This window comes from Electrona antarctica, assembly GCF_951216825.1.
Source record: "Electrona antarctica genome assembly, chromosome: 8".
NCBI classification, from domain to species: domain Eukaryota; kingdom Metazoa; phylum Chordata; class Actinopteri; order Myctophiformes; family Myctophidae; genus Electrona; species Electrona antarctica.
This window is the reverse complement of record NC_136789.1, coordinates 36,409,495-36,553,673: the sequence shown is the minus strand read 5'-3', so window position 1 is coordinate 36,553,673 and position 144,179 is coordinate 36,409,495. Positions and strand designations below refer to the sequence as shown.

Here is a 144,179-nt window from a genome sequence, read left to right as displayed (position 1 = left end):
TTTCGGCTCTGAGCAAATTTACCTTCTATACACACATCACATGACAACTTGGAAATATCAACCTTGCCTTTAATTTCCATACCATCAGTTACATTCTGCAGTTTTAACACATCTTCATAGTTGCAATGTCCCAGAATCTCATGCCACGTCTTGATGTCATAGCATCCATTACATTCATCAACATCAATACTCTCACCAACGGTGTTTACATAAAACAACCTGTCATGTACCTTAATGTCGAATGTCGTGCCGTCTCTCTGGATGAACTTGTTCTGTCCCTCTTTGAAGATGAATGTGGCTCCATTTGATGTTGCTGCTGCGTTGACTGAGAAAATGTCTTGGGGAAAGGATGGAACATACAGCGCCCCCTTCAGCATCGTTTCCACCTCTCGACCCTTGGTATCTCTCAGGTAAAACACTGCAGTACCTCTCTTCAGCGCTACGCCAGAGGCCCTCACTCCATCAGCCATCTCCAGAACATTCCTCCGTGGCTCGAAATTCTCATCGAAGTTTCGGAACTTCTTCACGTCGGTCACAATATGTGACCTAGCCCCGGTGTCGACCATCAGCCCTCTGCTCAGAGTATTACTCCGACAAAGTCTCTGCTTCGGTCTCCCGGCGCCGTCCGAGTCGCGGTTCACCTGGCCCACCTTGAAGGTGAACGCGTGCTCCTCTTCATCCTGCGTCACATTGACGTTGTCTTTCCGTCTTCTTCGTCTGCAGTTGGTATCATTATGTGTTGGACTTCTGCAAAGACTGCACCACTGTCTCTGTTCTTTCTGACCAGCAGCATCTCCGCACTCAAACGATTTGTGCCCTCTCTGGCCGCAGTTATAACAGGACAGTCTCACGTCGTTGTCCTTGCTTCTTAGTCTCATCACGCTGTCATCCCCGGAACTGCTACTGAACCTTTCAGTGATCTCGTAACTCCTCAGTTTGGACTTAAAGTCGGCGAAGGTGATCCTGTCATCACTTTGTGCGATGTGGATGGAAAATGGCTTATAAGATTCTGGCAGCCCCTTCAGAACCATTGCTGTTAGCAAGCCATCACTCAAAGTCTCTTCCGCATTTCTCAGTGCCGTGATAGCTGTTTCTGCTCGTATAATATATGCTGTCATTGTTTCATCTGCAGTTTTCCGGAGCGACGTCAGCTCTGTGTACAAACTGATCACCCTCGGTTTCCCCTTGCCTGCATAGTGATCTTTCAGAATCTGTAACGCCTTTCTTCCGTCATCCGCTGCCTCACGCATAACTAACGACAAACTCGTATCATCGAGCACTTGAACCAATTCAGCGTAAGCATTTTCATTTTTCTCGGCGTCCTCAGCGGCTTTTACCTCGGCTGCTGCGTCTCTTACTGCGGCCTCATCTCCATCGAGTTTTTCTTCGTCGTCGATATCGGGCTCGTACAGTATGGTGTCTTTCAGCCCAACCAACCATAATTCAAAGTTCCCTTCATCTCCGTCAAAGCGAATACGGTTCCATTGGTTGTTGCCTCTACCACTGGGCTCCATGACCTGTTGAACAAAGTTAGCGTATCGCGTCAGATTCAACAACAACCAAAGCTAGCCGGAAGCATTACGGAGGGACAATAAGGAGACTCAGAGAGCAGATGTGGGTTTGCTTCCTTAGACCATGGCTGAGAGAAGCGAGTGTTTATTTTACTCATTATATACCCGTCAACACAATTGGCACATCCGGCATCCGGTTTCAGTATAAAAGCATATATAAATATACATACAGTGACAATGATATATTTATATACACAGACAATTAATGATCATTTTTAATACATCTCAACATATAGTCTATGGATTATATGTCATAATGTTCATCAGTAGATCTCTATAGTCTATGGATTATATGTCATAATTAGAGCTGGGACTCGATTAAAAAAATAATCTAATTAATCAGAGGCTTTGTAGTTAATTAATCTCGATTAATCGCATTTTAATCGCATATCAATATTCAACCCGAGAACAGTGAGAAACCTTTTTTTTCAAATGTTTTTTGGTATCCCAGTGAATAGTGACTACGGGATTCCACTCATTTTCAACATTTTACTGTCATTAATATACCTTAGAGTTGTTGTGTGGATATAATAAGAAAGTCCCCCCCCATTCTGTGTTGCCTAGAACTGGAGGTCTGAAAAAAAACAGTAACATTATGAAGTACATTTTTGTGATGTCACTGAGATGTACTTCATAATGTTACTGTTTTTTTCAGACCTCCAGTTCTATAGGCAACACATAATTGGGTGACTTTATTATTTCCAGTGCACACAACAACATAGAAACATGTTGAAAATGAGTGGTATTCCCCTTTAAGCAATACAACTTTTTTATCCCAACAGAAACAAGAGCAGCAATTGCCTATATAGTGTCTTCAGTGTGTATATGAATACTCAAATGTGCTTTACATGGCGGGGCATGAGAACAAATAAAAACAACTTTATTATGGGGGAAACATTTCACATGAGGTTGGGGCTGACCCACGCTTGCTACTTCAGTATGTTTCGCATCGAGGACAGCTTGACAGCTTCGTGCTGTGGTGAAATCACCGCGCGTCTCCGGTGGTCTGTGAGACATGTTAAACTGAAGCAGCTAGCAAGCCTAGCATAGAAGCTAACGTTGGTCATAAATGGATCCTTTCCCTCTGACATTGCACACAGCCATGCCGCTATCCACGCGTCCATCCGATAGCTTTTACATCTAAATGTCCCATCCATGGAGCAAAAGCGATATAAGCGGCTTCTTCATTCGATTCATTTGGGTTTGGACTTTGGGCTTTCTGACGGAGCTGTAGCCTGTAGTGTAGAGTGAACAACTGCTGCTGCTGCTGCTGCTCGCGTGCCGCAGCCTATTCAGTACTACTAGAAACGCACCCAGTGAGAAACGTTCCGCGGTGGAAAAAAAGGTGCGATTAAATGCGTTAATTTTTTTAACGCGTTAATTTTTCTGTAGTTAATTAATCTCAATTAACGCGTTAAAGTCCCGGCCCTAGTCATAATGTACATCAGTAGATCTCTATAGTCTATGGATTATATGTCATAATGTACATCAGTAGATCTCTATAGTCTTTCAATCCTACATTTGATCTCATTAACAATCCATCAATCATTCCATGTGCAGGAAGTCATTTATATACAGATATGATATGAAGGGTGATTGTAAATTAGTTGTAACTAATTGTTGTTTTATTACTGTTTTTTATTGTTTAGATGTAATCTTGGCATCATTGTAAATGATGGGCTCCCTTCCCTCAATGGTCTCTCCGAGAATTTAAATAAAGGTTGAATGAATTTAACGAAGTATTTTATTTTAAAAAACATATCCTCTCTCACACACTTATGCCAGTGTGCCTGTCTGTTTATTTACTTATTTTGTATTTTTGTTATTGTTTGGTTGGTTTGGTTGTTGTAGTTTCTGTCTTGTTGTCTAATCTCTTCTTGTTGTTGACAAAGTGTAAACATGTTATTGTGTCTAGAACCTCCTGGAAAACGAGACAAGGGTTTATTATTCCTATAAATAAAGAGTTTCAATCATCATCACCATCCTTGTATTCAGTAACAGTTACTGTTACAGGGAGTGGAAACTGCCATGACCAAATCAGCTAAAAGTAACTTCATCAATGATAAAGCACAGGAAAACAAAAACAATCCTCATGAGCTCTGGAAGCTACTAAACAATCAACTAGGCTATGGTCAGAAACTAAAAACCAGGTTTTCAAACATAAACATCAAATCGGACAACACTCTCATCACTGACAACCTTGATGTGGCCAACTACTTGAATATCTTCTTTACAAACATAGCAACAACTCTGGTTAACAAACTGCCCTCCCACTCTGGGCTCTTTGGTGTAGAGCACATTACAACCTTCTACAGAAACCTAGGTGTTTGTAAAGACAATTTTAAACTAGTTATGGTAACAACTGATGAGGTAATTAAGAAACTGAGTGCCCTCCAACCCCACAAGGCCACAGGCCATGACAACATTCCCTCCAAATTTCTCAGAGACTCAGCCATCTCTATAGCTCCAATCATCACCCACATAGTAAACCTCTCCATCAAACAGGGACAGGTCCCCCAAGATTTCAAACTGGCCAAAGTAACCCCCTTGCACAAGAAAGGGAGTAAATTAGACCCCGGCAACTACCGCCCTATTTCTATTCTTAGTGCCATCTCGAAAGTGATGGAAAAAATAGTCTATGAACAGGTTGAAAAGTATCTTGCCACTAATACATTATTGTACGAGTTCCAATCTGGCTTCAGAACATCCCACTCCACTGACACATGCCTTCTCTATTTGAGCGACCACATCAAACAAGAGGTGGACGCTGGCAAATACTGCGGCATGGTCATGCTGGACCTCCAAAAGGCTTTTGACACCGTGAACCACTCCATACTGGTTAACAAGCTAAAAGCAATTGGTTTCGATAGCACATCAGTGAGCTGGATGCAATCCTACCTGGAGGGGAGAGAACAGATGGTGGAAGTGAACGGAACACTGTCCCCCCCCCCTCCCAGTGAGCTGTGGCGTTCCACAAGGAAGCATACTAGGGTCTCTACTGTTCCTAATATATGTAAACGACATGACTTCAGCTTGTGACTGCAACTTGTTCCTGTTCGCAGATGACTCAGCACTGCTGGTCTCGGACAGGGACAAACTGCAGGTTGAAAATGCCCTCAGCTCTGAACTCGGTAGAATCTGCACCTGGCTCGCTGATAACAAACTATCTTTACACCTGGGAAAAACTGAATCCATTCTCTTTGGCTCTAATAGTAATCTCAGCAAGGCAAATGGCTTCTTGGTTAAAGTGGGTGACAATGTTATCACACGTAAAGATGAAATTACCTACCTAGGTTCCATCCTGGAGGCTAATCTTTCCGGTGATAAAATGGCCGCCAACGTAATCAAAAAGGTCAACCATAGAACAAGATTCCTTTACAGGATGTCCTCACTGGTCAACAAAAACACCTTGAAGACCTTAACAGGAGCCCTTGTACAGGGTTTCTTTGACTATGCATGCACCTCCTGGTACCACAGCACCTCAAAGGCCCTTAAAAACAGGCTCCAGACTTCCCAAAACAAACTGGTCAGGCTCCTACTTGACCTAGCCCCCCGAACCCACCTCACCCCTGCCCACTTCGACAGGCTGGAATGGCTTAGGGTCGACGACAGAGTATAGCATCTTGCAATGGGTCTGGTCCACAAGATTCGATACACCACCAAGATACCCATGTACCTGTCTAGATACTTCCTTAATGTTAACGAAGTCCACACCCACAACACCAGAGGGAGTGCAACGAACCATGTACAACCCAGATTCGGCACAAACAAGGGACTAAATTATTTTCGCTCCTATGCCACCAAAATGTGGAACGCCCTACCAACTGTCATTAAGACATGCGAATCCCTTGACTCTTTCAAAACCGCTCTCAAAGGGCACCTACGGACGGCTGCATTTCGAAACTGGCCCCTGTAAAATCGGAATCCCTCAAACACGAACGCAAGGACAACACAAGAGACGGTCGCGGCCACACAGCCAACTCAAGGTATGGCCACTGAGCCGAATTGGGGACCCAACGCAAGGACAACACAAGAGACGGTCACGGCCACACAGCCAACTCAAGGTACGGCCACGGAGCCGACTTGGGGACCCAACGCAGCTCCTCCAAGGAAAACAAACAAATTAACGGAGCTTAACGTGAATCCCCCCCACCGCCCACCCCCTTTTTTTCCCCCTCACTGTATATGTTTCTTTTCCCTTTTTACCTCCTTTATGATGAATTCCTGTTCTGTCTATAGAAGTGTCTATTTGTACGTCTCTAAATGTTTTGATGATTTGAACATGGTGGACCCTATTGGAAACAAGTGTAATGCTTAATTGGGTCGTCCACTCACAGTTAACAGCCTTTGTATTGAGTTTGTGCTTGAAATGTACTGTAATTCTGCAAACTGTTAATAAATTCTTCAATCAATCAATCAAACCCCCCTTTAGAATGGTATGCCCCAGCAGCATCGGGGGAAGTTGTGATGTTTACATCCGGGCAGCAGTTCTAATACAGTCACACTAGAGTACATACTACTGTCTCGTGTCTCCTGATTTCTACATACACAAACATGGTGTCAGAAGCGGATAAACCCAAGTTCAGTTTAAGTGAAGAGTATTGTGCTTCGGTGCGGGACCCGGCGTGAAGTTGAAAAAAATAAAAATAAAGGAAAAGACGGAGAAGGAAAAGACCGGTAGAACAGCTGTTAGCAACAAGCTAGCACGATGGCAGCAAACATACCACCACCGGAGGAGATGAAGATGAGCGGCGATCTGGCAAGTAACTGGGACAATTTCAGAGACGAATTTGAAGACTATTTACTTGCGACGGGATTAACAGAAAAGGGAAAGGAGGTACAGGCAGCAACTCTGCGAACAGTGATGGGCAGTGAATGTCGTCATATATACAAGCATAATGTAGGACTCACAGCGGAGCAAGGGAAGGACGTGACAGTTATTCTCAACGCCTTGGAGGGATATTTCAAGCCAGCTAGAAATGTCATATTCGAGAGATACGTTTTTGGAATCTGCAAGCAAGATGAAGGAGAGCCCATTGATGCATTTGTAACAAAGCTGAGGGAGAAGGCTGCTTCCTGTGAGTATGGACAACTCAGAGAGGAGTTGATAAGAGACAGACTGGTGCTGGGTGTGAGTGACGAGAGTGTGCGTCGCCGTCTACTCAGACAGAAGGATCTCACACTGGCATCAGCCATAGAAATATGTCGAGCTGCAGAAATGACAGACATGGAAATACAAGCAATCACTCAGGACAGGTCGCTAGAGACCTGTGCATGCAACGGATGGCCGTCGTCCACGAGTCCCACCAAGGCAGGAACGCTCGGACAGGGTTCGGTATCAGGCCCCAGGTGCTAATGATAGTTCTACATGCAGATTCTGCGGCAACATGCACAGGCACGGATGTGAATCTTGCCCAGCGTTTGGAAAGAACTGCCGCCACTGTGGCACGGCAAATCATTTTGCCAAAGGTGTGTATGAAGAGAGGCCAAGCCACACGACAGCTACATGCAGCAGACGCTGAAGTGCACGAGGAGGACATGGACAGGTCCAACACAGAGGCCCATATATACACAGCAGAGAGCATAGGGTCATATCAGGGATGTGGGAGGAAATGGTTTGCCAACATAAAAATGAATGGAGGGTTTCAGAGATGCCAGCTAGATTCAGGGGCAACATGTGATGTGATGGGCATAAAAGACATGAGAAGACTTGCTCCTGAGGCAAAGCTACTACCAAGGCAGACCAGGTTAGTGCTGTATTCAGGCCAATCAATGCACTCAGTAGGCATATTTCACACAGAATGTGTAGTGAGGGGTAAAGCACACAAGTTACAGTTTGAAATTGTAAGAGGCCCTTGTTGTCTGGTGAAACCAGTGAGCGCTTAGGTCTGATGCGCTTCACCATCCCAGAGGAGCTTCTTATGGTAGGACACAGCAGCACAGAGCCACTAACCAGACAGCACCTCGTGCAGACATACAGTGACGTTTTCAATGATCCAGTTGAGTCACTACCAGGGGATGTTCATTTTGAGCTACATGCGGATGTAGCCCCAGTGCAGGCTTCCCCGCGCAACGTCCCAGTGGCTCTCAGAGAGGCAGTCAAGGCTCAGTTAGACAAATATGAGAGGGATGGCCATTTAACCCCTGTGACAGAACCTACTGAGTGGATTAGCAATATGGTGATCGTCAGACAGCCAGAGAAGTTGAGAATTTGCATAGACCCCAAGTCACTAAATCAGGCTTTAAAGAGGTCTCACTACATAATGCCGACACTTGAAGATGTGTTATACAAGCTGCCCAGGGCACGTATTTTCACTCTTGTAGATGCACGAGATGCTTTCTTACAGTGTAAACTGGATGAAGAGAGTAGTTACACCACCACATTCTGGACACCATGGGGCAGGAAGCGCTGGTTCAAACTGCCTTTTGGGGTGTCCGTGGCCCCAGAAATATACCAGAGAAAGCTACTGACAGGGCTGAGTGGGGTGGAACCAATAGGGCTGAGTGGGGTGGAACCAATAGGGCTGAGTGGGGTGGAACCAATAGGGCTGAGTGGGGTGGAACCAATAGCGGATGATATTTTGATTGTGGGGTGCGGGGAGACAGATACAGGACCATGACGCCAAACTTTTAGCACTCATGCAGAGGTGCAGGGAGGTTAGGCTGAGACTGAGCTTAAGGAAACTACAATTCAGGGTCAGAGAGGTCAAGTTTCATGGACACATTCTATCGGCGGATGGACTCAGAGCGGACCCGGAGAAAATTAGGGCAGTCCGTGACATGCCTCACCCCGAAGATGCCAAGGCCGTGCAACGGTTTATTGGGTTTGTGACGTACATTGCTAGGTTCATGCCCCGCCTCTCTGAGGTATGTGAGCCACTACGGAGGCTGTTGGACAAGGACGTCCCTCGGCATTGGCTGCCTAAGCACGACGCTGCAGTCCAGGAGATCAAGAGACTCGTTACTACAGCCCCGATCCTGCGATACTACGACGTGACCAAGACGGTCACCATCCAGAGTGACGCGAGTCAGAAGGGACTGGGCTGCTGCTTGCTACAGGAGAGTCAGCCAGTGAGCTTTGTGTCGCGAGCACTTACTCAGACTGAGCAGAACTATGCGCAAATAGAGAAAGAATGTCTGAGTATAGTGTTCGCATGCCAGCGTTTTCATTATTATTTGTATGGGCGGGAGGAGATAACGGCAGAGACGGACCACAAGCCACTCATCTCGATATTCACCAAGCCCCTTCTCACAGCACCCAAACGACTCCAGAGCATGTTGCTCACACTTCAAGCATACAATCTCAGGGTGGTGTACAAACCAGGGCCTGATATGCACATCAGCGACACCTTGAGCAGGGCCACGGCTCCATCACAGGGGGCAGGCGCTAAATACACAAAACAGACCATCTGCTGCCTGCAGAGGGCACAGGCGGATGCTGAACGAATTAATCAAGCAGAGTATCTCAACGTTACCAGGCAGCGGCTGAATCAGATAAAGCGACACACTCAGAATGATGGGAATCTTCAGTTACTGCAAGCGGTGGTGCTCCGTGGCTGGCCAGACTGCCGGGAGGATGCTCCTCTGGCAATCAGGGAATACTGGTCGATCAGGGACGAGATCAGCGCACAGGATGGTGTGATTTTCAAAAGCCAGCGTGTCATAGTTCCTAGGTCAATGCGTGCAGAAATGTTGAAACGCATTCATGCCAGCCATGTAGGCGGAGATGCTACAGACAGGCCAGGGACACGCTGTACTGGAGATGCCTGCTACAGACAGGCCAGGGACACGCTGTACTGGAGATGCCTGCTACAGACAGGCCAGGGACACACTGTACTGGCCCAACATGATGCCTGCTACAGACAGGCCAGGGACACACTGTACTGGCCCAACATGATGCCTGCTACAGACAGGCCAGGGACACGCTGTACTGGCCCAACATGCACGGAGAGATGCCTGCTACAGACAGGCCAGGGACACACTGTACTGGCCCAACATGATGCCTGCTACAGACAGGCCAGGGACACACTGTACTGGCCCAACATGCACGGAGAGATGCCTGCTACAGACAGGCCAGGGACACGCTGTACTGGCCCAACATGCACGGTGAGATCAAGGACTGTGAGCCAGTGCTCAGCGTGCAATGAGTACGCACATGAACAACAGCGGAAGACAATGATGTCCCACGCACTCCCAACACGACCGTGGCAGATACTCAGCATGGATCTGTTCAAACAGGCTGGCAAGGACTTCTTGATCATGGTTGACCATTATTCAGATTTCTGGGAAATAGAGCTGTTCCCAGATCTGTCGGCAGGGACTACAGTGCTGAGGTGCAAGGCTCAGTTTGCACGTCATGGTCAGCCAGACCGGGTGATTTCTGACTGTAATGCTCAGTTTGACTGTGAAACGTTCAGGAGGTTTGCTAAAGAATGGGACTTTGAACACGTCAAGTCCTCGCCCAGATACCCAAAGTCAAATGGAAAGGCTGAGTCGGCCGTGAAGATAGTGAAAAGCCTATGCAGGAAGGCAGCCAGTGCGGGTAATGACCCGTGGCTGGCAATCTTGCAGTGGAGGAACACGCCCACGGAGGGCCTGCTCAGCAGCCCTGCACATAGACTGATGTCTCGTAGGCTGAGGACCCCACTCCCGGTTGCTGACGCCCTCTTGGAGCCGAGCGTGGTTACGGGGGTCCCGGACAAGCTGCGGATGAAACACAAGACGGCCAAGCTCTGGTATGATAAATCGGCCAGGGATCTGCCTGAGCTGTGTATCGGACAGGACATAAGGATGAAGCCACTGCCTGGGGACAGGACGGGCAGGTGGCGAAGAGGAGTCTGCCTACAGCTGGTGGGCCCCAGATCGTACCTGGGCGTCGTGCATCAGCCTAGGGCTGGCCCACCACCTGTGCCAGGGCACAGGACGGCCAGTGGGAGGCTGGTGAAGGTGACAAAAAGACTGGATCTATAGGAGGGACTGAACTCTTACGTTGGGTTTGATGACTCACTGTGACTGCTTTTTGTTTGGAAGAAAATGGAAAGAAAAGAGTTGGGAGGTTGCAAAATGTCTGTACACTACATTTGTTGACTGCTCTGCTGTCTTGTTGAATGTGGAAAAAAAAGGAAAGAAGATATGTGGATTTTGGATTTTGATTTGCACTAAAGAATGTTTGCTATTGTACATGCACTGCCAGGGATTTCAGCAATGTATAACTTATCGTCTATAAAAGGGGAGATGTTACAGGGAGTGGAAACCACCCCCCTTTAGAATGGTATGCCCCAGAGTAATGTAGTAAGAGAGTGGTGACACCAAGGGGCCAGTGAGGCTATTCAATGTTGAGGCGCTCGGCCCTAGTGGTAGGAGGAGGGACTACAGGCGGACCCGTGGATTCATGACCGGGAAACCCCGTGCAGCTGGGCTTTAACATTGAGCGCTCGGTTGCACTTCCGCATTTGACCACCAAAATTTGGTGGTCAAATGCGGAAGTAGACGTTCTGAGACGGCACTTCCGGCAGTCTTCCGGGTGCTTCAAAACGCCACTGAGCAACTTCCACTGACATGAATAGCTGGGGGGGCGGAGCTTCGCGCCAGTTCAGTCTCTATCCTTTTATATACTCTATGGGTGACACGCTTTGATCTCGCCGCAAAGCGGGTGCCTATGGGCGATAGTTCCAAACATTGCTCCTATGGCTGGAACTATTCCATTGAGATATAATGAGCACTTCCGCATTCCATTGTTACAATGAGAGTCAACGGGAGTGTCATTACTCTCTTTTATACTACTCTGGTATGCCCCAGCAGCATTGGGGGAAGTTGTGATGTTTACATCCGGGCATCAGTTCTAATACCCCCCCCTCCCCCCCCCGCCCCCCCCCCTTTTCCCCTCACTGTATATATTTCTTTTCCCTTTTTACCTCCTTTATGATGAATTCCTGTTCTGTCTATAGAAGTGTCTATTTGTACGTCTCTAAATGTTTTGATGATTTGAACATGGTGAACCCTATTGGAAACAAGTGTAATGCTTAATTGGGTCGTCCACTCACAGTTAACAGCCTTTGTATTGAGTTTGTGCTTGAAATGTACTGTAATTCTGCAAACTGTTAATAAATTCTTCAATCAATCAATCAAAACTACTGTCTCTTGTCTCCTGATTTCTACATACACAAACAGTTACACACCTCCTCCACCAGGTGGCAGCAGTGTCTCTCCCTGCATCCTTTGCTGCGCATGCTCGGTGTGACTGTGACAACGTGTTGACCCGGAAGTATAACGCGTCTTTGTGTTTTCATCGTAATGGCGGATCTGAGAGAATCTCTTTGTTGTTGTTGATCCTCATGTAGAGAAAAGAGACATTCTCCACCTTCTATAAGTATATATTCCAGTAGGAACAGAGAGCGCTCCGTTAATACTACACTTTTACATCACCATTTAAGGCGCTTCGGCTCAATGTGACGTCATTCACTGACATGTTGTGACGACCAGAAGCCATCTCGGCTCTCCAGCGGTGTTTCCTCCTTCATTCAGCCCAGCTTCCAGCTCCATTTTGTCGGCGTTGAAGCCAAGGAAACAGCGATAGTTTGGAAGAGAGTCTGTTTGGTGTAAATGTCTCCTAAAGGAGGTAAAACGAGTCCAATGGAGTCTGTACGGCTGAAGATACATGAACACATGACGTCAGTGGTGGGAGAGGACATATTGTGTGTTTTGGACAAACAGCAGCGTGGTGCTGATGTTTGTTGTGTGAAGAAGCTTGATGATGTCAGAGTGTTTGTGTTGGAGCGCCTCAGTGTGGCCGCAGAGTGGATGTGCAGCCTCGTCCAGAGAGAGATGGAGACACTAGAAACTCTGCTGGAGAAACAAAACAAACTGCTGGACATTGACTTTGATATGGACATCGATCTACACACTGCAGGTTGGTAAACTCATGGCTACATTATGTGTGTGTGTGTGTGTGTGTGTGTGTGTGTGTGTGTGTGTGTGTGTGTGTGTGTGTGTGTGTGTGTGTGTGTGTGTGTGTGTGTGTGTGTGTGTGTGTGTGTGTGTGTGTGTGAGAGAGAGAAAGGGAAACTACGTAGGCCTAATACTCAGCCTATTTTTGAGGGGCACTAGCCCCTCCTATGCTCAGCTTTGTGGGTCTGTATGAACAACAAACAGATGAATGGCTGATCATCCCATAGCGATGATTTGATTGGCCGAGCAGAGTACATATTGAAGATAAAAGTGAGAGCAGAAAAGTGAAAATTCCAAAAGTGATTGGCCGAATTGATTTTTGTGATGATTTGATGGTATTGGGTGAAATCAGCCCTCCCCTCCCCGTACTGGGCAAGGCTTTTCTTACCCCTCCCCCCTACTGGGCGGATTATTTCCTTTTTTTCTCTTACATGAGTTGGGCGTTGTTATAATCTAGTAGACTCTGGAAAAGCATTCCAGCAGCCAGCTCATAGCATGGCTCGTTAGGCAATAGACTTTCAATCCATACCTCCTGGGTTCAAATCCTGCTTACTCAAATGTGAACTTGCAGTTTGGGCAAATCCAAAGCAAACTCCACATGCCCCAACATTTTATTGACCTGCCATAGTGTCAACCCCTTACTCCTGTGTCGGATCGCTGGTTAGACTGGCATAGTGTCGACCCCTTACCCCTGTGTCGGATCGCTGGTTAGACTGGCATAGTGTCGACCCCTTACCCCTGTGTCGGATCGCTGGTTAGACTGGCATAGTGTCGACCCCTTACCCCTGTGTCGGATCGCTGGTTAGACTGGCATAGTGTCGACCCCTTACCCCTGTGTCGGATCGCTGGTTAGACTGGCATAGTGTCGACCCCTTACCCCTGTGTCGGATCGCTGGTTAGACTGGCATAGTGTCGACCCCTTACCCGCCCCTGTGTCGGATCACTGGTTAGACTGGCATAGTGTCGACCCCTTACCCCTGTGTGGGATCGCTGGTTAGACTGGCATAGTGTCAACCCCTTACCCATGTGTCAGATCGATGGTTAGACTGGCATAGTGTCGACCCCTTACCCCTGTGTCAGATCGCTGGTTAGACTGCCATAGTGTCAACCCCTTACCCCTGTGTGGGATCGCTGGTTAGACTGGCATAGTGTCAACCCCTTACCCTTGTGTGGGATCGCTGGTTAGACTGGCATAGTGTCAACCTCTTACCCCTGTGTCGGATCGCTGGTTAGACTGGCATAGTGTCGACCCCTTACCCCTGTGTGGGATCGCTGGTTAGACTGGCATAGTGTCGACCCCTTACCCCTGTGTCGGATCGCTGGTTAGACTGGCATAGTGTCGACCCCTTACCCCTGTGTCGGATCGCTGGTTAGACTGGCATAGTGTCGACCCCTTACCCCTGTGTCGGATCGCTGGTTAGACTGGCATAGTGTCGACCCCTTACCCCTGTGTCGGATCGCTGGTTAGACTGGCATAGTGTCGACCCCTTACCCCTGTGTCGGATCGCTGGTTAGACTGGCATAGTGTCGACCCCTTACCCCTGTGTCGGATCGCTGGTTAGACTGGCATAGTGTCGACCCCTTACCCGCCCCTGTGTCGGATCACTGGTTAGACTGGCATAGTGTCGACCCCTTACCCCTGTGTGGGATCGCTGGTTAGACTGGCATAGTGTCAACCCCTTACCCATGTGTCAGATCGATGGTTAGACTGGCATAGTGTCGACCCCTTACCCCTGTGTCAGATCGCTGGTTAGACTGCCATAGTGTCAACCCCTTACCCCTGTGTGGGATCGCTGGTTAGACTGGCATAGTGTCAACCCCTTACCCTTGTGTGGGATCGCTGGTTAGACTGGCATAGTGTCAACCTCTTACCCCTGTGTCGGATCGCTGGTTAGACTGGCATAGTGTCGACCCCTTACCCCTGTGTGGGATCGCTGGTTAGACTGGCATAGTGTCGACCCCTTACCCCTGTGTCGGATCGCTGGTTAGACTGGCATAGTGTCAACCCCTTACCCCTGTGTGGGATCGCTGGTTAGACTGGCATAGTGTCAACCTCTTACCCCTGTGTCGGATCGCTGGTTAGACTGGCATAGTGTCGACCCCTTACCCCTGTGTCTTATCGCTGGTTAGACTGGCATAGTGTCAACCTCTTACCCCTGTGTCGGATCGCTGGTTAGACTGGCATAGTGTCAACCTCTTACCCCTGTGTCGGATCGCTGGTTAGACTGGCATAGTGTCGACCCCTTACCCCTGTGTCGGATCGCTGGTGAGACTGGCATAGTGTCAACCCCTTACCCCTTTGTCGGATCGCTTGTTAGACTGGCATAGTGTCAACCCCTTACCCCTGTGTCGGATCGCTGGTTAGACTGGCATAGTGTCGACCCCTTACCCCTGTGTCAGATCGCTGGTTAGACTGCCATAGTGTCAACCCCTTACCCCTGTGTGGGATCGCTGGTTAGACTGGCATAGTGTCAACCCCTTACCCTTGTGTGGGATCGCTGGTTAGACTGGCATAGTGTCAACCTCTTACCCCTGTGTCGGATCGCTGGTTAGACTGGCATAGTGTCGACCCCTTACCCCTGTGTGGGATCGCTGGTTAGACTGGCATAGTGTCGACCCCTTACCCCTGTGTCGGATCGCTGGTTAGACTGGCATAGTGTCAACCCCTTACCCCTGTGTCAGATCGCTGGTTAGACTGGCATAGTGTCGACCCCTTACCCCTGTGTCAGATCGCTGGTTAGACTGCCATAGTGTCAACCCCTTACCCCTGTGTGGGATCGCTGGTTAGACTGGCATAGTGTCAACCCCTTACCCTTGTGTGGGATCGCTGGTTAGACTGGCATAGTGTCAACCTCTTACCCCTGTGTCGGATCGCTGGTTAGACTGGCATAGTGTCGACCCCTTACCCCTGTGTGGGATCGCTGGTTAGACTGGCATAGTGTCGACCCCTTACCCCTGTGTCGGATCGCTGGTTAGACTGGCATAGTGTCAACCCCTTACCCCTGTGTGGGATCGCTGGTTAGACTGGCATAGTGTCAACCTCTTACCCCTGTGTCGGATCGCTGGTTAGACTGGCATAGTGTCGACCCCTTACCCCTGTGTCGGATCGCTGGTTAGACTGGCATAGTGTCAACCTCTTACCCCTGTGTCGGATCGCTGGTTAGACTGGCATAGTGTCAACCTCTTACCCCTTTGTCGGATCGCTGGTTAGACTGGCATAGTGTCGACCCCTTACCCCTGTGTCGGATCGCTGGTGAGACTGGCATAGTGTCAACCTCTTACCCCTGTGTCGGATCGCTTGTTAGACTGGCATAGTGTCAACCCCTTACCCCTGTGTCGGATCGCTGGTTAGACTGGCATAGTGTCGACCCCTTACCCCTGTGTCAGATCGCTGGTTAGACTGCCATAGTGTCAACCCCTTACCCCTGTGTGGGATCGCTGGTTAGACTGGCATAGTGTCAACCCCTTACCCTTGTGTGGGATCGCTGGTTAGACTGGCATAGTGTCAACCTCTTACCCCTGTGTCGGATCGCTGGTTAGACTGGCATAGTGTCGACCCCTTACCCCTGTGTGGGATCGCTGGTTAGACTGGCATAGTGTCGACCCCTTACCCCTGTGTCGGATCGCTGGTTAGACTGGCATAGTGTCAACCCCTTACCCCTGTGTGGGATCGCTGGTTAGACTGGCATAGTGTCAACCTCTTACCCCTGTGTCGGATCGCTGGTTAGACTGGCATAGTGTCGACCCCTTACCCCTGTGTCGGATCGCTGGTTAGACTGGCATAGTGTCAACCTCTTACCCCTGTGTCGGATCGCTGGTTAGACTGGCATAGTGTCAACCTCTTACCCCTTTGTCGGATCGCTGGTTAGACTGGCATAGTGTCGACCCCTTACCCCTGTGTCGGATCGCTGGTGAGACTGGCATAGTGTCAACCTCTTACCCCTGTGTCGGATCGCTTGTTAGACTGGCATAGTGTCAACCCCTTACCCCTGTGTCGGATCGCTGGTTAGACTGGCATAGTGTCGACCCCTTACCCCTGTGTCAGATCGCTGGTTAGACTGCCATAGTGTCAACCCCTTACCCCTGTGTGGGATCGCTGGTTAGACTGGCATAGTGTCAACCCCTTACCCTTGTGTGGGATCGCTGGTTAGACTGGCATAGTGTCAACCTCTTACCCCTGTGTCGGATCGCTGGTTAGACTGGCATAGTGTCGACCCCTTACCCCTGTGTGGGATCGCTGGTTAGACTGGCATAGTGTCGACCCCTTACCCCTGTGTCGGATCGCTGGTTAGACTGGCATAGTGTCAACCCCTTACCCCTGTGTGGGATCGCTGGTTAGACTGGCATAGTGTCAACCTCTTACCCCTGTGTCGGATCGCTGGTTAGACTGGCATAGTGTCGACCCCTTACACCTGTGTCGGATCGCTGGTTAGACTGGCATAGTGTCGACCCCTTACCCCTGTGTCGGATCGCTGGTGAGACTGGCATAGTGTCAACCCCTTACCCCTGTGTCGGATCGCTTGTTAGACTGGCATAGTTTCGACCCCTTACCCCTGTGTCGGATCGCTGGTTAGACTGGCATAGTGTCGACCCCTTACCCCTGTGTCAGATCGCTGGTTTATGTATGTTTATTTATTTGATATGGACATAACAATCACATTGCTCATTGCACAGTTGTACAATTAGTAGATGCATCATTTACAGTGTGTTAGCACATGTGCTAATTTTCACCACTTGTCCACAGGAGACTTTTCTAAAAACTACAGGGACACTATAGTTTAAAAAACACCCAATCAAGTACAAAAGATTATACATTCTAATAATATTTACAGCACAATTACAAAATCCATTACATAATCTCTAATACAAAAGTAAACATAATCATTCTAATAACCAGTCAGAAGCTATACATGTGAACACAGTTGATTTGATTTCAACCATAGTTTGAGTCCTCTGTAGAACACGTTACCATCAGACTCTAGTTTTAGAGCCGTAGGCAAAGAGTTCCATAAGTTTGCTCCCTTTACTGAGAAGGCAGACTGTCCGAATGAGTTGTTACACCTAGGAACAATACAGTTACCACTTGTTGAGGCTCGTGTGGTTGCTCTACCAGTGGTCGGAAGTCTATCAACCAGTCCAGAGAACAAAGGTGAAACATGACCATGTAAACATTTAAAAACCAATTTGGTAGTAGAAAAAAACACAAAATTGTCAAACGTAAAAAGGTTGTGTTTTTTTAGGATACCACAAAGGTGCCATCTCATCGGTTTTTGATCCATGATTTTTATAGCCTGTTTGTATATTGATGTTATTGGTTGTAAGACAGTTTTAGAGGATTGTGACCATGTTGTAACGCTGTATGCTAGGTGTGAGAAAATCATAGCATGCATGTACAGTTGTGCAGTTTTAGCTGATAAGTCCCTTCTGATATGCCGAAAACAATTTAGATTTGGTTTAACCTTCTTGCATATATGCTTTACCTGTTTTTCAAATTTTAAGTTTTTATCCAAGATTATTCCTAAGTATTTTACTTCACTCATTTCAGCAAGAGTTTCATTTTTGATGCGTACCTCAAAGGTATCCGCAGCAGGCCTGCTGCGGATGGAGATACACATTGAAACTGTTTTTTGTACATTAAGAGTTAATTGTGACGACTCTAGCCAGTTTGAGATCTTCTCCAATTCCTGTGTCAGCTGCGCAGCTGCCATGCTGGCTGTTTTAGCAGATGTATAGATGACAGTGTCATCAGCGTACATCTGGCAGCTAACGCCTGGACAGGTATTTGGAAGATCATTAATGTACATGGTGAACAGCAGCGGTCCAAGTACCGACCCTTGGGGCACTCCCATGTTGTTAGGGAGCAGCGTTGATTTCTCCCCATTGACCCTGACACACTGCTGTCTCCCTCCCAGATATGACTTAAACCACTGTAAAGCTTCTGCCGATATTTTAAAGTGTTTTAACTTGGACAACAAGACTCCATGATTGACAGTGTCAAAGGCCTTTTTTAGGTCCAAGAACACTGTAAACTGGAATCAGAATCATCTGTCAAAAAGACAGACTGACTGACTAACTAACTAGCAACTAGTAGTAAAACAAATGTTAAATAAATGGTACATTATACAGCATTTTTATCAAAAGATTATCCATTCACACACCCCAAACTTGGTGGGTGGTCCCACAGACCAACAATTTCATAAAAATGTAGTTGTTGTAGCGACTACTTCTTCCTCTTGAATCAAATAGAAGTAGCGCTATGAGGCTGAGCTGTCGGCAGGAACTGTGTGACGCGTTTGAATCAAATCCAGAAACTTCTTATTGTAGTTAAGGTGATTTATTGACAAAATAAACAAGGTCCAAAACTGTACTGAAAATGTTGATAAATGAAAAGGTATGTAACGTAGACAACGATTAAACGGTCAACAGAAAATATTGAGCCTAGAGCTCACCCCCATTCTCTCACTGAATGCCACTGCCCCGACACACAGCTGACATAAGTAACGTGATTAGCAGACACGCAGCAGGAGCTCATCAATCAGGTAAGGGCAGTGGAACATCAAAACCAAGCGTGGGGAAAAATAAACAATAAATAGAAACAAACAACAAAATGTATATTTTGGCTCCTACAATACCGGCCCCTAATTATTAAATAACAAATAATAGTTACACAATCATCAAATCGATTTTTCTTTTTAACGCAAAGTCTTCTTTCTCCTTTCTTCAAGATGTGTGTGTAGTTCATAGTGAGTGTAGTGAATCAGTGTGATGTGCAAGGGGCAAAAAAGGGGCAAAAGTCAGCGGCAAAGGGGAAAAGGTGAAATCCAAAGTCAATTTTCAATCTTCCGCCTTGGTCTTAATTCGAATTTGGCGTACGAGTCCTCTTCTGTCCAGAATGGTCTCCACAATCTTTCCAGTTAGCCAGGAGTTCCGAGGCGCTGTGTCATCCACTATGATCACGAGGTCCCCTGGTGTAAAGTTGCGTCTGATGTTAGACAGTTTTGGTCTCTCCTGTAACTGGGGAAGATATTCTTTGACCATCTTTTCCAAAATAAATACGACATATATTGAACTTGCCTCCACCTGCGGCGTGCATATATGTCATCCTTCTGAAACTGTCCTGGTGGCGGAAGGTGCAGGCTGTCCTGGTGGCATGGAAGGTGCAGTCTTCAGAAGAACTGTCCTGGTGGCATGGAAGGTGCAGTCTTCAGAAGCACTGTCCTGGTGGCATGGAAGGTGCAGTCTTCAGAAGCACTGTCCTGGTGGCATGGAAGGTGCAGTCTTCAGAAGCACTGTCCTGGTGGCATGGAAGGTGCAGTCTTCAGAAGAACTGTCCTGGTGGCATGGAAGGTGCAGTCTTCAGAAGAACTGTCCTGGTGGCATGGAAGGTGCAGTCTTCAGAACTGTCCTGGTGGCATGGAAGGTGCAGTCTTCAGAAGAACTGTCCTGGTGGCATGGAAGGTGCAGTCTTCAGAAGAACTGTCCTGGTGGCATGGAAGGTGCAGTCTTCAGAATAACTGTCCTGGTGGCATGGAAGGTGCAGTCTTCAGAAGAACTGTCCTGGTGGCATGGAAGGTGCAGTCTTCAGAAGAACTGTCCTGGTGGCATGGAAGGTGTCTTCAGAAGCAAAAGGTGGTTCGGGGTAAGTGCTTCAAGGTAATTTGGATCTGTAGAAGCCTTGGTGATCGGTCGGCTGTTGAGGATAGCTTCAACTTCACACAGAATGGTGTGCAGACTTTCCTCATCGAGACTTTGCACATTAAGTGTAGAATTGAGCACTTTTCTCACCGATCTAATTAGTCTTTCCCATACACCTCCATGGTGTGAGCCAGCAGGGGGATTGAAGATCCAATTGATTTATTTCTGGAGCATTACATTGTGAATCTGAGCTTGATTCCAGCCTTGAATCGCTTCCTTCAACTCACGCTGTGCTCCCACAAAATTGGTCCCATTGTCGGATCTTAATTCTTTCACTTGACCTCGTCTTGCTGTAAAACGACGAAGTGCATTGATGAAAGAGTCTGTCTCAAGTGATGATGCCACTTCAATGTGAATTGCTCTTGTAGCCAAACATGTAAATATGACGCCATAGCGTTTCACAATACTCCTTCCATGTTTCACTCCAATGGGTCCAAAATAATCGACTCCCACATATGTGAATGGAGGTTCATCAGGAGAGATTCTGTCAATAGGCAGGTCTGCCATCTGCTGTTGTCCTGGAGTAGCATTGATGCGGCGGCAAACAACGCATTTTGACATGATTCTCCTGATTGCAACAGTAGCACCAGGAATCCAATATTTCTGGCGTAGTCTGGATAACATGTGGTTGCGACCACCATGTCCCGTCTGTTTGTGAATATGTCGAAGAATCAGATTTGAAATATGAAGTTCTTTGGCCAGTATGACAGGATGTTTTATCTCTTCTGGCATTGCTGCTCTGTCAAGTCGCCCTCCAACTCTTAACACTTCGTTGTCCAAAACGGGATGTAGTTTATGAATGTGACTTGACCTCTTAACATTCATTCCTTTTTTCAAACTTGAGATTTCATCTGCAAATCTCTTCTTCTGGCAGAAGCAGATTAAGGTCATCTCAGCAGTAGCCAGTTCTTCAACAGTGAGACCTTGCCATTTCTGGTTTTCAAGTTTTCTTGTCTCCTTCTGTGCAGATCGCAGCTCTCTTTGTGGGATGTTATCTTTGTGCAGCTCAGTGGTGACATTGTTTGCTTGTTTTCTCTTTCTGATATGGTTGAGAAGCAGTCCTTTAAGTCTGAGCATCCAAGCTGCAGCCTTCTTCAAACGAGTCCAGGATGAGAAGTGATGAATGAAGCAGGATCTTCTTGGCAGTTAAGACTACCGGAGCCAACATTCCTAGGGGATCATATACAGAACTGACTGCAGAGAGGATTCCCCTTCTTGTGAGAGGTCTGATTTTCAAGATTATTTTAAACTTGAATACGTCTGATTGGACGCACCATTGTACTCCTAACACTCTTTCCACAGGTAAATCGTCATGATCTAAATCAAGGTTCTTCATTTCCTTTGCTCTTTCGGTTTCAGGTATGGCAGTCAGGACTTGACGACTGTTACTCATCCACTTGGTAAGTATAAAGCCTCCCTTGAAACAGATTGCTCGTAGTTCATTATACAGAGCTATTGCATTTTCCTCTGTAGCTGTTGATGCCAGACAGTCATCGACGTAAAAGTTGTTCATGATTGTATTTACAGCCTGAGCACTGAACTGGTCGGCGTTGTCCTCAGCACAATTCCTAAGGGAAAAGTTTGCACAGCTGGGCGAGGAAGTTGCTCCAAATAGATGTACAGTCATTCTGTATTCCATCATGTTCTGACTGTAGTCTCCATCTGGCCACCAGAGGAATCGTAACAAGTCACGATCTTCAGTTGGTACTTTCACCTGGTGGAACATTGCTTCTATATCAGCAGCGATGACAACAGGCTCTTTTCGGAATCTGGCCAAGACTCAGATTAATGAACTGGTCAGGTCTGGCCCCTGTAAGAGCTGAGAGTTCAGTGAAACTCCTCGAAACGTAGCTCCACAGTCGAACACCACTCTAAGCTTTTTCTTTTGTGGGTGTAGAACCCCGTGGTGTGGTAGATACCATTTTCCGCCATCACTGCGTCCCAAGAAGTTGTCTGGTACCTTCTCAGCGTAATCTTTAAATATCATATCAGACATGAACTTGGTGTATTCAGAATGAAAAGAATAATCTTTCTTGAACCTTTTCTTCAAGTTCAGTGTGCGTTGTTCAGCCACACTTCTGTTGTCGGGCATGCATATCTCTCTTTGCTTTAAAGGTAATGCAATGCAATAATGCCCATTGACAAGCTTAGCAGATGTTGAGACTGAATTCAAGAACTGCTGGTCTTCTCGTGAGTGTTCTTGGTCGTCTCTGCTGCACTCTGGAAAGTCGGTCTTGAATTGTTGTTCCCATAGTTGATCAAGTTTCACAACTGATATCCGGTTGGCACTTATAACTGACTGGTATTGAGCATCATCAGTCTTTCCATCTAATGGCCCATTAACTGTCCAACCAAGCATGGTTTTTACAGCGTACGGTCCATCTCCCACGCTCCGGATGACATCAATAGGTTCCAGTGCCTTGGGTACATCTGAGCCAATCAGCAGCTCCACCTCAGAGTCAAGTTCAGGTAGGTGAATATTCTTCAAATGAGGCCACTGATCGATGTCATTTTGCTGTGGAATGTTTCCTTTGTTCACAGGCATAGTCCTCTGCGTGTACACGCCTGGAAGAATACAAAATTCATTGCTGTTGAGTCCAGCCACTTCTAGGCCTGAAACAATGTGTGTTTCAATAACCTTCTTTTGTCCCATAGTTCTCAACAATATGTTGGATTTTCTTCCATGAAGGTTTAGTTTAGCCATGAGCCTCTCTGTACAAAACGATGCCGTGCTTCCTGGGTCAAGGAATGCATATGTATGCACTGTCGTGTTCCATTTCCTGGCCTTTACCTGAACCGGCACGATTGCAAGCTTGCAGTTGTCTTCACCGGCCCCAGTAAGACCACCTGTCAGCACGGATGCTATGGCCTTATCTTTGGTGGTTTCCTTCATTTGAACTGGGTCCTTGTTCCGTTCCTTCGTTCTTTGGTAGATATGCAGCATTTTGGGATGCCTTAAGCCACAAATGCTGCAATTGAGTCGCTTTCTACATGTGGCACTAACATGTCCTTTACACATACATCCAAAACAAATTCCATTTTCTTTTAGAAATGTGAATTTCTCATTATGTGCCCTCTTTTCAAGCTCTGGGCACAGTTCTAGAGCATGTTCACCCTGGCAGAATAAACATCTCTTCATCATAAAACGACCTTCCTTTTCCTTCTCTTTTGCAGTTGTCACAGTGGTTGCAAAGTTACTTCCCTTTGTTTTGGGAAAAGGTTGTGACCTGGACCTTCTTGTGTCTTTGCTCTCTGGAGTGTCTTTGATGTCGCCAAAAATGGGATCCGTTATAATCTTGACCTGTTTCTCAAGAAAAATGACAATGTCTTTGAAACTTGCTCTTCGGCCGTGGTTCTCCTGGAAATCACATACCACAGTTCTCCATTTATCTCTGTAACGGCAAGGCAGTTTCTTTATAATGGTGAACAAATTAGATGGCATATCCAGCTCGTGCATGTAGTCGACATCCTGCATGGTATTAGAACATCCTCGTAGGAAGAGAGTGTAGGCTTGCAGAGCTTTAGTGTCATCGGCTTTGATTGACGGCCATGAAAGAGCCTTCTCCACATAGGCTGTAGAGATTTTATGCTCATTTCCGAAATGCTCTTTCAGTAAAGATTTAGCCTTCCTGTAACCCCTGTCTGACATCATGTGCAGACAACTCCTCACAAGTTCCCTGGGTTGTCCATGGGTGTATTGTTCCAGATAGTAGAGACAATCTGTGGGATTTGGGTTATTGGTTTCAATGCTGTGTTCAAAGGATTTTATGAAAGTGTGATATTGAAGTGGGTCGCCATCAAAAACGTGAATTTCTTTTTTGGGCATAGAAGACAGACATTGATGTTGAATGAGTAAAGCTGTGAGTTCATTTTGCTTCTCCATGACAGAATATATATTGTTGCCCTGTTCAACTGTACCTCTGGTGCCCATTTGGCTTTCCACGGGTGCTGCTGTAGTGCGAGACCGTACAGCCGGATCCACAGCTCTGCCTGTGGCAGTGCCCGTTGGCACTGATGCCCCAACAGCTCTCTCTGTAGTTGTGTTTGCTGTCAGTGAGTGGAGCGGAGCCACAGCGCCACCTGTTGTTACAATTGGTGCCTGCCTGCCAACAGTGGTTTGTGAGGGCACATGAACTTGACCTTGAGTGGGTTGTAAATGTGGTGTGTAAACAGCAGCCTGCTTTGCCTTCTCAAAATAAGACATCATTCCATCTGTCACATTGGATTGAATAGTAACACCAGATCTCCTTGAGCCTAGAACCTTTATTTTTGCCACATTAGCAGCCATGTTTGTTTCCAGCTCCAGCTTTTCCTTTTGTCTTCTCAGGTGCTCCATGTGCTCCATGTCCCAAACTCTTCTCCCTTCTGGCCCCAAAACTGTGGAATGCACTTCCCGTTGCAATCAGAACTGCAGCATCACTCCCGATCTTCCGCCGTAGTCTGAAAACCCACCTTTTCAGACTCCATCATGGCCCATAGCACTTACCCTACCCCCTTAGACAGCACTTCTTAGACTTATATAGCATTTGAAACAGACTTATAGCATGTCATGTAGACAGCACAATAAGTGCATTGTATGTAGTCATAGCACTTCATAGTATATATGTACAGCATAGTATAGCACATATGTGTAGTTTATATGTATAGTGTCATTATATAGATATGTTCTAGTTATAGTTTATATGTATAGTGTCATTATATAGATATGTTCTAGTCACGGTCTTAGCTTACGCATGTTTCGCGATAAATGCATTTTGTTACATATGTGATGTATTCCCATGCTTTTTGTTCTTGCCTATTGTAAGTCGCTCTGGATTAAGAGCGTCTGCTAAATGCCTAAATTGTAAATTGTAGGGCATGTCTATTCTGGATCATTTTTTGCTGAACAATTAGAGCAGCCATTTCTGCCTCAGCTCTCAAACGTGCAGATTCTGTGCTTGACGCTTTAGAACTTTTTGTTTTCTTGCTTATGTTTGACACACTGTCACCAGGTTGAATTGTTTCCTGTAATTCAGCTGCCTCAGATGTTGCCTGTTGTGACTGAGTTACATGTTGTGATTGGGACTGAGAAGTGTGCTTTTGAGCATTAGTGGTGGGTAGCAATTTGTCCTGCTGCAGCCCATCAGTCATTTCCACAGTTTCCACCTCCTGTCCAACAGGTATTTCAATATGTTGTTCAACATTAATTTCCACCACTTCAGGTGAATGGAAAGGTTCAGTTACTGATTTTGCAGGAATTGATTCATCCACAATAATCATTTCATCATGAATTGGCATTTCAATCATTGACATTTCATTATTATCAAACCACAGTTTCACATCAACCCTGAAATCTGAATGGTGCTTTATGACACGTGAAAACCACACATTTTGATTTTCCAGCTCCTCCTGTGGAATCAAGACAATTACTGAATTATGTGCTGCTTTTGCATTTTCATACACATTCGTCAGTTTTTCCATTGTGCTTTGCACATCCCTTGCATTTGCATCATTTTTCATAAGCCCTTTTATTTCTTTTGTGAGCTCTTGCATTTGCTTCACATGTGAGTGACGGTCTTTCTGATATTTTTCAATTTTATTTGCCAGCGCTTTGGCCGTGAGCTTGACCGTCCTCCTCCGTGACTCCTCCTCCTCCTCCATTTGATCCTTCAGATCCATTTTGTTTGTGTCTGTGCTTGTAACGTTTGTGTCACTCATTTTGACATTTTCCATCCAATGTATAAGAAAGAATACACAGCAATCCAACCAGTTAAAGGACTCTAGTGAGCGCAACAGCGGCTTCCTCCAATTGCGTCAATCCAGCGCAGCACGCACACAACACCAGCCAACAACAATAGTCCCCAATGGACCAGCGGCAGCACTTCTTCCAACTGTGTTCAAATTAACCAAATACACAGAAGGAACGAAACTGCTATACAATTGTATCTCACCGCTAATGGCTGTGATGCGCTGCTGCGTGTTCAAACATTTTCACCGCTGCGGCGGTTCATATCGCTCCAATCCGAGTCACTGAGGCGCAGCTCAAAGTCAAACTGTTGCTGCGATGTTCTCCATGTTCCAATGTTTCCTTCCAGAACGTATTTTCTGTTGACAATGTTGTAGCGACTACTTCTTCCTCTTGAATCAAATAGAAGTAGCGCTATGAGGCTGAGCTGTCGGCAGGAACTGTGTGACGCGTTTGAATCAAATCCAGAAACTTCTTATTGTAGTTAAGGTGATTTATTGACAAAATAAACAAGGTCCAAAACTGTACTGAAAATGTTGATAAATGAAAAGGTATGTAACGTAGACAACGATTAAACGGTCAACAGAAAATATTGAGCCTAGAGCTCACCCCCATTCTCTCACTGCATGCCACTGCCCAGACACACAGCTGACATAAGTAACGTGATTAGCAGACACGCAGCAGGAGCTCATCAATCAGGTAAGGGAAGTGGAACATCAAAACCAAGCGTGGGGAAAAATAAACAATAAATAGAAACAAACAACAAAATGTATATTTTGGCTCCTACAGTAGTTTTACTTTCAGTTTGTCTTATTTCCTTGAAACTTCAGTAAGAGTCCAAAAAGAAGCACGCACATCTCAAAAACCTCTACATCTGCTGAACTAAAATACATACAGTGAAGAAGGAAGGTAGTCCTTGCACTGATCTCAAGCTCCCAGAAGAACTTTATTTGCAAAGAAATTTCAAATTGCAAATAAAGTGCTTCTGGGAGCTTGAGATCAGTGCACAGACCCTGCCTTGAGATCTCACCCACTCTCTCTCTGAGGGGTGTGGAGTTCAATGGTCTGTTCACCTCCGGTTTTACCAGGAAGTGGTCATAGAGACCTGAAACTCTGCCTAACCACCCCCCCCCCCCCCTTATGGGTACGAGCAATCCAACGGTAAAGACCGGAAGTCAATCCAACCACCAGAAGTAGGTCAAATTCAATTAAAATTTACCCCAGACTGTATTTATTTTTTTGACCCTACCTCCCCAACACAAGGTTGTACCTCCCCAACACAAGGTTGTACAGACTTAGCGAGCTGCAGGCCACACGTTAACATGTGTAAGACATTTCGTTTCTGGTAATTAAAGTGTTGTTTTCTATTCCTCCAGTGTGTGGAGTGGAGGAGTCCAGTCTGCAGGTGAAGATCAGTTCTCCAGCCACGACTGGTTCTATTAAACAGGAACCAGAAGACCACCTTAAACAGGAACCTGAATTCCACCTTAAACAGGAACCTGAAGACCACCTTAAACAGGAACCAGAAGACCACCTTAAACAGGAACCTGAAGACCACCTTAAACAGGAACCTGAAGACCACCTTAAACAGGAACCAGAAGGCCACCTTAAACATGAACCAGAAGACCACCTTAAACAGGAACCTGAAGACCACCTTAAACAGGAACCAGAAGACCACCTTAAACAGGAACCTGAAGACCACCTTAAACAGGAACCTGAAGACCACCTTAAACAGGAACCAGAAGGCCACCTTAAACAGGAAACTGAAGACCACCTTAAACAGGAACCGGAAGGCAACATGTATCTCAGTAAGTGTCTTTACCTGTAAGCTAATACTGGAGGCATCTGGGATGCGTTGAGCTTAGACACGTGCTTGAGTAATTCAATGTCCATCAGCCAACATTATAATACAAAAAACGCAATCAAAAGGCATTGAACGCCGACCTGCGTGGCTTCAAACTCAGGGTCGCGGTCAAAAACGATTTGGCTTTTTAGCTTGCACACCTGAGTGTCAGCAACCCTCTGCAGGTAGAAGTAAGTAACCACACCTGAGTGCCAGCGCCCTCTGCAGGTAGTAGTAACACCTCCTGTGGTGGTTGCCATGGTGAGGAATAAAGCCACACCTCTGATCCAAGAAGTATATATTAGCACCACCCACTGGGCTTAGAATGGCAACACAAATATTAAGGCCAAACAATAAAATAAAATAAAACCAAAAGAAAATGAACAAAAAAAGCATTTTGGCCCCAACAGTAAGTTTCAAGCACTCTCTTTGTATTTATTTTATTGGTGAAAGTGGGACGGTACTGAGGGTGTAAAGATGAACCGATATGAATCGCTAATTGATGTTAGCATTAACAATGTGACTACATCCACTCATTGATCACAATGTATTCTGAATGGGACGATGGTTTGGTTGTAATATTATTAATGGGTTCACTGAAGCTTTGCAGTTCATTCTACTTCAGTATTAACTAACCTGCTGCAGAAGACTCACTGATCTAACATTTACAAGTCATTACTTTCTAAATAATAATGACTACGTCTCATTCAGCTGGTCTCACATCTTCTATGAGAGCGCTGCAATGTAAACAAACAACGGCCACACTATTCAAAGCACCGAGCGCAGTCAGCGCACCGTCACATTTCAATGTTGGAAAATGTGTTGATACTTCTTCAGCCACTACTCTGCATTGAGGTACGAAGGTTGAAGATTCAAACCTTTTATAGAGTTTATTTGTATTATTTTCCTAGACTTTCTGCCTGTCCCTGTGTGTAAAGAGGAGGTTCCACCTGAAGAGGAGAGGAGCTCCAGTCTGGTCCAGGAGGAACCACAACCTCCACACATTAAAGATGAACAGGAGGAGCTACTTCAAAGAGCAGAAGAGGCTGGTGGGTCAACGTTGACATTACTAGCAGTGAAAAGTGATGATGATGATGATGATGCTTTTAGTTGTACAGAGTGTGGTAAAATGTTTAGATTAAAGCAACAACTGAAGAGTCACACAATGATTCACACAGGGAAGAAACCTTTTAGTTGTACAGAGTGTGGCAAAATGTTTGATCAAAAGGGAAATCTAAAAACACACATGAGGATTCACACAGGGAAGAAACCTTTTAGCTGTACAGAGTGTGGCAAAATGTTTAATCGAAAGGAAACTCTAAAAACACACATGAGGATTCATACAGGGGAAAAGCCCTATACTTGTGCAGTATGTGGTACAGGCTTTACTCAGACGAATAGTCTAAAAACACACATGATGACTCATACAGGGAAGAAACCTTTTATCTGTACAGAGTGTGGCACAATGTTTAATCGAAAGGAAACTCTAAAAACACACATGAGGACTCATACAGGCGAAAAGCCATTTTCTTGTACAGTATGTGGTACAGGCTTTACTCAGGCGGGTAATCTAAAAACACACATGAGGGGTCATACAGGCAAAAAGCCATTTTCTTGTACAGTATGTGGTACAGGCTTTACTCAGACGGGTAATCTAAAAACACACATGAGGGTTCATACAGGCGAAAAGCCCTTTTCTTGTACAGTATGTGGTAAAGGCTTTACTCGTGAGTCTAATCTAAAATTACACATGAGGACTCATACAGGCGAAAAGCCCTTCTCTTGTTCAGTATGTGGTAAAGGCTTCACTCAGACGGGTGATCTAAAAACACACATGAGGACTCATACAGGCGAAAAGCCATTTTCTTGTACAGTATGTGGTAATGGCTTTACTCGAACGGGTCATCTAAAAAGACATATGAGCATTCATACAGGTGAAAAACCCTATACATGTGCAGTATGTGGTAAAGGCTTTACTCAGGTGGGTAATCTAAAAAGTCACATGAGGACTCATACAGGGGAAAGCCTTTAGTTTAAATATGATCAGTCAGTCTAATCCAGGATGACAAGGATGCAAAAGCAGAGGAATGACATAATCTGACAATATCAACATGACTGAATAAAACATGCATTAATAGTTTATTGTGATGTTTTTTTGTTTTATCTTGTCAATGGATCTTATTTCCTATTCAACATGATAACATGGTAATTTCATGTTTATTTTCTCTTGCCTTATTCCCTCCAGCTCATAGGTTACTGGTAGTACAATATGAGCATCAGTGTGTGTCCACATTGGTCAGGATTTAACAAGTCATATTCATTAATATTCATGCAATAATTATTATGTTCATTGATATGCAGTAAATAATGGTGCAGTAAAGTGCTGACAAGCTGCTGGCTTTGTGTTGACATGTGTGTTTACATTGTTAAAAGACCACTTCATCACTTTTCAACCTATCTTCATATAATTGGTCCTCACTATTGATCATGATAAAATAGCACAATTGTTTTTCCTACTCAGTCTGTGTGTATAGGAGGGCTGTGGGCAGTTCAGAAACCAGTCTGTGTCTCATAGGAGGGCTGTGGGCAGTTCAGAAACCAGTCTGTGAGGGCTATGGACAGTTCAGAAACCAGTCTGTGTCTCATAGGAGGGCTGTGGGCAGTTCAGAAACCAGTCTGTGTGGGCTGTGGACAGTTCAGAAACCAGTCTGTGTCTCAGGAGGGCTGTGGGCAATTCAGAAACCAGTCTGTGTCTCATAGGAGGGCTGTGGGCAGTTCAGAAACCCGTCCACCAGTGACATGATCGATGGGGAATCCAAGCTAATAGAAACTGTAGGCTTTCTATTCCTGAAAAGTTGCAATACGAAAATGGAAGCCATCGTTCTCACGATAATACAAATCTAAATATTAAAAAATTATGATGTCACTGGTTTTCTGACCTGCCCACATCCTTCCTATGAGACTCAGACTGAGTAGAAAGAAATGGTGGTATTTTATCATGAACATTAGTGTTATATGAAGATAGGTTGAAAAGTGGTGAAGTGGTTTAAATGATCATAGTACATAATATGGTAGATTCCACAGAGACAGTGTACATTCCACATGGTTTAGTTTCTTTATAGAGTTGTTTTTATAAACTCAAAGATCCACTTTTATCTCTTGGGGGAAATTATATGTTTTAGTTTGTTGTGTTTAATAAAGGTTTCATCACTACTGCTCCTCTGTGTGATTTATCAGCAAATATTCAACTTATTGTTTATGCTCAGAATGACAAGGATATCCAGAGGTTCTGTAGAAATGTAGAGGAAATGTAGAAATATAAGGTGTTAAAGGAGCATTCGGTAATTTGGGTGATTTGGGAAAAACCCAGTCCGCCCGGTAACAAGATGTGCACATGCACGCACTACAGTGGGGGAACTCTCAACAGGCCAACAGCACGCACACCAAGGCCCGCCCCCGCTCGATCATGATTGGCGGAAGGCCCATCTCTATCCTCATTGGATGACGGCTGGGCCTAGCCAAAAACAAAAAAAGTTTTTTTTTTTTACCCCATGGGTTAACTGGGGACAGGGAGGAACTCCTTATATGGTCAGCACACTATAGTAGGGAGGATTATCACAACAAAACAAAAAATAAGTGATATTTGAATTAAGTGAAATCACTGAATATAACTTTAAATAAGATTTTAAAAAATCACACCTGTGTGAACACAAACACTCAAAACTAGTCATAGGTGGTGGTAGCAAAACAATGTTTGTGTTTAAAGGTGTAGTGAAATGAAAAATACGTTTTTCACACTTTTAGACCATATCCGTTAGAGAACAGCGGATGAGCTTTTTTGTCACCCGAATCCGCGTGTGCATAATTATAATCCGCCCGTTATCCAACCGCAATTTATTAATTAATCCAATTTATTAATCCGCACCACCCGCAATCCGCTGCGCAGGGAAGCGCCACCAATCTACAAGCTCACAACGCGACGCTGCGACGCGTTGTGACAACTTGTGAGCTTGTAGATCGGCTATTTATACTACTTGTACAAACAATGTCACTCACCACTCTCTCGACAGTTCACCAATGTTACGTAGTGGTTGTATATATCCATTTCCATGGTAACACGTCGTCCACGTTTTCGCGACGTATTTTCATACAGCATATCCAGTGGTCATCGGCGGCAGGGTAAAGAACTTAATCACTCCCAGTCCCACGCCGAACGTATATTCCTCCCTTCTGTTTTACTTAGTTTTAAGTTTCTCTCAGACTCACTAGCTGCCTGTTAGCAACTTTAGCGTAGCTGCCTGTAGGCTGTAGGAGACCACTGTGTTGTTGTTGTTGTGCAACAGGACCCAACTTCATAGGCGGCTAATTTGTGCCAGATCATGGAAAATGATTAAATTAAAATACTACTACTAACGCACGCACACCGAGATTGTGTGCGTTTTAAAAGCTATAATAAGCATATAGATAGATGCCATTCATTTATTTCCCGCATTATTTCACCCGCTGTTTATCCAATATTAATTTATAATATATTGAATTGACCCTAATCCACCCTAAACTGCGGTTCACCCGCGGCAACCGCGGCTAAATCCGCCACCCGCTGGTCTCTAATATCCGTGGTCATCATATGGTCATACCTAACAATGGATGCCAAAAAAATGGGAAAATTCTCATTTTTGTGTGTTTTTATATCAAATGTCCATAAAAATATATTTTGTATTACTTCCTGAAAACGAAAACGTGCTGCGTGATGACGTGTCGAGGCCAACAGCGATAAAAGCCAATAAAAATGAAGCTCACCCGTTTAATTCCCCATATCTCCGCATCCGTCCAGCACAGGCTGCACAGCTGCTACTGATTACAGAAATCTTCCGTTTTTATTCCCATTCAAAATAACATCCAGAGAGTGTATTACTCGGTTTCAACTTAATCATCACGCTAAAAATGTATCTGAAAACATTATAGGGTAGAAATAAGCCACATAAGAGTAAACTGGTAAAGCTGGACGACTATCTGATTTGTAAACAAACATCCACACGCTGTCCTGCGTTTGCTGCGTAGCATAGCTACCCGTCCCTAGCTACCGTCCCATCCCCTGAAGGGATGCGACGCTCTGATTGGTTCAGAAACTTCATAGCGGTGTTTCAACTTGAAACTTCACAATAAAATGTCCACCATTTCCGTTTCACTACACCTTTAACACAAACCCTCAAAGCTGGCCATGGGAGGGGCTAGGGGAGGGGCTGGGGGGGCTAGGGGAGGGGCTAGCGCCCCTCAACACCAGCTAAATTATCTCACTGTAGGTTCTGGGGACCCCCAGGGGTCCTTAGGGTTCCAGGGGGTACCCAGCTAAATTATCTCACTAGGTTCTGGGGACCCCCAGGGGTCCTTAGGGTTCCAGGGGGTCCCCAGCTAAATTATCTCACTAGGTTCTGGGGACCCCCAGGGGTCCTTAGGGTTCCAGGGGGTCCCCAGCTAAATTATCTCACTAGGTTCTGGGGACCCCCAGGGGTCCTTAGGATTCCAGGGGCTCCCCAGCTAAATTATCTCACTGTAGGTTCTGGGGACCCCCAGGGGTCCTTAGGATTCCAGGGGGTCCCCAGCTAAATTATCTCACTGTAGGTTTTGGGGACCCCCAGGGGTCCTTAGGATTCCAGGGGGTCCCCAGCTAAATTATCTCACTGTCGAAGGTCTTATGATTAAAATGGTGTCAGATTTGGAATCCTCATGGTTGACTTGTATGAAAAATCACACCTGTGTGAACTTGTAACGTGATCTAAAAGGTACAGGCAGAAGCTTGTAGCTTATATTAATGCCTATATATATTACGTATTACATTTTGTTTAACAAGAAGAAAAACATTTGAAGAACACAACAAAAAACAAAACAACACCAAACAGAAAACGATGCATAATGTTCATCAGTAGATCTCTATAGTCTATGGATTATATGTCATAATGTACATCAGTAGATCTCTATAGTCTATGGATTATATGTCATAATGTTCATCAGTAGATCTCTATAGTCTATGGATTATGGTCATAATGTACATCAGTAGATCTATATAGTCTATGGATTATGATCATAATAGTCATCAGTAGATCTCTATAGTCTATGGATTATATGTCATAATGTTCATCAGTAGATCTCTATAGTCTATGGATTATGGTCATAATGTACATCAGTAGATCTATATAGTCTATGGATTATGATCATAATAGTCATCAGTAGATCTCTATAGTCTTTCAATCCTACATTTTATCTCATTAACAATCCATCAATCATTCCATGTGCAGGAAGTCATTTATATACAGATATGATATGAAGGGACTTCATTGTAAATTAGTTGTAACTAATTGTTGTTGTATTAATGTTTTTTATTGTTTAGGTGTAATCTCGGCATCATTGTAAATGATGGGCTCCCTCAATGGTCTCTCCGATAATTTAAATAAAGGTTGAATGAATTTAATGAAGTATTTTATTTTAAAATACACTCCAATACAATCCACTTTCGCTCTGTCTCACACTTATGCCAGTGTGATTTGGTTGTTGTAGTTTCTGTCTAGTTGTCTAATCTCTTCTTTTCATTTCTTTATTGTTGTTGACAAAGTGTAAACATGTTATTGTGTCTAGAACCTCCTGGAAAACGAGACAAGGGTTTATTATTGCTATAAATAAAGAGTTTCAATCATCATCACCATCCTTGTATTCAGTAACAGTTACACACCTCCTCCACCCGGTGGCAGCAGTGTCTCTCCCTGCAACCTTTGCTGCGCATGCTCGGTGTGACTGCGACACGTCGTTGACCCGGAAGTAAAACGCTTCTTTGTGTTTTCATCGTAATGGCGGATCTGAGAGAATCTCTTTGTTGTTGATCCTTATGTAGAGAAAACAGACATTCTCCACCTTCTATAAGTATATATTCCAGTAGGAACAGAGAGCGCTCCATTCATACTACACTTTGACATCACCATTTAAGGCGCTTCGGCTCAACGTGACGTCATTCACTGACATGTCGTGACGACCCGAAGCCATTTCGGCTCTCCAGCGGTGTTTCCTCCTTCATTCAGCCCAGCTTCCAGCTCCATTTTGTCGGCGTTGAAGCCAAGGAAACAGCGATAGTTTGGAAGAGAGTCTGTTTGGTGTAAATGTCTCCTAAAGGAGGTAAAACGAGTCCAATGGAGTCTGTACGGCTGAAGATACATGAACACATGACGTCAGTGGTGGGAGAGGACATATTGTGTGTTTTGGACAAACAGCAGCGTGGTGCTGATGTGTGTTGTGTGAAGAAGCTTGATGATGTCAGAGTGTTTGTTTCGGAGCGCCTCAGTGTGGTCGCAGAGTGGATGTGCAGCCTCGTGCAGAGAGAGATGGAGACACTGGAAACTCTGCTGGAGAAACAAAACAAACTGCTGGACATTGACTTTGATATGGACATCGATCTACACACTGCAGGTACGTGAGTTACACACACAACACCAAACTACACACTGAAGGTACAATTTACAATTTAGGCAGAGTGACTTACGGTAAGCAAGCACAAAACATGGGCGGCTGTGGCTCAGGAGGTAGAGCAGGTCGTCCAATGATCCATGGGTCGGCGGTTCGAATCCCGGCTTCTCCTGTCTACATGTCGAAATGTCCTTGGGCAAGACACTGAACCGCAAATTGCTCCCGATGTGCTGGTTGGTACCTTGCATGGCTTCCGCCGCCATCGGTGTATGAATGTGTGTGTGTGAATGGGTGAATGTAATGCACAATCTATGTAAAGCGCCTTGGATAAAGGCGCTATATAAATGCACCATTTACCATGGTAACACATCAAATAGCCTACATGAAAATAGTCGTAAGCTTAAGCTAACAGTGAAATATCAATATAATGAAACTATGTGTATGTACACTATAGAGTGCTATGTCTACATAAATAGACATATAAACAATTATGCATCTAATCTACATAAATTTAGCCTATGCATACGTCTGTAAGGTCGTCAAGGCTATGGCAAGTGCTACGAGCGGAGATAGTCTGAAGCGATGTATAAGATAGCTTGAACCAGTGCTGGTTGTCTCGTTAGAGCCCGCTGCAGTGGTGTCTGATCCCAACCGGGATGCAGAAACTTCTGGGATCGCTGAGGACTTTTGGGTTGTAAGGCCAAATATCCTGTCTCGTACGGAAAGCAATAGAGTCTCTCGCGAGGAGCGTAGCAAAATGCTGCTAGCTGCCTAAACCTCTTCGAATATATGTTATATGATGACGATGCCAGCCAACTGAGTACGTATCACCATGGCGATGCCAGGCATGTATATCCATATATGGTGTCAGCGCTGGATATTGCTGTGGATATTGTTGTCTCCATACATGGAGCTATAGGTTGTCTCCATATATGGAGCTCTCGTTGAAAGCATTCGTAACACGGTGGTGTGATGATCGGGGATCATATTATGAGTGTTATTGTTGTGAGATATTATGAATAGCCTTTGTATGGGCCTATTTATATTTACTAGAGTTCTCACATTGTTATCGGCTACACAGTACCAGGGTGGGGGGAGTGGTTGCATGTGTTTTCCCTAATCCTCCGCAGGTGGACTGATTGATGATTGACACCTAGAGAAGCTGGCCCGTCTGTCAGGGAGTGATCGGTGGAAGAAAGTTTTCCTTAAACATATAGGGGAGTGACTTGGCGATAAATATACCCAATTATTTAAACCCGGTGTCCACCCATTTAAAAGGTAGGAGTGACTGGGGGATTCTTGTAGCTGCTGGAGTTATTGGGAATAGTTCGCTTTTTTGAAAGTTAAGTTTATACCCTGAATATCTACCAAAGTGTTCCAGTATGGACATAATAGCAGGAATGGAAGACGTTGGGTTTGATATGTATAGAAGTAGGTCGTCTGCATATAATGGTACCTTATGGGTGATCCCGCCTCTCGCAATACCCTCAAACCTTGCTTCACTGCGGAGCCAGATAGATAGAAGGGCTCAATGGCGATCGCAAAGAGCAAAGGAGATAATGGACAACCTTGTTTCGTACCCCGTTTAAGGGGGAAGAAATGTAAGTGGAGGTCGTTTGTAATGACTGAAGCCACTGGAGCTGCATATAAAAGTTTAATCCATGAAATTAAATCTGAGGTGAAACCCATTTTCTCCAAGACAAAGAAAATGTAGGTCCACTCGACCCTATCAAAGGCCTTCTCCGCGTCCAACGAGAGGACAACTTCGGGGAGTTCAGAAGGTGGTGTTTGAATTATATCCAGCAGACGCCTGGTGTTTCTTTCAGAAATGACTCATTATACATACTTTGCAGTTCCGGACAAATAAGGTTGGAGAATGTTTTATAAAACTCTGCAGTGTATCCATCGGGGCCTGGAGATTTTCCGTTTTGCATCGATTGTATAGCTTCTTGGATCTCCGACAAAGAAATTGGGTTATCAAGATTCTGGGATAGTGTTTCGTCTATTACTGAATGAGGTAAATTGTCCAGAGGGTTGTCATTTTCCCAGAGAGCTGGAGGGCATTCAGAGGAGTAGAGTTCAGAGTAAAACTTAACAAAAGTTTCATTTATGTCTTTTGTATCTGAGAGTACAACACCTGTGGGGGATTTTATTTGGGTAAATAATCTGGAAGCCGCAGCCGAACGGGCCTGGTGCGCCAGAAGTTTACTAGCTTTGTCTCCTGTCTCAAAGGTACGTTGTCTAGATTTAAGCAGGAGGCGTTCAGCCTGACTTATTGATATCATGTCAAACTCTGCCTGGAGTTGAAGGCGTCTGTTGTACAAAATCGGTGTAGGAGCCATTGCATATAGATTATCTATTCTTAACAGTTCTTCAGAGATCTCGGAAAGTTTCAAAGTTTCTGACTTTCTGGCATGTGAAGTATAGGAGATAATCTGACCACGTAAACTAGCTTTGAGTGCTTCCCATACTATGGAACAGGAGACATCTGGGGTTTTGTTAATTTCTAAATAGGATTCAATTTGAGATGACAGGAACTCCTTGAAGTCATTGCGTGCAAGCATCTGAGAATTAAAGCGCCATTGTCTACTTGGAGTGTAACTTCTGGATAGATTAATCTCCAGAGAGGTGGGAGCGTGATCTGATATTACAATGCTGTGGTATTCACATGATTTAACCTTGCCTAAGAGTCTATTGTCCATAGACAATAGACAGGTTGCCTGTGTTTTCCCTAATCCTCCGCAGGTGGACTGATTGATGATTGACACCTAGAGAAGCTGGCCCGTCTGTCAGGGAGTGATCGGCCCTGACTGGCTGTCGGTCTAGAGTGGGAGTGCTCCTGATCATGGCTCTCCCTACTCTCCTATATGCTATATCAGTCAGTCTGTTCCTGGAAGGCAGTGGGGAGACAGGCCGGAATCCTCTCTCTCCCAGCCGCCACACTGACTGTGGACTCTTGCCAAACCGTTTGATATTTAGTTTGTCCCTTCGGAAAGGACTCTTTTGCTCTTTAGTTGTAGTGTTAATTTGTGTCTGTTTGCTAGGTCTTTTCTTTTGAGTTTGATTTTGGTGTTCTGTAAAACATTCGTTATTTCATTCTTTAATTCAACTTTATATAAATAAATATTCGCATTTTGAAGCTGGTTTCCTGTCGATCCATTCAATGTTACACTTAATTACCCCTAGACATATTGGGTTGTAACAGGTGGGTTTTCAGACTACGGCGGAAGATTGGGAGTAAGTCTGCAGTTCTGATTGCAATGGGTGCCATCAGTGCATTCCATAGTTTTGGGGCCAGAAGGGAGAAGAGTTTGGGACGTGTGGAGTGTTGTCCCAGCGTTTTAGTGAATGTACTTCCAGCTTCCCTGCCTCGGCTGATCTGAGTGAGCTGGAAGGTTTGTAGGGTCTGATCAGACATGCAAAATATGGGTGTGCGCCACCTTTATTTGCAGTAAAAGCCAGCATCAGAATGTTGTACTCTGGCAGCGACCGGGAGCCAATAGAGGGAGCGGAGAAGGGGGGAGACATGTGAAGGGGTGTGTGTGTGTGTGTGTGTGTGTGTGTGTGTGTGTGTGTGTGTGTGTGTGTGTGTGTGTGTGTGTGTGTGTGTGTGTGTGTGTGTGTGTGTGTGTGTGTGTGGCCTAAGATTCAGAGCCCTTCCCACCCCAGTCCGTTCTTGGCCAATACCACGACGTTAGCAACGGTTACTAGGTAAGGATCCTGGTCAAGCTGGTCAAAATGTTTAAGCGGTGTCAATAAATATATTTGCTGTAGCATGTGTGGACCTCAGAAAGAGGGTTTGTTTTCTTACCTTGTTATGAGCAAACTAGTCCATTCCATGAATTATTTCGCTCCGTTGTGCAGTTTAATAGTAAATATTAGAAATAAAAATAGGCTCTCATTGACTTCCATTGTAACGGGGAAACGGCTCTCAAAGTCACTATTTTAGCACATAAGCGAACACAACAAAAGCTGATTCTGACAGGTTATCACATCAGGAAAACGCATGCGGTTTTTGAGTTGTTGAGCTGATTCTAACCTTCTCTCCTCCTGTATGTGTAAAGAGGTTTCATCTGAATATGAGAAGTGGAGATCCAGTCTGGTCCAGGAGGAACCACAACCTCCACAACATCAGAGGAGATCCAGTCTGGTCCAGGAGGAACCACAACCTCCACACATTAAAGAGGAACAGGAGGAGGAGGCTGATGTGTCATCATTGACATTACTAGACTGGGAGACGAGCTGTGACACTCTCGCAGGTATATAAAATCAAATATCACATTATCGATTCTAATCTAACAAGCGACATATTGTGACCTGCTGCTTTCCTACGGCACCACAGGTGTGCATTAATGACCATAAAGAACACCCTCTCGTGTAATATTTCTTAATTCAGCCATTGCTCACGCCTGCTGTCAGCTGCTAATGTGTCAAAATCAAATGACTGACAGCTGTCACACAGTTTGGTACAGACTCAGAGCACCCTGCCGCTGCCATGTTCAAAATTCACACGTGTGTATGTGGAAGCTCCGCCCACAGAGGTTGTCGTATTTAAAAATATATATAATGAGGGGGAGGTGCCTGGGTGTGTGCGATAGTTATACGTCACACTATCAGTGTTTATTCCATTGGCCCGTTTGACTGTAAAGGGTTCAGCCTCCAGGAAGAAACCCTAAATACAAAGGGAATGCACCATTGCACATAAAAACCACACCAGGGGGTCTAATGAAGTACTGTCATCTCATGCAAAACTGGAAAAATACAAATATTGTGGCGCTCCATCTTTAAAGTATGTATTGTATTCCTTCATTCCAGAGCAGTGTGAGGAGTCCAGTCTGCAGGTGAAGATCAGTTCTCCAGCCACGACTGGTTCTATTAAACAGGAACCTGAAGACCACCTTAAACAGGAACCTGAAGACCACCTTAAACAAGAACCTGAAGACCACCTTAAACAGGAACCTGAAGACCACCTTAAACAGGAACCTGAAGACCACCTTAAACAGGAACCTGAAGACCACCTTAAACAGGAACCTGAAGACCACATGGATCTCAGTACGTTTAAATTACTGTCTTTATTTATTTTATTGGTGAAAGTGGGATGGTACTGAGGGTGTAAAGATGTCTTTGTATTTATTGTATTGGTGAAAGTGGGACGGTACTGACGGTGTAAAGATGAACCGATATGAATCGCTTATTGATTTTAGCATTAACAATGTGACTAAATCCACTCATTGATCACAATGTATTCTGAATGGGACGATGGTTTGGTTGTAATATTATTAATGGGTTCACTGAAGCTTTGCAGTTAATTCTACTTCAGTATTAACTAACCTGCTGCAGAAGACTCTCTGATCTAACATTTACAAGTCATTACTTTCTAAATAATGATGACCATAGACATATATAAAGGCTAGATGGAATACATAATAATGACCATAGACATATAGGCCTATAAAGGCTAGATGGTGCCAAGGACAGTCTAAGAAGGATGAGACGCGAAGACCGTACGGGCGACGCCATGTTGCTTTGGAAGGAAAGAAACATGCGCAATGGGCTATATGCAGCCAACACTTCCGCGTTCAGCTTCCTTGGTCTCAACTGCGCATGTTTCTTTCCTTCCAAAGCAACATGGCGTCGCCCGTACGGTCTTCGCGTCTCATCCTTCTTAGACTGTCCTTGGATGGTGCAAGGAAGTTTCTGGCGTCGTTCACCAGCGGCCATCTTGCTACAGTGAACTCTTCTGGTTTAGGATCTTGAAACACAGTGACATGTCGTTTGATGTGATGTGATGATGTCGTGTGTTTTCCGTGGTTCAAATATTACCTTTGATCAGCGTTTTTGTATGGTTGGTTGACTTGGGCCTTGGTGTCAGTCTGACACAAATGAAAGCATACATGGACGTGTTGATGTTTGTGTTTTGGTGAACTTCTTTGGTACGTTCTATGGTAGCTGGATCAGCTCAAACAGAAATACTCTTAACTCGCTGAAATCTTGACACATTTATAAACAGGTTGGTTTATTACAAACACCATCAACGTGGCTATGATTCAGGATGCTTATCTGCTTAATTCCTTTTTATATGAAAGTCCATTATAAGTATGCAGTATCATCTGACGTTTATAACAAACCAAACTGTTTGAAAATCAGTTGAAAATTGAGAAAGTTATGGTTATTAAAAAAGTACATGCACCACAGACACAATGCTATGAGTGGGCGAGCTACCTGTAGCAAGATGGCCACAATGTGGCGAAGTCACTCTCCATTGGCCAGCAGCAGGGCCGTGTCATCTAGTCTTTCTATAATGTCACTCTCCATGTCATCTAGCCTAACCCTAAACCCTAACCCTAAGCCACACTATTTACAGCACAGAGCGCAGTCTGCGCACCGTCACATTTCAGTCTGTGCACCGTCACATTTCAGTCAGCGCACCGTCACATTTCAATGTTGGAAAATGTGTTGATACTTCTTCCATCCACTACTCTGCACTGAGGTACAAGATTCAAACCTTTTATAGAGTCTCTTTGTATTAATTTTCCTAGACTTTCTGCACGTCCCTGTGTGTAAAGAGGAGGTTCCACCTGAAGAGGAGAGGAGCTCCAGTCTGGTCCAGGAGAAACCACAACCTCCACACATTAAAGAGGAACAGGAGGAGCTACTTCAAAGAGCAGAAGAGGCTGGTGGGTCAACGTTGACATTACTAGCAGTGAAAAGTGAAGTTGATGATGATGAAAACAGAGAGACAGAGCCTGTAGCCGGCACCTCAACTGAACACATGAAAACACAAGCTGATGTAGAGGACTGTGGAACATCACAACCAACTAGTGATGAGCAGCTCCTCTCTTTACACTGTGTAGAGGACTGTGGAACATCACAACCAACTAGTGATGAGCAGCTCCTCTCTTCACACTGTGTAGAGGACTGTGGAACATCACAACCAACTAGTGATGAGCAGCTCCTCTCTTCACACTGTTCTGAATCTGACACTGAAGACAGTGATGAGTGGGAGGAGACTAGGGGTGATCAGTCAGCTTTAAACACACTGAAATCACAAAACACACAACATGTGGGAGGAGCCAAGCTGTCCCAGGATCTGGAATCATCAAAACAAACTGACTCCATGAGGAGTCACACAGGGAAGAAACCTTTTAGCTGTACAGAGTGTGGTACAGTGTTTAGATTAAAGCATCATCTGAAGAGACACTCAATGATTCACACAGGGAAGAAACCTTTTAGTTGTACAGAGTGTGGCAAAATGTTTAATCTAAAGGGAAATCTAAAAACACACATGAGGAGTCACACAGGGAAGAAACCTTTTAGTTGTACAGTATGTGGTAAAAGCTTTACTCGGACAGGTCATCTAAAAACACACATGATGAATCATACAGGTGAAAAGCCCTTGTCTTGTACAGTTTGTGGTAAAGGCTGTGTTAACACAAGTAATCTAAAATCACACATGATGACTCATACAGGCGAAAAGCCCTATATGTGTACAGTATGTGGTAAAGGCTTTACTCAGACAGGTAATCTAAAATCACACATGATGACTCATACAGGTGAAAAACCATATACTTGTACAGTATGTGGTAAAGGCTTTACTGAGAGGAGTACTCTAAAAACACACATGATGACTCATACAGGTGAAAAACCCTATGCTTGTACAGTATGTGGTAAAGGCTTTACTCAGACAGGTGATCTAAAAAGACACACGAGGACTCATACAGGTGAAAAACCCTATACTTGTACAGTATGTGGTGAAGACTTTACTCACACAAGTAATCTAAAAGCACACATGAGCACTCATACAGGGGAAAGCCTTTAGTTTAAGACATATGATCAGTCAGTCTAATCCAGGATGACAATGATGCAAAATCAGAGGAATTACATAAACTGACAATATCAACATGACTGAATAAAACACACATTAATAGTATCTACTATCTTGTGTATGGATCTTATTTTCTTTTCAACATTCATTTCATTTGTATTTTCTCTTGCATTATTCCCTCCAGCTCATAGGTTACTGGTAGTACAATATGAGCATCAGTGTGTGTCCACATTGGTCAGGATTTAACAAGTCATATTCATTAATATTCATGCAATAATTAGTATGTTCATTGATATGCAGTAAATAATGGTGCAGCCAAGTGTTGACAAGCTGCTGGCTTTGTGTATCTGTTCACTGTGTGTTGACATGTGTGTTTACATTGTTAAAGGTATATTCAGTTTTTTCACTTAATTCAAATATCACTTATTTTTTTTGTTGTGATAAACCTCCCTACTATAGATTGTGCTTACCATATAAGGAGTTCCTCCCTGTCCCCAGTTAACCCCTGGGGGTAAAACAAAAAACGTAGGTTTCGTTTTTGGCTAGGTGGCCCAGCCTTCAACCAATCAGGATAGAGAGGGGCCTTCCGCCAATCATGATCGAGCGGGGGCGGGCCTTGGTGTGTGTGCTGTTGGCCTGTCGCGTGTCCCCCCCACTGTACTGTGCACATGTACTGCGTGCATGTGCACATCTTGTTACCGGGGCAGACCGGGAGGTTTTCCAAATCACCCAAATCACTGAATGCTCCTTTAAAAGAACACTTACCAATTTGCAACTTATCTTCATATAATTGGTCCTCACTAATGATCATGATAAAATAGCACAATTGTTTTGACTCAGTCTGTGTCTCATAGGAGGGCTGTGGGCAGTTCAGAAACCAGTCTGTGTCTCATAGGAGGGCTGTGGGCAGTTCAGAAACCAGTCTGTGTATGAGGGCTGTGGACAGTTCGGAAACCAGTCTGTGTCTCATAGGAGGTCTGTGGGCAGTTCAGAAACCTGCCCACAAGTGCCATCATCGATGGGGAATCCAAGCTAATAGAAACTAAATATATTTTAACAAAAAACGATGATGTAACTTCTGACCTGCCCACAGCCCTCCTATGAGACTCAGACCGAGCAGAAATAAATGGTGGTATTTTGTGTTTATATGAAGATAGGTTGAAAAGTGGTGAAGTGATTTAAATGATCATGGTAGATTCCACAGAGACAGTGTATATTCCACATGGTTTAGTTTCTTTATAGAGTTGTTTTTATGAACTCAAAGATCCACTTTTATTTTCTTGGGGAAAATTATATGTTTTATTTTGTTGTGTTTAATAAAGGTTTCATCACTACTGCTCCTCTGTGTGTGATTTATCAGCAAATATTCAACTTATTGTTTATGTCCAGAATGACAAGGATATCCAAAGGTGTTAAATAAGATTAAAAAATCACACCTGTGTGAACACAAACACTCAACTAGTCATAGGTGGTGGTAGCAAAACAATGTTTGTGTTCAACACAAACCCTCAAAGCTGGACATAGGAGGGGCTAGGGGGAGGGGCTAGGGGAGGGGCTGGGGGACGGGCTAGCACCCCTCAACAATCACATGTAATTGGAACCCATTTATTAAATAAAGGTTAAAATAAAGATTGTAGATCTGCTATTTTCTCTATTAAATAGAGTTTAAAACAGTTTGTTCATAGCGGATGTGTTTGTACGTCTGGGTCTTGGGGAGACCAACGTCCTAGTGGTTCTATCACTGTCAGTAATACATGTTACAGATCTCACTGTAGGTTCTGGGGACCCCCAGGGGTCCTTAGGATTCCAGGGGGTCCCCAGCTAAATGATCTCACTGTAGGTTCTGGGGACCCCCAGGGGTCCTTAGGATTCCAGGGGGTCCCCAGCTAAATGATCTCTCTGTAGGTTCTGGGACCCCCAGGGGTCCTTAGGATTCCAGGGGGTCCCCAGCTAAATTATCTCACTCTAGGTTCTGGGGACTCCCATGGGTTTTTCAAAATTGCGACTTTCCTTGTTACATTTTGTTATCTTGTAGCTTATATTATTGCCTGTAAATTATTACTTATTACATTTTGTTTAACAAGAAGTAAAACATGAAGAACATACATAACAACAAACAAAACAATAACACCAAACAGAAAACCATGCATAATGTTCATTATGGTCATGTTCATCAGTAGATCTCTATAGTCTATGGATTATATGTCATAATGTTCATCAGTAGATCTCTATAGTCTATGGATTATATGTCTATAGACCAATTATTTGTTTACAAACATTGGGACTGGGCGCATAGGTGACTGTTTCATGTAATCAATTCCCAACAGATCTCCAAACCTGTTGTTTTGGGGAGCGCTGGTTTCAGTCCATTCAACCTCCTCTTGTGAGTTGGCTAGTGAGATGCACCCTAGGAGACATTTATACTTCAAAGCCCAACAGTATTGCGCACAGAGAACAGCTGATATACAAGCTCACATCGCATCACAGATGCGACTGTTGTGAGCGTAGAGGTCTGCGTGCGCGACACCATCGCGGGACGAAGCATAAATTATACTTGATGGACTGCAGGTGCGCGTGCAGCCGTGCACAAATAGGCTCTGCTGCCGTGTTCATGAGCGCACCTCCCGTTCTTATGACAGCGACTGGAGGTGTGGTTTTGAGGACAACTGTTTTGAATTGCTATTATTGTTCAAACACAACAGAAACCAAGGATTATATATTTCAAGGGCGAGAGATCACAATAAAAATCCTAATCATTCTTCCTCCACACTGGGAGAAAAACAGCATCTGAAAGTTTGATGGTGCATTTTTTACACGTGAGTGCAGTTAGAACTTTTCCATTGCATCTTATGAGAGGTGGTGTTCTTCTGCTGCCTTCATGCGCACGCATGCCGTTTCTTATCAGTGTGATGTCGTCTGATAAGGCGTCTATAGTCTATGGATTATGGTCATAATGTACATCAGTAGATCTCTATAGTCTATGGATTATGGTCATAATGTACATCAGTAGATCTCTATAGTCTATGGATTATGGTCATAATGTACATCAGTAGATCTCTATAGTCTTTCAATCCTACATTTGATCTCATTAACAATCCATCAATCATTCCATGTGCAGGAAGTCATTTATATACAGATATGATATGAAGGGACTTCATTGTAAATTAGTTGTAACTAATTGTTGTTGTATTACTGTTTTTTATTGTTTAGGTGTAATCTCGGCATCATTGTAAATGATGGGCTCCCTCAATGGTCTCTCCGATAATTTAAATAAAGGTTGAATGAATTTAATGAAGTATTTTATTTTAAAATACACTCCAATACAATCCACTTTCGCTCTGTCTCACACTTATGCCAGTGTGATTTGGTTGTTGTAGTTTCTGTCTAGTTGTCTAATCTCTTCTTTTCATTTCTTTATTGTTGTTGACAAAGTGTAAACATGTTATTGTGTCTAGAACCTCCTGGAAAACGAGACAGGGTTTATTATTGCTATAAATAAAGAGTTTCAATCATCATCACCATCCTTGTATTCAGTAACAGTTACACACCTCCTCCACCCGGTGGCAGCAGTGTCTCTCCCTGCAACCTTTGCTGCGCATGCTCGGTGTAACGCGACACGTCGTTGACCCGGAAGTAAAACGCGTCTTTGTGTTTTCATCGTAATGGCGGATCTGAGAGAATCTCTTTGTTGTTGATCCTTATGTAGAGAAAAGAGACATTCTCCACCTTCTATAAGTATATATTCCAGTAGGAACAGAGAGCGCTCCATTCATACTACACTTTTACATCACCATTTAAGGCGCTTCGGCTCAACGTGATTCACTGACATGTCGTGACGACCCGAAGCCATCTCGGCTCTCCAGCGGTGTTTCCTCCTTCATTCAGCCCAGCTTCCAGCTCCATTTTGTCGGCGTTGAAGCCAAGGAAACAGCGATAGTTTGGAAGAGAGTCTGTTTGGTGTAAATGTCTCCTAAAGGAGGTAAAACGAGTCCAATGGAGTCTGTACGGCTGAAGATACATGAACACATGACGTCAGTGGTGGGAGAGGACATATTGTGTGTTTTGGACAAACAGCAGCGTGGTGCTGATGTTTGTTGTGTGAAGAAGCTTGATGATGTCAGAGTGTTTGTGTTGGAGCGCCTCAGTGTGGTCGCAGAGTGGATGTGCAGCCTCGTGCAGAGAGAGATGGAGACACTGGAAACTCTGCTGGAGAAACAAAACAAACTGCTGGACATTGACTTTGATATGGACATCGATCTACACACTGCAGGTATGTGAGTTACACACCAGTGATGTAAATAGGTTTTCAATGTAATGGGTCCCGGGATGCACAGGTGGTCATTCAAATGAGTCCCAAAAAATTCTTATGAGTCCCAAAAAAAATCACACCTGTGTGAAGTGAGTGGTGCAACTCCGTGAGGGGGTTCGCGGGGGGGGGGGGGTTCCAGACCCCCAGGAATGCGCCCAGGGGGCCGGGCCGGTTCCGGCGTGCCGTGCCGTGTCCGAAACGGTTGAGAAATGACAGTTACCGTGTGGCGGTCCCTCTACTGTACCCTCTACTGTACTGTACTGTCACTGTAATGTATTGGCACCCCCCGAAAGCATCATACAGTTAATATACAGTTAATACGTTAGGTTGCGCACAGATGGTGAAAAACAACCATGCTATTTTTGTGCTCATACCCAGACACACACATAGCTCCGTAAGGGAGTGGTTGCACCACTAATAATAATAAAACATTTTTTATAAAAAAAAATATATATAAAAATATCAAATAGGCCTATACAGTATATATTTTTATGTAGGCTAGTAGTATTAGCAAGCACAACTCAGTAAGAAATACTAATAGTGGGCAACAGTGGATTTAACATAGCTTAATATACCAACCAAAAGTTGCAGTTGCAATTATTGTACTTAGCCAAAATGCAAATAGGTTTGCCATTGTGGATGTAAAATAATTTATTTGGAAAAGTGGAACTTAGAAGTCACTTGAGTCCCTGTCTACAGGGAAGAATGGCAGCTGCAAAAAAGACAGATTCACAAGCTCTCAACGCGTCGCGTGCGCCTGTCTCTGCAGCGCCGTTTACAACGTGTTGAGAGCTTGTAGATCAACGTGAACGAACCCTGACACCAGCGCTGCAAAAACAAACGCGTTGAGAACCCGCAGATGCGCCCATCTCTGCAGCGCGTTGAGAGCTTGTAGATCTGTGTTTTTGCAGCGCTGGTGTCAGGATTCGTTCACGTTACAGGCGGACATGAAGTGAAGTTCAATCAGTGCGTTGAATCAGCAGCAGGCAGCAGCAACAAGCTAATAGCCAACACCACCACCACCACCAGTCTGTTAGCATAGCTTGTTGCTAACGATTTGTCACTCCGTCTTTTTCTTTTCTCTCTTTTATTATTTCCCCCCCGACTTCACGGGTCGCGCATTGGGTTGTGATGAGACCCGATGTTGCAGCCTGTGTGTGACCGAAAGAGTGCTAGACTTCCACGTAGAACAGTGTGTGACCGAGAGAGTGCCATAGTCTTCAGTGCAGCCAGGATAAAGTTGCGTCCACAGGATGCAGAGGCTGGTGGTTTATTGCGTCCCAGCCCTGGTGGTTTATTGCGTCCCAGGCTGGTGGTTTATTGCGTCCCAGCCCTCCATCCAAGCCCGCTGGGCAGCCGTACACTAGCCCAAAACATCCGGCACGCCGTACAGTATGGTTTAATGAAAGTACCGCCCCCTCCGCCACTTTCGCTTCCAGACAGCAGATGACGGTTGACGTCATTTCCATCTTGCCGCTCTTCTTCTCCTCTCCCCCCGTTCACTGAATTTCAATATGCTCCACCTAGCCTGACTAACTCCCCCTGGTGGAAGGAGTCCTTCTCCTATTTTCACACGATTGAAACCATTATTTCTGATAGAAACGCCAATAGTAATAATAAAAGAGAGTAGGGCAGTTCATAGTACCCATTGCTCACAGTCACACCAGTCCAAAGTTGCCTCAACACACACAAAATATCAGAATGGCCCTTCTCAACATCCGTGCCCTCACAACAAAGACATTTATCATAAATGATCTCATCTGCAAAAATAATCTCGATTTTATTTTTCTTACAGAAACTTGGCTACAGTCAGATGGCGCATCCGTCCTAATTGAAACCTCACCCCCAAATTATAGATTTATTCATTCTATCCGTGAGGATGGGAGGAGGGCTGGCTGCCATCTTCTCAGACACATTTAAATGCAAACCTCTGAACCTTGGCCTTTTCAGTTCATTTGAATACATAGCCATTAAAATTTAAAGTGAAACTCCCACACTTTTGGTCACCATCTACAGACCCCCAAAGTACTCAGCCTCCTTCCTAAGGGAAATCTCAGATTTAATTTCAGTCTGCGTGACCAATCACAATAGCATCCTTTTAACTGGGGATGTAAACCTGCACATCGAAAATACCCAAGACCGCAGGGCCTTAGATTTTCTACAAGCCCTACATTCCTTTGACCTAGTGCAACACGTCGTCGGGCCAACCCACAAACATGGTCACACCTTAGACCTAGTGATATCCAGGGGACTGACTACAGTGATCGACAGGATTACTGACCTAACTGTCTCAGACCACTATTGTGTATTTTTTAATATCACCATCCCGGGCCTAAAAAAGAATGGCTCCAAATACCCCACAAAAAGGCGCTTTATTGGCCCCTCCTCAGCTGACATGTTCTCGGACCACCTGTGCAGCCAACAGGTTTTCTCCGACAAAAATATTTCTATTCATAAAAAAGTCAACAATTTTAATTACAAACTAAGGTCAACCTTAGACAAGGTAGCACCCGAGAAAATTAAGAGAAACCCACAAACCAACGCCACCCCCTGGAAAAATGATCAAACTGCCCTGCTAAAGCGAGAATGCCGTCGAGCTGAGCGCGCTTGGAAGAAAAGCAAGCTAATAGTCCATCGCGAAATTTTCTCAAACTGCATCCACATATACAACAAAGCTCTGCGCTGCGCAAGGCAGGCCTATTTCTCTAGAATCATAAGCAATAACACTAACAACCCTAGAATACTATTCTCCACCATTGACCGAATTCTAAATCCCCCTCACATTAACGAGCATCTCCATGAACCCTCACAGTCAAAGTGCGAGGAGTTTGCTTCATTTTTTGAAGATAAAATTGTCAACATTAGAAACAGTATTATAAGTCTTAACAACAACAACACACACCCCACCGTCAGCGAGAACCTTCACCGTCTAAACCACTTCAGGGAAATGAATGAAGAGGACCTCCGGAAAAATATCTTGGAGCTAAAATCGTCCACTTGCTCACTTGATGCAATTCCTACCTTATTTTTCAAAGAGACATTAGATTGTTTCATCAACGAACTGCTGGACATTGTAAACTGCTCCCTAGCATCAGGTATATTTCCAGACTCCCTTAAATCTGCCTTAGTTAGGCCACTACTAAACCAACCTTAGACTCGTCTCTCATGAACAACTACAGGCCAATCTCTAATCTACCTTTTTTAGGCAAGATCATGGAAAAAACTGTTCTGAAACAACTTGAGGCGTTTCTGAGAGAAAACGACATTCAAGAAAAATTTCAGTCCGGTTTTAGAGGCGGACACAGCACAGAAACAGCACTCATTACAGTCATGAACGACATTAGGTTGAACACAGACCAGAAGAAAGTTTCTGTCCTTGTCCTCCTTGACCTAAGCGCCGCGTTCGATACTATCGACCACGGAATACTCCTGAATAGACTTGAAACGCACATTGGCCTCTCAGGACCCACCCTTAATTGGTTCCGCACCTACCTCATAGGCCGGAACTACTCTGTGAGTATAGGGGATTACGTCTCAGAGAAGCGAAATTCCCTATTCGGTGTCCCCCAGGGCTCGATCCTTGGTCCACTCTTGTTCTCCCTTTATATGCTCCCGCTTGGAGAAATCATCCGCAGCCATGGTATCCATTTTCACAGCTATGCGGATGATACCCAGCTATACCTATCGGTAGATCCAGATAGCAGCGACCCACTCCACCCCCTGTTAAATTGCCTTTCCAGCATTGAGCAGTGGATGAACAATAACTTCCTTAAACTAAACCAAGAAAAAACCGAAATCCTCATCATTGGTACAGATGATCAAAAGACTTCATTAATGAACAAATTTGGAAACTTGTCCTCACAGGTCAAACCAACTGTGAAAAACCTGGGAGTTATCCTAGACCATGAGTTAAATCTTGAAAAGCACATTAGTAATGTCACAAAAATATCTTTTTACCATCTAAGAAACATTGCAAGAGTCAGACCTTTCCTCTCATTGGAGGATGCCAAGAAACTGACCCATGCCTTTGTACTGTCTCGTTTAGATTACTGCAACGCACTCTATACAGGCTTGCCCAAAAAAAACACGGACCGCCTACAACTAATCCAAAACGCAGCAGCCAGAATTGTAACAAACACCAGGAAAAGGGACCACATTACCCCAGTACTAGCATCCCTACACTGGATCCCTGTACATTTTAGGATAGATTTTAAAGTTCTTTTACTTGCTTTTAAAGTCAAGAAGGGTCTGGCACCTTCCTATCTGTCAGACTGCCTCCACGAGTATGTCCCAGCTCGCCCCCTCAGGTCACTCGGCACTGAACGGCTGATCGAAATTCCAACAAATGGCAAAAGACACGGCGAAGCTGCCTTTGCCAGCTACGTACCTAGGGTGTGGAACTCTCTTCCTCTCCATATCAGACTGGCAACCTCAGTTGAGGACTTTAAGAAGCGGCTAAAAACCCACTACTATGACCTCGCCTTTAACTGATTCTGTTTCCTTCATGATTCCTTATCTTAAATTTACTCTTAATTTCAACGAATTCTACTGACCAGATTCGAAGCTATTACTTTTGTTTTTACCCTTGTTCTATTTTTTGCATTTATGTGAATTTTTCTTTTTACTGTATGTAAAGCACTTTGAACTACACTTGTGTCTGAAAGGTGCTCTATAAATAAAGATTATTATTATTATTATTATTATAACTATAAAGTGCGTTTTGGGACGCAAAACGCACCCTATTTACATCACTGCACACACAACACCAAACTACACACTGCAGGTACAATTTACAATTTAGGCAGAGTGACTTACGGTAAGCAAGCACAAAACATGGGCGGCTGTGGCTCAGGAGGTAGAGCAGGTCGTCCAATGATCCATGGGTCGGCGGTTCGAATCCCGGCTTCTCCTGTCTACATGTCGAAATGTCCTTGGGCAAGACACTGAACCGCAAATTGCTCCCGATGTGCTGGTTGGTACCTTGCATGGCTTCCGCCGCCATCGGTGTATGAATGTGTGTGTGTGAATGGGTGAATGTAATGCACAATCTATGTAAAGCGCCTTGGATAAAGGCGCTATATAAATGCACCATTTACCATGGTAACACATCAAATAGCCTACATGAAAATAGTCACGAAGACTCATACGTAAGCTTAAGCTAACAGTGAAATATCAATATAATGAAACTATGTGTATGTACACTATAGAGTGCTATGTCTACATAAATAGACATATAAACAAGTATGCATCTAATCTACATAAGTTTAGCCTATGCATACGTCTGTAAGGTCGTCAAGGCTATGGCAAGTGCTACGAGCGGAGATAGTCTGAAGCGATGTATAAGATAGCTTGAACCAGTGCTGGTTGTCTCGTTAGAGCCCGCTGCAGTGGTGTCTGATCCCAACTTAACCGGGATGCAGAAACTTCTGGGATCGCTGAGGACTTTTGGGTTGTAAGGCCAAATATCCTGTCTCGTACGGAAAGCAATAGAGTCTCTCGCGAGGAGCGTAGCAAAATGCTGCTAGCTGCCTAAACCTCTTTGAATATATGTTATATATGATGACGATGCCAGCCAACTGAGTACGTATCACCATGGCGATGCCAGGCATGTATATCCATATATGGTGTCAGCGCTGGATATTGCTGTGGATATTGTTGTCTCCATACATGGAGCTATAGGTTGTCTCCATATATGGAGCTCTCGTTGAAAGCATTCGTAACACGGTGGTGTGATGATCGGGGATCATATTATGAGTGTTATTGTTGTGAGATATTATGAATAGCCTTTGTATGGGCCTATTTATATTTACTAGAGTTCTCACATTGTTATCGGCTACACAGTACCAGGGTGGGGGGAGTGGTTGCATGTGTTTTCCCTAATCCTCCGCAGGTGGACTGATTGATGATTGACACCTAGAGAAGCTGGCCCGTCTGTCAGGGAGTGATCGGTGGAAGAAAGTTTTCCTTAAACATATAGGGGAGTGACTTGGCGATAAATATACCCAAATATTTAAACCCGGTGTCCACCCATTTAAAAGGTAGGAGTGACTGGGGGATTCTTGTAGCTGCTGGAGTTATTGGGAATAGTTCGCTTTTTTGAAAGTTAAGTTTATACCCTGAATATCTACCAAAGTGTTCCAGTATGGACATAATAGCAGGAATGGAAGACGTTGGGTTTGATATGTATAGAAGTAGGTTGTCTGCATATAATGGTACCTTATGGGTGATCCCGCCTCTCGCAATACCCTCAAACCTTGCTTCACTGCGGAGCCAGATAGATAGAAGGGCTCAATGGCGATCGCAAAGAGCAAAGGAGATAATGGACAACCTTGTTTCGTACCCCGTTTAAGGGGGAAGAAATGTAAGTGGAGGTCGTTTGTAATGACTGAAGCCACTGGAGCTGCATATAAAAGTTTAATCCATGAAATGAAATCTGAGGTGAAACCCATTTTCTCCAAGACAAAGAAAAGGTAGGTCCACTCGACCCTATCAAAGGCCTTCTCCGCGTCCAACGAGAGGACAACTTCGGGGAGTTCAGAAGGTGGTGTTTGAATTATATCCAGCAGACGCCTGGTGTTTCTTTCAGAAATGACTCATTATACATACTTTGCAGTTCCGGACAAATAAGGTTGGAGAATGTTTTATAAAACTCTGCAGTGTATCCATCGGGGCCTGGAGATTTTCCGTTTTGCATCGATTGTATAGCTTCTTGGATCTCCGACAAAGAAATTGGGTTACCAAGATTCTGGGATAGTGTTTCGTCTATTACTGAATGAGGTAAATTGTCCAGAGGGTTGTCATTTTCCCAGAGAGCTGGAGGGCATTCAGAGGAGTAGAGTTCAGAGTAAAACTTAACAAAAGTTTCATTTATGTCTTTTGTATCTGAGAGTACAACACCTGTGGGGGATTTTATTTGGGTAAATAATCTGGAAGCCGCAGCCGAACGGGCCTGGTGCGCCAGAAGTTTACTAGCTTTGTCTCCTGTCTCAAAGGTACGTTGTCTAGATTTAAGCAGGAGGCGTTCAGCCTGACTTATTGATATCATGTCAAACTCTGCCTGGAGTTGAAGGCGTCTGTTGTACAAAATCGGTGTAGGAGCCATTGCATATAGATTATCTATTCTTAACAGTTCTTCAGAGATCTCGGAAAGTTTCAAAGTTTCTGACTTTCTGGCATGTGAAGTATAGGAGATAATCTGACCACGTAAGCTAGCTTTGAGTGCTTCCCATACTATGGAACAGGAGACATCTGGGGTTTTGTTAATTTCTAAATAGGATTCAATTTGAGATGACAGGAACTCCTTGAAGTCATTGCGTGCAAGCATCTGAGAATTAAAGCGCCATTGTCTACTTGGAGTGTAACTTCTGGATAGATTAATCTCCAGAGAGGTGGGAGCGTGATCTGATATTACAATGCTGTGGTATTCACACGATTTAACCTTGCCTAAGAGTCTATTGTCCATAGACAATAGACAGGTTGCCTGTGTTTTCCCTAATCCTCCGCAGGTGGACTGATTGATGATTGACACCTAGAGAAGCTGGCCCGTCTGTTAGGGAGTGATCGGCCCTGACTGGCTGTCGGTCTAGAGTGGGAGTGCTCCTGATCATGGCTCTCCCTACTCTCCTATATGCTATATCAGTCATTTTGTTCCTGGAAGGCGGTGGGGAGACAGGCCGGAATCCTCTCTCTCCCAGCCGCCACACTGACTGTGGACTCTTGCCAAACCGTTTGATATTTAGTTTGTCCCTTCGGAAGGACTCTTTTGCTCTTTAGTTGTAGTGTTAATTTGTGTCTGTTTGCTAGGTCTTTTCTTTTGAGTTTGATTTTGGTGTTCTGTAAAACATTCGTTATTTCATTCTTTAATTCAACTTTATATAAATAAATATTCGCATTTTGAAGCTGGTTTCCTGTCGATCCATTCAATGTTACACTTATTTACCCCTAGACATATTGGGTTGTAACAGGTGGGTTTTCAGACTACGGAGGAAGATTGGGAGTAAGTCTGCAGTTCTGATTGCAATGGATGCCATCAGTGCATTCCATAGTTTTGGGGCCAGAAGGGAGAAGAGTTTGGGACGTGTGGAGTGTTGTCCCGGCGTTTTAGTGAATGTACTTCCAGCTTCCCTGCCTCGGCTGATCTGAGCGAGCGGGAAGGTTTGTAGGGTCTGATCAGACATGCGAAATATGGGTGTGCGCCACCTTTAGTTGCAGTAAAAGCCAGCATCAGAATGTTGTACTCTGGCAGCGACCGGGAGCCAATGGAGGGAGCGGAGAAGGGGGGAGACATGTGAAGGGGGGTGTGTGTGTGTGTGTGTGTGTGTGTGTGTGTGTGTGTGTGTGTGTGTGTGTGTGTGTGTAGCCTAAGATTCAGAGCCCTTCCCACCCCAGTCCGTTCTTGGCCAATACCACGACGTTAGCAACGGTTACTAGATAAGGATCCTGGTCAAGCTGGTCAAAATGTTTAAGCGGTGTCAATAAATATATTTGCTGTAGCATGTGTGGACCTCAGAAAGAGGGTTTGTTTTCTTACCTTGTTATGAGCAAACTAGTCCATTCCATGAATTATTTCGCTCCGTTGTGCAGTTTAATAGTAAATATTAGAAATAAAAATAGGCTCTCATTGACTTCCATTGTAACGGCTCTCAAAGTCACTATTTTAGCACATAAGCGAACACAACAAAAGCTGATTCTGACAGGTTATCACATCAGGAAAACGCATGCGGTTTTTGAGTTGTTGAGCTGATTCTAACCTTCTCTCCTCCTGTATGTGTGAAGAGGTTTCATCTGAATATGAGAAGTGGAGATCCAGTCTGGTCAAGGAGGAACCACAACCTCCACAACATCAGAGGAGATCCAGTCTGGTCCAGGAGGAACCACAACCTCCACACATTAAAGAGGAACAGGAGGAGGAGGCTGATGTGTCATCATTGACATTACTAGACTGGGAGACGAGCTGTGACACTCTCGCAGGTATATAAAATCAAATATCACATTATCGATTCTAATCTAACAAGCGACATATTGTGACCTGCTGCTTTCTGGCGAGTTCCTACGGCACCACAGGCGTGCATTAATGACCATAAAGAACACCCTCTCATGTAATATTTCTTAATTCAGCCATTGCTCACGCCTACTGTCAGCTGCTAATGTGTCAAAATCAAATGACTGACAGCTGTCACACAGTTTGGTACAGACTCAGAGCACCCTGCCGCTGCCATGTTCAAAATTCACACGTGTGTATGTGGAAGCTCCGCCCACAGAGGTTGTCGTATTTAAAAATATATACAGTATAATGAGGGGGAGGTGCCTGGGCGTGTGCGATAGTTATACGTCACACTATCAGTGTTTATTCCATTGGCCCGTTTGACTGTAAAGGGTTCAGCCTCCAGGAAGAAACCCTAAATACAAAGGGAATGCACCATTGCACATAAAAACCACACCAGGGGGTCTAATGAAGTACTGTCATCTCATGCAAAACTGGAAAAATACAAATATTGTGGCGCTCCATCTTTAAAGTATGTATTGTATTCCTTCATTCCAGAGCAGTGTGAGGAGTCCAGTCTGCAGGTGAAGATCAGTTCTCCAGCCACGAGTGGTTCTATTAAACAGGAACCTGAAGACCACCTTAAACAGGAACCTGAAGACCACCTTAAACAAGAACCTGAAGACCACCTTAAACAGGAACCTGAAGACCACCTTAAACAGGAACCTGAAGACCACCTTAAACAGGAACCTGAAGACCACATGGATCTCAGTACGTTTAAATTACTGTCTATTTATTTTATTGGTGAAAGTGGGATGGTACTGAGGGTGTAAAGATGTCTTTGTATTTATTGTATTGGTGAAAGTGGGACGGTACTGACGGTGTAAAGATGAACCGATATGAATCGCTTATTGATTTTAGCATTAACAATGTGACTACATCCACTCATTGATCACAATGTATTCTGAATGGGACGATGGTTTGGTTGTAATATTATTAATGGGTTCACTGAAGCTTTGCAGTTCATTCTACTTCAGTATTAACTAACCTGCTGCAGAAGACTCACTGATCTAACATTTACAAGTCATTACTTTCTAAATAATGATGACCATAGACATATATAAAGGCTAGATGGAATACATAATAATGACCATAGACATATAGGCCTATAAAGGCTAGATGGTGCAAGGAAGTTTCTGGCGTCGTTCACCAGTGGCCATCTTGCTACAGTGAACTCTTCTGGTTTAGGATCTTGAAACACAGTGACATGTCGTTTGATGTGATGTGATGATGTCGTGTGTTTTCCGTGGTTCAAATATTACCTTTGATCAGCGTTTTTGTATGGTTGGTTGACTTGGGCCTTGGTGTCAGTCTGACACAAATGAAAGCATACATGGACGTGTTGATGTTTGTGTTTTGGTGAACTTCTTTGGTACGTTCTATGGTAGCTGCTCAAACAGCTCAAACAGAAATACTCTTAACTCGCTGAAATCTTGACACATTTACAAACAGGTTGGTTTATTGCAAACACCATCAACGTGGCTATGATTCAGGATGCTTATCTGCTTAATTCCTTTTTATATGAAAGTCCATTATAAGTATGCAGTATCATCTGACGTTTATAACAAACCAAACTGTTTGAAAATCAGTTGAAAATTGAGAAAGTTATGGTTATTAAAAAAGTACATGCACCACAGACACAATGCTATGAGTGGGCGAGCTACCTGTAGCAAGATGGCCACAATGTGGCGAAGTCACTCTCCATTGGCCAGCAGCAGGGCCGTGTCATCTAGTCTTTCTATAACGTCACTCTCCATGTCATCTAGCCTAACCCTAAACCCTAACCCTAAGCCACACTATTTACAGCACAGAGCGCAGTCTGCGCACCGTCACATTTCAGTCTGCGCACCGTCACATTTCAGTCAGCGCACCGTCACATTTCAATGTTGTAAAATGTGTTGATACTTCTTCCATCCACTACTCTGCACTGAGGTACAAGATTCAAACCTTTTATAGAGTCTCTTTGTATTATTTTTCCTAGACTTTCTGCACGTCCCTGTGTGTAAAGAGGAGGTTCCACCTGAAGAGGAGAGGAGCTCCAGTCTTGTCCAGGAGGAACCACAACCTCCACACATTAAAGATGAACAGGAGGAGCTACTTCAAAGAGCAGAAGAGGCTGGTGGGTCACCGTTGACATTACTAGCAGTGAAAAGTGAAGTTGATGATGATGAAAACAGAGAGACAGAGCCTGTAGCCGGCACCTCAACTGAATACATGAAAACACAAGCTGATGTAGAGGACTGTGGAACATCACAACCAACTAGTGATGAGCAGCTCCTCTCTTCACACTGTGTAGAGGACTGTGGAACATCACAACCAACTAGTGATGAGCAGCTCCTCTCTTCACACTGTGTAGAGGACTGTGGAACATCACAACCAACTAGTGATGAGCAGCTCCTCTCTTCACACTGTTCTGAATCTGAAGACAGTGATGAGTGGGAGGAGACTAGGGGTGATCAGTCAGCTTTAAACACACTGAAATCACAAAACACACAACATGTGGGAGGAGCCAAGCTGTCCCAGGATCTGGAATCATCAAAACAAACTGACTCTATGAGGAGTCACACAGGGAAGAAACCTTTTAGCTGTACAGAGTGTGGTACAGTGTTTAGATTAAAGCATCATCTGAAGAGACACTCAATGATTCACACAGGGAAGAAACCTTTTAGTTGTACAGAGTGTGGCAAAATGTTTAATCTAAAGGGAAATCTAAAAACACACATGAGGAGTCACACAGGGAAGAAACCTTTTAGTTGTACAGTATGTGGTAAAAGCTTTACTCGGACAGGTCATCTAAAAACACACATGATGAATCATACAGGTGAAAAGCCCTTTGCTTGTACAGTTTGTGGTAAAGGCTGTGTTAACACAAGTAATCTAAAATCACACGTGATGACTCATACAGGCGAAAAGCCCTATATGTGTACAGTATGTGGTAAAGGCTTTACTCAGACAGGTAATCTAAAATCACACATGATGACTCATACAGGTGAAAAACCATATACTTGTACAGTATGTGGTAAAGGCTGTGTTAACACAAGTAATCTAAAATCACACATGAGGACTCATACAGGTGAAAAACCCTATACTTGTACAGTATGTGGTAAAGGCTTTACTGAGATGAGTCATCTAAAAACACACATGATGACTCATACAGGTGAAAAACCCTATGCTTGTACAGTATGTGGTAAAGGCTTTACTCAGACAGGTGATCTAAAAAGACACACGAGGACTCATACAGGTGAAAAACCCTATACGTGTACAGTATGTGGTGAAGACTTTACTCACACAAGTAATCTAAAAGCACACATGAGCACTCATACAGGGGAAAGCCTTTAGTTTAAGACATATGATCAGTCAGTCTAATCCAGGATGACAATGATGCAAAATCAGAGGAATTACATAAACTTGTATTTTCTCTTGCATTATTCCCTCCAGCTCATAGGTTACTGGTAGTACAATATGAACATCAGTGTGTGTCCACATTGGTCAGGATTTAACAAGTCATATTCATTAATATTCATGCAATAATTAGTATGTTCATTGATATGCAGTAAATAATGGTGCAGCCAAGTGTTGACAAGCTGCTGGCTTTGTGTATCTGTTCACTGTGTGTTGACATGTGTGTTTACATTGTTAAAGGTATATTCAGTTTTTTCACTTAATTCAAATATCACTTCTTTTTTTTTGTTGTGATAAACCTCCCTACTATAGATTGTGCTTACCATATAAGGAGTTCCTCCCTGTCCCCAGTTAACCCCTGGGGGTAAAACAAAAAACGTAGGTTTCGTTTTTGGCTAGGTGGCCCAGCCTTCAACCAATCAGGATAGAGAGGGGCCTTCCGCCAATCATGATCGAGCGGGGGCGGGCCTTGGTGTGTGTGCTGTTGGCCTGTCGCGTGTCCCCCCCACTGTACTGTGCACATGTACTGCGTGCATGTGCACATCTTGTTACCGGGGCAGACCGGGAGGTTTTCCAAATCACCCAAATCACTGAATGCTCCTTTAAAAGAACACTTACCAATTTGCAACTTATCTTCATATAATTGGTCCTCACTAATGATCATGATAAAATAGCACAATTGTTTTGACTCAGTCTGTGTCTCATAGGAGGGCTGTGGGCAGTTCAGAAACCAGTCTGTGTCTCATAGGAGGGCTGTGGGCAGTTCAGAAACCAGTCTGTGTATGAGGGCTGTGGACAGTTCGGAAACCAGTCTGTGTCTCATAGGAGGTCTGTGGGCAGTTCAGAAACCTGCCCACAAGTGCCATCATCGATGGGGAATCCAAGCTAATAGAAACTAAATATATTTTAACAAAAAACGATGATGTAACTTCTGACCTGCCCACAGCCCTCCTATGAGACTCAGACCGAGCAGAAATAAATGGTGGTATTTTGTGTTTATATGAAGATAGGTTGAAAAGTGGTGAAGTGATTTAAATGATCATGGTAGATTCCACAGAGACAGTGTATATTCCACATGGTTTAGTTTCTTTATAGAGTTGTTTTTATGAACTCAAAGATCCACTTTTATCTCTTGGGGAAAATTATATGTTTTATTTTGTTGTGTTTAATAAAGGTTTCATCACTACTGCTCCTCTGTGTGTGATTTATCAGCAAATATTCAACTTATTGTTTATGTCCAGAATGACAAGGATATCCAAAGGTGTTAAATAAGATTAAAAAATCACACCTGTGTGAACACAAACACTCAACTAGTCATAGGTGGTGGTAGCAAAACAATGTTTGTGTTCAACACAAACCCTCAAAGCTGGACATAGGAGGGGCTAGGGGGAGGGGCTGGGGGACGGGCTAGCACCCCTCAACAATCACATGTAATTGGAACCCATTTATTAAATAAAGGTTAAAATAAAGATTGTAGATCTGCTATTTTCTCTATTAAATAGAGTTTAAAACAGTTTGTTCATAGCGGATGTGTTTGTACGTCTGGGTCTTGGGGAGACCAACGTCCTAGTGGTTCTATCACTGTCAGTAATACATGTTACAGATCTCACTGTAGGTTCTGGGGACCCCCAGGGGTCCTTAGGATTCCAGGGGGTCCCCAGCTAAATGATCTCACTGTAGGTTCTGGGGACCCCCAGGGGTCCTTAGGATTCCAGGGGGTCCCCAGCTAAATGATCTCTCTGTAGGTTCTGGGACCCCCAGGGGTCCTTAGGATTCCAGGGGGTCCCCAGCTAAATTATCTCACTCTAGGTTCTGGGGACTCCCATGGGTTTTTAAAAATTGCGACTTTCCTTGTTACATTTTGTTATCTTGTAGCTTATATTATTGCCTGTAAATTATTACTTATTACATTTTGTTTAACAAGAAGTAAAACATGAAGAACATACATAACAACAAACAAAACAATAACACCAAACAGAAAACCATGCATAATGTTCATTATGGTCATGTTCATCAGTAGATCTCTATAGTCTATGGATTATATGTCATAATGTTCATCAGTAGATCTCTATAGTCTATGGATTATATGTCTATAGACCAATTATTTGTTTACAAACATTGGGACTGGGCGCACAGGTGACTGTTTCATGTAATCAATTCCCAACAGATCTCAAAACCTGTTGTTTTGGGGAGCGCTGGTTTCAGTCCATTCAACCTCCTCTTGTGAGTTGGCTAGTGAGATGCACCCTAGGAGACATTTATACTTCAAAGCCCAACAGTATTGCGCACAGAGAACAGCTGATATACAAGCTCACATCGCATCACAGATGCGACTGTTGTGAGCGTAGAGGTCTGCGTGCGCGACACCATCGCGGGACGAAGCATAAATTATACTTGATGGACTGCAGGTGCGCGTGCAGCCGTGCACAAATAGGCTCTGCTGCCGTGTTCATGAGCGCACCTCCCGTTCTTATGACAGCGACTGGAGGTGTGGTTTTGAGGACAACTGTTTTGAATTGCTATTATTGTTCAAACACAACAGAAACCAAGGATTATATATTTCAAGGGCGAGAGATCACAATAAAAATCCTAATCATTCTTCCTCCACACTGGGAGAAAAACAGCATCTGAAAGTTTGATGGGGCATTTTTTACACGTGAGTGCAGTTAGAACTTTTCCATTGCATCTTATGAGAGGTGGTGTTCTTCTGCTGCCTTTATGCGCACGCATGCCGTTTCTTATCAGTGTGACGTCGTCTGATAAGGCGTCTATAGTCTATGGATTATGGTCATAATGTACATCAGTAGATCTCTATAGTCTATGGATTATGGTCATAATGTACATCAGTAGATCTCTATAGTCTATGGATTATGGTCATAATGTACATCAGTAGATCTCTATAGTCTTTCAATCCTACATTTGATCTCATTAACAATCCATCAATCATTCCATGTGCAGGAAGTCATTTATATACAGATATGATATGAAGGGACTTCATTGTAAATTAGTTGTAACTAATTGTTGTTGTATTACTGTTTTTTATTGTTTAGGTGTAATCTCGGCATCATTGTAAATGATGGGCTCCCTCAATGGTCTCTCCGATAATTTAAATAAAGGTTGAATGAATTTAATGAAGTATTTTATTTTAAAATACACTCCAATACAATCCACTTTCGCTCTGTCTCACACTTATGCCAGTGTGATTTGGTTGTTGTAGTTTCTGTCTAGTTGTCTAATCTCTTCTTTTCATTTCTTTATTGTTGTTGACAAAGTGTAAACATGTTATTGTGTCTAGAACCTCCTGGAAAACGAGACAAGGGTTTATTATTGCTATAAATAAAGAGTTTCAATCATCATCACCATCCTTGTATTCAGTAACAGTTACACACCTCCTCCACCCGGTGGCAGCAGTGTCTCTCCCTGCAACCTTTGCTGCGCATGCTCGGTGTAACTGCGACACGTCGTTGACCCGGAAGTAAAACGCGTCTGTGTTTTCATCGTAATGGCGGATCTGAGAGAATCTCGTTGTTGTTGATCCTTATGTAGAGAAAAGAGACATTCTCCACCTTCTATAAGTATATATTCCAGTAGGAACAGAGAGCGCTCCATTCATACTACACTTTTACATCACCATTTAAGGCGCTTCGGCTCAACGTGATTCACTGACATGTCGTGACGACCCGAAGCCATCTCGGCTCTCCAGCGGTGTTTCCTCCTTCATTCAGCCCAGCTTCCAGCTCCATTTTGTCGGCGTTGAAGCCAAGGAAACAGCGATAGTTTGGAAGAGAGTCTGTTTGGTGTAAATGTCTCCTAAAGGAGGTAAAACGAGTCCAATGGAGTCTGTACGGCTGAAGATACATGAACACATGACGTCAGTGGTGGGAGAGGACATATTGTGTGTTTTGGACAAACAGCAGCGTGGTGCTGAGGTTTGTTGTGTGAAGAAGCTTGATGATGTCAGAGTGTTTGTGTTGGAGCGCCTCAGTGTGGTCGCAGAGTGGATGTGCAGCCTCGTGCAGAGAGAGATGGAGACACTGGAAACTCTGCTGGAGAAACAAAACAAACTGCTGGACATTGACTTTGATATGGACATCGATCTACACACTGCAGGTATGTGAGTTACACACACAACACCAAACTACACACTGCAGGTACAATTTACAATTTAGAGTGACTTACGGTAAGCAAGCACAAAACATGGGCGGCTGTGGCTCAGGAGGTAGAGCAGGTCGTCCAATGATCCATGGGTCGGCGGTTCGAATCCCGGCTTCTCCTGTCTACATGTCGAAGTGTCCTTGGGCAAGACACTGAACCGCAAATTGCTCCCGATGTGCTGGTTGGTACCTTGCATGGCTTCCGCCGCCATCGGTGTATGAATGTGTGTGTGTGAATGGGTGAATGTAATGCACAATCTATGTAAAGCGCCTTGGATAAAGGCGCTATATAAATGCACCATTTACCATGGTGCATTTATCAAATCAAATAGCCTACATGAAAATAGTCACGAAGACTCATACGTAAGCTTAGGCTAACAGTGAAATATCAATATAATGAAACTATGTGTATGTACACTATAGAGTGCTATGTCTACATAAATAGACATATAAACAATTATGCATCTAATCTACATAAGTTTAGCCTATGCATACGTCTGTAAGGTCGTCAAGGCTATGGCAAGTGCTACGAGCGGAGATAGTCTGAAGCGATGTATAAGATAGCTTGAACCAGTGCTGGTTGTCTCGTTAGAGCCCGCTGCAGTGGTGTCTGATCCCAACTTAACCGGGATGCAGAAACTTCTGGGATCGCTGAGGACTTTTGGGTTGTAAGGCCAAATATCCTGTCTCGTACGGAAAGCAATAGAGTCTCTCGCGAGGAGCGTAGCAAAATGCTGCTAGCTGCCTAAACCTCTTCGAATATATGTTATATGATGACGATGCCAGCCAACTGAGTACGTATCACCATGGCGATGCCAGGCATGTATATCCATATATGGTGTCAGCGCTGGATATTGCTGTGGATATTGTTGTCTCCATACATGGAGCTATAGGTTGTCTCCATATATGGAGCTCTCGTTGAAAGCATTCGTAACACGGTGGTGTGATGATCGGGGATCATATTATGAGTGTTATTGTTGTGAGATATTATGAATAGCCTTTGTATGGGCCTATTTATATTTACTAGAGTTCTCACATTGTTATCGGCTACACAGTACCAGGGTGGGGGGAGTGGTTGCATGTGTTTTCCCTAATCCTCCGCAGGTGGACTGATTGATGATTGACACCTAGAGAAGCTGGCCCGTCTGTCAGGGAGTGATCGGTGGAAGAAAGTTTTCCTTAAACATATAGGGGAGTGACTTGGCGATAAATATACCCAAATATTTAAACCCGGTGTCCACCCATTTAAAAGGTAGGAGTGACTGGGGGATTCTTGTAGCTGCTGGAGTTATTGGGAATAGTTCGCTTTTTTGAAAGTTAAGTTTATACCCTGAATATCTACCAAAGTGTTCCAGTATGGACATAATAGCAGGAATGGAAGACGTTGGGTTTGATATGTATAGAAGTAGGTCGTCTGCATATAATGGTACCTTATGGGTGATCCCGCCTCTCGCAATACCCTCAAACCTTGCTTCACTGCGGAGCCAGATAGATAGAAGGGCTCAATGGCGATCGCAAAGAGCAAAGGAGATAATGGACAACCTTGTTTCGTACCCCGTTTAAGGGGGAAGAAATGTAAGTGGAGGTCGTTTGTAATGACTGAAGCCACTGGAGCTGCATATAAAAGTTTAATCCATGAAATGAAATCTGAGGTGAAACCCATTTTCTCCAAGACAAAGAAAAGGTAGGTCCACTCGACCCTATCAAAGGCCTTCTCCGCGTCCAACGAGAGGACAACTTCGGGGAGTTCAGAAGGTGGTGTTTGAATTATATCCAGCAGACGCCTGGTGTTTCTTTCAGAAATGACTCATTATACATACTTTGCAGTTCCGGACAAATAAGGTTGGAGAATGTTTTATAAAACTCTGCAGTGTATCCATCGGGGCCTGGAGATTTTCCGTTTTGCATCGATTGTATAGCTTCTTGGATCTCCGACAAAGAAATTGGGTTACCAAGATTCTGGGATAGTGTTTTGTCTATTACTGAATGAGGTAAATTGTCCAGAGGGTTGTCATTTTCCCAGAGAGCTGGAGGGCATTAGAGGAGTAGAGTTCAGAGTAAAACTTAACAAAAGTTTAATTTATGTCTTTTGTATCTGAGAGTACAACACCTGTGGGGGATTTTATTTGGGTAAATAATCTGGAAGCCGCAGCCGAACGGGCCTGGTGCGCCAGAAGTTTACTAGCTGTGTCTCCTGTCTCAAAGGTACGTTGTCTAGATTTAAGCAGGAGGCGTTCAGCCTGACTTATTGATATCATGTCAAACTCTGCCTGGAGTTGAAGGCGTCTGTTGTACAAAATCGGTGTAGGAGCCATTGCATATAGATTATCTATTCTTAACAGTTCTTCAGAGATCTCGGAAAGTTTCAAAGTTTCTGACTTTCTGGCATGTGAAGTATAGGAGATAATCTGACCACGTAAAATAGCTTTGAGTGCTTCCCATACTATGGAACAGGAGACATCTGGGGTTTTGTTAATTTCTAAATAGGATTCAATTTGAGATGACAGGAACTCCTTGAAGTCATTGCGTGCAAGCATCTGAGAATTAAAGCGCCATTGTCTACTTGGAGTGTAACTTCTGGATGGATTAATCTCCAGAGAGGTGGGAGCGTGATCTGATATTACAATGCTGTGGTATTCACATGATTTAACCTTGCCTAAGAGTCTATTGTCCATAGACAATAGACAGGTTGCCTGTGTTTTCCCTAATCCTCCGCAGGTGGACTGATTGATGATTGACACCTAGAGAAGCTGGCCCGTCTGTCAGGGAGTGATCGGCCCTGACTGGCTGTCGGTCTAGAGTGGGAGTGCTCCTGATCATGGCTCTCCCTACTCTCCTATATGCTATATCAGTCAGTCTGTTCCTGGAAGGCAGTGGGGAGACAGGCCGGAATCCTCTCTCTCCCAGCCGCCACACTGACTGTGGACTCTTGCCAAACCGTTTGATATTTAGTTTGTCCCTTCGACTCTTTTGCTCTTTAGTTGTAGTGTTAATTTGTGTCTGTTTGCTAGGTCTTTTCTTTTGAGTTTGATTTTGGTGTTCTGTAAAACATTCGTTATTTCATTCTTTAATTCAACTTTATATAAATAAATATTCGCATTTTGAAGCTGGTTTCCTGTCGATCCATTCAATGTTACACTTAATTACCCCTAGACATATTGGGTTGTAACAGGTGGGTTTTCAGACTACGGAGGAAGATTGGGAGTAAGTCTGCAGTTCTGATTGCAATGGATGCCATCAGTGCATTCCATAGTTTTGGGGCCAGAAGGGAGAAGAGTTTGGGACGTGTGGAGTGTTGTCCCGGCGTTTTAGTGAATGTACTTCCAGCTTCCCTGCCTCGGCTGATCTGAGCGAGCGGGAAGGTTTGTAGGGTCTGATCAGACATGCGAAATATGGGTGTGCGCCACCTTTAGTTGCAGTAAAAGCCAGCATCAGAATGTTGTACTCTGGCAGCGACCGGGAGCCAATGGAGGGAGCGGAGAAGGGGGGAGACATGTGAAGGGGTGGGTGTGTGTGTGTGTGTGTGTGTGTGTGTGTGTGTGTGTGTGTGTGTGTGTGTGTGTGTGTGTGTGTGTGTGTGTGTGTGTGTGTGTGTGTGTGTGTGTAGCCTAAGATTCAGAGCCCTTCCCACCCCAGTCCGTTCTTGGCCAATACCACGACGTTAGCAACGGTTACTAGATAAGGATCCTGGTCAAGCTGGTCAAAATGTTTAAGCGGTGTCAATAAATATATTTGCTGTAGCATGTGTGGACCTCAGAAAGAGGGTTTGTTTTCTTACCTTGTTATGAGCAAACTAGTCCATTCCATGAATTATTTCGCTCCGTTGTGCAGTTGAATAGTAAATATTAGAAATAAAAATAGGCTCTCATTGACTTCCATTGTAACGGCTCTCAAAGTCACTATTTTAGCACATAAGCGAACACAACAAAAGCTGATTCTGACAGGTTATCACATCAGGAAAACGCATGCGGTTTTTGAGTTGTTGAGCTGATTCTAACCTTCTCTCCTCCTGTATGTGTAAAGAGGTTTCATCTGAATATGAGAAGTGGAGATCCAGTCTGGTCAAGGAAGAACCACAACCTCCACAACATCAGAGGAGATCCAGTCTGGTCCAGGAGGAACCACAACCTCCACACATTAAAGAGGAACAGGAGGAGGAGGCTGATGTGTCATCATTGACATTACTAGACTGGGAGACGAGCTGTGACACTCTCGCAGGTATATAAAATCAAATATCACATTATCGATTCTAATCTAACAAGCGACATATTGTGACCTGCTGCTTTCTGGCGAGTTCCTACGGCACCACAGGCGTGCATTAATGACCATAAAGAACACCCTCTCGTGTAATATTTCTTAATTCAGCCATTGCTCACGCCTGCTGTCAGCTGCTAATGTGTCAAAATCAAATGACTGACAGCTGTCACACAGTTTGGTACAGACTCAGAGCACCCTGCCGCTGCCATGTTCAAAATGCACACGTGTGTATGTGGAAGCTCCGCCCACAGAGGTTGTCGTATTTAAAAATATATATAATGAGGGGGAGGTGCCTGGGCGTGTGCGATAGTTATACGTCACACTATCAGTGTTTATTCCATTGGCCCGTTTGACTGTAAAGGGTTCAGCCTCCAGGAAGAAACCCTAAATACAAAGGGAATGCACCATTGCACATAAAAACCACACCAGGGGGTCTAATGAAGTACTGTCATCTCATGCAAAACTGGAAAAATACAAATATTGTGGCGCTCCATCTTTAAAGTATGTATTGTATTCCTTCATTCCAGAGCAGTGTGAGGAGTCCAGTCTGCAGGTGAAGATCAGTTCTCCAGCCACGACTGGTTCTATTAAACAGGAACCTGAAGACCACCTTAAACAGGAACCTGAAGACCACCTTAAACAGGAACCTGAAGACCACCTTAAACAGGAACCTGAAGACCACCTTAAACAGGAACCTGAAGACCACATGGATCTCAGTACGTTTAAATTACTGTCTTTATTTATTGTATTGGTGAAAGTGGGACGGTACTGACGGTGTAAAGATGTGAATCGCTTATTGATTTTAGCATTAACAATGTGACTACATCCACTCATTGATCACAATGTATTCTGAATGGGACGATGGTTTGGTTGTAATATTATTAATGGGTTCACTGAAGCTTTGCAGTTAATTCTACTTCAGTATTAACTAACCTGCTGCAGAAGACTCACTGATCTAACATTTGCAAGTCATTACTTTCTAAATAATGATGACCATAGACATATATAAAGGCTAGATGGAATACATAATGATGACCATAGACATATAGGCCTATAAAGGCTAGATGGTGCAAGGAAGTTTCTGGCGTCGTTCACCAGCGGCCATCTTGCTACAGTGAACGCTTCTGGTTTAGGATCTTGAAACACAGTGGCAGGTCGTTTGATGTGATGTGATGATGTTGTGTGTTTTCCGTGGTTCAAATATTACCTTTGATCAGCGTTTTTGTATGGTTGGTTGGCTTGGGCCTTGGTGTCAGTCTGACACAAATGAAAGCATACATGGACGTGTTGATGTTTGTGTTTTGGTGAACTTCTTTGGTACGTTCTATGGTAGCTGGATCAGCTGAAACAGAAATACTCTTAACTCGCTGAAATCTTGACACATTTACAAACAGGTTGGTTTATTGCAAACACCATCAACGTGGCTATGATTCAGGATGCTTATCTGCTTAATTCCTTTTTATATGAAAGTCCATTATAAGTATGCAGTATCATCTGACGTTTATAACAAACCAAACTGTTTGAAAATCAGTTGAAAATTGAGAAAGTTATGGTTATTAAAAAAGTACATGCACCACAGACAGAATGCTATGAGTGGGCGAGCTACCTGTAGCAAGATGGCCACAATGTGGCGAAGTCACTCTCCATTGGCCAGCAGCAGGGCCGTGTCATCTAGTCTTTCTATAACGTCACTCTCCATTGGCCAGCAGCGGGAGCGTGTCATCTAGCCTTTCTATAACGCCACTCTCCATTGGCCAGCAGCGGGAGCGTGTCATCTGGCCTTTCTATAACGCCACTCTCCATTTTCCAGCAATGGGGGCATGTCATCTAGCCTAACCCTAAACCCTAACCCTAAACCACACTATTTACAGCACAGAGCGCAGTCTGCGCACCGTCACATTTCAGTCTGCGCACCGTCACATTTCAGTCAGCGCACCGTCACATTTCAATGTTGGAAAATGTGTTGATACTTCTTCCATCCACTACTCTGCACTGAGGTACAAGATTCAAACCTTTTATAGAGTCTCTTTGTATTAATTTTCCTAGACTTTCTGCACGTCCCTGTGTGTAAAGAGGAGGTTCCACCTGAAGAGGAGAGGAGCTCCAGTCTGGTCCAGGAGAAACCACAACCTCCACACATTAAAGAGGAACAGGAGGAGCTACTTCAAAGAGCAGAAGAGGCTGGTGGGTCAACGTTGACATTACTAGCAGTGAAAAGTGAAGTTGATGATGATGAAAACAGAGAGACAGAGCCTGTAGCCGGCACCTCAACTGAACACATGAAAACACAAGCTGATGTAGAGGACTGTGGAACATCACAACCAACTAGTGATGAGCAGCTCCTCTCTTCACACTGTGTAGAGGACTGTGGAACATCACAACCAACTAGTGATGAGCAGCTCCTCTCTTCACACTGTGTAGAGGACTGTGGAACATCACAACCAACTAGTGATGAGCAGCTCCTCTCTTCACACTGTTCTGAATCTGACACTGAAGACAGTGATGAGTGGGAGGAGACTAGGGGTGATCAGTCAGCTTTAAACACACTGAAATCACAAAACACACAACATGTGGGAGGAGCCAAGCTGTCCCAGGATCTGGAATCATCAAAACAAACTGACTCCATGAGGAGTCACACAGGGAAGAAACCTTTTAGCTGTACAGAGTGTGGTACAGTGTTTAGATTAAAGCATCATCTGAAGAGACACTCAATGATTCACACAGGGAAGAAACCTTTTAGTTGTACAGAGTGTGGCAAAATGTTTAATCTAAAGGGAAATCTAAAAACACACATGAGGAGTCACACAGGGAAGAAACCTTTTAGTTGTACAGTATGTGGTAAAAGCTTTACTCGGACAGGTCATCTAAAAACACACATGATGTATCATACAGGTGAAAAGCCCTTGTCTTGTACAGTTTGTGGTAAAGGCTGTGTTAACACAAGTAATCTAAAATCACACATGATGACTCATACAGGCGAAAAGCCCTATATGTGTACAGTATGTGGTAAAGGCTTTACTCAGACAGGTAATCTAAAATCACACATGATGACTCATACAGGTGAAAAACCATATACTTGTACAGTATGTGGTAAAGGCTGTGTTAACACAAGTAATCTAAAATCACACATGAGGACTCATACAGGTGAAAAACCCTATACTTGTACAGTATGTGGTAAAGGCTTTACTGAGGGGAGTACTCTAAAAACACACATGATGACTCATACAGGTGAAAAACCCTATGCTTGTACAGTATGTGGTAAAGGCTTTACTCAGACAGGTGATCTAAAAAGACACACGAGGACTCATACAGGTGAAAAACCCTATACTTGTACAGTATGTGGTGAAGACTTTACTCACACAAGTAATCTAAAAGCACACATGAGGACTCATACAGGGGAAAGCCTTTAGTTTAAGACATATGATCAGTCAGTCTAATCCAGGATGACAATGATGCAAAATCAGAGGAATTACATAAACTGACAATATCAACATGACTGAATAAAACACACATTAATAGTATCTACTATCTTGTGTATGGATCTTATTTTCTTTTCAACATTCATTTCATTTGTATTTTCTCTTGCATTATTCCCTCCAGCTCATAGGTTACTGGTAGTACAATATGAGCATCAGTGTGTGTCCACATTGGTCAGGATTTAACAAGTCATATTCATTAATATTCATGCAATAATTAGTATGTTCATTGATATGCAGTAAATAATGGTGCAGCCAAGTGTTGACAAGCTGCTGGCTTTGTGTATCTGTTCACTGTGTGTTGACATGTGTGTTTACATTGTTAAAGGTATATTCAGTTTTTTCACTTAATTCAAATATCACTTTTTTTTGTTGTGTTAAACCTCCCTACTATAGATTGTGCTTACCATATAAGGAGTTCCTCCCTGTCCCCAGTTAACCCCTGGGGGTAAAACAAAAAACGTAGGTTTCGTTTTTGGCTAGGTGGCCCAGCCTTCAACCAATCAGGATAGAGAGGGGCCTTCCGCCAATCATGATCGAGCGGGGGCGGGCCTTGGTGTGTGTGCTGTTGGCCTGTCGCGTGTCCCCCCCACTGTACTGTGCACATGTACTGCGTGCATGTGCACATCTTGTTACCGGGGCAGACCGGGAGGTTTTCCAAATCACCCAAATCACTGAATGCTCCTTTAAAAGAACACTTACCAATTTGCAACTTATCTTCATATAATTGGTCCTCACTAATGATCATGATAAAATAGCACAATTGTTTTGACTCAGTCTGTGTCTCATAGGAGGGCTGTGGGCAGTTCAGAAACCAGTCTGTGTCTCATAGGAGGGCTGTGGGCAGTTCAGAAACCAGTCTGTGTATGAGGGCTGTGGGCAGTTCGGAAACCAGTCTGTGTCTCATAGGAGGGCTGTGGCCAGTTCAGAAACCAGTCTGTGTATGAGGGCTGTGGGCAGTTCGGAAACCAGTCTGTGTCTCATAGGAGGTCTGTGGGCAGTTCAGAAACCTGCCCACAAGTGCCATCATCGATGGGGAATCCAAGCTAATAGAAACTAAATATATTTTAACAAAAAACGATGATGTAACTTCTGACCTGCCCACAGCCCTCCTATGAGACTCAGACCGAGCAGAAATAAATGGTGGTATTTTGTGTTTATATGAAGATAGGTTGAAAAGTGGTGAAGTGATTTAAATGATCATGGTAGATTCCACAGAGACAGTGTATATTCCACATGGTTTAGTTTCTTTATAGAGTTGTTTTTATGAACTCAAAGATCCACTTTTATCTCTTGGGGAATTTTTTATTTTATTTTGTTGTGTTTAATAAAGGTTTCATCACTACTGCTCCTCTGTGTGTGATTTATCAGCAAATATTCAACTTATTGTTTATGTCCAGAATGACAAGGATATCCAAAGGTGTTAAATAAGATTAAAAAATCACACCTGTGTGAACACAAACACTCAACTAGTCATAGGTGGTGGTAGCAAAACAATGTTTGTGTTCAACACAAACCCTCAAAGCTGGACATAGGAGGGGCTAGGGGGAGGGGCTAGGGGAGGGGCTAGGGGGAGGGGCTGGGGGACGGGCTAGCACCCCTCAACAATCACATGTAATTGGAACCCATTTATTAAATAAAGGTTAAAATAAAGATTGTAGATCTGCTATTTTCTCTATTAAATAGAGTTTAAAACAGTTTGTTCATAGCGGATGTGTTTGTACGTCTGGGTCTTGGGGAGACCAACGTCCTAGTGGTTCTATCACTGTCAGTAATACATGTTACAGATCTCACTGTAGGTTCTGGGGACCCCCAGGGGTCCTTAGGATTCCAGGGGGTCCCCAGCTAAATGATCTCACTGTAGGTTCTGGGGACCCCCAGGGGTCCTTAGGATTCCAGGGGGTCCCCAGCTAAATGATCTCTCTGTAGGTTCTGGGACCCCCAGGGGTCCTTAGGATTCCAGGGGGTCCCTAGCTAAATTATCTCACTCTAGGTTCTGGGGACTCCCATGGGTTTTTCAAAATTGCGACTTTCCTTGTTACATTTTGTTATCTTGTAGCTTATATTATTGCCTGTAAATTATTACTTATTACATTTTGTTTAACAAGAAGTAAAACATGAAGAACATACATAACAACAAACAAAACAATAACACCAAACAGAAAACCATGCATAATGTTCATTATGGTCATGTTCATCAGTAGATCTCTATAGTCTATGGATTATATGTCATAATGTTCATCAGTAGATCTCTATAGTCTATGGATTATATGTCTATAGACCAATTATTTGTTTACAAACATTGGGACTGGGCGCACAGGTGACTGTTTCATGTAATCAATTCCCAACAGATCTCCAAACCTGTTGTTTTGGGGAGCGCTGGTTTCAGTCCATTCAACCTCCTCTTGTGAGTTGGCTAGTGAGATGCACCCTAGGAGACATTTATACTTCAAAGCCCAACAGTATTGCGCACAGAGAACAGCTGATATACAAGCTCACATCGCATCACAGATGCGACTGTTGTGAGCGTAGAGGTCTGCGTGCGCAACACCATCGCGGGACGAAGCATAAATTATACTTGATGGACTGCAGGTGCGCGTGCAGCCGTGCACAAATAGGCTCTGCTGCCGTGTTCATGAGCGCACCTCCCGTTCTTATGACAGCGACTGGAGGTGTGGTTTTGAGGACAACTGTTTTGAATTGCTATTATTGTTCAAACACAACAGAAACCAAGGATTATATATTTCAAGGGCGAGAGATCACAATAAAAATCCTAATCATTCTTCCTCCACACTGGGAGAAAAACAGCATCTGAAAGTGTGATGGGGCATTTTTTACACGTGAGTGCAGTTAGAACTTTTCCATTGCATCTTATGAGAGGTGGTGTTCTTCTGCTGCCTTTATGCGCACGCATGCCGTTTCTTATCAGTGTGACGTCGTCTGATAAGGCGTCTATAGTCTATGGATTATGGTCATAATGTACATCAGTAGATCTCTATAGTCTATGGATTATGGTCATAATGTACATCAGTAGATCTCTATAGTCTATGGATTATGGTCATAATGTACATCAGTAGATCTCTATAGTCTTTCAATCCTACATTTGATCTCATTAACAATCCATCAATCATTCCATGTGCAGGAAGTCATTTATATACAGATATGATATGAAGGGACTTCATTGTAAATTAGTTGTAACTAATTGTTGTTGTATTACTGTTTTTTATTGTTTAGGTGTAATCTCGGCATCATTGTAAATGATGGGCTCCCTCAATGGTCTCTCCGATAATTTAAATAAAGGTTGAATGAATTTAATGAAGTATTTTATTTTAAAATACAATCCACTTTCGCTCTGTCTCACACTTATGCCAGTGTGATTTGGTTGTTGTAGTTTCTGTCTAGTTGTCTAATCTCTTCTTTTCATTTCTTTATTGTTGTTGACAAAGTGTAAACATGTTATTGTGTCTAGAACCTCCTGGAAAACGAGACAAGGGTTTATTATTGCTATAAATAAAGAGTTTCAATCATCATCACCATCCTTGTATTCAGTAACAGTTACACACCTCCTCCACCCGGTGGCAGCAGTGTCTCTCCCTGCAACCTTTGCTGCGCATGCTCGGTGTGACTGCGACACGTCGTTGACCCGGAAGTAAAACGCGTCTTTGTGTTTTCATCGTAATGGCGGATCTGAGAGAATCTCTTTGTTGTTGATCCTTATGTAGAGAAAAGAGACATTCTCCACCTTCTATAAGTATATATTCCAGTAGGAACAGAGAGCGCTCCATTCATACTACACTTTTACATCACCATTTAAGGCGCTTCGGCTCAACGTGACGTCATTCACTGACATGTCGTGACGACCCGAAGCCATCTCGGCTCTCCAGCGGTGTTTCCTCCTTCATTCAGCCCAGCTTCCAGCTCCATTTTGTCGGCGTTGAAGCCAAGGAAACAGCGATAGTTTGGAAGAGAGTCTGTTTGGTGTAAATGTCTCCTAAAGGAGGTAAAACGAGTCCAATGGAGTCTGTACGGCTGAAGATACATGAACACATGACGTCAGTGGTGGGAGAGGACATATTGTGTGTTTTGGACAAACAGCAGCGTGGTGCTGATGTTTGTTGTGTGAAGAAGCTTGATGATGTCAGAGTGTTTGTGTTGGAGCGCCTCAGTGTGGTCGCAGAGTGGATGTGCAGCCTCGTGCAGAGAGAGATGGAGACACTGGAAACTCTGCTGGAGAAACAAAACAAACTGCTGGACATTGACTTTGATATGGACATCGATCTACACACTGCAGGTATGTGAGTTACACACACAACACCAAACTACACACTGCAGGTACAATTTACAATTTAGGCAGAGTGACTTACGGTAAGCAAGCACAAAACATGGGCAGCTGTGGCTCAGGAGGTAGAGCAGGTCGTCCAATGATCCATGGGTCGGCGGTTCGAATCCCGGCTTCTCCTGTCTACATGTCGAAGTGTCCTTGGGCAAGACACTGAACCGCAAATTGCTCCCGATGTGCTGGTTGGTACCTTGCATGGCTTCCGCCGCCATCGGTGTATGAATGTGTGTGTGTGAATGGGTGAATGTAATGCACAATCTATGTAAAGCGCCTTGGATAAACGCGCTATATAAATGCACCATTTACCATGGTAACACATCAAATAGCCTACATGAAAATAGTCACGAAGACTCATACGTAAGCTTAAGCTAACAGTGAAATATCAATATAATGAAACTATGTGTATGTACACTATAGAGTGCTATGTCTACATAAATAGACATATAAACAATTATGCATCTAATCTACATAAGTTTAGCCTATGCATACGTCTGTAAGGTCAACAAGGCTATGGCAAGTGCTACGAGCTGAGATGTCTGAAGCGATGTATAAGATAGCTTGAACCAGTGCTGGTTGTCTCGTTAGAGCCCGCTGCAGTGGTGTCTGATCCCAACTTAACCGGGATGCAGAAACTTCTGGGATCGCTGAGGACTTTTGGGTTGTAAGGCCAAATATCCTGAAAGCAATAGAGTCTCTCGCGAGGAGCGTAGCAAAATGCTGCTAGCTGCCTAAACCTCTTCGAATATATGTTATATATGATGACGATGCCAGCCAACTGAGTACGTATCACCATGGCGATGCCAGGCATGTATATCCATATATGGTGTCAGCGCTGGATATTGCTGTGGATATTGTTGTCTCCATACATGGAGCTATAGGTTGTCTCCATATATGGAGCTCTCGTTGAAAGCATTCGTAACACGGTGGTGTGATGATCGGGGATCATATTATGAGTGTTATTGTTGTGAGATATTATGAATAGCCTTTGTATGGGCCTATTTATATTTACTAGAGTTCTCACATTGTTATCGGCTACACAGTACCAGGGTGGGGGGAGTGGTTGCATGTGTTTTCCCTAATCCTCCGCAGGTGGACTGATTGATGATTGACACCTAGAGAAGCTGGCCCGTCTGTCAGGGAGTGATCGGTGGAAGAAAGTTTTCCTTAAACATATAGGGGAGTGACTTGGCGATAAATATACCCAAATATTTAAACCCGGTGTCCACCCATTTAAAAGGTAGGAGTGACTGGGGGATTCTTGTAGCTGCTGGAGTTATTGGGAATAGTTCGCTTTTTTGAAAGTTAAGTTTATACCCTGAATATCTACCAAAGTGTTCCAGTATGGACATAATAGCAGGAATGGAAGACGTTGGGTTTGATATGTATAGAAGTAGGTCGTCTGCATATAATGGTACCTTATGGGTGATCCCGCCTCTCGCAATACCCTCAAACCTTGCTTCACTGCGGAGCCAGATAGATAGAAGGGCTCAATGGCGATCGCAAAGAGCAAAGGAGATAATGGACAACCTTGTTTCGTACCCCGTTTAAGGGGGAAGAAATGTAAGTGGAGGTCGTTTGTAATGACTGAAGCCACTGGAGCTGCATATAAAAGTTTAATCCATGAAATGAAATCTGAAGTGAAACCCATTTTCTCCAAGACAAAGAAAAGGTAGGTCCACTCGACCCTATCAAAGGCCTTCTCCGCGTCCAACGAGAGGACAACTTCGGGGAGTTCAGAAGGTGGTGTTTGAATTATATCCAGCAGACGCCTGGTGTTTCTTTCAGAAATGACTCATTATACATACTTTGCAGTTCCGGACAAATAAGGTTGGAGAATGTTTTATAAAACTCTGCAGTGTATCCATCGGGGCCTGGAGATTTTCCGTTTTGCATCGATTGTATAGCTTCTTGGATCTCCGACAAAGACATTGGGTTACCAAGATTCTGGGATAGTGTTTCGTCTATTACTGAATGAGGTAAATTGTCCAGAGGGTTGTCATTTTCCCAGAGAGCTGGAGGGCATTAGAGGAGTAGAGTTCAGAGTAAAACTTAACAAAAGTTTAATTTATGTATTTTGTATCTGAGAGTACAACACCTGTGGGGGATTTTATTTGGGTAAATAATCTGGAAGCCGCAGCCGAACGGGCCTGGTGCGCCAGAAGTTTACTAGCTTTGTCTCCTGTCTCAAAGGTACGTTGTCTAGATTTAAGCAGGAGGCGTTCAGCCTGACTTATTGATATCATGTCAAACTCTGCCTGGAGGTGAAGGCGTCTGTTGTACAAAATCGGTGTAGGAGCCATTGCATATAGATTATCTATTCTTAACAGTTCTTCAGAGATCTCGGAAAGTTTCAAAGTTTCTGACTTTCTGGCATGTGAAGTATAGGAGATAATCTGACCACGTAAGATAGCTTTGAGTGCTTCCCATACTATGGAACAGGAGACATCTGGGGTTTTGTTAATTTCTAAATAGGATTCAATTTGAGATGACAGGAACTCCTTGAAGTCATTGCGTGCAAGCATCTGAGAATTAAAGCGCCATTGTCTACTTGGAGTGTAACTTCTGGATAGATTAATCTCCAGAGAGGTGGGAGCGTGATCTGATATTACAATGCTGTGGTATTCACATGATTTAACCTTGCCTAAGAGTCTATTGTCCATAGACAATAGACAGGTTGCCTGTGTTTTCCCTAATCCTCCGCAGGTGGACTGATTGATGATTGACACCTAGATAAGCTGGCCCGTCTGTCAGGGAGTGATCGGCCCTGACTGGCTGTCGGTCTAGAGTGGGAGTGCTCCTGATCATGGCTCTCCCTACTCTCCTATATGCTATATCAGTCAGTCTGTTCCTGGAAGGCAGTGGGGAGACAGGCCGGAATCCTCTCTCTCCCAGCCGCCACACTGACTGTGGACTCTTGCCAAACCGTTTGATATTTAGTTTGTCCCTTCGACTCTTTTGCTCTTTAGTTGTAGTGTTAATTTGTGTCTGTTTGCTAGGTCTTTTCTTTTGAGTTTGATGTTGGTGTTCTGTAAAACATTCATTATTTCATTCTTTAATTCAACTTTATATAAATAAATATTCGCATTTTGAAGCTGGTTTCCTGTCGATCCATTCAATGTTACACTTAATTACCCCTAGACATATTGGGTTGTAACAGGTGGGTTTTCAGACTACGGAGGAAGATTGGGAGTAAGTCTGCAGTTCTGATTGCAATGGATGCCATCAGTGCATTCCATAGTTTTGGGGCCAGAAGGGAGAAGAGTTTGTGACGTGTGGAGTGTTGTCCCGGCGTTTTAGTGAATGTACTTCCAGCTTCCCTGCCTCGGCTGATCTGAGCGAGCGGGAAGGTTTGTAGGGTCTGATCAGACATGCGAAATATGGGTGTGCGCCACCTTTAGTTGCAGTAAAAGCCAGCATCAGAATGTGGAGGGAATGGAGGGAGCGGAGAAGGGGGGAGACATGTGAAGGGGTGTGTGTGTGTGTGTGTGTGTGTGTGTGTGTGTGTGTGTGTGTGTGTGTGTGTGTGTGTGTGTGTGTGTGTGTGTGTGTGTGTGTGTGTGTGTGTGTAGCCTAAGATTCAGAGCCCTTCCCACCCCAGTCCGTTCTTGGCCAATACCACGACGTTAGCAACGGTTACTAGATAAGGATCCTGGTCAAGCTGGTCAAAATGTTTAAGCGGTGTCAATAAATATATTTGCTGTAGCATGTGTGGACCTCAGAAAGAGGGTTTGTTTTCTTACCTTGTTATGAGCAAACTAGTCCATTCCATGAATTATTTCGCTCCGTTGTGCAGTTGAATAGTAAATATTAGAAATAAAAATAGGCTCTCATTGACTTCCATTGTAACGGCTCTCAAAGTCACTATTTTAGCACATAAGCGAACACAACAAAAGCTGATTCTGACAGGTTATCACATCAGGAAAACGCATGCGGTTTTTGAGTTGTTGAGCTGATTCTAACCTTCTCTCCTCCTGTATGTGTAAAGAGGTTTCATCTGAATATGAGAAGTGGAGATCCAGTCTGGTCAAGGAGGAACCACAACCTCCACAACATCAGAGGAGATCCAGTCTGGTCCAGGAGGAACCACAACCTCCACACATTAAAGAGGAACAGGAGGAGGAGGCTGATGTGTCATCATTGACATTACTAGACTGGGAGACGAGCTGTGACACTCTCGCAGGTATATAAAATCAAATATCACATTATCGATTCTAATCTAACAAGCGACATATTGTGACCTGCTGCTTTCTGGCGAGTTCCTACGGCACCACAGGCGTGCATTAATGACCATAAAGAACACCCTCTCGTGTAATATTTCTTAATTCAGCCATTGCTCACGCCTGCTGTCAGCTGCTAATGTGTCAAAATCAAATGACTGACAGCTGTCACACAGTTTGGTACAGACTCAGAGCACCCTGCCGCTGCCATGTTCAAAATGCACACGTGTGTATGTGGAAGCTCCGCCCACAGAGGTTGTCGTATTTAAAAATATATATAATGAGGGGGAGGTGCCTGGGCGTGTGCGATAGTTATACGTCACACTATCAGTGTTTATTCCATTGGCCCGTTTGACTGTAAAGGGTTCAGCCTCCAGGAAGAAACCCTAAATACAAAGGGAATGCACCATTGCACATAAAAACCACACCAGGGGGTCTAATGAAGTACTGTCATCTCATGCAAAACTGGAAAAATACAAATATTGTGGCGCTCCATCTTTAAAGTATGTATTGTATTCCTTCATTCCAGAGCAGTGTGAGGAGTCCAGTCTGCAGGTGAAGATCAGTTCTCCAGCCACGACTGGTTCTATTAAACAGGAACCTGAAGACCACCTTAAACAGGAACCTGAAGACCACCTTAAACAGGAACCTGAAGACCACCTTAAACAGGAACCTGAAGACCACCTTAAACAGGAACCTGAAGACCACATGGATCTCAGTAAGTTTAAATTACTGTCTTTATTTATTTTATTGGTGAAAGTGGGATGGTACTGAGGGTGTAAAGATGTCTTTGTATTTATTTTATTGGTGAAAGTGGGACGGTACTGAGGGTGTAAAGATGAACCGATATGAATCGCTTATTGATTTTAGCATTAACAATGTGACTACATCCACTCATTGATCACAATGTATTCTGAATGGGACGATGGTTTGGTTGTAATATTATTAATGGGTTCACTGAAGCTTTGCAGTTAATTCTACTTCAGTATTAACTAACCTGCTGCAGAAGACTCACTGATCTAACATTTGCAAGTGATTACTTTCTAAATAATGATGACCATAGACATATATAAAGGCTAGATGGAATACATAATAATGACCATAGACATATAGGCCTATAAAGGCTAGATGGTGCAAGGAAGTTTCTGGCGTCGTTCACCAGCGGCCATCTTGCTACAGTGAACTCTTCTGGTTTAGGATCTTGAAACACAGTGACAGGTCGTTTGATGTGATGTGATGATGTCGTGTGTTTTCCGTGGTTCAAATATTACCTTTGATCAGCGTTTTTGTATGGTTGGTTGGCTTGGGCCTTGGTGTCAGTCTGACACAAATGAAAGCATACATGGACGTGTTGATGTTTGTGTTTTGGTGAACTTCTTTGGTACGTTCTATTGTAGCTGCTCAAACAGCTCAAACAGAAATACTCTTAACTCGCTGAAATCTTGACACATTTACAAACAGGTTGGTTTATTGCAAACACCATCAACGTGGCTATGATTCAGGATGCTTATCTGCTTAATTCCTTTTTATATGAAAGTCCATTTTAAGTATGCAGTATCATCTGACGTTTATAACAAACCAAACTGTTTGAAAATCAGTTGAAAATTGAGAAAGTTATGGTTATTAAAAAAGTACATGCACCACAGACACAATGCTATGAGTGGGCGAGCTACCTGTAGCAAGATGGCCACAATGTGGCGAAGTCACTCTCCATTGGCCAGCAGCAGGGCCGTGTCATCTAGTCTTTCTATAACGCCACTCTCCATTGGCCAGCAGCGGGAGCGTGTCATCTAGCCTTTCTATAACGTCACTCTCCATTGGCCAGCAGCGGGAGCGTGTCATCTAGCCTTTCTATAACGCCACTCTCCATTGGCCAGCAACGAGGGCGTGTCATCTAGCCTTTCTCATATATATCTATGATAATGACTACGTCTCATTCAGCTCGTCTCACATCTTCTATGAGAGCGCTGCAATGTAAAAAAACAACGGCTACACTATTTATAGCACAGAGCGCAGTCAGCGCACCGTCACATTTCAGTCAGCGCACCGTCACATTTCAGTCAGCACACCGTCACATTTCAGTCAGCGCACCGTCACATTTCAATGTTGTAAAATGTGTTGATACTTCTTCCATCCACTACTCTGCACTGAGGTACAAGATTCAAACCTTTTATAGAGTCTCTTTGTATTATTTTTCCTAGACTTTCTGCACGTCCCTGTGTGTAAAGAGGAGGTTCCACCTGAAGAGGAGAGGAGCTCCAGTCTTGTCCAGGAGGAACCACAACCTCCACACATTAAAGAGGAACAGGAGGAGCTACTTCAAAGAGCAGAAGAGGCTGGTGGGTCACCGTTGACATTACTAGCAGTGAAAAGTGAAGTTGATGATGATGAAAACAGAGAGACAGAGCCTGTAGCCGGCACCTCAACTGAATACATGAAAACACAAGCTGATGTAGAGGACTGTGGAACATCACAACCAACTAGTGATGAGCAGCTCCTCTCTTCACACTGTGTAGAGGACTGTGGAACATCACAACCAACTAGTGATGAGCAGCTCCTCTCTTCACACTGTGTAGAGGACTGTGGAACATCACAACCAACTAGTGATGAGCAGCTCCTCTCTTCACACTGTTCTGAATCTGACACTGAAGACAGTGATGAGTGGGAGGAGACTAGGGGTGATCAGTCAGCTTTAAACACACTGAAATCACAAAACACACAACATGTGGGAGGAGCCAAGCTGTCCCAGGATCTGGAATCATCAAAACAAACTGACTCCATGAGGAGTCACACAGGGAAGAAACCTTTTAGCTGTACAGAGTGTGGTACAGTGTTTAGATTAAAGCATCATCTGAAGAGACACTCAATGATTCACACAGGGAAGAAACCTTTTAGTTGTACAGTATGTGGTAAAAGCTTTACTCAGACAGGTCATCTAAGAACACACATGAGGACTCATACAGGTGAAAAGCCCTTTTCTTGTACAGAGTGTGGCAAAATGTTTAATCTAAAGGATCATCTAAAAAAACACATGAGGATTCATACAGGCGAAAAGCCATTTTCTTGTACAGTATGTGGTACATGCTTTACTCGGACGGGTAGTCTAAAAACACACATGATGACTCATACAGGCGAAAAGCCCTTTTCTTGTACATTATGTGGTATAGGCTGTGTTAACACAAGTCAACTAAACACACACATGAGGACTCATACAGGTGAAAAGCCCTTTTCTTGTACAGAGTGTGGCAAAATGTTTTCTCAAAAGGGAAGTCTAGAAAAACACATGAGGATTCATACAGGTGAAAAGCCCTTCTCTTGTACAGTATGTGGTAAAGGCTTTACTCAAACGGATCAACTAAAAAGACACATGAGGACTCATACAGGTGAAAAGCCCTTTTCTTGTACAGAGTGTGGCAAAATGTTTTCTCAAAAGGGAAGTCTAGAAAAACACATGAGGACTCATACAGGCGAAAAGTAGGGATGTCCCGATCACGTTGTTTTTGCTCCCGATCCGATTCCGATTTTTTTTTTTTTTAGACATACCGATCTTTCCCGATCCGATCTTTATATTTAAAAAAAAGCTTTATACGTGTACAGTAGCCTATGTGGTACAGGCTTTACTCACTCGGGTAGTCTAAAAAGTCAAATGAGGACTCGTACAGGGGAAAGCCTTTAGTTTAAGACATATGATCAGTCAGTCTCATCCAGGATGACAATGATGCAAAAGCAGAGAAATTAATTATGACTGAATAAAACACACATTAATAGTTTATTGTGATTTTTTTTTGTTTTATCTTGTCTATGGATCTTATTTTCTATTCAACATGATGGAATTTCATGTTTATTTTCTCTTGCATTATTCCCTCCAGCTCATAGGTTACTGGTAGTACAATATGAGCATCAGTGTGTGTCCACATTGGTCAGGATTTAACAAGTCCTATTCATTAATATTCATGCAATAATTATTATGTTTATTGATATGCAGTAAATAATGGTGCAGTAAAGTGCTGACAAGCTGCTGGCTTTGTGTTTACATTGTGTTTACATTGTTAAAGGACCACTTCACCACTTTTCAACCTATCTTCATATAATCAACCATTTCGACTGGTATCAATGGACAAGACCGCAGTTATCAGTTAGGGCTGTGGGCAGTTCAGAAACCAGTCTGTGTCTCATAGGAGGGCTGTGGGCAGTTCAGAAACCAGTCTGTGTCTCATAGGAGGGCTGTGGGCAGTTCAGAAACCAGTCTGTGTCTCATAGGAGGGCTGTGGGCAGTTCAGAAACCAGTCTGTGTCTCATAGGAGGGCTGTGGGCAGTTCAGAAACCCGTCCACCAGTGACATCATCGATGGGGAATCCAAGCTAATAGAAACTGTAGGCTTTCTATTCCTGAAAAGTTGCAATACGAAAATGGAAGCCATCGTTCTCACGATAATAGAAATCTAAATATTAAAAAAACGATGATGTCACTGGTAGACGGTTTTCTGACCTGCCCACAGCCCTCCTATGAGACTCAGACCGAGTAGAAAGAAATGGTGGTATTTTATCATGAACATTAGTGTTATATGAAGATAGGTTGATTCCACAGAGACAGTGTACATTCCATATGGTTTAGTTTCTTTATAGAGTTTTTATAAACTCAAAGATCCACTTTTATCTCTTGGGGAAATGTACATGTTTTAGTTTGTTTTGCTTAATAAAGGTTTCATCACTACTGCTCCTCTGTGTGTTTAATAAAGGTTTCATCACTACTGCTCCTCTGTGTTTAATAAAGGTTTCATCACTACTGCTCCTCTGTGTGTTTAATAAAGGTTTCATCACTACTGCTCCTCTGTGTGTTTAATAAAGGTTTCATCACTACTGCTCCTCTGTGTGTTTAATAAAGGTTTCATCACTACTGCTCCTCTGTGTTTAATAAAGGTTTCATCACTACTGCTCCTCTGTGTGTTTAATAAAGGTTTCATCACTACTGCTCCTCTGTGTGTTTAATAAAGGTTTCATCTACTGCTCCTCTGTGTTATTTATCAGCAAATATTCAACTTATTGTTTATGTCCAGAATGACAAGGATATCCAGAGGTTCTGTAGAAATGTAGAAATATAAGGTGTTAAATACGATTTAAAAATCATATGTATTTGGCAACCATTTATTAAATAAAGGTAAAAAAGTAGATCTGCTATTTTTTTTAAAGTGTTTAAATCAGTTTGTTCATAATGGATTTTTTTGTACGTCTGGGTCTTGGGGAGACCAACGTCCTATGGATTATATGTCATAATGTTCATCAGTAGATCTCTATAGTCTATGTATTATATGTCATAATGTAGATCTCTATAGTCTATGGATTATTTTCATAATGTACATCAGTAGATCTCTATAGTCTATGGATTATATGTCATAATGTTTATCAGTAGATCTCTATAGTCTGTGGATTATATGTCATAATGTACATCAATAGATCTCTATAGAGCGTCGCAGTCCCGCCTCCTACCCTGGACCAGGAAATGAAACCCAATGCATTATTCTCATAGACATTTCTTAAAGTATTTATTTAAAGACTGTTACGCCGCGGACAAAGCCAACTCGAGTCGTGACAACTCATGACAACCCAAACAATATTTTGGACCAAACAAATAATTACAAAGAAGAAAAACAACAAAAAAAGTGTTGTAACCTGCCGTTTTTTTCTTCTTTCTAATTATTTGTTTGGTCCAAAATATTGTTTGTGTTGTCATGAGTTGTCACGACTCGAGTTGGCTTTGTCCGCGGCGTAACCGTCTTTAAATAAATACTTTAAGAAATGTCTATGAGAATAATGCATTGGGTTTCATTTCCTGGTCCAGGGTAGGAGGCGGGACTGCGACGCTCTATAGTCTATGGATTATATGTCATAATGTTCATCAGTAGATCTCTATAGTCTATGGATCATATGTCATAATGTACATCAGTAGATCTCTATAGTCTATGGATTATATGTCATAATGTACATCAGTAGATCTCTATAGTCTATGGATTATATGTCATAATGTACATCAGTAGATCTCTATAGTCTATGGATTATATGTCATAATGTACATCAGTAGATCTCTATAGTCTATGGATTATATGTCATAATGTACATCAGTAGATCTCTATAGTCTATGGATTATATGTCATAATGTACATCAGTAGATCTCTATAGTCTATGGATTATATGTCATAATGTTCATCAGTAGATCTCTATAGTCTATGGATTATGGTCATAATGTTCATCAGTAGATCTCTATAGTCTATGGATTATATGTCATAATGTTCATCAGTAGATCTATATAGTCTATGGATTATATGTCATAATAGTCATCAGTAGATCTCTATAGTCTATGGATTATGGTCATAATGTACATCAGTAGATCTCTATAGTCTATGGATTATATGTCATAATGTACATCAGTAGATCTCTATAGTCTATGGATTATATGTCATAATGTTCATCAGTAGATCTATATAGTCTATGGATTATATGTCATAATGTACATCAGTAGATCTCTATAGTCTTTCAATCCTACATTTGATCTCATTAACAATCCATCAATCATTCCATGTGCAGGAAGTCATTTATATACAGATATGATATGAAGGGACTTCATTGTAAATTAGTTGTAACTAATTGTTGTTGTATTACTGTTTTTTATTGTTTAGGTGTAATCTCGGCATCATTGTAAATGAGGGGCTCCCTCAATGGTCTCTCCGATAATTTAAATAAAGGTTGAATGAATTTAATGAAGTATTTTATTGAAATGAAATGAAATGAAATGAAATGAAATGAAATCTATATTTACCCAGGGTATCTGGGCTAAGCTCAAGAACTTGTTTCCAGCCAGGCCCTGCTCATAGAACACATTTCATCGTAGTGGTTGATGCCTTGTTCAAGGGCATTTCAGCGGTGGTAATTTTAACGTGTCGGACGGCTGGTTCGAACTGGGAACCTTCCGGTATCTAGACCGCGCCGCTATCCGTTCGGCCACCGCTGCCACTTGTGTGGCATATGTATTTTATGTATTTTGTATGTATTTTAAAATACATATCCACATACATATCCACTTTCGCTCTGTTTCACACTTACGCCAGTGTGATTTGGTTGTTGTAGTTTCTGTCTAGTTGTCTAATCTCTTCTTTTCATTTCTTTATTGTTGTTGACAAAGTGTAAACATGTTATTGTGTCTAGAACCTCCTGGAAAACGAGACAAAGGGTTTATTATTGCTATAAATAAAGAGTTTCAATCATCATCACCATCCTTGTATTCAGTAACAGTTACACACCTCCTCCACCAGGTGGCAACAGTGTCTCTCCCTGCAACCTTTGCTGCGCATGCTCGGTGTGACTGCGACGTCGTTGACCCGGAAGTAAAACGCGTCTGTGTTTTCATCGTAATAGAGACACACGGGGACTACAAATTCCACGCCCCCAAATGAGACAGCGTCCCCACTTCTGGTCCGTTTCAACTGTGTACTGCAGCTGCCAATGCAATCCCTATGAGAGGCATCATAAAATACCCTTATTTCACTGGTTCATTACTGAGGCTGTAGCGATTTATTTTGTGTTCGAATAATGTGTCCCATATGTTTTATTTGTCCTTTTTAATGTCATATACCTGCCATCTCAATATACAACCCACAATGTACTATAATATACTCCATAAGATTGTAAAGACTGCTAGCATCGGATATATTGAAGTTTCCCTGACGTATGATTTGTACGTCACGCATTAATCCTTATAAATACCGCTAGATGCGGCATTCCCAAGCGACGGATCGAGCGACCACGACGAGCGTGACAGAGTCCAGCGTTGTAAACGGTTAAACGGCCAGTCTTCATCATGCCTAAAGTGTGCTGCGTTCCTCTTTGTAAAAACAACAAAGAAAAAAACCCAGACTTGATGTTTCATCAACTTCCAGCTGATCATGAAAAGAGACAGAAATGGCTGCACCCATCCACTAGTAAAAAATATGTGAAACCATCCAGAAGAAGTTTGTGAACTCCACAAGTGGTGGAAATTAAGTATTCAAGTGAAGCTTATGAAGGTATATGTCACAGTGAAAATAGCCTTGAAACTTATGATAGTCAGTCATGACGCAACTTCACCCTGTCTTTAGTGCCTTGCTACATTTACAACGTTTAAGTGTAGGTTACATAAGCGTTCAGATTTCAAATATAAAGTGCTCATCCCCGGAGCTACGGATGTTATACATTTGCACGTTTATTAGCACCCGTGTAGTCCTTATATTGTTCAATAAAAAGCATTTTTATCCGACGGCTGGGCCGGGCTGGCCAATTTCTATTTTTTTTCGCTATATGCTTTCAATACGTGCCCTTATCGGTTGGGAGGTGTATTGCACTCATGCATTATTATAACCTTTATAGAAAATGGTCACCGATCGGATTAAAATGCATTTTCTTGAACAATACGGGATGCACGGCTGTTAATAGCCGCCCGTTCAAAATTCTAACATCCGTGTCCCCGGGGGTGAGCACTTTATAGGCTATTTGAAATCTGAACGTTTACAAATGCACATAACTTAGCCAGGCGCTCAAAACAAAGCAAGTCACGGCCCACGACGCACGTGAAGGACGAGCGTCATGTGAACCATTAATCTTATCCTACTGAATATGATATAGATTGACAATATCAAGAAGTCAGGCAAAATCATCTGAGGAGCATATGCTGCTCAACCCACTCTCCCCCAAATACGGTGAAATAGCACGGATTGGCACACTGGAAATGCGTGCATATGACACTAGATTCCCCGACATTCCGTGGATATGTACTTTATTTCCTCCCCGTTCACTTCTATACGTTTCTCGTCGGTGACGTCACGAGGACAATCCGTGTATATCTACTAGATTTCCTCCCCGTTCACTTCTATACGTTGCTCGTCAGTGACGTCACGTCACGAAAATAAATAAAATCGATAGGTTTGCAATATTAACAACACTCAATAAAATATATATCACTACTGATGATGTTTGACGACTATTTCTATGTATTTGATGTATGTGTAAATCACTCTGGAAGCTAAATGCTATAATAGTTCAGCCATTGTGCTACTTAGAATAATAATAATACTTCTATATTATTATTATTATTATTATTATTATTATATTAATGATACATTAATAGAAAGCCCAACAATCTGTAGGCCTACATATTTACTGCTTCTATATTATTATTATTATTATTATTATTATTATTATTATTATTATTATTATTATTATTATTATTATATTAATGATACATTAATAGAAAGCCCAACAATCTGTAGGCCTACATATTTACTGCTTCTATATTATTATTATTATTATTATTATTATTATTATTATTATTATTATTATTATTATATTAATGATACATTAATAGAAAGCCCAACAATCTGTAGGCCTACATATTTACTGCTTCTATATTATTATTATTATTATTATTATTATTATTATTATTATTATTATTATATTAATGATACATTAATAGAAAGCCCAACAATCTGTAGGCCTACATATTTACTGCTTCTATATTATTATTATTATTATTATTATTATTATTATTATTATTATTATTATTATATTAATGATACATTAATAGAAAGCCCAACAATCTGTAGGCCTACATATTTACTGCTTCTATATTATTATTATTATTATTATTATTATTATTATTATATTAATGATACATTAATAGAAAGCCCAACAATCTGTAGGCCTACATATTTACTGCTTCTATATTATTATTATTATTATTATTATTATTATTATTATTATTATTATTATTATTATATTAATGATACATTAATAGAAAGCCCAACAATCTGTAGGTCTACATATTTACTGCTTCTATATTATTATTATTATTATTATTATTATTATTATTATTGTTGTTATTTCTTGGCTCGCTCCACATGGAACTTCCGGGACGGGGGGGGGGGGGGGGAGTCGCTCCACAATCCACATGCGACTTCCGGAGAGCAAGGAGCAGCAAGTTTTTCAGGTGTATGTTTAAGGTGAGTTTTTATTATGGATTGCTTTTTTATTAATCTAATGATCTGCCCGTTCACACCGGCAGATTAAACGATGCGGTCTACCATTCGTTGTCAATGGAAGCCAGCGAAATCACGTTGATAGACGGAACGATGCATGTAGCTAACCAAATCAACTCACAACGGTGCATCGTTGTATCTGCCCGTGTGAACGCTCCATTGTTGTTGATGTAGATGTTGTTTACGTTAGGGACCATGTCTCAGATTTGCAATTTATCTTTGTATTTTTTAGCATGCTAGATGACGCTGTAGCCCCGCGGTGGCTATTCAGCAGCTATATGTATTGAATGAGTACTTTTTTCTGCAGTTTGCAGAAAAAGCAAATGAAAATATAGCCCCATATGTGCCCTCTCCCTACGCTCATTCTGTAGCTCGGAGCTACAGAATGAGCGTAGGGAGAGGGCACATATGGGGCTAATGAAAATACAGTTCATTACATGGTATGCTAAGAGGATCACCTCATGTGTTGCTCAAACCCTTACCACAATGCAATACCCCATTTGAAAAGACATGCCAGGGACCCCCATAAGAGAAGTTTTTACAGTTTAATTTCAAGGACCCCCAGTTTGACATGCATTAGTCTACGGACCCCCCATTTAATGGCATTTCTATCTCTGGGACCACCAATTTATATTGTAAAATCAATGTTATTTTAACTCTGAGAGTGTACAAATGGAACGGGTCCATTTGGTTCCATTTGTGTAGACTCTGAGTTACAGACCCATAATGGTCCATTTGGTTCCAAACTATAATTTAGCTGGGGACCCCCTGGAACTCCCTCAGGTACCCCTGGGGGTCCACGGACCCCACTTTTGGAACCACTAGGTTAGATAGAGATAGGTATGTAGGTAGTGGTTCTTGGTTTACTATGAATCTAGATTACTATTTCTATGCATGTGGTGTATTAATATTACCTTATGTCAAATTGAGTCATTTGGTCATTGTAATTCAAATCTCATCAAAATTGTAGGAGCCAAAATACATCTTTTTTTTGTATAAATAAATAAGATAGAATAAAGATGACAATTACATTACATAGTTATTTAGGATTACAGTATAATATAGTGTAGTTATGTATGTTAATTCTCTCTCTCTCTCTCTCTTTCTCCCCCACAGTGAAGCTCAAGCACAAAAAGAGTAGGTTATTATATTATAACGTAGTCTACTATACAGATTGGAGAAATGTACATTATATTCATTACAATGTTTAATTAGTGCTGCTTTAAGTAATTGTTTCCCCCCTTTCCCTTAAAATAATAATTGTAGAAATGCCGTCTAACACCAGGACCTGCCACAAATGCAAGGCAAAGATGCCATGTGGCATACAAACATGCAAAAAGGTAGGTAATATATACAGTACAGTATGCCTTTAGCATATACTGCATTTGAAATAGAATTTGACTGTACGTTTCTTTTATAAATCACATCCTATTATAGCTAAAAGGGGATATTGAGTCTGTTAAACTGTGCAGTCAACCAGGTGTTTAGGCATTCAAGAAAATGGCAACATCTGTACTAGCATTGCAATAATGACAGATTATGGCATAATGTCTGTGGCCACTGGCCAGATAATTGACATTGACATTTTCCTGGTTGTGTATTAACTCAACAGCATATTTTGTGTGTTAAGTTAATTTTCATTTAGAGTTTAAGAGAACCCATTTGTATCTTAATTGTACCTCTTATAGTGCTCTCATCCTTGCTCTCTCTCTCTCACTTACACAGTGTGGGCAGCTGTTGGGCTTCAAAGAGCGCCACAGCAAGACCCTGGAAGAGTTCCGCAAAACCGCTCCCCTGTGGGCAGCAAAGACCAAGAAGGCCGGCAATGGCTCGAAAGTCGTGGACCGTGCATTGTTGTTGGTAATACATATTTTTTTTCTTTCTATTTTGTATTATTGTATTTTTGGTCTATTGTATTTATTTTGTAGTTTTATACTATGAATGTTTTTGTCTTATTTAGGGACTTGGTTTATTGACTTATGGTGTTTCCCTTCATCCGAATGCTTGTTACATTCAAAATAATTTCTGCCTAAGTCAGAAAGTTGGCCTCATAGCATAAGTGCCTGCGTAACTTTTGGAATATAACAAGCATTCTGATTTGGATATCCGCAGTCTTAGATGGAGAGTGGAAATGTCAATTTGGTCAAAACATGACTAGAAATTAAACCATGTAGCACCTGCACAACCTATGTCTTGTCTTAAGCCCAAACCACACCAAAGGGTTGGGACAAAACCGTTTTTAAGGTCAAAACACACACAAGTGCAACTCAGGAGTTGCATACTGTAGGTGTGGTTGACCTTTCAAAAACGGTTTTGTCTCTACGGCTTGGAATAAACTCCCATTATACCTAAGACAGGCAGGAGAATGATGGCTTTAAAGTTCAAGAGCCATTTCTTAATACTTTTTAATCCTGTGTTATTCATGTCCTCGATGTTTTGCCTTATTCACTGCCTTTTTGATATTATTTTAATGTATCATGCTTTTGCTTTTATTTTTTCTTCATTGCTCTGTAAAGCACTTTGAGCTACATGTCATGAAAAGTGCTCCAAATAACGTTTTATTGTGATATTAGTCTGGCCATGCCAGGCTAAAGCATACAGGGTTTGTCTGCTTTTTTCAGTGAACGACACCAGCTGAAATAGCCGTTCATTGGGCTTTGTAACCCTGCCATGACAATGTTTGCTGTTATGCTTTTCATTGCTTTAGGTGGAGAAAATGAAGGCATTGGGGCACGTTCCCTTGCTCCTCTGGGGGAAGCCCACAAAGGGAAAGAATGCCGGCTGGAACGCCGACATGCACTTTCCCTTTGAGCTTCCCCCAGAGGGGCATGTTTTACTGCGCAAGATGCTGGCCCTTTTTGACGGGTTACTCCAAGGTAGGTTAGAGCACGATATCTATATCCATGACATTGGTCCTGTATTATGTCCAGATGGAGCATATTTAAATGTACTATACCTTTTTTGTTTTTCTGTTTTTGTTCTTTAAAAGCATGCAATTCTGTGAGGGAAGAGGGGAGAGACACGCAGGACATAGGAGAAGGAGAGGAGAGCGAGAGAGTAGAGGAGAGAGAGATGGGGGCAGAGTTGGCAGGGGATGCAGAGGGTGAGGTGGAGGAAGACGTGGGTGATGAGGATGGACAAGTAGGGGATGTAGAAGGTGGAGAGATGGGTGAGGCCGGAGAAGAGGGCGGGAATGAGAGCAGGAAGGAGATGGTGGAGGCAGAGGAAGTTGAGACGGAGAAGAAGGGTGGAGAGATGGAGGAAGACATGGGTGATGAGGATGGACAAGTAGGGGATGTAGAAGGTGGAGAGATGGGTGAGGCCGGAGAAGAGGGCGGGAATGAGAGCAGGAAGGAGCAGGAAGAGATGGTGGAGGCAGAGGAAGTTGAGACGAAGAAGAAGGGTGGAGAGATGGAGGAAGACATGGGTGATGAGGATGGACAAGTAGAGGGTGGAGAGATGGGTGAGGCCAGAGAAGAGGACGGGAAAGAGAGCAGGAAGGAGCAGGAACAGATGGTGGAGGCAAAGGAAGCTTCTTCTTCGGCTGAGCCGCCGAAGAAGAAGAAGAAGAAGAAGGAGGGACCAACTACAAGGTAAGTGACGATACAGAATAGAAGATGCTGAGCAATTGAGTATATGCAGACCGCAGCCATCTTGCCATTAAAGGAGAATACTAGAAGGCTTTCTTACCTTTATTTGTAGTTGTTACGTCCCCACCAAAGAGGTCCAGGTGTTATTTTGTGCAAAAGCGCATTATTGGCTATTTCCCCTACCATAAGCCCTCAATGAATTGCATTGAATTGAATGGGGCTATGGGGTGTTGTGCCAATTCGCTTATTTCCATCGCTCAAAAATCTTTTTTTTTGTATCTTCAGAATGTAAATAGTATCCCAAGTGGCACACTTTACTACTTATTTCGATGGAAATAAGCCAATTTTAGCACAAAAACCCAACCCCCATTGAGGGTTTATGGTAGGGGAAATAGCCAATAATGCACTTTTGCACAAAATAACACCTGGACCTCTTTGGTGGGGACGTAACAACTACAAATAAAGGTAAGAAAGCCTCTAGTATGGAATTCTCCTTTTAAGTTAATTGCAGGTTGCTAACTAGTTGCAATTCCTTGCAGGTGATTATTTATGTGTTGGAGTTTGGAAGCGCTCGTTCGATATCACTCAATGGCCCTGCCCTGCATACCAACTGTTTTGAATTTGCACATAGCCAAATGCAGAAAGCAGCAGGACGTTGCTTTGCTGAAAGCGAGCGCTTCCAAACTCTGATCTCAAGATGGCCACGGTCTGCATAAGTCAATAGAGGTGATCATAACTATGCAGAACAGGTGGGCAATCTTTTGCTCTTGCTCAGCAACTTAAATTTCATTTCAATAGAGGGTATGCGCATGCATAAAGTGAATGGCAGATCGAGTGGCAAAGTGAGTGTAATGCAATCATATAGGACTTTTCTGTTTGCATGTATGGGCTGTCAAGGCCAGAAAGTAGTTTTTTGCTACTCAGTAGGCATTCCCTCATAACTTCTGGGTATGAGGACCAGACCAGAGACTGGAAAGGTGCGTGGTGTTTGAGAACCTGGCTTGCGAGGCAAAGACCACAGGCCTTAATTCCCTTTTTTTCCCCTCCATGTAGCACGCCTGGCCCTGTGGTGACCATCTTGGCCAAGAGGAGTGAGGAGAGTGAGGAGAACGGGGATGATGGTATGAATGACTATTGTTATAATCCTGGATTCCTGTGCATATGTTGCCATTTATATGATTGCACTAATGGTGCTTGCTCAGGGGATACATTGAATCTTGACCTTCTGGTCAAAATCTGTGTCTAGGTGAGACTCCATTACCTTGCACCATAGAGGGTGTCTCTGAATCTGACAAGTCAAATGAACTTGGCAACTTGTGCCTTGGACTTGTGACTGTGATCATGTCTTGCCCAAATTGCATTAAATGCACAATGTATGCACATTTTGTTCAAAAGAGCTGGAAATAAACTGAACTGAACCAGTTTCAAGGCCACGCTTGGGTAAATGGAGAAGCCAGAAGTCTCTGCAGACCCATTTAATTTGTACATCTAATCAGGTTTTTCAATAGGGCCTGAAAAGTGTTCTGTGTCGACTGAATGAGTCTCAGAATTCTAGTATGCTGCTGTCTAACCCCAGCCTCTGAGTTATCATATGTCGGTGTACTTTTTGGAAAACACTGCTCTTGTAATGGCATTCTTTATCTATGTAAAGTGTTTCTTATGTTGTCTACCTGAGTCTACACACATAAACTTGACTGATAAAGAAAGAGAGGTAATATGTGTCACTTCACTTACGGGGTAAGGCAGTGCATGTCAGCAGCGGAGCGGTGTGTTGAATGTGCAAAGAGTAGAAGGCAGGCACTACGTCCTCTGGGTGGAGGCTCAACAGTATGTGAGTGAGTAGGGTATAATACAGAAATTAATTGTGTAACAAATACATTTGAAGTGGTATGGTTTGTGCTTACAGATTGTGACTTTCATAACAACCCCGGGGAACCGTACACGATTGTGTACGTTGACAAAAAGAACCGCACCAGAAAGGTTAGTATCTACTGTATATGAAGTATTTGGAACATGTAGAGTTTGAGCTCTGATATTAAACAAAACTATTACATTTTGGTTGTATGCTGACAGCATTTTAGAAGCTGGGAGTAATTATTTTATTTAATTTGTACTTTATTTTCCTGTTTTCCTTTTACCCAAGGGCAAGAAACAGTCCCTGGTCCATTGGGCCCCATGCCCCAAATGGTAACTTGAACTTTGTTTTCCTGAAAGGGAAATTTCACCTTAATTAAGATTCTAAGCATGTGATTTGACATAAAGTTATATATATATATTTTCTGGAAGAAGCATCTACAAATAGGTTATTATTACAAAGCAAGGCAGTTTTATTTGTATAGCACATCTTAACCAATTAATTCAACATGCTTTACACATGGATCAACAAGCAAAGGAAAAACAATTATAAAATAAAAATAACATAACATTACAGATCAAAGAGAGGCAAAGAGAAAGGTTTTTAGTTGTGATTTAACAGACAAGTGGCAGCACACCTGCTGTTTTCTGGGTGTTTGTTCCAGATATGTGGTGTCTAAACACTAATTAATGCTTCCCCACGTTCAAGCAGACCTTTCCTAGCCTGGTAAACCATCCCGGTCACGTGAATTCAGTCTGTCAATCACAGGGACCTGAGCGTCTTCTACGTTTTCACAGAAGACGCGTGAATTCACTGGAGCAGGATGGTTTACCATGCAGGCTGACCTGCATGGGCACCTGAGGTGTCTGGGTGATTCATGTACAAGATCAGACATTTATTTTGTATTTCGTTTAATATACCAGCAGTATTTTGAAATCAATTATTTGACACAGGGTGTCAATTTAAGGATTAAACTCCTTGACAGCCATCGACCCCTTGGTGCTTTATTCGTTTTTTATATTGCATGTGCAGAAATTCACAACAGAGAATATTCTGTACTCTCCAAGCTCAAATTCTACCGGCTGAAGCAAACTACCATAGAGATAAATAGGCTGGCTGTCAAGGAGATGCGGAGTGATATACTACACTTTCTTGGTATTTCATAGGACTATCATCTGTTTTCATTTCAGCAATAAAACCTTCCCGCCCTCCTGGATCCTGACCAAAGATGTCCTCCTGAAGGCTATGACCTGACATTTTATTTGATTTTTTTATTTTGATTATTTTGTACAAATAAAGTATTTGTTTATAAATCACTGTTTCATCATTTGCTCAGTAGGGCTGTGTTGGCAAGGAACTCACCCTATACAATTAGCTGCAGGGGCCAAACATCTTTACAGTTCCACTGCTCAGATTGTTAGATTTTCTTATTGAATTGGTAGGTATTTTGAAAATTGATAATGATTGGTGAAACTTCAGAAAATGTGTGAAGACCATGCTATTTCTTCCTGTACCTTAACGTGTACTTAGTATGCAATACAACACGATGACAATACACAAAGCACATACATGAATCATTGTGTTATAGATCTGTTACTGTACAATAAGCCTACTAATGGTTAGCGAAAGCATGAACAGGAACTCAAGGTGTGTAACAATAGCAACAGAAATAGGTATCAGAAGTTCTGTTTTGAAACGTTGCCTAGTCTGTTAGCCATTGAACAACTCGTCTCTCTCAGTGGGTGAAACACAGTACAGGAATAGGGTTATAATACATGTTTATAACCCTATTCCTTACAATATAACCATATGCAGAGTTTATACTTATGCTAGTACAAAATGAGGGGCATATGTTTCAAAGCCTTCATGGTCAGAGGGCACTTAAAGTTTTAAGGGGTAGACCTAACAGTGATGGGCAAATGTGTGTCAGTATTCAATTTGAACAATAATAGACCTGTTTTACCCAGAATGTAGCCTATTACATCAACATAGTACATCACACCATTCCAGATCTCCTTAAATATCCCATTCTCATAATGTAGCTGTTTTGAAGCACTAAAGCAATGCCTGTACAGTTTGGTGCATACTTTCTAAAGTATTTAGGAAAAAAAACACAAAATGACATAATTATAGTTAATCCCATCCACATGCCATAGGCCTACATGAAGATGTATAGGCTATACATGACTGCGTGGTGGATCTGGTCTCCGAAAATATCACAGAATGAAAGGCCACCAAAATAGGTTAATGCAGTGCAGCAGTACTACTGTACAACTTGACTGGTTTGATCACAATGGTACAGATGTCAATTCAGCTCAGATTCTGTGAACAGAGGTGAGCCGCATGGATAACTGCATGGATGGATAAATGTATAGCACCTTTCATGTCATGGAATGCAGGTCAAAGTGCTTTACTAGAGACACACAGATCCCCCATCACTATTCTTCATATATATTTCTCTACGACATTTCTACGCAAACTCTATAATTAGCCAACTAGGGGCCAATTAAGGCACTTCTGGTTGTCGGATTGAGATATAACCTACATATTCTGATTCAGCACCATTGGTTTAGTTGGGGTAGAAGGAGTTTTGGAGCAAAATGACTAAAATTCGACAAAATATGATTTTTTTAAACTTTCAAACAGCAATTTGACCCATTTCTAAGTCTTCTAGACAGTTAAAACTAACACCATTAGATTTCCCTTACTTGACATAGGGGGGGAAGTGTATTTAGAGGAATCCTTAAAAAATTTAGTCTCTACGACACTTCTAACTATCAAAGGTCACGCCCGTGACCCCTGTGCGGCGTCGAGCCCCTTTTAAGCTATGGTCGACAGGGAAAAAACAAATGTTCTAAAACAAAGGGTGTCTATCCATGTCTGAAGCACGGGGAATCCAATGGAATTGGTTTCAAGTCTCTACGACACTTCTAAATATTTTAGATATTTTTTTAGACACGTTTTTTGGACCCCACAAACACAATTTTTTTTTTTTTTTTACAAAAACTACTTAGTCTGACTCACTTTTTCACGCTGGATTTAATGGAATTGGTCTCGTTGAAAAAAAAATTGTTGTTATTGTTCTAGCCTCTCTAAGGCCTCTAAGTCAAAATCCATTGGATATTAGAGGCCCATCTTTTAGTATGTTATATAGCTTGTCAGGACGAACAATCTGATATGTGTTTCTCCAAACACGGTCATGTGGTTCAGAAAACTAGGGTTAGACTTTGACGCACGATAGCTCCTCCCACAAAGGTCGAAAATGGGCGTGCTTTACATCCACGCATAGCTATCAATCTGACGAACGCGCCAATATGTGTCTCCCCGCGCACGGACGTGTGGTTCTCAAAATTAGGATTAGCATTTCATCATTCAATACACTGTAAGGTTTATCATGTCTCTAAGGCTTGTGGATTACAGGTCAGAGTTGGACTCTTGCTACGGGTGTCGCACGAGAATGGCGGACCTATCGGAGCGTAGATCTTGGAGAGCTGTACGCGCCCATGTGAATTACTTGGCTGACGGACCTATTGTTCCCGAGCTATCGCGCGTTGAAAACGAACCCTAACGCTAGCCAATTAAGAGAACCGTAAGTCTGTGTGCTGGGAAACACCGTCGAAGGCCGGCGGGGGCAATTCCTGCTAGGACTGGCAGGTAGGGCACAGGGGTCGGCTTCAGGCAGCCAGTTAGGATCCGAAGAGCATTATTGATGACAGGGTCAACCTTCCTCACGTGTGGGGTGTACAGTACACTACAGAGGCTCTATACATCTACGGCATAGGCGACAACCTCAGTCCTCTTGGCATTCAGCCGGATGGTGTACAGTACAGGACTGTTCAGTACAGTGCTAAACTGAGGAATCCTTGTTGTTCCCTTCCTTACACTCCTCTACACCCAGCAGCACAATATTGTGGCCTTGCTATGCATCCCATCTGTAATACTTTATAAATATACCCCTAATGCATTCAATGCGTTCAATCCCCGGCCGGGTCATACCAAAGACCCAGTGCCTCCCTGCTTGGCACTCAGCATCAAGGGTTGGATTGGGGGTAAGTCCCTGTGACATACTAGTGTCATGTCCAGGGGGTGTACATCAAGCTGCCTCACGCTACAGAAACAGGAGATAGGCTCCTGCCCTATGGGCCTCATGGCTCATCAAGGCTACTTACTTATATTTATACTCATAATGCTTTATAACTATAATAAATAATTATAAAGCATTTTATAATTACTTAAGATCACATATCATTATTATTACTGGTCACTCGCACTAAATTTCATTATTCATAGTTGTAATACATATTATAAACATTTATAAAGCTTTATAATCACTGTTATAATGCATATAGGGTGACTGCAGAGTTCAAAAGTTCATTACAATATCTATGACAACCTAGCATCCACAACATCCAATATCAAAATCATTATACAATTGCATATGGTAACTTGCAATGGGCCTCGATTTAGAAGAGAAGCAACAGTGCCCATGTACTTGTCTTACTTCAGTAGAGAGCAGTGGTCATCAAAGGTTCTTAATGGCCTTAAATTGTCACTTTAGAGATGTGCAGCCTATACACATGTACTGTATGTTGAGAGAGAAAACCATGCAATTTTTTCCAAGACATTCTGCATGCAGCAGCATCCACTCTTAAATCCCTAGACTCTGTTTATCGATTCGATTTATTACAGGTGATAGCTATGGTACTCACCATTGTATCTTATATACCAAGGTTGGATGGTCCTCCCTGACAGAGAGACGATAACTGCATTGGCACCTGTTCTTGTATAAAGTCATGCTTGGAGATTGTCCTAAATACATCATTTCTGAAATGGGACTCTGAACCCTATCACACCAGATCAAGAAATGTCCCCAAATTCATTACAATTGACCACATTGGTACCCCTGGGTCGTTTTAAAACCTTGGTGAGCATACTAGCATACTATTACTCGACACTGAGAAAGATCACACCCGTGTGAAGTAAGTGGTGCAACTCCGTGTGGGGTGGGGGGAGTTCCAGACAAACAGGAACACACCCAGGGTGAGGGTGACAGTTACCGTGTGGGGGTCTCTCTACTGTACCCACTACTGTACTGGCACACCTGAAATCACCATATATACAGTTAATATGTGCGTGTGTGTTTGTGTGCATGTTAGGTTGCGCACAGGTGGTGAAAAAAACCCCATGCTGTTTTCATGCTCAGACGCACCCAGGCAGGCAGGCAGGCAGGCACCCACACACACTCACTTAAGGAAGTGGTTTGCACCACTAATGAGTTCAATTACTGTCATTTCGAGAATAAAAAAAAACTTGAATGAATTAATGAATTTTATGGCCAAAAACAGACAACTCAGCTATGTTGCAAAACAAGGAGTTTTCAGTACAATAAAACATTGAGAACCCATTGGAGAAGAACGCTATTAAGAACATCTAAAGTTACATCAATATTAAAAATGCAGATTACAAAAACACAGAAAATAGATGGACATATGGATGTTACTGTCGTCGCAAAAATAGCCGATCTACAAGCTCAAAACGTGACATTGTGACACGTTTTGAGCTTGTAGATCATCTATTTTTACTATATTTGAATTGAAATCCTGAAAAGTAAAAGCTAATACATTGGACATGAAGACAATGTATTACTAGTCATTAAGCTACTAATTTATAGATTGAAGTATTTAGTAGGATTTCAAAGTCAAGAAATTACAAATAGGTTATTAAAAAGCAAGGCAGTTTTATTTGTATAGCACATTTCAACAAGGGAATTCAACATGCTTTACACAGATCAACAAGCAAAGGTAGTACTATTGATGCTCCAAATGAGTCAAGGATGCATTTTTCCCTGTATAATAGGCCTACAAATAGCCATCTCCTTTTTAAAAAGGTAAATAAATGTAATAGCTCTACAATAATGAAATTACGACCGATATCCGAGCTACGATTAATCACAGGGTCATATTTGCCGATACAGATTCTGACTGATTCCGATATTATACAGAATACCACAATGGAAACAAGCCATGGCCCTATAGGGGCTTAGCCCAAAGCCTGTTAAGTATTCAATCAATAAATATACAGTGAGGACCTTTAGTCGTAGGCTCACCTTCCATCCGAGAATGAACACAGAGCAGTATACACTCTCCTTTCTGCCTGCTTATGGTCCTGTGTCTGAAGTCTATGGTCTTGTTGTGATTATGTCCAGTTGTGTCCAATGTGTTTTTCTGTTGTTTATTTTTACATTATGCTGCTGTTTGTATTGTAGAGAGATTTGTATTGTAGAGACAGGCCTAAACATTCTCCCCCTCCTCCCCCCACACACACAGGAACAGTTGACATAATAATGTCAAAACTGTAATAATTTTGGAAATATTAAAATTTGAAATTGACATTATGCTGAACGAATGCAACGGGAGCACGTCTGACCCAACACTGCAGCAAATCGCCAAAAACAGCAAGCATAAATGAAAACTGAACTGACATGTGTTGATCGGAGATCCATCTGCATCTATGAGGAAAAGGGGGTATATTCAAACGTTTTGAACGTTTTCGAAACCTTGCATGGTTTCCTCCGGCATCGGTGTATAAATGTGTGTGTGAATGTAATGCACAATCTATGTAAAGCACCTTGGATAAAGGCGCTATATAAGTACCATTTTAAAAATGAGACAGCCAAAAAGTAAAATGACATTTACAACAGGTCTTTCTGGAAAAACCTTCAAACACCGCTTCATGTCATTGCGCTTGTGTGTAGTGTACACAGTCCGTTCAGCGCAGGACGTTCCTGAGCCGTGCGCATGTTAGGGGTGCCCCCAGTCAAACAATACCGTGAAAAAAAGCAAATAAAATAATCCACTCCAAAAGGAGAAAAAAAGCAAATAAAATAATCCACTGGTCAACCTTGTATACATCCCAGGCAATATGTAGTCTCATATCTCAGTGTCCTCCTCGTCGTCGTCATCGTCCGAGCTTTCTGGTTGACACTCTCTTTCCTCCTCCATCTCTGCCTCCTGTTCTTCCAACAGTTGGAGACTTGGCCCCAGAATGGCCTTGTAGGCTCTCCCTGCAATCTGCTGCTTGAGTTTAAGGTCCTCCAATCTTCTCTTGAGCAGACAGATTAGGCCCCTCGAACCCTCCTCGGTCAATACATTTGGAAAAGCTAGAATATATACACAAGAACATTAATGGAATTCAATTCAAACCACACATGTTAAAATGAACGGTAACGAAAAACCAACATGTCTCTCACTTGGACAATTTCATAAAAAGACAGATGGAGTTGTACTTACTTCCCGTCTGTGACAAGACAGTTCCCATCTGTGTTTGCACTTTTGCTACAGAGTCCTTTAAGAAGGCACAGTGTTGCATCATCTCCTTTACCAGAATCTGCTTTTCCTCTGCCAGTCGTGACAGAAGCATCACCTGGTCAAAAAGCTGTTTCTTGCAGAGGATGTTGACACCATCTGTGATATGACAACATTAATAATGAAAACATTGAATTATTAATTATAAATAAATACAAAAAGTCATCTCAAACGAGCTCACAAAGTCTAATAGAGATACCGGTATTATAATAAACACCTGTGTTCTGTTCCTGCCATGGCCATATCATGCTCTCCACAGCTTTGTTGGACAGTTTCTGCACAACAGTGCTTATATCCACAGGGGTTGCATCAGGTTGTTGGTTGTACCTATAATGTAAAATATTAATACCAGGCAGGGTGAAGTGTTGAGAATGAAGATTAAGCCAGAACAGCATACAGATCAACAAGCCTCCTGGCCTGTTCCCCAAACCCAATCTAATGTGCTATACTGTAAATACCTGGTCATAAAAGGATATATTCTAAAGATGAGACAAATACACTTCGCTGACAGAGTGATAGTAAGCATGGAGGACCACTGTGGTCTAGTCAGCAAGCTCTCTCACCAATGTGCCATTTCAGACTGGACTATTGAATGGAAGGCAGAGAAATACACCAATATATTTGGCAATCGATTTAGGATTCGAAAATATCTATTACATACCTCTGGACATCATCCAACAAGCGTTTCTTCTCCTGGCCAATCTTCTGGGTGATTTTCTGACGCCTTTTGTTGCGATCTGCAAAATAGTATTACAAAAAGCTGTGATTTGGGCTCTGTCCAGTAAATGAATGAAATGTATTATGTATAGTTATAGTTTTACAGGCAATGTAAGTTTTGCCCTCTTGATTAATTGGTTTGCAATTTAATTGCTGTGTAACGAACAAAACTGACATACTGCAAGAGCCAGCAAAATAATTTCACAATACATACCATTCTGTCTGTAGAGGTAGTGTTTCTTCTGACAGATGCTCACAAAAAGCGAGTCAATGGAGAGCTGCAAACAATGCATCTCTGATGACACAGAACTGGCTGCTGCACTTCCTAAGAAACAAAAAAGTGTTCACACAAGTTCTAAAAATGTACTCATTGTCAGCCGTCAGATTGATTCTTCCCCACACACATTGATGCGTGTTGTCCATGTGAGGACATTGTTCTTACCGGTACTGGCCCACTGCTTCACATCAATGACCCACTGTTGCAGCATGTCATCTGTGCACTTAAACTGTTCCTGCAGCTTCCCGAGTCCCTCCGTTACCTCCAAAGTCTTCTCGACAGTCTGCAAAATTGCAATACAGAACACTGTAATTTACAAATATGTTCATGAAATAGCATTTGAAGTTGAATCATGATCAGAGTTACACATTACGTTTTTTTAACAAAAGAACATACCTTTTTGTATCTGGAAGACAAAGCGGAGTGTAGGCCAATGGCTTTACGGAGATTCCACCCCATGGCATGGACCGCAAGCATGTCAGTTCTTACTGTAACACAAATCCAAATAAGATTGTTGAAAATGTTTAGTGTACCTTTGCAGGCTAAAAGTAGCAGGGGGTTAAATAAGCTTACAAACCTGACTTCATCATATACTTGGTGGTCAGGGCACATCTGGACAGGAAACTGTTGACCTGCTCAACCTCTTCACCGAGAGTGGTCCCAACTCCCTCCTGGTTCCTCGCATTCCACTGGATCTATAGGAAGTATGAACAGTGTGGCCAGACGCATGGTCAATATTGATGCATAGCCATAGGTTACTATGGTTATATAGTTTGGGTCAGTTCAGACCATTGTTCTGTGGCTAACATTGCCATGCATTGTGACAATCTAATTTACATCATCAAGCAGTATGACGCATCACCTCGCATTTTGTAGTGTGTGCTTTAGCATGCATGACAGACAAGCACGGTTTCATGCTCAGAAGGGGTTGAAGATGGGCCAGGTTCTCCGACACCTTCGCCAGGTAAGGTACGTATCTGCAGGTCACATCCATGGCCAAGAATGTGGCACTCTTGTACTCTTGCTGGAGAAACATCGGGTAGGCAAAGATTTCTCCTCTGTACATATTCAGACCTTTGGAGGGGAGGGGTGATTAGGAGCATATTATTGTGCTTTAGATAATCATGATATCTTTTTGTATGTTCAATTTATCATCAATACTAATACTAACCTCTAAGAAGGAATCCGTGCCTACAAACGGCAACTTCAATGCCTTCTTCGTCCAACCTGTTGGCCTGCTTGGACGTCTCCCTAGCAGCTCTCCAGTGCGAATTCCCACACGTCGCTTTTCCCGCAGTCTACCAAAGCACATAGTTAGAATATACAGTATTAATAGTTAGACAATAGATAGCAGGGCTCAATACTGAAACATACAGTCAAGACTTTTTTTTGGCTGAGCCATGTTTCACTTGTTTAAAACTTACACTTGTTACAACTCCTCTGACCTCCTCAACAAAAGTTGACACCTCAGAGTCTTTTGCCAAGAACAAGCCATCAAAGAACCCTGGCTCTTCACTCCTATATACACACATTTTCAAAACAAGGTCACAAAGTAACAGTTATTACATTCAACAGCTGAAGTGTCATCTTAAATAAATAAAAAACATTACGATAGTGTTTATTGCTGGAACCTGTACAGTTTTCTGTTGCCATCAACTGAAACAGCCAGCATGTCCGGGGTGCAAGCAGGACAGACAAAGCGTTGTTCATCTCCGTGAAGCTGGTTCTCAACAGACTTGCAGTACATATACTGCAGAAAGCTTGTCTGAAAAGAACCTGCATTCACTTTGCCAGTCTGAAAAGATATCATAATTAATATGACTGCTACATAAATAAAATTAAATAAACTGGCTTAACGACATGACAAACTAATTACTCACTCTTCCAAACTGCTTTGTCCTCTGGTCCAACATGGTTGTGAAGGCTTGTCTAGACAACGCTGGAGCTGATGTCTTCATTGCCTCAAAGGAGTGGAAGACATCCTGGTGGAACAGTGTCTGGGCTTGCATGGTTCCAGGCCAGTAGCCACTTCTGACAAAGTCCCTGACCTCCGGAGACCACTGCTTAGAGCACTGTTTGCACGACAGCACTGGGAGGCGAAGATCATAGCGGCCTGAGAGTAAATGAGACATAGCAAGGAACTTAAGTAATGTCTATTAAACACATACGGTGTGTGCATCTACATAGATGAAGACTTAAATTCCTACCATTTATGGAAACCAGTATGATGGCTCTACCAGCTGAGACTGAAACATCAAACGTGTCACAGGTGCATATCTTTCCAGGATATGCTGTTGGCAGCAAACAATCTGAAGGGGCAAAGGACAATCAGGATGAAATGTTTGGGTTGTGTGAAGGTACTGGGATAACAGGTTATAATGAGCCAATGTTGTCTGTTAATTGAAAAAGAGACCTTGTTCACAGATGATGTATTTCCCATCACTGAGATTCACCGACTCTGTTGGGGGAATGTATTTATAATAACCACACATGGTGGTTTGCCTATTGTGCAGAGTGTGACGTTCATGTACCAAACGATCACACTCTGCACAAAACGACTCTGAAGGCATACATTCCCCACAACGGATGACAGCTTCTCTCAAGTGACAGTGTTGACACGTCCTCTCCACGATGTTCTCCGCTGACAACACGTTGTCCACATTGTGGTCTCTTGCCTGTTGCCAGCCTAGTTGGACATCTTTCTGCCTTTGACTCCAAGTGTGAGACTGTGTTGGCTGCTCTACACAATCATACGCAGTGTCCTGAAGAAGCTCTTCGAGCATCTGCCTATTAAAATCTTCAGGGAGAGAAACACAAGAAAAATAAAACATCACTGCCATAGTCTTCTTTGAGGAATTTATTTTAAGTACATTTATACTTACCAGGTTCTTGGTAACCGAGCCATGGTGTTGACACAGATGGTGTAGTGGACGTAGATGGTGTAGTGGATGTACCAACTGGAGAAACAGCAACCACATTAGACCAAATATGTTCAAACTCTTTGCCAGCATAAATCAAAACAATAACAGACACTATCAAATGATTACCCTATACATACTCCAACCACTTCAATCCATCAAAATCACTCTCCATAGATGGAGACTAACCATAAGATGAAGCCTTTCTCCTGCGTTTGCTGGTTTTTACACGAATCCCATCAGCATCCCTCATCGACCAGCTAACTTCAGGCTTCTGAGTTGTCGCTGTAGCTTGGCTGGTAGCTTGGCCTTTAGCTCTCTATACGGAGATGTCATGAAATGTAGAGAAATGGGCATCAACTAACTGGAGTTAAAATTATTTCACATGCATGTACAACGAGAATGTACTTACCTCCGTCTCAACAAACGCATCCGCAACCTCAGCAAGCGCTTCCAGTCTCTCCTTGGCGGACAATGGCTCGCTCTTTCTGCGTGTCGACATTTTACTGAAACAAAAATATTGGGAACAGTCAGCAACCAAACAGATATAAATACACAGACAAAACATGTGAAATTTCTCTCGTTTGTTTTGTCCACTCCCTATGGAGCATTTATGGATATGGGCCTTATTACCTACAAATGTCTGTACAGGGACCTAAATTGATAGCAGTCAGGAGGATGAGGCTAGTCATCGAGACAGAACTCCCTGGAAAAAAGCTTGTGCTGTGGTAACCAACACAAAGCTGGCATCAATCAGTAGGACATCACATTCTCAGAAGTTGAAGCCGTTTTAAAGGACCCACTTTTAGGCCAGTGCAACAGAGCATGCTTGCACTGGCCTTCCTTTTAGTCCCCTTCAGCCTATCCCAGTGTTGATTGTCAATTTAGTATAGGCCCTACCTGTGTGTGCCATCTGTTATCCCTGTGTCTATTTAAACCCCGCATTTGCATTGTATTCTTGTTGGTTTCTAGCTCCCTGGTGAGTGAGTCTGTCCTGTATTCGGAAAGTCCTGTTATTTACCCGTTTTCCCATTTATGGAAGTTCCTGTGTTTTGTTAAGACATTCTTCTAAGTTTACTTGTTCTGCCTGCTGTCGCTTTTGGGTCCAACATACTCATTCGTAACAGATAAAGCCCTTTGAATGAAGGTGTGTGTGTGCGTGCGTTTTCCATATTTCTCCTTACCTTAATTCTCTTCCCTTCCCTTCCCTTCTCTTCTCTTCTCTTCTCTTCTCTTCTCCTCCTCCTCTTCTTTTCTTCTCTTCTCTTCTCTTCTCTTCTCTTCTGTGAAAATGAACGGTAGATATATTGGGAACAGTCAGTATAAATACACAGACAAAACATGTGAAATTTCTCTCGTTTGTTTTGTCCACTCCCTATGGAGCATTTATGGATATGGGCCTTAACAGGACCTTATTACCTACACATGTCTGTACAGGGACCTAAATTGATAGCAGTCAGGAGGATGAGGCTAGTCATCGAGACAGAACTCCCTGGAAAAAAGCTTGTGCTGTGGTAACCAACTCAAAGCTGGCATCAATCAGTAGGACATCCCAGACTTACCTCTGGAATCTGGACGTAGACAGATGCTGGTGTGGGAAGCACTAAGGAGATGGTCAGATGTCTGGAGAATTAGGATGACTGGAGACTCCAATGACGGGCTTGTCTGGAAAGAAGACACACAGACACAGAATTACCATACATAACTACTACACCATACTGTATTCCTAACTACTCCAGCACGTAAATGCAGAGCTAACCATGCTCATGAACACAGCAGAAAACAGCTTTTACCATGTATTTTTCTACCTCTATTGCCAACTTTATTCTATTGTATTTGTTTTAATACAATGACTCTTTAGATTTACCATAAGCAATGTCAACATACGGTAATACACCACATGCATAGAAACCGTAATCGAGGATCATAGCCTATAGGTAAACCAAGAACGTATCAGTACAAAGGTTGAATATAGATAATAATAAAAGTACATTGAAACTATAACCCGGGGCCTATAAATCCTATAGAGCCATGGCCTAATACGCAAGCAGCACCGTATAGCCTACACTATTGATTGATTGAAATATATATTAACAGTTTGCAGAATTACAGTACATTTCGAGCACAAACTCAATACAAAGACTGTTAACTGTGAGTGGACGACCCAATTAAGCATTACACTTGTTTACAAGAGGGTTCATCAAAACATTTAGAGACGTACAAATAGACACTTCTATATAGTCAAAGAACAGAACAGGAATTCATCATAAGGGAGGTAAAAAGGGAACGCTAACAACAACAATAGCATGCTAACGAGCTCTGTAAATAGTAGTTAGTAGCTAGCTTAGCCTAATATTTAGACTCCCGTAGACGCATTCATCGATTCTGCTTGAAAACGAATATATTTAGAATACGAGTCTAAATCTTAGGCTAGCTAGCTACTAACTACTATTTACAGAGATCGTTAGCATGCTATTGTTAGCATTCCCTTTAACTATGGACCACTGCTAGCAGCTAACATGCTACTAACACTGAAAAAACATTTATACAGTTGTGATTTATAGCAACAAATCTTACCTTGGCTCGAATATTCACCTGTACAATAAACAGACTGGCTGGTAGTGGGTACTATAGGCTGTGGCTAGGCTAAGTAAGCAAAGTCTGAGGACAACCATTCACGACAACAAAAACAACGCAATGAATGTTATTATGCAAAAACATTAGGATTAGCCTGGCAGCAAAAACACTTCCGGTTCCGGTTCCGGTAAACATTTTTTTTTTAAAATAAATACAATCCAGAGTGATTTACAGTAAGCAAGAACAACACCTGGTACATCTAATACATAGAAATAGTCATCAAACATCATCAGTAGCGATTAAAATATGATTTTATTGAGTATTGTTTAAAATATCGCAAACGTACGAGTCCAAATAGGTGATTATGCACGGGACCAGGGCACTTCCGGTCAAAAATAATATCAAAAAGAATTATTCTTATTAATGAATATAATAATAACACTCCATAGCGATTTGCAGTAAGCAAGAACAACACCTGGGACATCAAATACATAGAAATAGTCATCAATAAATCATCAGTAGCGAGATTTGATATTGTTTAATATCGCAAACGAATCGACACGAGCAACGTATAGAAGTGAACGGGGAGGAAATCTAGTACATATCCACGGATTGTCCTCGTGACGTCACCGACGAGAAACGTATAGAAGTGAACGGGGAGGAAATAAAGTACATATCCACGGAATGTCGGGGAATCTAGTGTCATATGCACGCAATTGCAGTGTGCCAATCCGTGCTATTTCACCGTATTTGGGGGAGACCGGGTTGATGCTGCTATATAGGATTACACAGACTGAAATTGACTGCCTGAAAAGTAATTTATTATATTATTCTTCATGCATGAAGCTCCCAATTCCCGTGAAATTGCAATATATGGGCTATATACCCCATATATTGTAATATGTATTAAAACTGTAATACATAAGATAGATTCTAATTGATATTTTATTATCTATAAACCTGGAGAATCCACTAGATAGTTGACAATGGATATGTCACTCCTGGCCATTTAGTTGGGTCATTTTCCCAACTACTTTTAGGCAAATCATATGGACAAATTGATAATCCAACAAGTTTTATTTTTTCTTTGTATAAAGAATTCATATACGCCTGCATGTTCACACCATGCACCACAAATACGGATAATGTATCTTCAAACTCGGCGGCGCTTGGAACGTCACTTATAAGCGACAGGTAATCAGTCTGTCAACTCAGCTCTGCTCCGTTAACATTATGGGTAACTCATTCAAGTGGTAAATTAAATGTGAAACAAGTCATCTATTGAGAAAACAAAAAAATATGTTGACAAAGACACTTCATACATTTGGAAACATATTTTTATTCAAATCAATATAGTCTTCAGTTCATGTTGTATTATTTTAAAAGTAGGCTAACTACAGTGGAATTTCAATTGACTTCTATGGGCTGGCATGCAGTACACTGGTCTAACGGACCAGAAGTGGGGACGCTGTCTCATTTGGGGGCGTGGAATTTGTAGTCCCCGTGTGTCTCTATGGCGGATCTGAGAGAATCTCGGAACGTTGAGTTGTTGCCACGTCGGGTTGGTCTCGCGAGAGGAGTGACGTCGGACGCCGGTTTGACAGCTGTCAGAGAGCGAACGCTAAGTCGAATCCTTTCATGAACTGTATTCTGTCCGTTTACTATAACGGAGCTTCTATATTTGTTCAGGGTAGAAACAAGCTGCATTGTAGGAGGAGGACAAGTGTGAGCATTGGTTATGGCTACGGCCAGGGGAGGGGAGGGGGGGGGGGTGAAAGTTGGAAGTAAGCGAAGCGCCTCAGTAGAGAGTGTAACTGGGGGGAAAATGAGGAAGACTGACAGTGCCGAGTTTAAAGTAGTATTTAAACTGATTGACCCAAAGTGCATCCTCCTAAAATTGCAGAATCCCTGAAAGGTGTTGGCGAAATAGATGCAAGAATACTAGCTAGTGGCATGCTCATGGCGACGTGCACGAGCGCAGAGACGCAAAATAAAGCCCTTTGTGTTAAAAAGATAGCTGGGCTAAAAGTAGAAGCTGCTATCTCAAACAGAATTGAGGGAATCAAAGGAGTGATCTATGGTGTCAGTGCGGCCATATCCGAGAAAGAAATAAGGGAGCAAATCAAGGGGGGGAAATAAAAGATGTGAGGAGATTCAAAGCACGGATTGGTGGTAATCCGGACACTCCGGTTATGATAACTTTTGAAGGTGACAGCCTGCCGCCCAGAGTTTTCATTGGGTGCTTGTCGTTCCAAGTGAGAAAGTATGAGAGGCCCCCGCTTAGATGCTTCAAATGCCAGAGATTTGGCCACATTGCTGCGTCATGCCGCGGCAATCAAAGATGCTCAAAATGTGGGGGGGGACATGATCTATTAAAATGCGAAGCAACAAGCCGAAATGTTGGCATCCTTTCGGGGTTGCCCTCACTCTGAGAGGGCAAAGCAAGTTCAGGACGTTAAAGAACAGCATAACATTTCGTATGCGGAGGCTCTAAAGAAAGTAGACGGGAAAAGTGACAATAAGTCCATGTATGTTGGCTCTGCTCAGATGTTCCCGGCAGCAACCCCATGCTCCCCACACCCCTCGGCACCAGCGGATTCAATTGTGGTGAAAAAAGGAACCCTAATAGCATTTATAGCTGATGTGGTGGTCCAGGTGGTGGGTACAAGGAATAAGGAGTTAAACAAGTCTGACATCTTGAAGGCGGTGGTTGAGGCAGCGGGGAGGTACTTGGGAGGGGGACCATGTGATCCTGAAGCACTGCATAAGTACATGAAGGACATGGGGAGCCCTATGACAGAAAATAACTGCCGTAGCAGTCCTATGACAGGCAGCCAGCTGAGCCAGGCAAAGGCTCCGCCTAAGCCACGGCAGAGGGAGGAAGAGATACGTGAGATTGTTCCAATGGGTGTGTGGAATATTGGTGTTGAACTTGATGATGATTAAGATAATTATCATGTTTAGTATTTTGCAATGGAATGCAAGGAGCCTTATTGCAAATGGACAAGAGCTTAAGAAATGTGTGGATATTGGAGAAGATAAACCTGATCTAATCTGTATACAAGAGACTTGGCTGAAGCCATGTCTAGACTTTGTAATGCCAGGTTATGAAGGTGTAAGGAAGGATAGGGAAGAAGGAACAGGTGGAGGGTGTGCAGTGTTTATCAAAACAGGGATTCAGTACAAGGCAGTCGACATTCATTCCAGCCTCGAATGTGTTTTAACAGAGATATGGAGCTCTCAGGGGAAAATCACTGTAGTCAACTTCTACAACCCATGCAAGGTGTTAACACTTGAGGAGCTAGATGCTATTATGGAGCAAGTCAGCTCCCCAGTCATTTGGGTGGGGGACTTCAACGCCCACAACCGGCTGTGGGGGAGTGAAAAGAGGGATAGGAATGGAATCACTCTGGAGGAGTTTCTAGAAAGGCACGGGTTGATAGCCATGAACGATGGTAGGCCCACTAGAATACAGATAGAGACAGGAAAACTGTCATGCCTAGATCTAACACTTGCATCCCCAGCTCTGGCCAGAGTTGGGGAGTGGGAAACCATAGAGGAAAACACAATGGGCAGTGACCATTTTCCTATACTGAGCGGGTTTGGCAGGGCTTTGACAATAGAAGTGGAGGGCAGGCCCAAAGTGTTTAATTTTGCCCGTGCAGAGTGGGAAAAGTTTGAAGAAGAGACAGCAGCCCTAGTGGGGGAAGTTGAAAGTGACGGAACAATTGACGCCTTCAATGAGTCATTAAGCTCAATGATATACACGGCAGCACAAAACTCAATCCCCATAAGGCAGAGTCCTAAGGACAGAGTAGCTGTCCCGTGGTGGAATAAGGACTGTGATGTGGCCCTGAAGGATAGAAATAGGGCGTACCGAACGCTAAGGAGATGTCACACACAAAGTAATGCAATTGATTACAAAAAGCTAAGAGCAGTGGCAAGAAAAACCATTAAGGAAGCCAAGAGGAGTTGTTGGAGGAAGTATTGTGGCACAATAGGCCCTGACACCCCCCTTAGGGAAATATGGTCAAGAGTCCACAGAATGGCAGGGAAATTTAAGAGGTACACAATGCCAGTTCTAAATGACGGGGTAAGGGAGGCTGTAAGCAGCGGAGAGAAGGCGAGCATGTGTGTCAGAGTATTCCAGGCTGTGCACAACGCAACTGCCTTGGGAGAAGAAGGGGGGAGGAAAAGAGCAGAGGTGCTGAGGAAAGAACAATGGAAGCTTAACCACTGCCATGAGAATAGTGACCCTTTTAAAGAACAATGGAAGCTTAACCACTGCCATGAGAATAGTGACCCTTTTAAAGAACAATGGAAGCTTAACCACTGCCATGAGAATAGTGACCCTTTTAAAGAACAATGGAAGCTTAACCACTGCCATGAGAATAGTGACCCTTTTAAAGAACAATGGAAGCTTAACCACTGCCATGAGAATAGTGACCCTTTTAAAGAACAATGGAAGCTTAACCACTGCCATGAGAATAGTGACCCTTTTAAATTGTTTTTTTCACTCAAGGAGCTGAGAGATGCCATTCAGGCCGGGGCCAACACCGCCCCAGGAAGAGATAGGCTGTGCTATGACATGTTTAAGCATTTAAATGACCTTGTACTGGATGAGGTATTAGCGCTGTTTAATGTGGTATGGGAGGCAGGTAGCTTGCCAGCAGAATGGAAGCATGCAGTCATAATACCAATACTGAAGCCAGGTAAAAATGCATCAAGGCCTGATTCATATCGCCCTATAGCTTTGACGTCAGTAGTGTGCAAAATAATGGAATGCATGGTAACCAACAGGCTGGTGTACTTCTTAGAAACGAGAGGAGTGTTTGTTGACTACCAAAATGGGTTCAGAATAGGAAGAGGCACAATGGACTCTGTAGCAGTCTTGGATTTGGAGATCAGAAAGGCTATAGCTAACAAGGAAGCCATGGTAGGAGTGTTTCTAGACATTGAAAAAGCCTACGACTCTATGTGGAAGGAAGGGGTACTAATTAAGTTGCATGATGCAGGGGTAAAGGGGAGGATGCTCAACTGGATCAAGGATTTTCTCATGGGTAGAACAATCCAGGTGAGAGTGGGCGGGGCTTTCTCTGAAACAGTCCATATAGAGAATGGCACCCCCCAGGGTTCAGTAATCAGCCCAGTGCTATTTAATGTGATGATTAACGACAGATTTAAAAATATAGGGCAAGGATTTGGCAGGTCTCTATTTGCGGATGACGGGGCCATCTGGAGGAGAGGCAGGAATGTGGAGTTCCTATTTAAGAAAATACAAGAAGGGCTAAAGGCGATAGAAGAGTGGGCAGATAGGTGGAGCTTTAAAACTTCGGTATCAAAGAGCAATTTCATGGTGTTTGGGCTAAAGCGGAAAATACCACAAGTACAGCTAAAGCTATACGGGGCTCCCTTAGAGCGAGTCAAGGAATTCAAATTCCTTGGAATGTGGCTGGATGAAAGGCTAACATGAAAAATCCACATAGGGAAAGTGAGAAACAGATGTGAAAAAGTAATAAACGTCCTCCGGAGCCTGGCTGGGTGTGAAGGGGGAGCTGAGAGGGGGACAATGTTAATGATCTATCAGGCAATGGTCAGGTCAGCAATCGACTATGGGAGCTTTGTATATGGAGCCGCTGCAAATTCCACTTTGGACAAACTAGACGCAGTGCAATCAAGAGCGTTAAGAACTTGCTGTGGGGCGTTTAGAACGACACCCATCCCAGCCCTGCTGGTGGAAACGGGAGAGTGGCCGCTCAGAATTAGACGCAGCAAGCTAGGACTGCACTATTGGGCCAAACTGAAAGGTTCTAGCCTGAGTCTGTCAGCCAAGTGCCTAGTGGACAAGAGTTGGGAGTTTGCTGATGGGAAGAAGAAAGGAAACTTCCTAGCTGGTGCTGGAGAGTTGGCTGAAAGAGTGGGAGTAGACAGAGACAAAGTAGGCCTAGTGCATGCGTTCTGGTCAGCGGTGCCAGTGTGGCTACTCCCAGAGCCCACTGTAGATCTAACTCTGTTAGACTGGAAGCAGGAGGGAGACATCACAAGCTCCCAGGTAGAAGGATACCTGAAGGTGGCATGGGGGACGCACATGCAGGTCTTCACAGATGGGTCTAAGGACCCAGATAGCCAAAGGGCAGGGTGTGGAATCTACCTGGTGGGGCCTCAAGTCCAGCAAGGCTTGCGAGTCACAGACGGAGCATCTGTTTTTGCCACAGAGCTATTGGCAATCATTTGGGCACTCTGGTGGATTGAACAAGTCAAGCCAAGCAAAGTAATAATCTGCTCTGACTCAGCTGCCGCCCTGATGGCCTTGAGGAGTGGGACATCTAGAGCCAGAGCCGACCTGGTGAATGAGGCCATGATGAGCATGTATAGGATACAGAAAGTGGGGGTTGATATAGGTTTCCTTTTGGTCACAGGGCATGCAGGGGTAGAGGGGAACGAAATAGCGGATAAATTGGCCAGAATGTCACTCAAGAGGCAGCACATAGATGTGGGCATCCTGCGGGGCAAACCTGAGTTTTACTGTGCCATAAAGGAGGGGCTTGAGAATCAGTGGCAAGAGGAGTGGAATAATGAAGAGAGGGAGGCTGTATTTCTCAGCGCAGGCATCTGTCAAAAGGAGGAGCGTGTGTACGGGAGGTGACAGAAGAGACTCAGTCAAACTGACTCGGCTAAGACTTGGGCACTGTGGGCTAGCCAGTTGCCTGAGAATAGTGGGAAAACACCCGGATGGCCTGTGTGAACGTGGAAGAGCAGAGACTGTTGTCCACGCCCTATTTGAGTGTGAGAGATACAGGGCAGAAAGAGCTCAGCTATGTGAGGAACTAGCCAATATCGGGATACCCTCTGTGGAGTACAAGACCCTGTTCAGCCAGGGAAAGGAGCATCATGCTGTGGAGAGGAGCGTCCTGGCCTTCCTCCACAATACAGACCTCTATAAGAGGATATAGAGCACTGAGCGGAGTATCATCATGAACGGTGGAGGGCAGTAATACGCGAAAGCGTCTACACTGCCGGAAATCCCAAAAGAAGAAGAAGAAGAGAGAATCTCTTTGTTGTTGTTGATCCTCATGTAGAGAAAAGAGACATTCTCCACCTTCTATAAGTATATATTCCAGTAGGAACAGAGAGCGCTCCGTTCATACTACACTTTGACATCACCATTTAAGGCGCTTCGGCTCAACGTGACGTCATTCACTGACATGTTGTGACGACCCGAAGCCATCTCGGCTCTCCAGCGGTGTTTCCTCCTTCATTCAGCCCAGCTTCCAGCTCCATTTGTCGGCGTTGAAGCCAAGGAAACAGCGGTAGTTTGGAAGAGAGTCTGTTTGGTGTAAATGTCTCCTAAAGGAGGTAAAACGAGTCCAATGGAGTCTGTACGGCTGAAGATACATGAACACATGACGTCAGTGGTGGGAGAGGACATATTGTGTGTTTTGGACAAACAGCAGCGTGGTGCTGATGTTTGTTGTGTGAAGAAGCTTGATGATGTCAGAGTTTGTGTTGGAGTGCCTCAGTGTGGTCGCAGAGTGGATGTGCAGCCTCGTCCAGAGAGAGATGGAGACACTAGAAAATCTGGTGGAGAAACAAAACAAACTGCTGGACATTGATTTTGATATGGACATCGATCTACACACTGCAGGTTGGTAAACTCATGGCTACATTATGTGTGTGTGTGTGTGTGTGTGTGTGTGTGTGTGTGTGTGTGTGTGTGTGTGTGTGTGTGTGTGTGTGTGTGTGTGTGTGTGTGTGTGTGTGTGTGTGTGTGTGAAAGGGAAACTAGGTAGGCCTAACATTCAGCCTATTTTTGAGGGGCTCTAGCCCCTCCTATGCTCAGCTTTGTGGGTCTGTATGAACAACAAACAGATGATTGGCTGATCATCCCATAGTGATGATTTGATTGGCCGAGCAGAGTACATATTGAAGATAAAAGTGAGAGCAGAAAAGTGAAGATTCCAAAAGTGATTGGCCGGAATGATTTTTGTGATGATTTGAGGGTATTGGGTGAAATCAGCCCTCCCCTCCCCTTACTGGGCAAGGCTTTTCTTACCCCTCCCCCCTACTGGGCGGGTTTATTTCCTTGTTTTCTCTTACATGAGTTGGGCGTTGTTATAATCTAGGCTAGAGTCTGGAAAATCATTCCAGCAGCCAGCTTGGAGCATGGCTCGTTATGCAATAGACTTTCAATCCATACCTCCTGGGTTCGAATCCTGCTTACTCAAATGTGCACTTGCAGTTTGGCAACTTCAAAGCAAACTCCACATGCCCCAACATTTTATTTACCTGCCATAGTGTCGACCCCTTACCCCTGTGTCGGATCGCTGGTTAGACTGGCATAGTGTCGACCCCTTACCCCTGTGTTGGATCGCTGGTTAGACTGGCATAGTGTCGACCCCTTACTCCTGTGTCGGATCGCTGGTTAGACTGGCATAGTGTCAACCTCTTACCCCTGTGTCGGATCGCTGGTTAGACTGGCATAGTGTCGACCCCTTACCCCTCTGTGGGATCGCTGGTTAGACTGGCATAGTGTCAACCCCTTACCCCTGTGTCGGATCGATGGTTAGACTGGCATAGTGTCAACCTCTTACCCCTGTGTCGGATCGCTGGTTAGACTGGCATAGTGTCAACCCCTTACCCCTGTGTGGGATCGCTGGTTAGACTGGCATAGTGTCCACCTCTTACCCCTGTGTCGGATCGCTGGTTAGACTGGCATAGTGTCAACCCCTTACCCCTGTGTCGGATCGCTGGTTAGACTGGCATAGTGTCAACCCCTTACCCCTGTGTCGGATCGCTGGTTAGACTGGCATAGTGTCAACCTCTTACCCCTGTGTCGGATCGCTGGTTAGACTGGCATAGTGTCAACCCCTTACCCCTGTGTCGGATCGCTGGTTAGACTGGCATAGTGTCAACCCCTTACCCCTGTGTCGGATCGCTGGTTAGACTGGCATAGTGTCAACCTCTTACCCCTGTGTCGGATCGCTGGTTAGACTGGCATAGTGTCGACCCCTTACCCCTGTGTCGGATCGCTGGTTAGACTGGCATAGTTTCGACCCCTTACCCATGTGTGGGATCGCTGGTTAGTTTGGCATAGTGTCATACCTTTACCCCTGTGTGGGATCGCTGGTTAGACTGGCATAGTGTCGACCCCTTACCCCTGTGTCGGATCGCTGGTTAGACTGGCATAGTGTCGACCCCTTACCCCTGTGTGGGATCGCTGGTTAGACTGGCATAGTGTCAACCCCATTACCCCTGTGTCGGATCGCTGGTTAGACTGGCATAGTGTCAACCCCTTACCCCTGTGTCGGATCGCTGGTTAGACTGGCATAGTGTCAACCCCTTACCCCTGTGTCGGATCGCTGGTTAGACTGGCATAGTGTCAACCCCTTACCCCTGTGTCGGATCGCTGGTTAGACTGGCATAGTGTCAACCCCTTACCCCTGTGTCGGATCGATGGTTAGACTGGCATAGTGTCAACCTCTTACCCCTGTGTCGGATCGCTGGTTAGACTGGCATAGTGTCAACCTCTTACCCCTGTGTCGGATCGCTGGTTAGACTGGCATAGTGTCAACCCCTTACCCCTGTGTGGGATCGCTGTTTAGACTGGCATAGTGTCCACCTCTTACCCCTGTGTCGGATCGCTGGTTAGACTGGCATAGTGTCAACCCCTTACCCCTGTGTCGGATCGCTGGTTAGACTGGCATAGTGTCAACCCCTTACCCCTGTGTCGGATCGCTGGTTAGACTGGCATAGTGTCAACCCCTTACCCCTGTGTCGGATCGCTGGTTAGACTGGCATAGTGTCAACCTCTTACCCCTGTGTCGGATCGCTGGTTAGACTGGCATAGTGTCGACCCCTTACCCCTGTGTCGGATCGCTGGTTAGACTGGCATAGTGTCGACCCCTTACCCCTGTGTGGGATCGCTGGTTAGACTGGCATAGTGTCAACCTCTTACCCCTGTGTCGGATCGATGGATAGACTGGCATAGTGTCAACCTCTTACCCCTGTGTCGGATCGCTGGTTAGACTGGCATAGTGTCAACCCCTTACCCTTGTGTCGGATCGCTGGTTAGACTGGCATAGTGTCAACCCCTTACCCCTGTGTGGGATCGCTGGTTAGACTGGCATAGTGTCCACCTCTTACCCCTGTGTCGGATCGCTGGTTAGACTGGCATAGTGTCAACCCCTTACCCCTGTGTCGGATCGCTGGTTAGACTGGCATAGTGTCAACCTCTTACCCCTGTGTCGGATCGCTGGTTAGACTGGCATAGTGTCAACCTCTTACCCCTGTGTCGGATCGCTGGTTAGACTGGTATAGTGTCAACCCCTTACCCCTGTGTGGGATCGCTGGTTAGACTGGCATAGTGTCCACCCCTTACCCCTGTGTCGGATCGCTGGTTAGACTGGCATAGTGTCAACCCCTTACCCCTGTGTCGGATCGCTGGTTAGACTGGCATAGTGTCAACCCCTTACCCCTGTGTCGGATTGCTGGTTAGACTGGCATAGTGTCAACCCCTTACCCCTGTGTCGGATCGCTGGTTAGACTGGCATAGTGTCAACCTCTTACCCCTGTGTCGGATCGCTGGTTAGACTGGCATAGTGTCGACCCCTTACCCCTGTGTCGGATCGCTGGTTAGACTGGCATAGTGTCGACCCCTTACCCCTGTGTGGGATCGCTGGTTAGACTGGCATAGTGTCAACCTCTTACCCCTGTGTCGGATCGATGGTTAGACTGGCATAGTGTCAACCTCTTACCCCTGTGTCGGATCGCTGGTTAGACTGGCATAGTGTCAACCCCTTACCCTTGTGTCGGATCGCTGGTTAGACTGGCATAGTGTCAACCCCTTACCCCAGTGTGGGATCGCTGGTTAGACTGGCATAGTGTCCACCTCTTACCCCTGTGTCGGATCGCTGGTTAGACTGGCATAGTGTCAACCCCTTACCCCTGTGTCGGATCGCTGGTTAGACTGGCATAGTGTCAACCTCTTACCCCTGTGTCGGATCGCTGGTTAGACTGGCATAGTGTCAACCTCTTACCCCTGTGTCGGATCGCTGGTTAGACTGGTATAGTGTCAACCCCTTACCCCTGTGTGGGATCGCTGGTTAGACTGGCATAGTGTCCACCTCTTACCCCTGTGTCGGATCGCTGGTTAGACTGGCATAGTGTCAACCTCTTACCCCTGTGTCGGATCGCTGGTTAGACTGGCATAGTGTCAACCCCTTACCCCTGTGTGGGATCGCTGGTTAGACTGGCATAGTGTCAACCCCTTACCCCTGTGTCGGATCGCTGGTTAGACTGGCATAGTGTTGACCCTTTACCCCTGTGTGGGATCGCTGGTTAGACTGGCATAGTGTCGACCCCTTACGCCTGTGTCGGATCGCTGGTTAGACTGGCATAGTGTCGACCCCTTACGCCTGTGTCGGATCGCTGGTTAGACTGGCATAGTGTTGACCCTTTACCCCTGTGTGGGATCGCTGGTTAGACTGGCATAGTGTCGACCCCTTACCCCTTTGTGGGATCGCTGGTTAGACTGGCATAGTGTCGACCCCTTACCCCTGTGTCGGATCGCTTGTTAGACTGGCATAGTGTCGACCCCTTACCCCTGTGTCGGATCGCTGGTTAGACTGTCATAGTGTCAACCCCCCTTACCCCTGTGTCGGATCGCTGGTTAGACTGGCATAGTGTCAACCTCTTACCCCTGTGTCGGATCGCTGGTTAGACTGGCATAGTGTCAACCCCTTACCCCTGTGTGGGATCGCTGGTTAGACTGGCATAGTGTCAACCTCTTACCTCTGTGTCGGATCGCTGGTTAGACTGGCATAGTGTCAACCTCTTACCCCTGTGTCGGATCGCTGGTTAGACTGGTGTAGCGTGGTACCGGACAGATATGAACACAGATGGATTTTTGTTCATAACCAAATGAACACATTACAGGCACGGTACATAACCCCCCCCCCATGTTCTCCCTGACACTGCTTCACTGCTTGACAAACTCCACTTACAAGAGAAGGGAGGGGGGCTGAACCAGGACCCCTACGTAATGTGAGCTTTATTGCCCATTGGAATGCAGGCTACATAAGCATGCAGGATGCTGATAGCAACCTCTCTAATACTTCACAATGGAAAGCGAACAATTTGAATAAAACTGCTCACGTATTATGCCTTTGAACCACGAATATATATTGGTATACTATGTATTGGGGTTCAACCATATATATACTGTATATTGCGTTGAATTAATGTGATGTGTGTTTGTAAATAATTATATTCTGGCTTGCCTGACTTCTAATTTACATACGGCTGTACTGTTTGATATCTCCACATGTGGAAATTCATGCTGAGTGCAAATATTCAGTCAGATGTATTAATAGGAGCTCCCCAGAACCACTAGTGACGAGTTAGTATTTCATGTGCTTTATGGTTCATGGGTTAAGGGGACAGCCCCCTACAGCTCACACACGTCCGGACCCTGCAGCTCCTTGCATGACAAGGACAACCAGTCTCCGCCTCTTCAATATATATGAGATGGCCAAGCAGCCATCTCTTCTCCTCTTAACTTCTACTGGGACGACCGCAGCAAGGGAGGGTTGACGCACGTCCCCGCCCACACACACACAGCTGTCCTCTGACCAGGCCCTGGGTTGACTCTGTCCCCACCACAGAAGTTCCATTTTTCTGGGTAAGACCTCAGCGCCACAGCGGCCGGTTCCCAGAGACCGTGAGGCAACCCAAAACTGACCAGACAACAGCTTCTCTCTACGCGCCTGCCATCCACAGCGAGGATAAGACATCCCAAGTCTCCTCTGCCGCTCGAATCTTCAAGAGGGTCAGCTTAAGCCAAGCGCCACCAAGCTGATCCCGACGAGGGAAAACCGATGCCTGCGACCAGCTGCCTCTGACGACTACTAAACCCCTGCCCAGCTACATCCTTCTGGGCCTGCCATCCACTGCCCCTAGCCTCTGGCTAGCTCGACAGCACCACGGCCCAGCTACCACATGGTCACCGCTACAGACAATGGCTGCCATCCACTGATGATCTTCTATACACACAGGCGAGCATATGTCACATGATAGATGGCAACTGAGTGTAGCATTCAGGCTAGGGTAGATGTTATTTTGGAAGGTAGATCTGCTATTTTCGAAACCTCTCTTTTATTATTTCATGTTTCTTTTCCCTTTATTCGTTTCATGAGCTATCACTATTTACCTTTACCTGACCTTACTTTGATCAAAAGGTTTCATTTAAACCTGTGTCCATTTTTGGGATTGTGTGTACACATTTGATTTATTTTGTTATAATAAATGTATATGATTTTCATTAAGAAGTCGTTGTGTATTATATCTCAATATTTACAGTACAAGTACCGTTGGAATATTTAATGCAAGTCTGTCCAAGAATTCATGTTACATTACAGTGACGTGAACAATATAATTATTATATTGTAATATTGTAATAATTCATATTCATAAATTATGAATATTGATATTTGAAATATTACGTCCTGACAGCTGTTACCCAGCTATATTACACTGGCATAGTGTCAACCCCTTACCCCTGTGTGGGATCGCTGGTTAGACTGGCATAGTGTCAACCTCTTACCCCTGTGTCGGATCGCTGGTTAGACTGGCATAGTGTCAACCCCTTACCCCTGTGTCGGATCGCTGGTTAGACTGGCATAGTGTCAACCCCTTACCCCTGTGTCGGATCGCTGGTTAGACTGGCATAGTGTCAACCTCTTACCCCTGTGTCGGATCGCTGGTTAGACTGGCATAGTGTCAACCCCTTACCCCTGTGTGGGATCGCTGGTTAGACTGGCATAGTGTCAACCTCTTACCCCTGTGTCAGATCGCTGGTTAGACTGGCATAGTGTCAACCCCTTACCCCTGTGTCGGATCGCTGGTTAGACTGGCATAGTGTCAACCCCTTACCCCTGTGTCGGATCGCTGGTTAGACTGGCATAGTGTCAACCCCTTACCCCTGTGTCGGATCGCTGGTTAGACTGGCATAGTGTCAACCTCTTACCCCTGTGTCGGATCGCTGGTTAGACTGGCATAGTGTCAACCTCTTACCCCTGTGTGGGATTGCTGGTTAGACTCATGGTTAGACTCATATTCGCCGATACCGATTTGCAGTGTTGTCCCTGAACGCGTTCAAATAACGATCGTTCACGGGCACGTTAACTGTGAACTGAACGTACAGTTTGTCTGCTTGATTAACGTTACTAATTAATTCAGATAATTATTGATGATGAATTAATTGATTTGATTAATTAATTGATTGATTAATGCTTGAATGCATTCATTCTGGGCATGTGTGAACGTCAGTCTCTGACAGTTCACTTCGTTCTAGAATGTGTGAGATTTCCATCTAAACAGGCCTTATTGTGTAGCGGAAAAAACACCAGTCTGTCCCGCTCCTATTAAAGCAAAACAAAACAAATCTAAACATTGTCGACACCTCAGTGTTAAATTGGCTATTTTTCTCAAAATGTAAAAGAATAAGGAATTCATTTGGATAATGGTAATGGACATGTTGTAAAAGTTGTCACTTTATTAATCCCAAAGTGTTTTATTAAGGTTTGGACTTTATTCCCAATAGTAATGAAGTCTGTGGTTCTATGTGGGCGGTGGCAATAACAGCTTGGAGTAATGTATTGGGGGGAAATTAACTAAACATGACTAAAATAGTGACATCATGACAATTTATGTCATGATGATGTACGATGATAAGAGCATCCATCACTTCACATGGGTGTGATTTTTGTCCTCAAATCCGTGGTGCACACAGACACAGAGTTAAATGAAAACACCTCCACACCTCCTGAACAAAGTTAAATGACAACACCTCCACACCTCTGAACAAAGTTAAATGACAACACCTCCACACCTCTGAACAAAGTTAGATGAAAACACCTCCACACCTCTGAACAAAGTTAGATGAAAACACCTCCACACCTCCTGAACAAAGTTAAATGACAACACCTCTACACCTCTGAACAAAGTTAGATGAAAACACCTCCACACCTCTGAACAAAGTTGAATGAAAACACCTCCACACCTCTGAACAAAGTTAGATGAAAACACCTCCACACCTCTGAACAAAGTTGAATGAAAACACCTCCACACCTCTGAACAAAGTTGAATGAAAACACCTCCACACCTCCTGAACAAAGTTGAATGAAAACACCTCCACACCTCCTGAACAAAGTTAACTAACCTGCTGCAGAACATTCACTGATCTAACAGTGAATGTTTGATTATTACTTTCTAAATAATAATGACTACGTCACATTCAGCTCGTCTCACATCTTCTATGAGAGCGCTGCAATGTAAACAAACAACGGCCACACTATTTACAGCACAGAGCGCAGTCACATTTAAAAATGTGGACAAAGAGTAATCTGCCAAATCAACAGTGTTGAAACTTCTTCCACTACTCTGCACTGAGGTACAAGATTCAAACTTATTATAGAGTCTCTTTGTATTGTTTTTCCTAGACTTTCTGCTCGTCCCTGTGTGTAAAGAGGAGGTTCCACCTGAAGAGGAGAGGAGCTCCAGTCTGGTCCAGGAGGAACCACAACCTCCACACATTAAAAGGAACAGGAGGAGCTACGTTTAAAGCCAGAGGAGGCTGATGGGGTTGACGCTCCCTCAGGTAAGAACTGCATTACTACTAATGTAGTAATTGAACAAGGAGACTGAATTGACCAACGCCTTTCAACTGCTGTTTATGTCACTGGGGAGAGAAAGCAGTATCTCTTTAGACTTTGTGTCTATGTAGACCTATACCTGTTCCACCATGTAGACCTATACCTGTTCCACCATGTAGACCTATACCTGTTCCACCATGTAGACCTATACCTGTTCCACCATGTAGACCTATACCTGTTCCACCAAAGAGCTCCTGTCTAGATAGACACTAGATCACACAGCACTTCCTCCCTTTGTTTCACTTCATAGAAAGTCTTGTCAAACCTTTTTCCTGTTTGTTTGAGGGGCGCTAAACCCTCCTATGACCACTAGAGGCGCTAGACCCTCCTATGACCAGCTTTTCGGGTTTGTGTGAACACAAACATTGGCTTGTGATTGGCTGATCACCCCATAGCGATGATTTGATTGGCTGAGCAAAGTAAAAGTGGGGGCAGAAAAATGAAGACACCAAAAGTGATTGGCCGGAATGACAATTGTGATGATTTGATTGGTTGAGCATGGAATATTATGTATGATGATAAGAGCACCCCTCACTTCACACAAGTGTGATTTGTAATAATTTGTTGGGGGGGAGGGGCAGTTCAAAGTTATGTGACTGAATATTGTGTTGGTCTGTAATGTAAAGTTCACCATATTAAACCATTATCATCGTTCTAGGCTACAGCTGTTCGAATCCACTCAAGATTGTAATTCCTGAATCGTGTCTGGTCGTACGACGGTGTCACGCGCCAAACGCAGTCGATCTACAAGCCCACAGCGCGGCACATCCATGACGCCTTGTGGGCTTGTAGATTACAGCTAGATCACAGTTGGAGATGAAGTGAAGTTGAAGCAGACAGTAGCCTAGTCAGCCTACCTCTGTCTGCAGCGATATGTGGCGAACAGCGACGTAACCACGCAGGCTGGTCAGCGCATACGCCCCCACCCCCCTCCTACCCCCCACCACCGCGCAGGGTGTTGAAAAGCCTAAACTGCATTTTTGTTTATAAACAGCACAGCACTGTACAGTAGTTGTGACAGTAGCTGCTGTGAGGTTTATAAACAGCACAGCACTGTACAGTAGTTGTGACAGTAGCTGCTGTGAGGTTTATAAACAGCACAGCACTGTACAGTAGTGACAGTAGCAGACGTCGAGGGAACCCCCTGCACCCTCGCCTCTTCTGACTTCCTCCAGTTGTTAGCCAACACACTCCACCAGAGCTGTTGGGGGCGGGGCACGTGTGTGCAAGCAGCAGCCACCAACGGGCTCCGCCAAACGTTGGTCAACTCAACTGTCTTTGCATCTCTGTTTGTATTTATAATGTTATTTTACTGACGGCAGGGGTGGGCTGCCGTGTGCCCCAATGAAATTGCGTTGTCTGCGGCATGGCCCTTACGCGCCTGGTGGCAAAACACATCCATCCAAGTTCACTGTTTTGTCAGTCAGCACACCATCACATTTAAAGATTAATCTGTTGATACTTTTTCCATCCACTACTCTGCACTGAGGTACAAGATTCAAACCTTTTATAGAGTATCTTTGTATTGTTTTATCTAGACTTTCTGCTCGTCCCTGTGTGTAAAGAGGAGGTTCCACCTGAAGAGGAGAGGAGCTCCAGTCTGGTCCAGGAGGAACCACAACCTCCACACATTAAAGAGGAACAGGAGGAGCTACTTCAAAAAGCAGAAGAGGCTGGTGGGTCAACGTTGACATTACTAGCAGTGAAAAGTGAAGATTATGATGATGAAAACAGAGAGACAGAGCCTGTAGCCGGCACCTCAACTGAACACATGAAAACACAAGCTGATGTAGAGGACTGTGGAACATCACAACCAACTAGTGATGAGCAGCTCCTCTCTTCACACTGTGTAGAGGACTGTGGAACATCACAACCAACTAGTGATGAGCAGCTTCTCTCTTCACACTGTTCTGAATCTGACACTGAAGACAGTGATGAGTGGGAGGAGCCTAGGGGAGATCAGTCAGCTTTAACCACACTGAAATCACAAAACACACAACATGTGGGAGGAGCCAAGCTGTCCCAGGACCTGGAATCATCCAAACAACCTGACTCCATGAGGAGTCACACAGGAGGACAGTGCAAGCTGTCCCAGGACCTGGAATCATCCAAACAACCTGACTCCATGAGGAGTCACACAGGGAAGAAACCTTTTAGCTGTACAGAGTGTGGTAAAGTGTTTAATCTAAAGGGTGATCTAAATAAACACACAATGATTCACACAGGGAACAAAGATTTTAGCTGTACAGAGTGTGGCAAAATGTTTAATCTAAAGCATAGTCTAAAATCACACATGACGATTCACACAGAGAAGAAAGATTTTAGCTGTACAAAGTGTGGCAAAGTGTTTAATCTAAAGGGAAATCTTAAAATGCACATGATGATTCATACAGGCGAAAAACCCTTTGCTTGTACAGTATGTGGTGCAGGCTTTTCTCAGGCGGTTAGTCTAAAAACACACATGAGGATTCATACAGGCGAAAAACCCTTTGCTTGTACAGTATGTGGTACAGGCTTTACTCGAACGGGTCATCTAAAAAGACACATGAGGATTCATACAGGCGAAAAGCCGTTTTCGTGTACATTATGTGGTAAAGGCTTCACTCAGGAGGGGGATCTAAAAATACACATGAGGACTCATACAGGCGAAAAGCCCTTCTCTTGTACAGTATGTGGTAAAGGCTTCACTCAGGCGGGTGATCTAAAAATACACATGAGGACTCATACAGGTGAAACACCCAATACTTGTACAGTATGTGGTAAAGGCTTTACTCAGAAGAGCAATCTAAAAACACACATGAGGACTCATACAGGCGAAAAGCCCTTCTCTTGTACAGTATGTGGTAAAGGCTTCACTCAGGCGGGTGATCTAAAAACACACATGAGGATTCATACAGGCGAAAAGCCGTTTTCTTGTACAGTATGTGGTAAAGGCTTTACTCACACAAGTAATCTAAAAGTACACATGAGGACTCATACAGGGTGAAAGCCTTTAGTTTAAGACATATGATCAGTCAGTCTAATCCAGGATGACAATGATGCAAAGGCAGAGGAATTACACAATCTGACAATATCAACATGACTGAATACAACACATTAATAGTTTCTTGTGATGGTTTTTTGTTTTATCTTGTGTATGGATCTTATTTTATATTCAACATGATGGAATTTCATTTGTATTTTCTCTTGCATTATTCCCTCCAGCTCATAGGTTACTGGTAGTACAATATGAGCATCAGTGTGTGTCCACATTTGTCAGGATTTAACAAGTCATATTCATTAATATTCATGCAATCATTTTTATGTTCATTGATATGCAGTAAATAATGGTGCAGCAAAGTGTTGACAAGCTGCTGGCTGTGTTTACATTGTTAAAGGGACACTGCACCCCTTTTGCAACCAGATCTTATTTTAATGATGTTTGGCAGACAAGAAACACATTCCTGGGGTTTGTATGTGGGTAATGTGTGTTTTTAGATATATGAGTATTTCCAAGTGTCCACACTGGTCTCACTTACTTCCTGGACTACATCAAGGACTAATAAAAGAGGACAGGAAGCGAAGACGGTGGACTCCATGTTGCTCCCTAGAAACATTAAAGAGGAATGTGCACAGAGGTGCGGCCAGGGCTCCTGTGGGAGGTTTGCACATGCTCAGTGTAAACAGGAACTGCGATGATGGAGTTTTCCAGCAGAGGTGCTAGAGGTGCATGAGAGTTGCTGACCCTGAACTGATATAAATAAACTGAAATAATAAAAAGGATATCACAAAAAGAGAATAGTACAAAGTTGATTTTGTTTTTATTTTAAAAGTATATCAATTTCATAACTGTGGAAAAAATGTTGTGTATAACAGACTGAAAGATAAAGGACAAGTACATTTACTAAATGTTAATGTTTTGTATGTGTCAAACTTTTATTTTTGTGAAATGGATACTGTTCATTCAAGTGCTGTGGATGATATAAAACATTTGAAAAGGGAAGGGTGACTTCTGTTTAATTCTCAACTGTTCTGGATCTCATTATTTACATCACAAGTCATGAGCTTTCTATCTAGCACCTCTGCTGGAACACTCCATCATCGTAGTTCCTGTTTACACTGAGCATGTGCAAACCTCCCGCAGGAGACCGGGCTGCACCTCCGTGCCTTTATTTGTCCTAGGTTGCTCCCTGGAAGGAAAGAAACCTGTGCAGTTGAGACCAAGGAAGCTGAACGCGGAAGTGTTGGCTGCATATAGCCCATGGGTAATAATGGATTTTTTTAAATCCTCCAAAATCATGAAAAATGACAGTATGTCTTCCGAAACCATGAACTATCCACGTTTTTCCCCACCAAGGTACTGGGGGTGCTTGTGTGTGTGCTTTGCTTCCTTCAGGCCATGTTGCCATGTCTGTTTATTATAAGCAACCTTTGACTTGTTTTTTCTGTAAAGTCACTTGCAAATAAATTATTGGTAGTTGTTGATGTTTTTTTGGGCTTGATTCTAAAGTGTACAGTAGTTGCTTATTTGGGCTTGCTTCCACATTTCTTCACATCAAGGAACCCCAGATTAATATGTAATTGTCCACAGACATCCATCTGAACATATGTTGTGCTTTTTTTATTAAAATGTTTTAAGAATATTCAAAATATTTGATCAAGTACGAGAATCCATAGTCATGAAAAACGACAGACTATAGTCTGTCTTCCGAAACCATGAACTATAGCATGTCCTTTTTTTTCATTATTTTCATTATTTTTTAAATCCTCACCATGGGCTATAGTCCGCATGGTCTCGCCTTTACATTGGAAAGAAAAGTCGAAAATCACTCTGAGGCCATGGGCTGTAGTCCATGGTCTCGCCTTTTCATCATTTGAAGATTTGAAAAGAAAGTCGAAAATCACTCCGAGACCGTGGGCTATAGCCCATGGTCTCGCTTATAATAATCGGATATTTTGACATGCTATAGTATGTAGCTTTGAATCTTTACATCTTTGAATCTTTGCAGATTTGAATCTTTGCATACTATATTATGCCTTCTGAAATTTTGACATATGAGAGAGAGAGAGAGAGAGAGAGAGAGAGAGAGAGAGAGAGAGAGAGAGAGAGAGAGAGAGAGAGAGAGAGAGCAGGTGATTCTACATTATTGTTTAAAGTCGTGTGTCCTGGACAGACTGGAAAAGTGACGTTTTGCTGCCATCTAGTGTTCACCAGCAGACACTGCACGTGTCTGAAGATTAAAAGATTAGAAACGTTTTTATGTCAAGTCAAGGACGGTGGACCCACACATTAGGTCTATAATGTATACATTTGGGCCAGATGGGGGTCTGTGGCCACGGACCCCCATCTGAAAATATGTTGTACCAGGGACCCCCATCTGAAAATATGTTGTACCAGGGACCCCCATCTGAAAATATGTTGTACCAGGGACCCCTATCTGAAAATTGTACCCGGGCCGGGACTCGCAGAAGAGAAGATTTATTTTAAGAAATGATATTATTCAAACTCCCCCAAGGACCCCCTGGAACCTCCCCAAGGACCCCCAGGTCTATCTATCTATCTATCTGTCTGTCTGTCTGTCTGTCTGTCTGTCTGTCTGTCTGTCTGTCTGTCTGTCTGTCTGTCTGTCTGTCTGTCTGTCTGTCTATCTATCTATCTATCTATCTATCTATCTATCTGTCTGTCTGTCTGTCTGTCTGTCTGTTTATATATCTGTTATTTTAGGGTTTCTTTAAGCAATAAAACGTTTATAATTTATTCATGATAATTTAATTTAATATAAAACGTTTTTGAGTACAGGCTAATCCATATGTTCCACCACTCGCGCCTGTGTGTGTGTGTGTGTGTGTGTGTGTGTGTGCGCGCGCGTGTGTGTGTGTACGTGTGTGCGTGCGTGCGTGCGTGCGTGCGTGCGTGTGGTGCACACAGCTGCGGTGGATGATCCATTCACTTTGATGGACCAATGACGGACAGACCATGTGACGTAGTTGAATAGACCAGATCCAGTGGGCGGGGCTTCAGATTTAAATAGCAACGGACATGCGCACAGCACAGAAGGAAGTGTTTGGGGCTAAACTGGTTCATGGTAAGTTTGTTTGAGAACTATGTGGTTTTTAAGCCACCATTGTTACTGTTTAAACCTTTGTTTGTAGGACTGTTTTTATCCTCCATTTAAACCTGTGTTTGTAGGACTGTGGATGGTTTATTGTGACAACAATGTGAGGAATGCTTGTTCCTTTTTGAGAAGGAAACAAACGAGTAACAAACTAACATTGTTCTAAACGGTGGTGGAAAGTAAATCATTACATTGTGCTTTTATACTCACTATTTGGAATTTTTTTAACTAGTTAGGCTTACTTTGTAGATTTGGATTATTACAAAACAACCTACATTTAGCCACAATTTACAATTCTAGATTTTTGTTTTAAAAAATGGGATGAATCTAGAGTTGTAATGGCCTCTATTGACATCCCATTGAGCCAAATTGCTTTTGCCATCTGTTTGTATTAAACTATGTTAACCTCATGAACATTGCAGCTTTAGGGAAAGCTTGAAATATCCTCTTTCAATCTGCAAAGTGTTTGTTTCATAAAAATCCACCATAGTTTATGAGCTACTTTCTGTCAAATTCCATGCTGTGATATTGTATAAGTGTTTGAATTTGGAAGCACTCGTTTTTATTAACCTGTTGTGCTGCTGCCTCCATTATGTGACAATTTGAAACGGGTGGTACGCAGGGCCGTTCAGTGACTTCGACAAGCACTTCCAAACTCCAACACTTCACCTGCACAGAATTTCTTGACAAAGTTTCTCATAACATGTCTATGGGGGATTTTTATGAAACAAACACTTTACAGATTGAAAGGGGATATTTCAAGCTTCCCCTACAGCTGCAATGTTTGTGTTTAATCTCTAATACAAGCAGATTGGAAATGCAATTTGTATCAATGGAGGGTTTTGCAACTCTAGATTTATCCCACTATAAAAAATCTAGTGTTGCAAATTGCGGCTAACCTACATTGTCATACAGCCATATTTTGGCCATTTGAAAGTGGCTGATCTACAAGCTCACAATGCATTGCGATGCGACGCATTGTGAGCTTGTAGATCTGCTATTTTCACTACTTTTGGTCATTTTGAAGTACATTTAGATGCCAATACCTTTTTTTTACTCAAGTTGTATATAATGTAGATTTCTGAAGATGTTTTCAATCTTTTTATTCTTTAACATCTTAATATTATATTAATTCTACAATGTATAAAATCTGGATAAAGAGTAATGTTGGTATATGTATGTGTCTTACAGGTTAATCATGTGACCTTGGTGTCATGCAGTGACCTTGGATGCAGTCATCAGGAGATAGCTGGTAATAGAGTGTCTACTCGGCTGAGCTGAAACGTATAACGGTGTCAACGAACGCTCCCTGAGATTACGAGGTGTACGGTGCTCGGGACGTATTGTGCCATACAACCTACACGGCTCTATTAATACCGGCTATCTTCAACCCGAGCGACGGAAGGCCCCCCACGGTACGTACCTGGATTACATGTGGCTGGAGTAGAAACTGGGGCTGTGTCACCATTACATGTTAATTAAAATTGTGTTTGACGTTTCACCCCTTTTGCAACCAGATCTTCTTTTAATGATGTTTGGGAGACAAATACTTTACTGGGGTTTTTATGTGGGTAATATGTGTTTTTAGATATTTTAGTATTTCAAAGTGTCCATTATGTCATGGACACTTCCTTCCCAGACTACAATTCCCATAATGCTTTGGTGCACTGCTACTTGTGGATAGGGGGGGGGCTGTCTTACTGAGACAACATGTAGTTCAGGAAGGAAGTGAGCCCAGTGTCTACTTTGAAATACTAAAATATATCTAGTAAAAAAAAATCATCATTAAAATAAGATCTGGTTGCAAAAAGGGTGAAGTGTCCCAATTGAGTTTATTCAGACGGTGGCCATCTTGCCAGCAAGGTGCAACTTCCCAATGACAGCCCATTCATCCACATAGAAAAGTCCTGATTGTATTAAACAACGTCAAACTCGCCAACATTGCAGCTGTACGGAAAGCTTGAATTATCCTCGGTCTGCAAAGTGTTTGTTTCATAACAATCCACTGTAGACATGTTATGAGCTACTTCCTGTCAAGAAATTCCTTGCAGGTGATTCTTTTTGTCAGTGTTTGGAAGTGCCTGTTGAATATCACTCAATGGCCCATGTGTACCACTTGTTTGTTTAGAATTTGCACATAATGCAGGAGGCAGCAGGAGGTTGCTTTACTAATAAGTGCTTCCATACTCTGATACTCTGAAAAATAAGCATCCGCAAGGAATGTATTGACAGGAAGTAGCTCATAACTCATAACTCAAATAATGTCTACAGTGGATATTTATGAAACAAACACTTTGCAGATAGAAAGAGGATAATTCAAGCTTTCCGTACAGCTGCAATGTTGAGTTTGACGTTGTTTAATACAAGATGGGACTTTTCTGTGTGGATGAATGGGCTGTCAATGGGAAGTTGCACCTAGTTGGCACCTTGCTGGCAAGATGGCTGCAGTCTGAATATAGTCAAATTATCTGATCTACAAGCTAAAAACTTGAGTGGGTAGAGCTGCCATTTCCATTTTTTTTTCTCCTTTATTTAATGTTTGAGACAAACGTAATGCACACAAACACCAGGAAAGTGTTTCTTGTGTCCTAAACATCATTACAATCTGTTTTTTTTGGAGGGGGGATATTCAGACAGCCAGCAATGGGTTAAACGCTCCCCCAAAAATAATTTGGTCTCTGACACATCTAGGGGCCACAATCTGCATTCAAAGTTTTCCTAGAAGCTTTGTCATTTCGGTTTGCCTGTCTACTTCCTGATTGGTTAGTCATTTCGACCAGGTTTTTTTTTTTCCAACCAATGACAAAGCTTCTAGGAACATCTTTGAATGCAGATTGTGGCCCCAGATGTGTCACAGAGACTAAATCTTTTTTTTGGGAGCGTTTTACTCATTGCTAGCTGTCTGAATACCAAAAAGTCATTACAATTTTGACATTATTGCTTATAGCAGCTTTAATCACAATTTGTGTGATAATATTAATAAAGTAAAACAATGGTGACACAGCCCTGTCAGTGACTGTTAGGACTTCCAAAGTGTCATCCTGTAGGCCGACAACTAAATGTTTTCTTTTCTTTCCCCCTGTCATTTCAGAACGTGAAGCTGACAAGGATACGTGGATACTGAAGGTACAAACTCTATGGTGCTGTTGCCACTGCTGGCTGCTGTTAGCAGTGAAGGTTAGTAATGAAGCTTTTGATTACTGCTGCTGCTTGTGTAAGTGGGCTACATGCTACATGGTACCATACCATAGGTTGTCATTCACACCATGTATTGTTTCACGCCATTTGTGTGTGTGTGTGTGTGTGTGTAATACCAGAACTCATCACATGCCACGCCCTGTTTGTGGAGGCATGTGATTTATTTATCGTTTAGCATAATTTACGGGTAAAGCTTTGTCACTTCTGTCCACATCACATATGCATGTTCTGTTCTATTGTGTCTGTACTGTTCTGTGTCAAGTTATTTATCACTTTCATCTTTTCTCCTATATTCTTTGCTTTTAATAAAGTTATTTTATTTTTGTCTTTTTATCGCATATTTTTTTACAAGTAATTTCGTATGTATTTCTTCTTGCCTATCTATTGCCCTAGTTCTTCACTAGTGGACTTTGTGTACAAATGTGATGTGGAGGTATGTGATTTGTCTGGTATCATTATGGTAGCATGTAGCCCCCTTAACACTGTTTACAGCATTCTATGCTGTCTGTGCAAACTAACAGAGAAAACAAATGATGGCCGATGTGTCATTTGCTACCTTGGTTAGTGTGTGTTTTGTTTAGTGCTGATATTGAAGGTAAGTGAACGTAGTTTATTATCTTTGGCTGTCGGGCAGAAACCTTGTATCTCAACCTTTTTGTAAATTAATTTCCTTACTTGGTCATGCTACAGTGTCCCACACGTAGCAAAAATAGCTGATCTACAAGCTCACAATGCAAAGATCATCCATTATTGAATATTTTGTTTTCATTTAATAACATTATAGTGTTTTTTTTTTTTTTTTTAAATAACTGTTTTGGACGTACAAGGTTTCTGCCCGACCTTTATCTTTTCTCTCTTCTATTCTTTGCTTTAATAAAGTTATTTGTTTTTGTGGGCTCAGAGTTTTTAATCGCATTTTGCTTTATTTTTTTTACGAGTTATTTCTTTCTTGCCTATCTATCGCACTAGTTCTTCACTTGTGTGTGTGTGTTATTCGGGTCGTGTCTCGCGTTTCTCATTTGGAGCTGTATCGTTTCACGTCATTTGCGTTGCGTGCTTTGCTGGTAAAGCGTCATCACATCAGTTCACATCAGATATGAACACAGGCCCGGTATGTGATGTGCATTTATGTGATTATTTCACAGCAATTGCCGATAGCTTGTCATTCACGTCGGTCGGCATCGTTCACGCCATACGAATTTTGTTTATTGATGTTTTCTAATGCCATCCATAGTGTTGTGTACTCATGTTCATAGTATTGCTGACAAACTGGTGTGCAAAGAATGCTGCTGCCATTGCATAATTTGCACCTCGTATAATTTATGTCAATCGTCCACAAATGGCATAAATTGTACAGACTTTCTCTCTCTTTCTCATTCCGTGTAAAGAGCTTGACAACCAAAAGGGACAAGTCTTTTAAACACTTTTTACATAATTTTAAAATAAACATTCACATAAATGTAAAACATTGGACAACTGGCTGGAAAATACTTGCACCACGAAAACCTAAGACAACTGCTTGGGTGGAAAAAAAATCAATTTTATATTGTTCATAAAGCGCTCTAAGTGCTTAACGTGAAAAGTGCAGCAGCAAACATCTAGGTCATGAGACCATTGTTGGTGCTATATTATCAGATCTAATTTGTGAGTAAAGCTTCATCACGTAAGCCCACATGACATATGAACACAGGCCCGGTATGTGATGTGTATTTATGTCTCGCATCATTTCACATTTGTGAGTAAGGCTTCATTACTTCATCCCACATCACATAATGAACATAGGGTTACGGTTAAGTTAGGGTTAGGTATGTGATGTGGCTTGATGTGATGTATGTCTTTTATAATGTGCGAGTGAATCGTGTCAGTTAACATCACATTATGTGGTGCGTATTGATGTGATTTATTTATGCTGCCCTTTGCAGCTAAAACATGCCGGTCAGTAGGCGAGGCATTGACACGGGGCCTATGACCCAAACGTTTTCTGCTGCACTTTTCACTTAGCACTTTTCAGCACTTTATGAGCACGAAAAAAATAATTTTCTTAGTTTGTCTGAGGAGTTTTCCTTAAGTTATTTGTGGAGGAGTCTCTGGTTTCAATTGTATAAAGACATAATCATGGCTATCATTTATAGTCTTTTGGACCCTGTAAATTATAAAACTAAGGCACTGGTTGTGGTACTCCTGGTTTACCAGAATGGGGTTCAACTCCCTGCGGTGCCCTCAATTTGTTGTAATTTACATGGTTCATTTTCTGCTCATAGTGTTGCCTTTTCATATCGATCCGATTCCAATCATTTGAAAATGACGCGTGGCCCTGCTTTCCAATCACCCCATCTGTTTGGGACAACCTGAGGCAATGCCAAACAGTGAGGATGCGAAGCCCACAACCATTGGCCAATGGGTGGTGCTATAGCACTCACCTGAGAATGCAAACTTTAAACGGGCATAGCTCATGAACCATTTGACCGTGTGCAATAAAACTGATACCCATGTGTCTCATTTCCGTGTTCTGACTTTTGACCTTTAGATCACCTGCCATTTGGAATTCACCCTTTGTCAAGGCCCGCCCATGGTTCTGCCCCTCTTCGCACCCATTGGTTGCCGTTTCGTGGTTGGACAAAAATCCTCTCTCCATCCACTACCATTGAAATGACTAATGTTTTTCAGTTGCTTCATATTGATATTCTGTGCACTCTAATTATTAACTTGGTGTCAGTAAAAAGTTCAGTTTATTTTCGGAATGGTGGACATAGTTCATACAAAAAAAAAACGGGAAATAATAATGTGCTTTAAGTTTCGTTGCTTAGGTCCTATCCGAAAAAGGGCTAGGGAGAAGCCATAGGCTTGTCGGGCCCTACCCCTGGAGTCCATTATTTGCATATTTAAGTGCACGTGTTGTAGACTGATGGATATCTGTCTACCTGCACAGTGCATTATTCATGCTGTCCTTAGATATACATTATATATATATATATATATATATATATATATAAATAAACATACATATACACAGCTACTTACATACACAACAATATACAATAATTCCTGCCGTGTAGAGTCGATACACTGTCATTGTGTTATGGTTTACGAATAATGATCGATTAGGCCAAGGTGGCAAAGAGCATCCCAATGTACATTGTTGGCAGATCACTACACAAGGGTTACCATTTAGGGGACTAATATGGGTATAATTGTTATGGTTTACTGTAGTATGGTATAGGTAATATAGTTTTACTTTATTACATGGCTTGGTTGAATGCTTGATTCTTGTACATCTTTCTAGCATTATGTGGTTGTCACACTTTACTTAAGGTAGAAGACACCTAATTGAGAAATCGGAAGAGCGTAGTAAATGGTGCATTATATATAGCTAATATTCACGCCAACATACTTTAATAATAATAATAATAATAGCTTGAATGTATATAGCGCCTTTCATGAACCCAAGGACGCTTTACAAAATTACCGACAACAATCAAAGACTATATGCCATAAGCCTGAGAAAATAAGTGTCTTTTCAAGGCAGCCTTAAAAGAGTCCAGTGTTGGAGCATGGCGAATCTCTATTGGAAGAGAGTTCCACAGGGTGGGGGCTGCCACACTGAACGCTCTGTCCCCGAAGGTTCGCTTGACTGCCTTGGGGACAGAGAGGAGGTCCATGTTTGTGGACCGCAGGTTCCGTGTCACAGGAGGTTTATGGAGGAGGGCTGAGAGGTACTGTGGAGCCAGGGCATTTTGACATTTGTAGGTGAGAAGTAGGAGTTTATAATTGATACGAAACTTGACAGGAAGCCAATGCAGTTGTTTGAGGGTGGGGGTGATGTGCTGCCAAGGCTTGGTGCGGGTGAGAACTCTGGCAGCTGAGTTCTGGACGTACTGCAGCCTGTCCAGGTACTTGTTTGGGACCCCAAACAGGACTCCATTGCAGTAGTCCAGGCGGGAGGTAACAAATGCATGGATGAGGGTCTCGGAGTCGGAGAGTGAAGGGCGGAGTCTGGAGATGTTCTTGAGGTGGTAGAATGCTGATTTGGTTATGGATTTGATATGTGACTGGTAGGAGAGGGTTGAATCCAGAATGATGCCCAGGTTGCGGACTTCCAGAGATGGACTTATGGAACTGCCATCAACCTGAAGCAGGAAAGGTCCAATTTTATGGAGCAGTGCCTTGGGAGCCACGACCATGAGCTCTGTCTTTGAACTGTTTAGTTTGAGAAGGTTAGTGGTCATCCAGGATTAGGACTACAGAGTGTATTTTATAACTATTATTAATTCATCGGTTTCAACCAACATTTAGTTAACACTATATATCTATAAATGGCTTATCTGCACAGACTGCCTGGTTTTAGATAAGTATGGTAACATTAATTGAGCTATTAAAGACAGTGAAAAGTGTCTATCACAACCAATTATAAGTAGTCTTAATGGACAGATGTTAGTGTCAGGTATGGCTTTAGTGGTTTATGCGATGGCATAGTGGCATAGATGTATATTATTGTGTTTCGACATTTGTTACATTCCCATAATACGTTCTAATTTGTATTAAACAGCGATAGCAGGCAGAGTCTAAACAGTAATTACCAGTCTCCCATCCGGATCTCTCTCTTCTCCTGGTGGAGAGGTATGGATTCTTGGTTGATGTTTACAGAATCTAACTACTAGAATCACCGCAAGGCCTTTTAAAACCTCGGTTTAGTGGAACCTACCCTGCGGGCAGGGCTTAAACCAGCTAACCCTACTGGCTGCTGGCAACAGCCTTCCCGGTGGTTCAACCTTCACCAGGAAGTGCTGGGCTGTCCCTGAGGAGGACCGTGACATGAGGTGCTATCTCTCCATCTATGGCAGTTTGGGAGGAAATAGTGGTTCCGTTGTTGACTTCAGCTATTCATGGCCCTCTTATTTAGGGTTTAACACATTAGTCATTTATATTCCTTTTAGGCATTGGGATTACATATCCACCTTTAGATAAATGCAGGCATAATGTTTTATAGTTAGACACAGTCATTGGCTTAGTAAATGCTGACTAGTGGCTCTTGTTTCACAACTGGTGGTTGTTCACACCCTTAACACCCCCGCTGTGAGTGAGGCCTTTTGTGTAGAGAGGAAGCCTGGTGCTTGCTCCGTTTTATGGCAAACACTATCCCATTTCACTTCTCTTACCTTAGTGGTAACTGAACACTATTGGCAAGTTGTACGTGCATATTTATTAATAGAAACCAAACGCTGATTACTATATCCAGCGGAACGATTCTGATTGGTCAATCGCTTAATTCAGCGGTGAATTATGTGTCGATAATAACCACTCCGCTGTATAACAGACCGCTGCCTAATCAAACCCTCTGAGCACCAGCTGCGCCCCACTTGATTTACTGCCGTTTCCAACATGACAGCCATGTAAACACACACACACACACACTAGTTGTCGTGTTATTTATGGGTGTGCGAGATTTATTCTCAGACATTAGAGTAAAATATATTGGGTCAGATTGAGTGATCAATGTGTACCACTCTCCTGGAGCAACAGGATAGCTGTAGGTCCTGGGACCACATTCCAATGCACTCCAGTTGCATTGATAACCGGTGGATGGGGGTTTTACGGCCTCTTCCTGTTGTGAGACAGGCCATTATGACTCCTTCTCACAGGAGAAGTCAACTCAGCTAGAACATGCAAATATTGAAGTAACCAATCTAATTCCTCTTCAATTGTTTAAATGTGTTCTAATAACCTATTATATATTGGGTTGGTAAGAAGCCTAAAATAATATACCTGAAATAATCCAACAGTTTAATCTAGCCTAAAGTCAGCAGTGGTGCACTGGTAACCTCTCTCTCAGGAGAGAAAGGCAGGAAGGTTCTGTGGCTTCTGATTGGTTTAGTGTTAGCAGGGAGGTGTGACTTCGGTCAGGGCTTGCATTGACTATTCTGTGTAGAATAATATTGATTCAGGTTCACCAATACCAACGAACGTGATACATGTAGTTAGGCAGACGCCAGCGGTATGTATTATATGCTATATATATAATTGTGCATCATTATTCATAATCTATGTAATATGATGTTTAGATTGTAACCAAGTGTTCTTGTGTTTCTTTTGTCCCGATCATTTATTAATGACGTTTAATTCATGATTGTAGATTTAAAACCACTTAATGTGCCACACATAGTTACACTTAATGTGTGATTGAACTAAGTCTGAAAGTCATCAAGGACTCTAAGCTTTACCAAGATCTGGGACGGTTTAGAGTGTTCAAATGATAGCTAGAATTCCTACCGACAGAGCAGGATAGAACTACAGACCAATAGGACAGAGCTCCAGGGTACTGAGATCATCTTGTGTTGGGGGAAGTGTGAACAGAACGTGTGAATGTATGATTGTAAGTTTATGATTAATATGAATTAATAAAAAACCCTATAAAATGCACGTTTGAGTTCATCAAATATAAGCTATTATTGGAACATTTTGTTCACCCTGTGCGTGTTAGTCTCTATACTCTGCCTACTGCATGGGCTGGTCGGAGCCCCGGCACAACATCGCCAAATAACCGAACTCTAGTGTGGTACGAGGTGTATTTCCGTAGGATTGTTTTGCTAAAAGTGATTTTTTTATAGGGACCAAACTGTCAGAAAATGATGGGGTTCAAATTTTCCCAACCCCCACCCCTTATTTGGGGGCTTATATATTTTGGGACCACCCATAATAGTATGCCAGACAATTAATGTCCGATTTTCATAATATTAGGGTTGTTTTCTAGGTTTTTAAATATTCTGAGTTGATTTCTTACACTTTGAAAGTAGCCAGAATAATCTTTTCTGGCTTTTGGTTGGGGTCTGTCTTCACCCGTGACCCCCCCGGACTCATCTCAGTACTCATTACATTCCTCGCTCTGCTCCTGTTCCAGAACAATGTCAAATTAGATAATAATTTAAGCATTAAAAGTTTTTGTAGCTGGGCAGTGATTACAAAAATGAGTAGTAGCTAATACATGGTCTTCCACAGGGGGTCCGGGACTAGTTTTGCCCATATTATTGCACCCATGTATGTGATTTGCAAGTATTTCGAATAGTATTAGAATATCTTGCGTTTATGTAAAGTACTTTTGATAGTTTTATTAGTATTCTACCATTATGGTTGACAGGTGTTACTGCAGGGAATAAAGGTATTGCAACTTCTCACTCTTGAATGTCCTCCCTAATGGTGTTGACAGTCTCCACCATAGCATTTGCAGAGAGGAGTGCAAGGCAGGTTATTATTTGAGAAAATTTCAGAGAAGTTTGAGCTGCAATGCATTCACAAGACACCAAGTCAAGTAACAGCAGGAGAACATCAGTGTCGGGTGACCAAACACATATGTCTCGCAAAGCACCATTAGCAACAGAGGCCCTTGAGGAATCAGGGTATTAGCCTCTTCATGTGTGTGCACCTTCTCAAAATCACGTCCCTTGATGAAGTTATATATGACAACCAGCGTGAAAGAGCTGTCCCTTGAGAAATACTCAAGCAGTCCCTGGCCTAACACACATGTCGGCTTCCTCTTGGTTGATGATGCAGATAGGAGTTCCTTGATGGACATGGTGAGCTTCATCTCTGGATGGATTTCGTATTCTACAGATGAAGTCGCTCTCTTCTGTCGCGTCTTATTCTTTAAAGACTGATCCATGTACCGATCAAAGACAATGCGTCCATCATAGCCAGCCATCATCGTTTTGATGCGTTTGTTGAATGCATCCTGAAGATCTGCCAGCTTCAGCAGGGTTGGTGTCTTCTTCATGCTCTGAAGCACACCCATGGCCTCAATTATCAGAACTTTGACAGGCTGTGGGATACCTGGAAGATCTTCCTGCATCAGATCAGGCTCTGGGACAACTTCAAGAGGCTCTGCCTTGGCATCTTCTACTGCATGCATCAGACTGGCTTTGTCTGTGGGAATATACAGGGTTCCATCAACAGCACACAGAACAGGGAACTATTGACATCTCATATTCACCAATTGTCTCCTCAAGTTTAGGAACTAAACTTGGTCGGCGGCCTTGGATGATTAAAAATCGTCCCAGCAGTTAACGTTCCTCACGCAACTTGATGACTGTCTCCGATACGTACTTTCGTTTTTCCATCCAATTTGAAAAGGTCTTCAACTTGAGTTTTGTCATTTTGTCCCACACTGAGAGACTTGATGTAGAGATCAATCGTTCAGAAACGAACTCCTCAAAGCGCTTCTGGCCCTTATCTGCAAAATTAAGAGTCATTTTTTTGCCCCATCTGACACAAGCGCTGATGAAGCCAGACTCTTCAATGGTGTGTTCTCTTTGAACGGATTGCCTCCACAGTGCAACTCAATCAATTTACATGAGAGCATTTTCTCTTGACCTCAATGCAATCTCTCCTGAGAGCAGATAATGTTCTTTCCTTGAAGACCTGGAAGCTTTTGGGAAGCTGTTGAGGTACTGATTCACTAGACCAGAAAGATGAGGTGTGGTAGTGACTAGTCGGTCCAGAGCTGCTTGAGATGAGTGAACGGTATCTCTGACTTTGCCACCACAAATTCACCTGACTTCAGTGCATTCCATGTTTCTGGGTCATCCTGTTCAATAGCGTTCATTTGGGCAAGATAGACTGGCATCCGTCGAGCATAGTTAAGGAGATCACAAGCAAAGAAATACTTGATGAGTTCCTCTAAGGATGACAAGTAGCCCTCCCAGTCACCTGACCGACAACAGAAGGACGAAGAGAAAAGAGAGACAGCAGCAGCCTGGCTGATCTTGGCTGATCTTTATTTAGCAGCAATATTTGCTACACTTGGGTCTGAGGCACCTTACTTTGAAAATAGCTGATCTACAAGCTCAAACTACAACCTTGTAGATCAGCTATTGTTGGCTAAAGTTCTCCTTGAAAAAGGGATGCTATGGTTCAAGTGGTTTAATGTAAAAAAAGAAAAACGTTCCACAATGATTTGGTGGGCCCCTGTAGTAACTTTGAGGACCCCCTAGGGGTCATGGGCCCCATGTGGAAGACCCCTGGTATTGGCTAATACTATTTTTTTTTTATATCAGAGCCCAGCTACAAATACTTTTATGCTTCATTTATGATCTAATTTGACAATATTCTGGAGCAGGAACAGAGCGAGGAATGTAATGAGAACTAGGATAGGCCCAGGGGTCAGTCCGGGAGGTCCCAGGTGAGGAAACACCCCTACCAAAAGTCAAAAGATTCTTCTGACCACTTTAAAAGTTTAAGAAATCAACTCGGAATGTTTTAAAACATACAAAACAATTCTAATATTATGAAAATCGGACATTAACTGGCTTGCATACTGTTCTGGGAGGTCCCAAATAGATGACCCCCCCAGAAACGGGGTGGGGGTCGGGAAAATTTGAACCCCATCATTTTCTCATAGTTTGGACTCTATAGAACCAAAAAAATCAATCAATTTTAGCACAAAAATCCTACGCGAGTGGTTTTTGACGCTTCGTACCACACTATAGTGACACACTGTCATTTACAGCTAAACATTGCTCTTAAAAATGTTTTTGAAAACATTTGAGCGAGAAATGGATGAAGCAGGATTCTAT

At 43.2% G+C, this 144,179-nt stretch overlaps 4 protein-coding genes and 1 long non-coding RNA gene across 5 annotated transcripts; 4 read left to right on the top strand and 1 right to left on the bottom strand.

The window, feature by feature from the left end:
• Positions 1–11,859: 11,859 nt before the first annotated feature.
• Positions 11,860–44,184, top strand: LOC306928038 (uncharacterized protein; the record flags this gene model as incomplete). The annotated part of the gene is made up of 5 exons (XM_079507958.1): positions 11,860–12,480; positions 39,298–39,492; positions 40,049–40,285; positions 41,773–42,023; positions 44,152–44,184. The coding sequence occupies exons 1-5, from the start codon at positions 12,174–12,176 to the stop codon at positions 44,182–44,184; spliced, it is 1,023 nt and encodes a 340-aa protein (XP_079364084.1). The 5' UTR covers positions 11,860–12,173.
• Positions 44,185–46,739: 2,555 nt separating this feature from the next.
• On the top strand, positions 46,740–60,890 carry LOC306928386. Its single transcript, XR_013790684.1, has 4 exons — positions 46,740–47,328; positions 56,143–56,337; positions 56,909–57,121; positions 58,392–60,890. It is a non-coding gene; the product is annotated as an uncharacterized lncRNA (long non-coding RNA).
• A 2,478-nt stretch (positions 60,891–63,368) lies between these two features.
• LOC306928035 (uncharacterized protein) lies at positions 63,369–125,232 on the top strand (the record flags this gene model as incomplete). Its single annotated transcript, XM_079507955.1, has 7 exons — positions 63,369–63,922; positions 67,990–68,184; positions 68,751–68,939; positions 70,270–70,407; positions 80,024–80,218; positions 80,785–80,973; positions 125,111–125,232. The coding sequence occupies exons 1-7, from the start codon at positions 63,616–63,618 to the stop codon at positions 125,230–125,232; spliced, it is 1,335 nt and encodes a 444-aa protein (XP_079364081.1). The 5' UTR covers positions 63,369–63,615.
• Positions 93,628–96,096, top strand: LOC306928037 (uncharacterized protein; the record flags this gene model as incomplete). Its single annotated transcript, XM_079507957.1, has 4 exons — positions 93,628–93,908; positions 94,959–95,026; positions 95,812–95,885; positions 96,049–96,096. 4 exons carry the CDS (start codon positions 93,628–93,630, stop codon positions 96,094–96,096), a joined length of 471 nt encoding a protein of 156 aa, XP_079364083.1.
• LOC306928036 (uncharacterized protein) lies at positions 102,619–107,541 on the bottom strand. The gene is made up of 18 exons (XM_079507956.1): positions 107,449–107,541; positions 107,226–107,355; positions 107,001–107,075; positions 106,532–106,915; positions 106,326–106,427; positions 105,999–106,231; positions 105,756–105,913; positions 105,543–105,636; positions 105,290–105,416; positions 104,981–105,192; positions 104,696–104,813; positions 104,515–104,606; positions 104,284–104,401; positions 104,056–104,166; positions 103,786–103,861; positions 103,342–103,451; positions 103,050–103,223; positions 102,619–102,919 (listed from the first exon to the last, which is right to left on the bottom strand). Exons 1-18 carry the CDS (start codon positions 107,536–107,538, stop codon positions 102,690–102,692), a joined length of 2,634 nt encoding a protein of 877 aa, XP_079364082.1. The 5' UTR covers positions 107,539–107,541; the 3' UTR covers positions 102,619–102,689.
• Positions 125,233–144,179: the final 18,947 nt, after the last annotated feature.

Coding starts and splice junctions, on each gene's coding strand:
- LOC306928036 (XM_079507956.1), bottom strand. CDS start 107,538: ATGTCGACACGCAGAAAGAGCGAGCCATTGTCCGCCAAGGAGAGACTG. Junction 106,428..106,531: donor ATACATCATCTGTGAACAAG/GTCTCTTTTTCA, acceptor TTGCCCCTTCAG/ATTGTTTGCTGCCAACAGCA. Junction 102,920..103,049: donor TGTCTTGTCACAGACGGGAA/GTAAGTACAACT, acceptor TATATATTCTAG/CTTTTCCAAATGTATTGACC.